Source organism: Chiloscyllium punctatum, chromosome 22 (genome assembly GCF_047496795.1).
Source record: "Chiloscyllium punctatum isolate Juve2018m chromosome 22, sChiPun1.3, whole genome shotgun sequence".
In the NCBI taxonomy this organism is placed as follows: Eukaryota; Metazoa; Chordata; class Chondrichthyes; order Orectolobiformes; family Hemiscylliidae; genus Chiloscyllium; species Chiloscyllium punctatum.
In genome coordinates, this window is record NC_092760.1 from 744,151 (window position 1) to 884,066 (window position 139,916).

Below are 139,916 nucleotides of genomic sequence, written 5' to 3' on the forward strand. Positions count from 1 at the left end.
AAACAGAACGGCTGATACAGAGGCCGAGAAACAGAGGGGCTGAATCAGAGGGGCTGAATCAGAGGGGCTGAAACAGAGCGGCTGAAACAGAGGGCGAGAAACAGAGGGGCTGAAACAGAGGGCGAGAAACAGTGGGCGAGAAACAGAGGGGCTGAAACAGAGGGGCTGAAACAGAGGGGCTGATACAGAGGGCGAGAAACAGAGGGGCTGAAACAGAGGGCGAGAAACAGTGGGGCTGAAACAGAGGGGCTGAAACAGAGGGCGAGAAACAGAGGGGCTGAAACAGAGGGCGAGAAACAGACGGGCTGAAACAGAGGGGCTGAAACAGAAGGGCTGAAACAGAGGGGCTGAAACAGAGGGCGAGACACAGAGGGGCTGAAACAGAGGGCGAGAAATAGAGGGGCTTAAACAGAGGGCGAGAAACAGAGGGCGAGAAACAGAGGGACTGAACCAGAGGAGCTGAAACAGAGGGGCTGAAACAGAGGGCGAGAAACAGAGGGGCTGGAACAAAGGGCGAGAAACAGAGGGGCTGAAACAGAGGGGCTGATTCAGAGGGGCTGAAACAGTGGGGCTGAAACAGAGGGGCTGAAACAGAGGGCGAGAAACAGAGGGGCTGAAACAGAGGGGCTGAAACAGAGGGGCTAAATCAGAGGGGCAGAAACAGAGGGCGAGAAACAGAGGGGCTGACACAGAGGGCGAGAAACCGAGGGGCTGAAACAGACAGGCTGAAACAGATGGTGAGAAACAGAGGGGCTGAAACAGAGGGCGAGAAACAGAGGGGCTGAAACAGAGGGGCTGAAATAGAGGGGCTGAATCAGAGGGGCTGATTCAGAGGGGCTGAAACAGTGGGGCTGAATCAGAGGGGCTGAAACAGAGGGCGAGAAACAGAGGGGCTGAAACAGAGGGTCTGAAACAGAGAGCGCGAAACAGAGGGGCTGAAACAGAGGGCGAGAAACAGAGGGGCTGAAACAGAGGGGCTAAAACAGAGGGGCTGAAACAGAGGTGCTGATACAGAGGGGCTGAAACAGAGGGCGAGAAACTGAGAGGCTGAAACAGAGGGCGAGAAACAGAGGGGCTGAAACAGAGGGCGAGAAACAGAGAGGCTGAAACAGAGGGCGAGAAACAGAGGGGCTGAATCAGAGGGGCTGAAACAGAGGGCGAGAAACTGAGGGGCTGAAACAGAGGGCGAGAAACAGAGGGGCTGAAACAGACGGGCTGAAACAGAGGGGCCGAAACAGAGGGTCTGAAACAGAGGGCGAGAAACAGAGGGGCTGAATCAGATGGGCTGAATCAGAGGGGCTTAATCAGAGTGGCTGAAACAGAGGGGCTGAATCAGAGGGGCTGAAACAGAGGGCGAGAAACAGAGGGGCTGAAACTGAGGGTGAGAAACAGAGGGGCTGAAACAGAGGGCGAGAAACAGAGGGGCTGAAACAGAGGGGCTGAAACAGAACGGCTGAAACAGAGACCGAGAAACAGAGGGGCTGAATCAGAGGGGCTGAATCAGAGGGGCTGAAACAGAGGGGCTGAAACAGAGGGCGAGAAACAGAGGGGCTGAAACAGAGGGCGAGAAACAGTGGGCGAGAAACAGAGGGGCTGAAACAGAGGGGCTGAAACAGAGGGGCTGAAACAGAGGGGCTGATACAGAGGGCGAGAAACAGATGGGCTGAAACAGAGGGCGAGAAACAGAGGGGCTGAAACAGAGGGGCTGAAACAGAGGGCGAGAAACAGAGGGGCTGAAACAGAGGGCGAGAAACAGACGGGCTGAAACAGAGGGGCTGAAACAGAAGGGCTGAAACAGAGGGGCTGAAACAGAGGGCGAGACACAGAGGGGCTGAAACAGAGGGCGAGAATCAGAGGGGCTTAAACAGAGGGCGAGAAACAGAGGGTGAGAAACAGAGGGACTGAACCAGAGGAGCTGAAACAGAGGGGCTGAAACAGAGGGCGAGAAACAGAGGGGCTGAAACAAAGGGCGAGAAACAGAGGGGCTGAAACAGAGGGGCTGAATGCTTGGGGCTGAATCAGAGGGGCTGAATCAGAGGGGCTGAAACAGAGGGTGAGAAACAGAGGGGCTGAAACAGAGGGGCTGAAACAGAGGGGCTGAAACAGAGGGCGAGAAACACAGGGGCTGAATCAGAGGGGGTAAATCAGAGGGGCTGAAACAGAGGGACTGACACAGAGGGGCTGAATCAGAGGGTCTGAAACAGAGGGGGAGAAACAGAGGGCCTGAAACAGAGGGCGAGAAACAGAGGGACTGAAACAGAGGGCGAGAAACAGAGGGGCTGAAACAGAGGGGCTGAAACAGAGGGGCTGAATCAGAGGGGCTGATTCAGAGGGGCTGAAACAGTGGGGCTGAATCAGAGGGGCTGAAACAGAGGGGCTGAATCAGAGGGGCTGAATCAGAGGGGCTGAAACAGAGGGGCTGAATCAGAGGGGCTGAAACAGAGGTACTGAAACAGAGGGGCTGAAACAGAGGGGCTCAATCAGAGGGGCAGAAACAGAGGGCGAGAAACAGAGAGGATAAAAAACAGAGGGCTAGAAACAGAGGGCCTGAAACAGACGGGATGATACAGAGGGTGAGAAACAGAGGGGCTGAGACAGAGGGCGAGAAACAGAGGGGCTGAAACAGAGGGGCTGAAACAGAGAGCGCGAAACAGAGGCGCTGAAACAGAGGGCGAGAAACAGAGGGGCTGAAACAGAGGGGCTGAAACAGAGGGGCTAAATCAGAGGGGCAGAAACAGAGGGCGAGAAACAGAGGGGCTGAAACAGAGGGCGAGAAACCGAGGGGCTGAAACAGACGGTCTGAAACAGATGGTGAGAAACAGAGGGGCTGAAACAGAGGGCGAGAAACAGAGGGGCTGAAACAGAGGGGCTGAAACAGAGGGGCTGAATCAGAGGGGCTGATTCAGAGGGGCTGAAACAGTGGGGCTGAATCAGAGGGGCTGAAACAGAGGGCGAGAAACAGAGGGGCTGAAACAGAGGGTCTGAAACAGAGAGCGCGAAACAGAGGGGCTGAAACAGAGGGCGAGAAACAGAGGGGCTGAAACAGAGGGGCTAAAACAGAGGGGCTGAAACAGAGGGGCTGAAACAGAGGGGCATAAAACAGAGGGGCTGAAACAGAGGGCGAGAAACAGAGGGGCTGAAACAGAGGGCAAGAAACAGAGGGGCTGAAACAGAGGGCGAGAAACAGAGGGGCTGAAACAGAGGGGCTGAAACAGAACGGGTGAAACAGAGGGCGAGAAACAGAGGGGCTGGATCAGAGGGGCTGAATCAGAGGGGCTGAAACAGAGGGGCTGAAATAGAGGGCGAGAAACAGAGGGGTTGAAACAGAGGGCGAGAAACAGAGGGGCTGAAACAGAGGGGCTAAAACAGAGCTACTGAAACAGAGGGGCTGAAACAGAGGGGCATGAAACAGAGGGGCTGAAACAGAGGGCGAGAAACAGAGGGGCTGAAACAGAGGGCGAGAAACAGAGGGGCTGAAACAGAGGGCGAGAAACAGAACGGGTGAAACAGAGGGCGAGAAACAGAGGGGCTGGATCAGAGGGGCTGAATCAGAGGGGCTGAAACAGAGGGGCTGAAACAGAGGGCGAGAAACAGAGGGGCTGAAACAGAGGGCGAGAAACAGAGGGGCTGAAACACAGGGGCTGAATGCGTGGGGCTGAATCAGAGGGGCTGAATCAGAGGGGCTGAAACAGAGGGGCTGAAACAGAGGTGCTGAAACAGAGGGGCTGATACAGAGGGCGAGAAACAGAGGGGCTGAAACAGAGTGCGAGAAACCGAGGGGCTGAAACAGAGGGCGAGAAACATAGGGGCTGAAACAGAGGGGCTGAAACAGAGGGCGAGAAACAGAGAGGCTGAAACAGAGGGCGAGAAAAAGAGGGGCTGAAACAGAGGGCGAGATCAGAGGGGCTGAAACAGAGGGCGAGAAACAGAGGGGCTGAAACAGAGTCCGAGAAACAGAGGGGCTGAAACAGAGGGCGAGAAACAGAGGGGCTGAAACAGAGGGCGAGAAACAGAGGGGCTGAATCAGAGGCGCTGAAATAGAGGGCGAGAAACAGAGGGGCTGAAACAGAGGGCGAGAAACTGAGGGGCTGAAACAGAGGGCGAGAAACAGAGGGGGTGAAACAGAGGGGCTGAAACAGAGGGTCTGAAACAGAGGGGCAGAAACATAGGGCGAGAAACAGAGGGGCTGAATCAGAGGGGCTAAATCAGAGGGGCTGAATCAGAGGGGCTGAAACAGAGGGGCTGAATCAGAGGGGCTGAAACAGAGGGCGAGAAACAGAGGGGCTGAAACAGAGGGTGAGAAACAGAGGGGCTGAAACAGAGGGCGAGAAACAGAGGGGCTGAATCAGAGGGGCTGAATCAGAGGGGCTGAAACAGAGGGGCTGAAACAGAGGGCGAGAAACAGAGGGGCTGAAACAGAACGGCTGAAACAGAGGCCGAGAAACAGAGGGGCTGAATCAGAGGGGCTGAATCAGAGGGGCTGAAACAGAGGGGCTGAAACAGAGGGCGAGAAACAGAGGGGCTGAAACATAGGGCGAGAAACAGTGGATGAGAAACAGAGGGGCTGAAACAGAGGGGCTGAAACAGAGGGGCTGAAACAGAGGGGCTGATACAGAGAGCGAGAAACAGAGGGGCTGAAACAGAGGGCGAGAAACAGAGGGGCTGAAGCAGAGGGGCTGAAACAGAGGGGCTGAAACAGAGGGCGAGAAACAGAGGGGCTGAAACAGAGGGCGAGAAACAGACGTGCTGAAACAGAGGGGCTGAAACAGAAGGGCTGAAACAGAGGGGCTGAAACAGAGGGCGAGACACAGAGGGGCTGAAACAGAGGGCGAGAAACAGAGGGGCTTAAACAGAGGGCTAGAAACAGAGGGCGAGAAACAGAGGGGCTGAAACAGAGGGTGAGAAACAGAGGGGCTGAAACAGAGGGCGAGAAACAGGGGGGCTGAAACAGAGGGGCTGAAACAGAACGGCTGATACAGAGGCAGAGAAACAGAGGGGCTGAATCAGAGGGGCTGAATCAGAGGGGCTGAAACAGAGCGGCTGAAACAGAGGGCGAGAAACAGAGGGGCTGAAACAGAGGGCGAGAAACAGTGGGCGAGAAACAGAGGGGCTGAAACAGAGGGGCTGAAACAGAGGGGCTGATACAGAGGGCGAGAAACAGAGGGGCTGAAACAGAGGGCGAGAAACAGTGGGGCTGAAACAGAGGGGCTGAAACAGAGGGCGAGAAAAAGAGGGGCTGAAACAGAGGGCGAGAAACAGACGGGCTGAAACAGAGGGGCTGAAACAGAAGGGCTGAAACAGAGGGGCTGAAACAGAGGGCGAGACACAGAGGGGCTGAAACAGAGGGCGAGAAACAGAGGGGCTTAAACAGAGGGCGAGAAACAGAGGGCGAGAAACAGAGGGACTGAACCAGAGGAGCTGAAACAGAGGGGCTGAAACAGAGGGCGAGAAACAGAGGGGCTGGAACAAAGGGCGAGAAACAGAGGGGCTGAAACAGAGGGGCTGAATGCTTGGTGCCGAATCAGAGGGGCTGAATCAGAGGGGCTGAAACAGAGGGTGAGAAACAGAGGGGCTGAAACAGAGGGGCTGAAACAGAGGGGCTGAAACAGAGGGCGAGAAACACAGGGGCTGAATCAGAGGGGGTAAATCAGAGGGGCTGAAACAGAGGGACTGACACAGAGGGGCTGAATCAGAGGGTCTGAAACAGAGGGGGAGAAACAGAGGGCCTGAAACAGAGGGCGAGAAACAGAGGGACTGAAACAGAGGGGCTGAATCAGAGGGGCTGAATCAGAGGGGCTGAAACAGAGGGGCTGAATCAGAGGGGCTGATTCAGAGGGGCTGAAACAGTGGGGCTGAATCAGAGGGGCTGAAACAGAGGGGCTGAATCAGAGGGGCTGAATCAGAGGGGCTGAAACAGAGGGGCTGAATCAGAGGGGCTGAAACAGAGGTACTGAAACAGAGGGGCTGAAACAGAGGGGCTCAATCAGAGGGGCAGAAACAGAGGGCGAGAAACAGAGAGGATAAAAAACAGAGGGCTAGAAACAGAGGGCCTGAAACAGACGGGATGATACAGAGGGTGAGAAACAGAGGGGCTGAGACAGAGGGCGAGAAACAGAGGCGCTGAAACAGAGGGGCTGAAACAGAGAGCGCGAAACAGAGGCGCTGAAACAGAGGGCGAGAAACAGAGGGGCTGAAACAGAGGGGCTGAAACAGAGGGGCTAAATCAGAGGGGCAGAAACAGAGGGCGAGAAACAGAGGGGCTGAAACAGAGGGCGAGAAACCGAGGGGCTGAAACAGACGGTCTGAAACAGATGGTGAGAAACAGAGGGGCTGAAACAGAGGGCGAGAAACAGAGGGGCTGAAACAGAGGGGCTGAAACAGAGGGGCTGAATCAGAGGGGCTGATTCAGAGGGGCTGAAACAGTGGGACTGAATCAGAGGGGCTGAAACAGAGGGCGAGAAACAGAGGGGCTGAAACAGAGGGTCTGAAACAGAGAGCGCGAAACAGAGGGGCTGAAACAGAGGGCGAGAAACAGAGGGGCTGAAACAGAGGGGCTAAAACAGAGGGGCTGAAACAGAGGGGCTGAAACAGAGGGGCATAAAACAGAGGGGCTGAAACAGAGGGCGAGAAACAGAGGGGCTGAAACAGAGGGCAAGAAACAGAGGGGCTGAAACAGAGGGCGAGAAACAGAGGGGCTGAAACAGAGGGGCTGAAACAGAACGGGTGAAACAGAGGGCGAGAAAAAGAGGGGCTGGATCAGAGGGGCTGAATCAGAGGGGCTGAAACAGAGGGGCTGAAACAGAGGGCGAGAAACAGAGGGGTTGAAACAGAGGGCGAGAAACAGAGGGGCTGAAACAGAGGGGCTAAAACAGAGCGACTGAAACAGAGGGGCTGAAACAGAGGGGCATGAAACAGAGGGGCTGATACAGAGGGCGAGAAACAGAGGGGCTGAAACAGAGGGCGAGAAACAGAGGGGCTGAAACAGAGGACGAGAAACAGAACGGGTGAAACAGAGGGCGAGAAACAGAGGGGCTGGATCAGAGGGGCTGAATCAGAGGGGCTGAAACAGAGGGGCTGAAACAGAGGGCGAGAAACAGAGGGGCTGAAACAGAGGGCGAGAAACAGAGGGGCTGAATCACAGGGGCTGAATGCGTGGGGCTGAATCAGAGGGGCTGAATCAGAGGGGCTGAATCAGAGGGGCTGAAACAGAGGGGCTGAAACAGAGGTGCTGAAACAGAGGGGCTGATACAGAGGGCGAGAAACAGAGGGGCTGAAACAGAGTGCGAGAAACCGAGGGGCTGAAACAGAGGGCGAGAAACATAGGGGCTGAAACAGAGGGGCTGAAACAGAGGGCGAGAAACAGAGAGGCTGAAACAGAGGGCGAGAAAAAGAGGGGCTGAAACAGAGGGCGAGATCAGAGGGGCTGAAACAGAGGGCGAGAAACAGAGGGGCTGAAACAGAGTCCGAGAAACAGAGGGGCTGAAACAGAGGGCGAGAAACAGAGGGGCTGAAACAGAGGGCGAGAAACAGAGGGGCTGAATCAGAGGCGCTGAAATAGAGGGCGAGAAACAGAGGGGCTGAAACAGAGGGCGAGAAACTGAGGGGCTGAAACAGAGGGCGAGAAACAGAGGGGGTGAAACAGAGGGGCTGAAACAGAGGGTCTGAAACAGAGGGGCTGAAACATAGGGCGAGAAACAGAGGGGCTGAATCAGAGGGGCTAAATCAGAGGGGCTGAATCAGAGGGGCTGAAACAGAGGGGCTGAATCAGAGGGGCTGAAACAGAGGGCGAGAAACAGAGGGGCTGAAACAGAGGGTGAGAAACAGAGGGGCTGAAACAGAGGGCGAGAAACAGAGGGGCTGAAACAGAGGGGCTGAAACAGAACGGCTGAAACAGAGGCCGAGAAACAGAGGGGCTGAATCAGAGGGGCTGAATCAGAGGGGCTGAAACAGAGGGGCTGAAACAGAGGGCGAGAAACAGAAGGGCTGAAAGATAGGGCGAGAAACAGTGGATGAGAAACAGAGGGGCTGAAACAGAGGGGCTGAAACAGAGGGGCTGAAACAGAGGGGCTGATACAGAGAGCGAGAAACAGAGGGGCTGAAACAGAGGGCGAGAAACAGAGGGGCTGAAGCAGAGGGGCTGAAACAGAGGGGCTGAAACAGAGGGCGAGAAACAGAGGGGCTGAAACAGAGGGCGAGAAACAGACGGGCTGAAACAGAGGGGCTGAAACAGAAGGGCTGAAACAGAGGGGCTGAAACAGAGGGCGAGACACAGAGGGGCTGAAACAGAGGGCGAGAAACAGAGGGGCTTAAACAGAGGGCTAGAAACAGAGGGCGAGAAACAGAGGGGCTGAAACAGAGGGTGAGAAACAGAGGGGCTGAAACAGAGGGCGAGAAACAGGGGGGCTGAAACAGAGGGGCTGAAACAGAACGGCTGATACAGAGGCCGAGAAACAGAGGGGCTGAATCAGAGGGGCTGAATCAGAGGGGCTGAAACAGAGGGGCTGAAACAGAGGGCGAGAAACAGTGGGGCTGAAACAGAGGGGCTGAAACAGAGGGCGAGAAACAGAGGGGCTGAAACAGAGGGCGAGAAACAGACGGGCTGAAACAGAGGGGCTGAAACAGAAGGGCTGAAACAGAGGGGCTGAAACAGAGGGCGAGACACAGAGGGGCTGAAACAGAGGGCGAGAAACAGAGGGGCTTAAACAGAGGGCGAGAAACAGAGGGCGAGAAACAGAGGGACTGAACCAGAGGAGCTGAAACAGAGGGGCTGAAACAGAGGGCGAGAAACAGAGGGGCTGGAACAAAGGGCGAGAAACAGAGGGGCTGAAACAGAGGGGCTGAATGCTTGGTGCCGAATCAGAGGGGCTGAATCAGAGGGGCTGAAACAGAGGGTGAGAAACAGAGGGGCTGAAACAGAGGGGCTGAAACAGAGGGGCTGAAACAGAGGGCGAGAAACACAGGGGCTGAATCAGAGGGGGTAAATCAGAGGGGCTGAAATAGAGGGACTGAAACAGAGGGGCTGAATCAGAGGGGCTGAAACAGAGGGGGAGAAACAGAGGGGCTGAAACAGAGGGCGAGAAACAGAGGGACTGAAACAGAGGGCGAGAAACAGAGGGGCTGAAACAGAGGGGCTACAACAGAGGGGCTGAATCAGAGGGGCTGAATCAGAGGGGCTGAAACAGAGGGGCTGAATCAGAGGGGCTGAAACAGAGGGACTGAAACAGAGGGGCTGAAACAGAGGGGCTAAATCAGAGGGGCAGAAACAGAGGGCGAGAAACAGAGGGGCTGAAACAGAGGGCTTGAAACAGAGGGCCTGAAACAGACGGGATGATACAGAGGGTGAGAAACAGAGGGGCTGAGACAGAGGGCGAGAAACAGAGGGGCTGAAACAGAGGGGCTGAAACAGAGAGCGCGAAACAGAGGCGCTGAAACAGAGGGCGAGAAACAGAGGGACTGAAACAGAGGGGCTGAAACAGAGGGGCTAAATCAGAGGGGCAGAAACAGAGGGCGAGAAACAGAGGGGCTGAAACAGAGGGCGAGAAACCGAGGGGCTGAAACAGACGGGCTGAAACAGATGGTGAGAAACAGAGGGGCTGAAACAGAGGGCGAGAAACAGAGGGGCTGAAACAGAGGGGCTGAAACAGAAGGGCTGAAACAGAGGGGCTGAAACAGAGGGCGAGACACAGAGGGGCTGAAACAGAGGGCGAGAAACAGAGGGGCTTAAACAGAGGGCGAGAAACAGAGGGCGAGAAACAGAGGGACTGAACCAGAGGAGCTGAAACAGAGGGGCTGAAACAGAGGGCGAGAAACAGAGGGGCTGGAACAAAGGGCGAGAAACAGAGGGGCTGAATGCTTGGTGCCGAATCAGAGGGGCTGAATCAGAGGGGCTGAAACAGAGGGTGAGAAACAGAGGGGCTGAAACAGAGGGGCTGAAACAGAGGGGCTGAAACAGAGGGCGAGAAACACAGGGGCTGAATCAGAGGGGGTAAATCAGAGGGGCTGAAACAGAGGGACTGACACAGAGGGGCTGAATCAGAGGGTCTGAAACAGAGGGGGAGAAACAGAGGGCCTGAAACAGAGGGCGAGAAACAGAGGGACTGAAACAGAGGGGCTGAATCAGAGGGGCTGAATCAGAGGGGCTGAAACAGAGGGGCTGAATCAGAGGGGCTGATTCAGAGGGGCTGAAACAGTGGGGCTGAATCAGAGGGGCTGAAACAGAGGGGCTGAATCAGAGGGGCTGAATCAGAGGGGCTGAAACAGAGGGGCTGAATCAGAGGGGCTGAAACAGAGGTACTGAAACAGAGGGGCTGAAACAGAGGGGCTCAATCAGAGGGGCAGAAACAGAGGGCGAGAAACAGAGAGGATAAAAAACAGAGGGCTAGAAACAGAGGGCCTGAAACAGACGGGATGATACAGAGGGTGAGAAACAGAGGGGCTGAGACAGAGGGCGAGAAACAGAGGGGCTGAAACAGAGGGGCTGAAACAGAGAGCGCGAAACAGAGGCGCTGAAACAGAGGGCGAGAAACAGAGGGGCTGAAACAGAGGGGCTGAAACAGAGGGGCTAAATCAGAGGGGCAGAAACAGAGGGCGAGAAACAGAGGGGCTGAAACAGAGGGCGAGAAACCGAGGGGCTGAAACAGACGGTCTGAAACAGATGGTGAGAAACAGAGGGGCTGAAACAGAGGGCGAGAAACAGAGGGGCTGAAACAGAGGGGCTGAAACAGAGGGGCTGAATCAGAGGGGCTGATTCAGAGGGGCTGAAACAGTGGGGCTGAATCAGAGGGGCTGAAACAGAGGGCGAGAAACAGAGGGGCTGAAACAGAGGGTCTGAAACAGAGAGCGCGAAACAGAGGGGCTGAAACAGAGGGCGAGAAACAGAGGGGCTGAAACAGAGGGGCTAAAACAGAGGGGCTGAAACAGAGGGGCTGAAACAGAGGGGCATAAAACAGAGGGGCTGAAACAGAGGGCGAGAAACAGAGGGGCTGAAACAGAGGGCAAGAAACAGAGGGGCTGAAACAGAGGGCGAGAAACAGAGGGGCTGAAACAGAGGGGCTGAAACAGAACGGGTGAAACAGAGGGCGAGAAACAGAGGGGCTGGATCAGGGGGGCTGAATCAGAGGGTCTGAAACAGAGAGCGCGAAACAGAGGGGCTGAAACAGAGGGCGAGAAACAGAGGGGCTGAAACAGAGGGGCTAAAACAGAGGGGCTGAAACAGAGGGGCTAAAACAGAGCGACTGAAACAGAGGGGCTGAAACAGAGGGGCATGAAACAGAGGGGCTGATACAGAGGGCGAGAAACAGAGGGGCTGAAACAGAGGGCGAGAAACAGAGGGGCTGAAACAGAGGGCGAGAAACAGAACGGGTGAAACAGAGGGCGAGAAACAGAGGGGCTGGATCAGAGGGGCTGAATCAGAGGGGCTGAAACAGAGGGGCTGAAACAGAGGGCGAGAAACAGAGGGGCTGAAACAGAGGGCGAGAAACAGAGGGGCTGAAACACAGGGGCTGAATGCGTGGGGCTGAATCAGAGGGGCTGAATCAGAGGGGCTGAAACAGAGGGGCTGAAACAGAGGTGCTGAAACAGAGGGGCTGATACAGAGGGCGAGAAACAGAGGGGCTGAAACAGAGTGCGAGAAACCGAGGGGCTGAAACAGAGGGCGAGAAACATAGGGGCTGAAACAGAGGGGCTGAAACAGAGGGCGAGAAACAGAGAGGCTGAAACAGAGGGCGAGAAAAAGAGGGGCTGAAACAGAGGGCGAGATCAGAGGGGCTGAAACAGAGGGCGAGAAACAGAGGGGCTGAAACAGAGTCCGAGAAACAGAGGGGCTGAAACAGAGGGCGAGAAACAGAGGGGCTGAAACAGAGGGCGAGAAACAGAGGGGCTGAATCAGAGGCGCTGAAATAGAGGGCGAGAAACAGAGGGGCTGAAACAGAGGGCGAGAAACTGAGGGGCTGAAACAGAGGGCGAGAAACAGAGGGGGTGAAACAGAGGGGCTGAAACAGAGGGTCTGAAACAGAGGGGCTGAAACATAGGGCGAGAAACAGAGGGGCTGAATCAGAGGGGCTAAATCAGAGGGGCTGAATCAGAGGGGCTGAAACAGAGGGGCTGAATCAGAGGGGCTGAAACAGAGGGCGAGAAACAGAGGGGCTGAAACAGAGGGTGAGAAACAGAGGGGCTGAAACAGAGGGCGAGAAACAGAGGGGCTGAAACAGAGGGGCTGAAACAGAACGGCTGAAACAGAGGCCGAGAAACAGAGGGGCTGAATCAGAGGGGCTGAATCAGAGGGGCTGAAACAGAGGGGCTGAAACAGAGGGCGAGAAACAGAGGGGCTGAAACATAGGGCGAGAAACAGTGGATGAGAAACAGAGGGGCTGAAACAGAGGGGCTGAAACAGAGGGGCTGAAACAGAGGGGCTGATACAGAGAGCGAGAAACAGAGGGGCTGAAACAGAGGGCGAGAAACAGAGGGGCTGAAGCAGAGGGGCTGAAACAGAGGGGCTGAAACAGAGGGCGAGAAACAGAGGGGCTGAAACAGAGGGCGAGAAACAGACGGGCTGAAACAGAGGGGCTGAAACAGAAGGGCTGAAACAGAGGGGCTGAAACAGAGGGCGAGACACAGAGGGGCTGAAACAGAGGGCGAGAAACAGAGGGGCTTAAACAGAGGGCTAGAAACAGAGGGCGAGAAACAGAGGGGCTGAAACAGAGGGTGAGAAACAGAGGGGCTGAAACAGAGGGCGAGAAACAGGGGGGCTGAAACAGAGGGGCTGAAACAGAACGGCTGATACAGAGGCCGAGAAACAGAGGGGCTGAATCAGAGGGGCTGAATCAGAGGGGCTGAAACAGAGCGGCTGAAACAGAGGGCGAGAAACAGAGGGGCTGAAACAGAGGGCGAGAAACAGTGGGCGAGAAACAGAGGGGCTGAAACAGAGGGGCTGAAACAGAGGGGCTGATACAGAGGGCGAGAAACAGAGGGGCTGAAACAGAGGGCGAGAAACAGTGGGGCTGAAACAGAGGGGCTGAAACAGAGGGCGAGAAACAGAGGGGCTGAAACAGAGGGCGAGAAACAGACGGGCTGAAACAGAGGGGCTGAAACAGAAGGGCTGAAACAGAGGGGCTGAAACAGAGGGCGAGACACAGAGGGGCTGAAACAGAGGGCGAGAAACAGAGGGGCTTAAACAGAGGGCGAGAAACAGAGGGCGAGAAACAGAGGGACTGAACCAGAGGAGCTGAAACAGAGGGGCTGAAACAGAGGGCGAGAAACAGAGGGGCTGGAACAAAGGGCGAGAAACAGAGGGGCTGAAACAGAGGGGCTGAATGCTTGGTGCCGAATCAGAGGGGCTGAATCAGAGGGGCTGAAACAGAGGGTGAGAAACAGAGGGGCTGAAACAGAGGGGCTGAAACAGAGGGGCTGAAACAGAGGGCGAGAAACACAGGGGCTGAATCAGAGGGGGTAAATCAGAGGGGCTGAAATAGAGGGACTGAAACAGAGGGGCTGAATCAGAGGGGCTGAAACAGAGGGGGAGAAACAGAGGGGCTGAAACAGAGGGCGAGAAACAGAGGGACTGAAACAGAGGGCGAGAAACAGAGGGGCTGAAACAGAGGGGCTACAACAGAGGGGCTGAATCAGAGGGGCTGAATCAGAGGGGCTGAAACAGAGGGGCTGAATCAGAGGGGCTGAAACAGAGGGACTGAAACAGAGGGGCTGAAACAGAGGGGCTAAATCAGAGGGGCAGAAACAGAGGGCGAGAAACAGAGGGGCTGAAACAGAGGGCTAGAAACAGAGGGCCTGAAACAGACGGGATGATACAGAGGGTGAGAAACAGAGGGGCTGAGACAGAGGGCGAGAAACAGGGGCTGAAACAGAGGGGCTGAAACAGAGAGCGCGAAACAGAGGCGCTGAAACAGAGGGCGAGAAACAGAGGGGCTGAAACAGAGGGGATGAAACAGAGGGGCTAAATCAGAGGGGCAGAAACAGAGGGCGAGAAACAGAGGGGCTGAAACAGAGGGCGAGAAACCGAGGGGCTGAAACAGACGGGCTGAAACAGATGGTGAGAAACAGAGGGGCTGAAACAGAGGGCGAGAAACAGAGGGGCTGAAACAGAGGGGCTGAAACAGAGGGGCTGAATCAGAGGGGCTGATTCAGAGGGGCTGAAACAGTGGGGCTGAAACAGAGGGGCTGAAACAGAGGGCGAGAAACAGAGGGGCTGAAACAGAGGGGCTGAAACAGAGGGGCTAAATCAGAGGGGCAGAAACAGAGGGCGAGAAACAGAGGGGCTGACACAGAGGGCGAGAAACAGAGGGGCTGAAACAGAGGGCAAGAAACAGAGGGGCTGAAACAGAGGGCGAGAAACAGAGGGGCTGAAACAGAGGGGCTGAAACAGAACGGGTGAAACAGAGGGCGAGAAACAGAGGGGCTGGATCAGGGGGGCTGAATCAGAGGGTCTGAAACAGAGAGCGCGAAACAGAGGGGCTGAAACAGAGGGCGAGAAACAGAGGGGCTGAAACAGAGGGGCTAAAACAGAGGGGCTGAAACAGAGGGGCTAAAACAGAGCGACTGAAACAGAGGGGCTGAAACAGAGGGGCATGAAACAGAGGGGCTGATACAGAGGGCGAGAAACAGAGGGGCTGAAACAGAGGGCGAGAAACAGAGGGGCTGAAACAGAGGGCGAGAAACAGAACGGGTGAAACAGAGGGCGAGAAACAGAGGGGCTGGATCAGAGGGGCTGAATCAGAGGGGCTGAAACAGAGGGGCTGAAACAGAGGGCGAGAAACAGAGGGGCTGAAACAGAGGGCGAGAAACAGAGGGGCTGAAACACAGGGGCTGAATGCGTGGGGCTGAATCAGAGGGGCTGAATCAGAGGGGCTGAAACAGAGGGGCTGAAACAGAGGTGCTGAAACAGAGGGGCTGATACAGAGGGCGAGAAACAGAGGGGCTGAAACAGAGTGCGAGAAACCGAGGGGCTGAAACAGAGGGCGAGAAACATAGGGGCTGAAACAGAGGGGCTGAAACAGAGGGCGAGAAACAGAGAGGCTGAAACAGAGGGCGAGAAAAAGAGGGGCTGAAACAGAGGGCGAGATCAGAGGGGCTGAAACAGAGGGCGAGAAACAGAGGGGCTGAAACAGAGTCCGAGAAACAGAGGGGCTGAAACAGAGGGCGAGAAACAGAGGGGCTGAAACAGAGGGCGAGAAACAGAGGGGCTGAATCAGAGGCGCTGAAATAGAGGGCGAGAAACAGAGGGGCTGAAACAGAGGGCGAGAAACTGAGGGGCTGAAACAGAGGGCGAGAAACAGAGGGGGTGAAACAGAGGGGCTGAAACAGAGGGTCTGAAACAGAGGGGCTGAAACATAGGGCGAGAAACAGAGGGGCTGAATCAGAGGGGCTAAATCAGAGGGGCTGAATCAGAGGGGCTGAAACAGAGGGGCTGAATCAGAGGGGCTGAAACAGAGGGCGAGAAACAGAGGGGCTGAAACAGAGGGTGAGAAACAGAGGGGCTGAAACAGAGGGCGAGAAACAGAGGGGCTGAAACAGAGGGGCTGAAACAGAACGGCTGAAACAGAGGCCGAGAAACAGAGGGGCTGAATCAGAGGGGCTGAATCAGAGGGGCTGAAACAGAGGGGCTGAAACAGAGGGCGAGAAACAGAGGGGCTGAAACATAGGGCGAGAAACAGTGGATGAGAAACAGAGGGGCTGAAACAGAGGGGCTGAAACAGAGGGGCTGAAACAGAGGGGCTGATACAGAGAGCGAGAAACAGAGGGGCTGAAACAGAGGGCGAGAAACAGAGGGGCTGAAGCAGAGGGGCTGAAACAGAGGGGCTGAAACAGAGGGCGAGAAACAGAGGGGCTGAAACAGAGGGCGAGAAACAGACGGGCTGAAACAGAGGGGCTGAAACAGAAGGGCTGAAACAGAGGGGCTGAAACAGAGGGCGAGACACAGAGGGGCTGAAACAGAGGGCGAGAAACAGAGGGGCTTAAACAGAGGGCTAGAAACAGAGGGCGAGAAACAGAGGGGCTGAAACAGAGGGTGAGAAACAGAGGGGCTGAAACAGAGGGCGAGAAACAGGGGGGCTGAAACAGAGGGGCTGAAACAGAACGGCTGATACAGAGGCCGAGAAACAGAGGGGCTGAATCAGAGGGGCTGAATCAGAGGGGCTGAAACAGAGCGGCTGAAACAGAGGGCGAGAAACAGAGGGGCTGAAACAGAGGGCGAGAAACAGTGGGCGAGAAACAGAGGGGCTGAAACAGAGGGGCTGAAACAGAGGGGCTGATACAGAGGGCGAGAAACAGAGGGGCTGAAACAGAGGGCGAGAAACAGTGGGGCTGAAACAGAGGGGCTGAAACAGAGGGCGAGAAACAGAGGGGCTGAAACAGAGGGCGAGAAACAGACGGGCTGAAACAGAGGGGCTGAAACAGAAGGGCTGAAACAGAGGGGCTGAAACAGAGGGCGAGACACAGAGGGGCTGAAACAGAGGGCGAGAAACAGAGGGGCTTAAACAGAGGGCGAGAAACAGAGGGCGAGAAACAGAGGGACTGAACCAGAGGAGCTGAAACAGAGGGGCTGAAACAGAGGGCGAGAAACAGAGGGGCTGGAACAAAGGGCGAGAAACAGAGGGGCTGAAACAGAGGGGCTGAATGCTTGGTGCCGAATCAGAGGGGCTGAATCAGAGGGGCTGAAACAGAGGGTGAGAAACGGAGGGGCTGAAACAGAGGGGCTGAAACAGAGGGGCTGAAACAGAGGGCGAGAAACACAGGGGCTGAATCAGAGGGGGTAAATCAGAGGGGCTGAAATAGAGGGACTGAAACAGAGGGGCTGAATCAGAGGGGCTGAAACAGAGGGGGAGAAACAGAGGGGCTGAAACAGAGGGCGAGAAACAGAGGGACTGAAACAGAGGGCGAGAAACAGAGGGGCTGAAACAGAGGGGCTACAACAGAGGGGCTGAATCAGAGGGGCTGAATCAGAGGGGCTGAAACAGAGGGGCTGAATCAGAGGGGCTGAAACAGAGGGACTGAAACAGAGGGGCTGAAACAGAGGGGCTAAATCAGAGGGGCAGAAACAGAGGGCGAGAAACAGAGGGGCTGAAACAGAGGGCTAGAAACAGAGGGCCTGAAACAGACGGGATGATACAGAGGGTGAGAAACAGAGGGGCTGAGACAGAGGGCGAGAAACAGAGGGGCTGAAACAGAGGGGCTGAAACAGAGAGCGCGAAACAGAGGCGCTGAAACAGAGGGCGAGAAACAGAGGGGCTGAAACAGAGGGGATGAAACAGAGGGGCTAAATCAGAGGGGCAGAAACAGAGGGCGAGAAACAGAGGGGCTGAAACAGAGGGCGAGAAACCGAGGGGCTGAAACAGACGGGCTGAAACAGATGGTGAGAAACAGAGGGGCTGAAACAGAGGGCGAGAAACAGAGGGGCTGAAACAGAGGGGCTGAAACAGAGGGGCTGAATCAGAGGGGCTGATTCAGAGGGGCTGAAACAGTGGGGCTGAAACAGAGGGGCTGAAACAGAGGGCGAGAAACAGAGGGGCTGAAACAGAGGGGCTGAAACAGAGGGGCTAAATCAGAGGGGCAGAAACAGAGGGCGAGAAACAGAGGGGCTGACACAGAGGGCGAGAAACCGAGGGGCTGAAACAGACGGGCTGAAACAGATGGTGAGAAACAGAGGGGCTGAAACAGAGGGCGAGAAACAGAGGGGCTGAAACAGAGGGGCTGAAATAGAGGGGCTGAATCAGAGGGGCTGATTCAGAGGGGCTGAAACAGTGGGGCTGAATCAGAGGGGCTGAAACAGAGGGCGAGAAACAGAGGGGCTGAAACAGAGGGTCTGAAACAGAGAGCGCGAAACAGAGGGGCTGAAACAGAGGGCGAGAAACAGAGGGGCTGAAACAGAGGGGCTAAAACAGAGGGGCTGAAACAGAGGTGCTGATACAGAGGGGCTGAAACAGAGGGCGAGAAACTGAGGCTGAAACAGAGGGCGAGAAACAGAGGGGCTGAAACAGAGGGCGAGAAACAGAGAGGCTGAAACAGAGGGCGAGAAACAGAGGGGCTGAATCAGAGGGGCTGAAACAGAGGGCGAGAAACTGAGGGGCTGAAACAGAGGGCGAGAAACAGAGGGGCTGAAACAGACGGGCTGAAACAGAGGGGCCGAAACAGAGGGGCTGAAACAGAGGGCGAGAAACAGAGGGGCTGAATCAGATGGGCTGAATCAGAGGGGCTGAATCAGAGTGGCTGAAACAGAGGGGCTGAATCAGAGGGGCTGAAACAGAGGGCGAGAAACAGAGGGGCTGAAACAGAGGGTGAGAAACAGAGGGGCTGAAACAGAGGGCGAGAAACAGAGGGGCTGAAACAGAGGGGCTGAAACAGAACGGCTGAAACAGAGACCGAGAAACAGAGGGGCTGAATCAGAGGGGCTGAATCAGAGGGGCTGAAACAGAGGGGCTGAAACAGAGGACGAGAAACAGAGGGGCTGAAACAGAGGGCGAGAAACAGTGGGCGAGAAACAGAGGGGCTGAAACAGAGGGGCTGAAACAGAGGGGCTGAAACAGAGGGGCTGATACAGAGGGCGAGAAACAGATGGGCTGAAACAGAGGGCGAGAAACAGAGGGGCTGAAACAGAGGGGCTGAAACAGAGGGCGAGAAACAGAGGGGCTGAAACAGAGGGCGAGAAACAGACGGGCTGAAACAGAGGGGCTGAAACAGAAGGGCTGAAACAGAGGGGCTGAAACAGAGGGCGAGACACAGAGGGGCTGAAACAGAGGGCGAGAATCAGAGGGGCTTAAACAGAGGGCGAGAAACAGAGGGTGAGAAACAGAGGGACTGAACCAGAGGAGCTGAAACAGAGGGGCTGAAACAGAGGGCGAGAAACAGAGGGGCTGAAACAAAGGGCGAGAAACAGAGGGGCTGTAACAGAGGGGCTGAATGCTTGGGCCTGAATCAGAGGGGCTGAATCAGAGGGGCTGAAACAGAGGGTGAGAAACAGAGGGGCTGAAACAGAGGGGCTGAAACAGAGGGGCTGAAACAGAGGGCGAGAAACACAGGGGCTGAATCAGAGGGGGTAAATCAGAGGGGCTGAAACAGAGGGACTGACACAGAGGGGCTGAATCAGAGGGTCTGAAACAGAGGGGGAGAAACAGAGGGCCTGAAACAGAGGGCGAGAAACAGAGGGACTGAAACAGAGGGCGAGAAACAGAGGGGCTGAAACAGAGGGGCTGAAACAGAGGGGCTGAATCAGAGGGGCTGATTCAGAGGGGCTGAAACAGTGGGGCTGAATCAGAGGGGCTGAAACAGAGGGGCTGAATCAGAGGGGCTGAATCAGAGGGGCTGAAACAGAGGGGCTGAATCAGAGGGGCTGAAACAGAGGTACTGAAACAGAGGGGCTGAAACAGAGGGGCTCAATCAGAGGGGCAGAAACAGAGGGCGAGAAACAGAGAGGATAAAAAACAGAGGGCTAGAAACAGAGGGCCTGAAACAGACGGGATGATACAGAGGGTGAGAAACAGAGGGGCTGAGACAGAGGGCGAGAAACAGAGGGGCTGAAACAGAGGGGCTGAAACAGAGAGCGCGAAACAGAGGCGCTGAAACAGAGGGCGAGAAACAGAGGGGCTGAAACAGAGGGGCTGAAACAGAGGGGCTAAATCAGAGGGGCAGAAACAGAGGGCGAGAAACAGAGGGGCTGAAACAGAGGGCGAGAAACCGAGGGGCTGAAACAGACGGTCTGAAACAGATGGTGAGAAACAGAGGGGCTGAAACAGAGGGCGAGAAACAGAGGGGCTGAAACAGTGGGGCTGAATCAGAGGGGCTGAAACAGAGGGCGAGAAACAGAGGGGCTGAAACAGAGGGTCTGAAACAGAGAGCGCGAAACAGAGGGGCTGAAACAGAGGGCGAGAAACAGAGGGGCTGAAACAGAGGGGCTAAAACAGAGGGGCTGAAACAGAGGGGCTGAAACAGAGGGGCATAAAACAGAGGGGCTGAAACAGAGGGCGAGAAACAGAGGGGCTGAAACAGAGGGCAAGAAACAGAGGGGCTGAAACAGAGGGCGAGAAACAGAGGGGCTGAAACAGAGGGGCTGAAACAGAACGGGTGAAACAGAGGGCGAGAAACAGAGGGGCTGGATCAGAGGGGCTGAATCAGAGGGGCTGAAACAGAGGGGCTGAAATAGAGGGCGAGAAACAGAGGGGTTGAAACAGAGGGCGAGAAACAGAGGGGCTGAAACAGAGGGGCTAAAACAGAGCTACTGAAACAGAGGGGCTGAAACAGAGGGGCATGAAACAGAGGGGCTGAAACAGAGGGCGAGAAACAGAGGGGCTGAAACAGAGGGCGAGAAACAGAGGGGCTGAAACAGAGGGCGTGAAACAGAACGGGTGAAACAGAGGGCGAGAAACAGAGGGGCTGGATCAGAGGGGCTGAATCAGAGGGGCTGAAACAGAGGGGCTGAAACAGAGGGCGAGAAACAGAGGGGCTGAAACAGAGGGCGAGAAACAGAGGGGCTGAAACACAGAGGCTGAATGCGTGGGGCTGAATCAGAGGGGCTGAATCAGAGGGGCTGAAACAGAGGGGCTGAAACAGAGGTGCTGAAACAGAGGGGCTGATACAGAGGGCGAGAAACAGAGGGGCTGAAACAGAGTGCGAGAAACCGAGGGGCTGAAACAGAGGGCGAGAAACAGAGGGGCTGAAACAGAGGGCGAGAAAAAGAGGGGCTGAAACAGAGGGCGAGATCAGAGGGGCTGAAACAGAGGGCGAGAAACAGAGGGGCTGAAACAGAGTCCGAGAAACAGAGGGGCTGAAACAGAGGGCGAGAAACAGAGGGGCTGAAACAGAGGGCGAGAAACAGAGGGGCTGAATCAGAGGCGCTGAAATAGAGGGCGAGAAACAGAGGGGCTGAAACAGAGGGCGAGAAACTGAGGGGCTGAAACAGAGGGCGAGAAACAGAGGGGGTGAAACAGAGGGGCTGAAACAGAGGGTCTGAAACAGAGGGGCAGAAACATAGGGCGAGAAACAGAGGGGCTGAATCAGAGGGGCTAAATCAGAGGGGCTGAATCAGAGGGGCTGAAACAGAGGGGCTGAATCAGAGGGGCTGAAACAGAGGGCGAGAAACAGAGGGGCTGAAACAGAGGGTGAGAAACAGAGGGGCTGAAACAGAGGGCGAGAAACAGAGGGGCTGAATCAGAGGGGCTGAATCAGAGGGGCTGAAACAGAGGGGCTGAAACAGAGGGCGAGAAACAGAGGGGCTGAAACAGAACGGCTGAAACAGAGGCCGAGAAACAGAGGGGCTGAATCAGAGGGGCTGAATCAGAGGGGCTGAAACAGAGGGGCTGAAACAGAGGGCGAGAAACAGAGGGGCTGAAACATAGGGCGAGAAACAGTGGATGAGAAACATTGGGGCTGAAACAGAGGGGCTGAAACAGAGGGGCTGAAACAGAGGGGCTGATACAGAGAGCGAGAAACAGAGGGGCTGAAACAGAGGGCGAGAAACAGAGGGGCTGAAGCAGAGGGGCTGAAACAGAAGGGCTGAAACAGAGGGGCTGAAACAGAGGGCGAGACACAGAGGGGCTGAAACAGAGGGCGAGAAACAGAGGGGCTTAAACAGAGGGCTAGAAACAGAGGGCGAGAAACAGAGGGGCTGAAACAGAGGGTGAGAAACAGAGGGGCTGAAACAGAGGGCGAGAAACAGGGGGGCTGAAACAGAGGGGCTGAAACAGAACGGCTGATACAGAGGCAGAGAAACAGAGGGGCTGAATCAGAGGGGCTGAATCAGAGGGGCTGAAACAGAGCGGCTGAAACAGAGGGCGAGAAACAGAGGGGCTGAAACAGAGGGCGAGAAACAGTGGGCGAGAAACAGAGGGGCTGAAACAGAGGGGCTGAAACAGAGGGGCTGATACAGAGGGCGAGAAACAGAGGGGCTGAAACAGAGGGCGAGAAACAGTGGGGCTGAAACAGAGGGGCTGAAACAGAGGGCGAGAAACAGAGGGGCTGAAACAGAGGGCGAGAAACAGACGGGCTGAAACAGAGGGGCTGAAACAGAAGGGCTGAAACAGAGGGGCTGAAACAGAGGGCGAGACACAGAGGGGCTGAAACAGAGGGCGAGAAACAGAGGGGCTTAAACAGAGGGCGAGAAACAGAGGGCGAGAAACAGAGGGACTGAACCAGAGGAGCTGAAACAGAGGGGCTGAAACAGAGGGCGAGAAACAGAGGGGCTGGAACAAAGGGCGAGAAACAGAGGGGCTGAAACAGAGGGGCTGAATGCTTGGTGCCGAATCAGAGGGGCTGAATCAGAGGGGCTGAAACAGAGGGTGAGAAACAGAGGGGCTGAAACAGAGGGGCTGAAACAGAGGGGCTGAAACAGAGGGCGAGAAACACAGGGGCTGAATCAGAGGGGGTAAATCAGAGGGGCTGAAACAGAGGGACTGAAACAGAGGGGCTGAATCAGAGGGGCTGAAACAGAGGGGGAGAAACAGAGGGGCTGAAACAGAGGGCGAGAAACAGAGGGACTGAAACAGAGGGCGAGAAACAGAGGGGCTGAAACAGAGGGGCTACAACAGAGGGGCTGAATCAGAGGGGCTGAATCAGAGGGGCTGAAACAGAGGGGCTGAATCAGAGGGGCTGAAACAGAGGGACTGAAACAGAGGGGCTGAAACAGAGGGGCTAAATCAGAGGGGCAGAAACAGAGGGCGAGAAACAGAGGGGCTGAAACAGAGGGCTAGAAACAGAGGGCCTGAAACAGACGGGATGATACAGAGGGTGAGAAACAGAGGGGCTGAGACAGAGGGCGAGAAACAGAGGGGCTGAAACAGAGGGGCTGAAACAGAGAGCGCGAAACAGAGGCGCTGAAACAGAGGGCGAGAAACAGAGGGGCTGAAACAGAGGGGCTGAAACAGAGGGGCTAAATCAGAGGGGCAGAAACAGAGGGCGAGAAACAGAGGGGCTGAAACAGAGGGCGAGAAACCAAGGGGCTGAAACAGACGGGCTGAAACAGATGGTGAGAAACAGAGGGGCTGAAACAGAGGGCGAGAAACAGAGGGGCTGAAACAGAGGGGCTGAAACAGAGGGGCTGAATCAGAGGGGCTGATTCAGAGGGGCTGAAACAGTGGGGCTGAAACAGAGGGGCTGAAACAGAGGGCGAGAAACAGAGGGGCTGAAACAGAGGGGCTGAAACAGAGGGGCTAAATCAGAGGGGCAGAAACAGAGGGCGAGAAACAGAGGGGCTGACACAGAGGGCGAGAAACCGAGGGGCTGAAACAGACGGGCTGAAACAGATGGTGAGAAACAGAGTGGCTGAAACAGAGGGCGAGAAACAGAGGGGCTGAAACAGAGGGGCTGAAACAGAGGGGCTGAATCAGAGGGGCTGATTCAGAGGGGCTGAAACAGTGGGGCTGAATCAGAGGGGCTGAAACAGAGGGCGAGAAACAGAGGGGCTGAAACAGAGGGTCTGAAACAGAGAGCGCGAAACAGAGGGGCTGAAACAGAGGGCGAGAAACAGAGGGGCTGAAACAGAGGGGCTAAAACAGAGGGGCTGAAACAGAGGGGCTGAAACAGAGGGGCATGAAACAGAGGGGCTGAAACAGAGGGCGAGAAACAGAGGGGCTGAAACAGAGGGCGAGAAACAGAGGGGCTGAAACAGAGGGCGAGAAACAGAGGGGCTGAAACAGAGGGGCTGAAACAGAACGGGTGAAACAGAGGGCGAGAAACCGAGGGGCTGGATCAGAGGGGCTGAATCAGAGGGGCTGAAACAGAGGGGCTGAAACAGAGGGCGAGAAACAGAGGGGTTGAAACAGAGGGCGAGAAACAGAGGGGCTGAAACAGAGGGGCTAAAACAGAGCTACTGAAACAGAGGGGCTGAAACAGAGGGGCATGAAACAGAGGGGCTGAAACAGAGGGCGAGAAACAGAGGGGCTGAAACAGAGGGCGAGAAACAGAGGGGCTGAAACAGAGGGCGAGAAACAGAACGGGTGAAACAGAGGGCGAGAAACAGAGGGGCTGGATCAGAGGGGCTGAATCAGAGGGGCTGAAACAGAGGGGCTGAAACAGAGGGCGAGAAACAGAGGGGCTGAAACACAGGGGCTGAATGCGTGGGGCTGAATCAGAGGGGCTGAATCAGAGGGGCTGAAACAGAGGGGCTGAAACAGAGGTGCTGAAACAGAGGGGCTGATACAGAGGGCGAGAAACAGAGGGGCTGAAACAGAGTGCGAGAAACCGAGGGGCTGAAACAGAGGGCGAGAAACATAGGGGCTGAAACAGAGGGGCTGAAACAGAGGGCGAGAAACAGAGAGGCTGAAACAGAGGGCGAGAAAAAGAGGGGCTGAAACAGAGGGCGAGATCAGAGGGGCTGAAACAGAGGGCGAGAAACAGAGGGGCTGAAACAGAGTCCGAGAAACAGAGGGGCTGAAACAGAGGGCGAGAAACAGAGGGGCTGAAACAGAGGGCGAGAAACAGAGGGGCTGAATCAGAGGCGCTGAAATAGAGGGCGAGAAACAGAGGGGCTGAAACAGAGGGCGAGAAACTGAGGGGCTGAAACAGAGGGCGAGAAACAGAGGGGGTGAAACAGAGGGGCTGAAACAGAGGGTCTGAAACAGAGGGGCTGAAACATAGGGCGAGAAACAGAGGGGCTGAATCAGAGGGGCTAAATCAGAGGGGCTGAATCAGAGGGGCTGAAACAGAGGGGCTGAATCAGAGGGGCTGAAACAGAGGGCGAGAAACAGAGGGGCTGAAACAGAGGGTGAGAAACAGAGGGGCTGAAACAGAGGGCGAGAAACAGAGGGGCTGAAACAGAGGGGCTGAAACAGAACGGCTGAAACAGAGGCCGAGAAACAGAGGGGCTGAAACAGAGGGCGAGAAACAGTGGATGAGAAACAGAGGGGCTGAAACAGAGGGGCTGACACAGAGGGGCTGAAACAGAGGGGCTGATACAGAGAGCGAGAAACAGAGGGGCTGAAACAGAGGGCGAGAAACAGAGGGGCTGAATCAGAGGGGCTAAATCAGAGGGGCTGAATCAGAGGGGCTGAAACAGAGGGGCTGAATCAGAGGGGCTGAAACAGAGGGCGAGAAACAGAGGGGCTGAAACAGAGGGTGAGAAACAGAGGGGCTGAAACAGAGGGCGAGAAACAGAGGGGCTGAAACAGAGGGGCTGAAACAGAACGGCTGAAACAGAGGCCGAGAAACAGAGGGGCTGAAACAGAGGGCGAGAAACAGTGGATGAGAAACAGAGGGGCTGAAACAGAGGGGCTGAAACAGAGGGGCTGAAACAGAGGGGCTGATACAGAGAGCGAGAAACAGAGGGGCTGAAACAGAGGGCGAGAAACAGAGGGGCTGAAGCAGAGGGGCTGAAACAGAGGGGCTGAAACAGAGGGCGAGAAACAGAGGGGCTGAAACAGAGGGCGAGAAACAGACGGGCTGAAACAGAGGGGCTGAAACAGAAGGGCTGAAACGGAGGGGCTGAAACAGATGGCGAGACACAGAGGGGCTGAAACAGAGGGCGAGAAACAGAGGGGCTTAAACAGAGGGCGAGAAACAGAGGGCGAGAAACAGAGGGGCTGAAACAGAGGGTGAGAAACAGAGGGTCTGAAACAGAGGGCGAGAAACAGGGGGGCTGAAACAGAGGGGCTGAAACAGAACGGCTGATACAGAGGCCGAGAAACAGAGGGGCTGAATCAGAGGGGCTGAATCAGAGGGGCTGAAACAGAGCTGCTGAAACAGAGGGCGAGAAACAGAGGGGCTGAAACAGAGGGCGAGAAACAGTGGGCGAGAAACAGAGGGGCTGAAACAGAGGGGCTGAAACAGAGGGGCTGATACAGAGGGCGAGAAACAGAGGGGCTGAAACAGAGGGCGAGAAACAGTGGGGCTGAAACAGAGGTGCTGAAACAGAGGGCGAGAAACAGAGGGGCTGAAACAGAGGGCGAGAAACAGACGGGCTGAAACAGAGGGGCTGAAACAGAAGGGCTGAAACAGAGGGGCTGAAACAGAGGGCGAGACACAGAGGGGCTGAAACAGAGGGCGAGAAACAGAGGGGCTTAAACAGAGGGCGAGAAACAGAGGGCGAGAAACAGAGGGACTGATCCAGAGGAGCTGAAACAGAGGGGCTGAAACAGAGGGCGAGAAACAGAGGGGCTGGAACAAAGGGCGAGAAACAGAGGGGCTGAAACAGAGGGGCTGAATGCTTGGTGCCGAATCAGAGGGGCTGAATCAGAGGGGCTGAAACAGAGGGTGAGAAACAGAGGGGCTGAAACAGAGGGGCTGAAACAGAGGGGCTGAAACAGAGGGCGAGAAACACAGGGGCTGAATCAGAGGGGGTAAATCAGAGGGGCTGAAACAGAGGGACTGAAACAGAGGGGCTGAATCAGAGGGGCTGAAACAGAGGGGGAGAAACAGAGGGGCTGAAACAGAGGGCGAGAAACAGAGGGACTGAAACAGAGGGCGAGAAACAGAGGGGCTGAAACAGAGGGGCTACAACAGAGGGGCTGAATCAGAGGGGCTGAATCAGAGGGGCTGAAACAGAGGGGCTGAATCAGAGGGGCTGAAACAGAGGGACTGAAACAGAGGGGCTGAAACAGAGGGGCTAAATCAGAGGGGCAGAAACAGAGGTCGAGAAACAGAGGGGCTTAAACAGAGGGCGAGAAACAGAGGGCGAGAAACAGAGGGGCTGAAACAGAGGGTGAGAAACAGAGGGTCTGAAACAGAGGGCGAGAAACAGGGGGGCTGAAACAGAGGGGCTGAAACAGAACGGCTGATACAGAGGCCGAGAAACAGAGGGGCTGAATCAGAGGGGCTGAATCAGAGGGGCTGAAACAGAGCTGCTGAAACAGAGGGCGAGAAACAGAGGGGCTGAAACAGAGGGCGAGAAACAGTGGGCGAGAAACAGAGGGGCTGAAACAGAGGGGCTGAAACAGAGGGGCTGATACAGAGGGCGAGAAACAGAGGGGCTGAAACAGAGGGCGAGAAACAGTGGGGCTGAAACAGAGGTGCTGAAACAGAGGGCGAGAAACAGAGGGGCTGAAACAGAGGGCGAGAAACAGACGGGCTGAAACAGAGGGGCTGAAACAGAAGGGCTGAAACAGAGGGGCTGAAACAGAGGGCGAGACACAGAGGGGCTGAAACAGAGGGCGAGAAACAGAGGGGCTTAAACAGAGGGCGAGAAACAGAGGGCGAGAAACAGAGGGACTGATCCAGAGGAGCTGAAACAGAGGGGCTGAAACAGAGGGCGAGAAACAGAGGGGCTGGAACAAAGGGCGAGAAACAGAGGGGCTGAAACAGAGGGGCTGAATGCTTGGTGCCGAATCAGAGGGGCTGAATCAGAGGGGCTGAAACAGAGGGTGAGAAACAGAGGGGCTGAAACAGAGGGGCTGAAACAGAGGGGCTGAAACAGAGGGCGAGAAACACAGGGGCTGAATCAGAGGGGGTAAATCAGAGGGGCTGAAACAGAGGGACTGAAACAGAGGGGCTGAATCAGAGGGGCTGAAACAGAGGGGGAGAAACAGAGGGGCTGAAACAGAGGGCGAGAAACAGAGGGACTGAAACAGAGGGCGAGAAACAGAGGGGCTGAAACAGAGGGGCTACAACAGAGGGGCTGAATCAGAGGGGCTGAATCAGAGGGGCTGAAACAGAGGGGCTGAATCAGAGGGGCTGAAACAGAGGGACTGAAACAGAGGGGCTGAAACAGAGGGGCTAAATCAGAGGGGCAGAAACAGAGGTCGAGAAACAGAGGGGCTGAAACAGAGGGCTAGAAACAGAGGGCCTGAAACAGACGGGATGATACAGAGGGTGAGAAACAGAGGGGCTGAGACAGAGGGCGAGAAACCGAGGGGCTGAAACAGAGGGGCTGAAACAGAGAGCGCGAAACAGAGGCGCTGAAACAGAGGGCGAGAAACAGAGGGGCTGAAACAGAGGGGCTGAAACAGAGGGGCTAAATCAGAGGGGCAGAAACAGAGGGCGAGAAACAGAGGGGCTGAAACAGAGGGCGAGAAACCGAGGGGCTGAAACAGACGGGCTGAAACAGATGGTGAGAAACAGAGGGGCTGAAACAGAGGGCGAGAAACAGAGGGGCTGAAACAGAGGGGCTGAAACAGAGGGGCTGAAGCAGAGGGGCTGATTCAGAGGGGCTGAAACAGTGGGGCTGAATCAGAGGGGCTGAAACAGAGGGCGAGAAACAGAGGGGCTGAAACAGAGGGGCTGAAACAGAGAGCGCGAAACAGAGCGGCTGAAACAGAGGGCGAGAAACAGTGTGGCTGAAACAGAGGGGCTAAAACAGAGGGGCTGAAACAGACGGGCTGAAACAGAGGGGCATGAAACAGAGGGGCTGAAACAGAGGGCGAGGAACAGAGGGGCTGAAACAGAGGGCGAGAAACAGAGGGGCTGAAACAGAGGGCGAGAAACAGAGGGGCTGAAACAGAGGGGCTGAAACAGAACGGGTGAAACAGAGGGCGAGAAACAGAGGGGCTGGATCAGAGGGGCTGAATCAGAGGGGCTGAAACAGAGGGGCTGAAACAGAGGGCGAGAAACAGAGGGGCTGAAACAGAGGGCGAGAAACAGAGGGGCTGAAACAGAGGGGCTAAAACAGAGCGGCTGAAACAGAGGGGCTGAAACAGAGGGGCATGAAACAGAGGGGCTGAAACAGAGGGCGAGAAACAGAGGGGCTGAAACAGAGGGCGAGAAACAGAGGGGCTGAAACAGAGGGCGAGAAACAGAACGGGTGAAACAGAGGGCGAGATACAGAGGGGCTGGATCAGAGGGGCTGAATCAGAGGGGCTGAAACAGAGGGGCTGAAACAGAGGGTGAGAAACAGAGGGGCTGAAACAGACGGCGAGAAACAGAGGGGCTGAAACACAGGGGCTGAATGCGTGGGGCTGAATCAGAGGGGCTGAATCAGAGGGGCTGAAACAGAGGGGCTGAAACAGAGGGGCTGAAACAGAGGGGCTGATACAGAGGGCGAGAAACAGAGGGGCTGAAACAGAGTGCGAGAAACCGAGGGGCTGAAACAGAGGGCGAGAAACAGAGGGGCTGAAACAGAGGGGCTGAAACAGAGGGCGAGAAACAGAGAGGCTGAAACAGAGGGCGAGAAAAAGAGGGGCTGAAACAGAGGGCGAGAAACAGAGGGGCTGAAACAGAGGGCGAGAAACAGAGGGGCTGAAACAGAGTCCGAGAAACAGAGGGGCTGAAACAGAGGGCGAGAAACAGAGGGCGAGAAACAGAGGGACTGAAACAGAGGGGCTGAAACAGAGGGCGAGAAACAGAGGGGCTGAAACAGTGGGACTGAATGAGTGGGGCTGAATCAGAGGGGCTGAATCAAAGGGGCTGAAACAGAGGGTGAGAAACAGAGGGGCTGAAACAGAGGGCGAGAAACAGAGGGGCTGAATCAGAGGGGCTAAATCAGAGGGGCTGAATCAGAGGGGCTGAAACAGAGGGGCTGAATCATAGGGGCTTTAACAGAGGGTGAGAAACAGAGGGGCTGAAACAAAGGGCTAGAAACAGAGGGGCAGAACCAGAGGGCGAGAAACAGACGGGCTGAAACAGAGGGGCTGAAACAGAGGGCGAGAAACAGAGGGGCTGAAACAGAGGGCAAGAAACAGAGGGGCTGAAACAGAGGGGCTGAAACAGAGGGGCTCAAACAGAGGGGCTGAAACAGAGGGCGAGAAACAGAGGATCTGAAACAGAGGGCGAGAAACAGAGGGGCTGAAACAGAGGGCGAGAAACAGAGGGGCTGAATCAGAGGGGGTGAAACAGAGGGGCTGAAACAGAGGGCGAGAAACAGAGGGGCTGAATCAGAGGGCCTGAAACAGAGGGCGAGAAACAAAGCGGCTGAAACAGCGGGCGAAAAACAGAGGGCGAGAAACAGAGGGGCTGAAAGAGAGGGGCTGAAACAGACGGGCTGAAACAGACAGCCTGAAACAGAGGGCGAGAAACAGAGGGCGAGAAACAGAGGGGCTGAAACAGTGGGACTGAATGCGTGGGGCTGAATCAGAGGGGCTGAATCAGAGGGGCTGAAACAGAGGGCGAGAAACAGAGGGGCTGAATCAGAGGGGCTGAAACACTGGGCGAGAAACAAAGGGGCTGAAACAGCGGGCGAGAAACAGAGGGCGAGAAACAGAGGGGCTGAAGCCGAGGGGCTGAAACAGACGGGCTGAAACAGAGAGCCTGAAACAAAGGGCGAGAAACAGAGGGGCTGAAACAGAGGGCGAAAAACATAGGGGCTGAAACAGAGGGCGAGAAACAAAGGGGCTGAAACAGCGGGCGAGAAACAGAGGGCGAAAAACAGAGGGGCTGAAACAGAGGGCGAGAAACAGAGGGTGAGAAACAGAGGGCGAGAAACGGAGGGGATGAAACCAAGGGGTTGAGACAGAGGGGCTGAATCAGAGGGGCTGAAACAGAGGGGCTGAATCAGCGGGGCTGAAACAGAGAGCGAGTAACCGATGGGCTGAAACAGAGGGCGAGAAACAGAGAGGCTGAAACAGAGGGCGAGAAACAGATGGGCTGAAACAGAGCGTGAGATACAGAGGGGCTGAAACAGAGTGCGAGCAACAGAGGGGCTGAAACAGAGGGGGTGAAAAGGAGGGGCTGAAACAGAGGGGCTGAAACAGAGGGCGAGAAACAGAGGGGCTTAAAAGAGGGCGAGAAACAGAGGGGCTGAAACAGAGGGCGAGAAACAGAGGGTGACAAACTCAGGGACTGAAACAGAGGGGCTGAAACAGAGGTGCTGAAACAGAGGGCGAGAAACAGAGGGGCTGAAACAGAGGGCGAGAAACAGAGTGGCTGAAACAGAGGGCGAGAAACAGAGGGGCTGAAACAGAGGGACTGAATGCGTGGGGCTGAATCAGAGGGGCTGAATCAGAGGGGCTGAAACAGAGGGTGAGAAACTGAGGGGTTGAAACAGAGGGGCTGAATCAGAGGGGCTGATTCAGAGGGGCTGAAACAGAGGGGCAGAATCAGAGGGGCTGTAACAGAGGGCGAAAAACAGAGGGGCTGAAACAGAGGGGCTGATACAGAGGGCGAGAAACAGATGGGCTGAAACAGAGGGCGAGAAACAGAGGGGCTGAAACAGAGGGGCTGAAACAGAGGGCGAGAAACAGAGGGGCTGAAACAGAGGGCGAGAAACAGACGGGCTGAAACAGAGGGGCTGAAACAGAAGGGCTGAAACAGAGGGGCTGAAACAGAGGGCGAGACACAGAGGGGCTGAAGCAGAGGGCGAGAATCAGAGGGGCTTAAACAGAGGGCGAGAAACAGAGGGCGAGAAACAGAGGGACTGAACCAGAGGAGCTGAAACAGAGGGGCTGAAACAGAGGGCGAGAAACAGAGGGGCTGAAACAAAGGGCGAGAAACAGAGGGGCTGAAACAGAGGGGCTGAATGCTTGGGGCTGAATCAGAGGGGCTGAAACAGAGGGGCTGAAACAGAGGGCGAGAAACACAGGGGCTGAATCAGAGGGGGTAAATCAGAGGGGCTGAAACAGAGGGACTGAAACAGAGGGGCTGAAACAGAGGGCGAGAAACAGAGGGGCTGAAACAGAGGGGCTGAAGCAGAGGGGCTGAAACAGAGGGGCTGAAACAGAGGGCGAGAAACAGAGAGGCTGAAACAGAGGGCGAGAAAAAGAGGGGCTGAAACAGAGGGCGAGAAACAGAGGGGCTGGAACAGAGGGCGAGAAACAGAGGGGCTGAAACAGAGTCCGAGAAACAGAGGGGCTGAAACAGAGGGCGAGAAACAGAGGGCGAGAAACAGAGGGACTGAAACAGAGGGGCTGAAACAGAGGGCGAGAAACAGAGGGGCTGAAACAGTGGGACTGAATGAGTGGGGCTGAATCAGAGGGGCTGAATCAAAGGGGCTGAAACAGAGGGTGAGAAACAGAGGGGCTGAAACAGAGGGCGAGAAACAGAGGGGCTGAATCAGAGGGGCTAAATCAGAGGGGCTGAATCAGAGGGGCTGAAACAGAGGGGCTGAATCATAGGGGCTTTAACAGAGGGTGAGAAACAGAGGGGCTGAAACAAAGGGCTAGAAACAGAGGGGCAGAACCAGAGGGCGAGAAACAGACGGGCTGAAACAGAGGGGCTGAAACAGAGGGCGAGAAACAGAGGGGCTGAAACAGAGGGCAAGAAACAGAGGGGCTGAAACAGAGGGGCTGAAACAGAGGGGCTCAAACAGAGGGGCTGAAACAGAGGGCGAGAAACAGAGGATCTGAAACAGAGGGCGAGAAACAGAGGGGCTGAAACAGAGGGCGAGAAACAGAGGGGCTGAATCAGAGGGGGTGAAACAGAGGGGCTGAAACAGAGGGCGAGAAACAGAGGGGCTGAATCAGAGGGCCTGAAACAGAGGGCGAGAAACAAAGCGGCTGAAACAGCGGGCGAAAAACAGAGGGCGAGAAACAGAGGGGCTGAAAGAGAGCGGCTGAAACAGACGGGCTGAAACAGACAGCCTGAAACAGAGGGCGAGAAACAGAGGGCGAGAAACAGAGGGGCTGAAACAGTGGGACTGAATGCGTGGGGCTGAATCAGAGGGGCTGAATCAGAGGGGCTGAAACAGAGGGCGAGAAACAGAGGGGCTGAATCAGAGGGGCTGAAACACTGGGCGAGAAACAAAGGGGCTGAAACAGCGGGCGAGAAACAGAGGGCGAGAAACAGAGGGGCTTAAGCCGAGGGGCTGAAACAGACGGGCTGAAACAGAGAGCCTGAAACAAAGGGCGAGAAACAGAGGGGCTGAAACAGAGGGCGAAAAACATAGGGGCTGAAACAGAGGGCGAGAAACAAAGGGGCTGAAACAGCGGGCGAGAAACAGAGGGCGAAAAACAGAGGGGCTGAAACAGAGGGCGAGAAACAGAGGGTGAGAAACAGAGGGCGAGAAACGGAGGGGATGAAACCAAGGGGTTGAGACAGAGGGGCTGAATCAGAGGGGCTGAAACAGAGGGGCTGAATCAGCGGGGCTGAAACAGAGAGCGAGTAACCGATGGGCTGAAACAGAGGGCGAGAAACAGAGAGGCTGAAACAGAGGGCGAGAAACAGATGGGCTGAAACAGAGCGTGAGATACAGAGGGGCTGAAACAGAGTGCGAGCAACAGAGGGGCTGAAACAGAGGGGGTGAAAAGGAGGGGCTGAAACAGAGGGGCTGAAACAGAGGGCGAGAAACAGAGGGGCTTAAAAGAGGGCGAGAAACAGAGGGGCTGAAACAGAGGGCGAGAAACAGAGGGTGACAAACTCAGGGACTGAAACAGAGGGGCTGAAACAGAGGTGCTGAAACAGAGGGCGAGAAACAGAGGGGCTGAAACAGAGGGCGAGAAACAGAGTGGCTGAAACAGAGGGCGAGAAACAGAGGGGCTGAAACAGAGGGACTGAATGCGTGGGGCTGAATCAGAGGGGCTGAATCAGAGGGGCTGAAACAGAGGGTGAGAAACTGAGGGGTTGAAACAGAGGGGCTGAATCAGAGGGGCTGATTCAGAGGGGCTGAAACAGAGGGGCAGAATCAGAGGGGCTGTAACAGAGGGCGAAAAACAGAGGGGCTGAAACAGAGGGGCTGATACAGAGGGCGAGAAACAGATGGGCTGAAACAGAGGGCGAGAAACAGAGGGGCTGAAACAGAGGGGCTGAAACAGAGGGCGAGAAACAGAGGGGCTGAAACAGAGGGCGAGAAACAGACGGGCTGAAACAGAGGGGCTGAAACAGAAGGGCTGAAACAGAGGGGCTGAAACAGAGGGCGAGACACAGAGGGGCTGAAGCAGAGGGCGAGAATCAGAGGGGCTTAAACAGAGGGCGAGAAACAGAGGGCGAGAAACAGAGGGACTGAACCAGAGGAGCTGAAACAGAGGGGCTGAAACAGAGGGCGAGAAACAGAGGGGCTGAAACAAAGGGCGAGAAACAGAGGGGCTGAAACAGAGGGGCTGAATGCTTGGGGCTGAATCAGAGGGGCTGAATCAGAGGGGCTGAAACAGAGGGTGAGAAACAGAGGGGCTGAAACAGAGGGGCTGAAACAGAGGGGCTGAAACAGAGGGCGAGAAACACAGGGGCTGAATCAGAGGGGGTAAATCAGAGGGGCTGAAACAGAGGGACTGAAACAGAGGGGCTGAATCAGAGGGGCTGAAACAGAGGGGGAGAAACAGAGGGGCTGAAACAGAGGGCGAGAAACAGAGGGACTGAAACAGAGGGCGAGAAACAGAGGGGCTGAAACAGAGGGGCTACAACAGAGGGGCTGAATCAGAGGGGCTGAATCAGAGGGGCTGAAACAGAGGGGCTGAATCAGAGGGGCTGAAACAGAGGGACTGAAACAGAGGGGCTGAAACAGAGGGGCTCAATCAGAGGGGCAGAAACAGAGGGCGAGAAACAGAGAGGATAAAAAACAGAGGGCTAGAAACAGAGGGCCTGAAACAGACGGGATGATACAGAGGGTGAGAAACAGAGGGGCTGAGACAGAGGGTGAGAAACAGAGGGGCTGAAACAGAGGGGCTGAAACAGAGAGCGCGAAACAGAGGCGCTGAAACAGAGGGCGAGAAACAGAGGGGCTGAAACAGAGGGGCTGAAACAGAGGGGCTAAATCAGAGGGGCAGAAACAGAGGGCGAGAAACAGAGGGGCTGAAACAGAGGGCGAGAAACCGAGGGGCTGAAACAGACGGGCTGAAATGGATGGTGAGAAACAGAGGGGCTGAAACAGTGGGCGAGAAACAGAGGGGCTGAAACAGCGGGGCTGAAACAGAGGGGCTGAATCAGAGGGGCTGATTCAGAGGGGCTGAAACAGTGGGGCTGAATCAGAGGGGCTGAAACAGAGGGCGAGAAACAGAGGGGCTGAAACAGAGGGTCTGAAACAGAGAGCGCGAAACAGAGGGGCTGAAACAGAGGGCGAGAAACAGAGGGGCTGAAACAGAGGGGCTAAAACAGAGGGGCTGAAACAGAGGGGCTGAAACAGAGGGGCATGAAACAGAGGGGCTGAAACAGAGGGCGAGAAACAGAGGGGCAGAAACAGAGGGCGAGAAACAGAGGGGCTGAAACAGAGGGCGAGAAACAGAGGGGCTGAAACAGAGGGGCTGAAACAGAACGGGTGAAACAGAGGGCGAGAAACAGAGGGGCTGGATCAGAAGGGCTGAATCAGAGGGGCTGAAACAGAGGGGCTGAAACAGAGGGCGAGAAACAGAGGGGTTGAAACAGAGGGCGAGAAACAGAGGGGCTGAAACAGAGGGGCTAAAACAGAGCGGCTGAAACAGAGGGGCTGAAACAGAGGGGCATGAAACAGAGGGGCTGAAACAGAGGGCGAGAAACAGAGGGGCTGAAACAGAGGGCGAGAAACAGAGGGGCTGAAACAGAGGGCGAGAAACAGAACGGGTGAAATAGAGGGCGAGAAACAGAGGGGCTGGATCACACGGGCTGAATCAGAGGGGCTGAAACAGAGGGGCTGAAACAGAGGGCGAGAAACAGAGGGGCTGAAACAGAGGGCGAGAGACAGAGGGGCTGAAACACAGGGGCTGAAAGCCTGGGGCTGAATCAGAGGGGCTGAATCAGAGGGGCTGAAACAGAGGGGCTGAAACAGAGGGGCTGAAACAGAGGGCGAGAAACAGAGGGGCTGAAACAGAGGGCGAGAAACTGAGGGGCTGAAACAGAGGGCGAGAAACAGAGGGGCTGAAACAGACGGGCTGAAACAGAGGGGCTGAAACAGAGGGGCTGAAACAGAGGGCTAGAAACAGAGGGGCTGAATCAGAGGGGCTAAATCAGAGGGGCTGAATCAGAGGGGCTGAAACAGAGGGGCTGAATCAGAGGGGCTGAAACAGAGGGCGAGAAACAGAGGGGCTGAAACAGAGGGTGAGAAACAGAGGGGCTGAAACAGAGGGCGAGAAACAGAGGGGCTGAAACAGAGGGGCTGAAACAGAACGGCTGAAACAGAGGCCGAGAAACAGAGGGGCTGAATCAGAGGGGCTGAATCAGAGGGGCTGAACCAGAGGGGCTGAGACAGAGGGCGAGAAACAGAGGGGCTGAAACAGAGGGCGAGAAACAGTGGACGAGAAACAGAGGGGCTGAAACAGAGGGGCTGAAACAGAGGGGCTGAAACAGAGGGGCTGGTACAGAGAGCGAGAAACAGAGGGGCTGAAACATAGGGCGAGAAACAGAGGGGCTGAAGCAGAGGGGCTGAAACAGAGGGGCTGAAACAGAGGGCGAGAAACAGAGGGGCTGAAACAGAGGGCGAGAAACAGACGGGCTGAAACAGAGGGGCTGAAACAGAAGGGCTGAAAAGGAGGGGCTGAAACAGAGGGCGAGACACAGAGGGGCTGAAACAGAGGGCGAGAAACAGAGGGGCTTAAACAGAGGGCGAGAAACAGAGGGCGAGAAACAGAGGGGCTGAAACAGAGGGTGAGAAACAGAGGGGCTGAAACAGAGGGCGAGAAACAGGGGGGCTGAAACAGAGGGTCTGAAACAGAACGGCTGATACAGAGGCCGAGAAACAGAGGGGCTGATTCAGAGGGGCTGAATCAGAGGGGCTGAAACAGAGCGGCTGAAACAGAGGGCGAGAAACAGAGGGGCTGAAACAGAGGGCGAGAAACAGTGGGCGAGAAACAGAGGGGCTGAAACAGAGGGGCTGAAACAGAGGGGCTGATACAGAGGGCGAGAAACAGAGGGGCTGAAACAGAGGGCGAGAAACAGTGGGGCTGAAACAGAGGGGCTGAAACAGAGGGCGAGAAACAGAGGGGCTGAAACAGAGGGCGAGAAACAGACGGGCTGAAACAGAGGGGCTGAAACAGAAGGGCTGAAACAGAGGGGCTGAAACAGAGGGCGAGGCACAGAGGGGCTGAAACAGAGGGCGAGAAACAGAGGGGCTTAAACAGAGGGCGAGAAACAGAGGGCGAGAAACAGAGGGACTGAACCAGAGGAGCTGAAACAGAGGGGCTGAAACAGAGGGCGAGAAACAGAGGGGCTGGAACAAAGGGCGAGAAACAGAGGGGCTGAAACTGAGGGGCTGAATGCTTGGTGCCGAATCAGAGGGGCTGAATCAGAGGGGCTGAAACAGAGGGTGAGCAACAGAGGGGCTGAAACAGAGGGGCTGAAACAGAGGGGCTGAAACAGAGGGCGAGAAACACAGGGGCTGAATCAGAGGGGGTAAATCAGAGGGGCTGAAACAGAGGGACTGAAACAGAGGGGCTGAATCAGAGGGGCTGAAACAGAGGGGGAGAAACAGAGGGGCTGAAACAGAGGGCGAGAAACAGAGGGACTGAAACAGAGGGCGAGAAACAGAGGGGCTGAAACAGAGGGGCTACAACAGAGGGGCTGAATCAGAGGGGCTGAATCAGAGGGGCTGAAACAGAGGGGCTGAATCAGAGGGGCTGAAACAGAGGGACTGAAACAGAGGGGCTGAAACAGAGGGGCTAAATCAGAGGGGGAGAAACAGAGGGCGAGAAACAGAGGGGCTGAAACAGAGGGCTAGAAACAGAGGGCCTGAAACAGACGGGATGATACAGAGGGTGAGAAACAGAGGGGCTGAGACAGAGGGCGAGAAACAGAGGGGCTGAAACAGAGGGGCTGAAACAGAGAGCGCGAAACAGAGGCGCTGAAACAGAGGGCGAGAAACAGAGGGGCTGAAACAGAGGGGCTGAAACAGAGGGGCTAAATCAGAGGGACAGAAACAGAGGGCGTGAAACAGAGGGGCTGAAACAGAGGGCGAGAAACCGAGGGGCTGAAACAGACGGGCTGAAACAGATGGTGAGAAACAGAGGGGCTGAAACAGAGGGCGAGAAACAGAGGGGCTGAAACAGAGGGGCTGAAACAGAGGGGCTGAATCAGAGGGGCTGATTCAGAGGGGCTGAAACAGTGGGGCTGAATCAGAGGGGCTGAAACAGAGGGCGAGAAACAGAGGGGCTGAAACAGAGGGGCTGAAACAGAGAGCGCGAAACAGAGCGGCTGAAACAGAGGGCGAGAAACAGTGGGGCTGAAACAGAGGGGCTAAAACAGAGGGGCTGAAACAGAGGGGCTGAAACAGAGGGGCATGAAACGGATGGGCAGAAACAGATTGCGAGAAAGAGAGGGGCTGAAACAGAGGGCGAGAAACAGAGGGGCTGAAACAGAGGGCGAGAAACAGAGGGGCTGAAACAGAGGGGCTGAAACAGAACGGGTGAAACAGAGGGCGAGAAACAAAGGGGCTGGATCAGAGGGGCTGAATCAGAGGGGCTGAAACAGAGGGGCTGAAACAGAGGGCGAGAAACAGAGGGGCTGAAACTGAGGGCGAGAAACAGAGGGGCTGAAACAGAGGGGCTAAAACAGAGCGGCTGAAACAGAGGGGCTGAAACAGAGGGGCATGAAACAGAGGGGCTGAAACAGAGGGCGAGAAACAGAGGGGCTGAAACAGAGGGCGAGAAACAGAGGGGCTGAAACAGAGGGCGAGAAACAGAACGGGTGAAACAGAGGGCGAGAAACAGAGGGGCTGGATCAGAGGGGCTGAATCAGAGGGGCTGAAACAGAGGGGCTGAAACAGAGGGCGAGAAACATGGGGCTGAAACACAGGGGCCGAATGCGTGGGGCTGAATCAGAGGGGCTGAATCAGAGGGGCTGAAACAGAGGGGCTGAAACAGAGGGGCTGAAACAGAGGGGCTGATACAGAGGGCGAGAAACAGAGGGGCTGAAACAGAGTGCGAGAAACTGAGGGGCTGAAACAGAGGGCGAGAAACAGAGGGGCTGAAACAGAGGGGCTGAAACAGAGGGCGAGAAACAGAGAGGCTGAAACAGAGGGCGAGAAAAAGAGGGGCTGAAACAGAGGGCGAGATCAGAGGGGCTGAAACAGAGGGCGCGAAACAGAGGGGCTGAAACAGAGTCCGAGAAACAGAGGGGCAGAAACAGACGGCGAGAAACAGAGGGGCTGAAACAGAGGGCGAGAAACAGAGGGGCTGAATCAGAGGCGCTGAAACAGAGGGCGAGAAACAGAGGGGCTGAAACAGAGGGCGAGAAACTGAGGGGCTGAAACAGAGGGCGAGAAACAGAGGGGCTGAAACAGACGGGCTGAAACAGAGGGGCTGAAACAGAGGGGCTGAAACAGAGGGCGAGAAACAGAGGGGCTGAATCAGAGGGGCTAAATCAGAGGTGCTGAATCAGAGGGGCTGAAACAGAGGGGCTGAATCAGAGGGGCTGAAACAGAGGGGGAGAAACAGAGGGGCTGAAACAGAGGGTGAGAAACAGAGGGGCTGAAACAGAGGGCGAGAAACAGAGGGGCTGAAACAGAGGGGCTGAAACAGAACGGCTGAAACAGAGGCCGAGAAACAGAGGGGCTGAATCAGAGGGGCTGAAACAGAGGGGCTGAGACAGAGGGCGAGAAACAGAGGGGCTGAAACAGAGTGCGAGAAACAGTGGACGAGAAACAGAGGGGCTGAAACAGAGGGGCTGAAACAGAGGGGCTGAAACAGAGGGGCTGATACAGAGAGCGAGAAACAGAGGGGCTGAGACAGAGGGCGAGAAACAGAGGGGCTGAAGCAGAGGGGCTGAAACAGAGGGGCTGAAACAGAGGGCGAGAAACAGAGGGGCTGAAACAGAGGGCGAGAAACAGACGGGCTGAAACAGTGGGGCTGAAACCGAAGGGCTGAAACAGAGGGGCTGAAACAGAGGGCGAGACACAGAGGGGCTGAAACAGAGGGCGAGAAACAGAGGGGCTTAAACAGAGGGCGAGAAACAGAGGGCGAGAAACAGAGGGGCTGAAACAGAGGGTGAGAAACAGAGGGGCTGAAACAGAGGGCGAGAAACAGGGGGGCTGAAACAGAGGGGCTGAAACAGAACGGCTGATACAGAGGCCGAGAAACAGAGGGGCTGAATCAGAGGGGCTGAATCAGAGGGGCTGAAACAGAGCGGCTGAAACAGAGGGCGAGAAACAGAGGGGCTGAAACAGAGGGCGAGAAACAGTGGGCGAGAAACAGAGGGGCTGAAACAGAGGGGCTGAAACAGAGGGGCTGATACAGAGGGCGAGAAACAGAGGGGCTGAAACAGAGGGCGAGAAACAGTGGGGCTGAAACAGAGGGGCTGAAACAGAGGGCGAGAAACAGAGGGGCTGAAACAGAGGGCGAGAAACAGACGGGCTGAAACAGAGGGGCTGAAACAGAAGGGCTTAAACAGAGGGGCTGAAACAGAGGGCGAGACACAGAGGGGCTGAAACAGAGGGCGAGAAACAGAGGGGCTTAAACAGAGGGCGAGAAACAGAGGGCGAGAAACAGAGGGACTGAACCAGAGGAGCTGAAACAGAGGGGCTGAAACAGAGGGCGAGAAACAGAGGGGCTGGAACAAAGGGCGAGAAACAGAGGGGCTGAAACAGAGGGGCTGAATGCTTGGTGCCGAATCAGAGGGGCTGAATCAGAGGGGCTGAAACAGAGGGTGAGAAACAGAGGGGCTGAAACAGAGGGGCTGAAACAGAGGGGCTGAAACAGAGGGCGAGAAACAGAGGGGCTGAAACAGAGGGCGAGAAACAGAACGGGTGAAACAGAGGGCGAGAAACAGAGGGGCTGGATCAGAGGGGCTGAATCAGAGGGGCTGAAACAGAGGGGCTGAAACAGAGGGCGAGAAACAGAGGGGCTGAAACACAGGGGCTGAATGCGTGGGGCTGAATCAGAGGGGCTGAATCAGAGGGGCTGAAACAGAGGGACTGAAACAGAGGGGCTGAAACAGAGGGGCTGATACAGAGGGCGAGAAACAGAGGGGATGAAACAGAGTGCGAGAAACCGAGGGGCTGAAACAGAGGGCGAGAAACAGAGGGGCTGAAACAGAGGGGCTGAAACAGAGGGCGAGAAACAGAGAGGCTGAAACAGAGGGCGAGAAAAAGAGGGGCTGAAACAGAGGGCGAGATCAGAGGGGCTGAAACAGAGGGCGAGAAACAGAGGGGCTGAAACAGAGGGCGAGAAACAGAGGGGGAGAAACAGAGGGGCTGAAACAGAGGGCGAGAAACAGAGGGGCTGAATCAGAGGCGCTGAAACAGAGGGCGAGAAACAGAGGGGCTGAAACAGAGGGCGAGAAACTGAGGGGCTGAAACAGAGGGCGAGAAACAGAGGGGCTGAAACAGACGGGCTGAAACAGAGGGGCTGAAACAGAGGGGCTGAAACAGAGGGCGAGAAACAGAGGGGCTGAATCAGAGGGGCTAAATCAGAGGGGCTGAAACAGAGGGGCTGAAACAGAGGGCGAGAAACAGAGGGGCTGAAACAGAGGGCGAGAAACAGAGGGGCTGAAACAGTGGGGCTGAAACAGAGGGGCTGAAACAGAGGGGCTGAAACAGAGGGCCAGAAACAGAGGGGCTGAAACAGAGGGCGAGGAACAGAGGGGCTGAAACAGAGGGGCTGAAACAGAAGGGCTGAAACAGAGGTGTTGAAAAAGAGGGGCTGAAACAGAGGGGCTGGAACAGAGGGGGAGCAACAGAGGGGCTGAAACAGAGGGGCTGAATCAGAGGGGTTAAAACAGAGCGCGTGAAACAGAGGGGCTGAAACAGAGGGCGAGAAACAGAGGGGTTGAAACAGAGGGCGAGAAACAGAGGGGCTGAAACAGAGGGGCTGAAACAGAGGGCGAGAAACAGAGGGGCTGAATCAGAGGGGCGAAATCAGAGGGGCTGAATCAGAGGGGCTGAAACAGAGGGGCTGAATCAGAGGGGCTGAAACAGAGGGCGAGAAACAGAGGGGCTGAAACAGAGGGCGAGAAACAGAGGGGCTGAAACATAGAGCGAGAAACAGAGTGGCTGAATCAGAGGGGCTGAATCAGAGGGGCTGAATCAGAGTGGCTGAAACAGAGGGGCTGAATCAGCGGGGCTGAAACAGAGGGTGAGAAACTGAGGGTCTGAAACAGAGGGCGAGAAACAGAGGGGCGAGAAACAGAGGGGCTGAAACAGAGGTGCTAGTAACAGAGGGCTGAAACAGAGGGGCTGAAACAGAGGGCGAGAAACAGAGGGGCTGAAACAGAGGGCGAGAAACAGAGGGGCTGAAACAGAGGGGCTGAAACAGAGTGGCTGAAACAGAGGGCGAGAAACAGAGGGGCTGAAACAGAGGGCGAGAAACAGAGGGGCTGAAACACATGGGCTGAAACAGAGGGGCTGAAACAGCGGGGCTGAAACAGAGGGCGAGAAACAGAGGGGCTGAAACAGAGGGGCTGAAACAGAGGTGCTGAAACAGAGGGGCTGAAACAGAGGGCGAAAAACAGAGGGGCTGAAACAGAGGGCGAAAAACAGAGGGGCTGAAACAGAGGGCTAGAAACAGAGGGTGAGAAACAGAGGGCGAGAAACAGAGGGGCTGAAACAGAGGGGCGGGAAACAGAGGGGCTGAATCAGAGAGGCTGAATGAGTGGGGCTGAATCAGAGGGGCTGAATGAGAGGCGCTGAAACAGAGGGTGAGAAAAAGAGGGGCTGAAACAGAGGGGCTGAAACAGAGGGGCTGAATCAGTGGGCGAGAAACAGGGGGGCTGAATCAGAGGGGCTAAATCAGAGGGGCTGAATCAGAGGGGCTGAATCAGCGTGGCTGAAACAGAGGGCGAGAAACTGAGGGTCTGAAACAGAGGGCGAGAAACAGAGGGGCTGAAACAGAGGGGCTGAAACAGAGGGCGAGAAACAGAGGGGCTGAATCAGAGGGGGTAAATCAGAGGGGCTGAAACAGAGGGGCTGAAACAGAGGGCGAGAAACAGAGGGGCTGAAACAGAGGGCGAGAAACAGAGGGGCTGAAACAGAGGGCGAGAAACAGAGGGGCTGAAACAGAGGGGCTGAAACAGAGGGCAAGAAACAGAGGGGCTGAATCAGTGGGGGTTAAACAGAGGGGCTGAAACAGAGGGGCTGAAACAGAGGGGCTGGAACAGAGGGGGAGAAACAGAGGGGCTGAAACAGAGGGGCTGAAACAGAGGGGCTGAAACAGAGGGCGAGAAACAGAGGGGCTGAATCAGAGGGGCTAAATCAGAGGGGCTGAAACAGAGGGGCTGAAACAGAGGGCGAGAAACAGAGGGGCTGAAACAGAGGGCGAGAAACAGAGGGGCTGAAACAGTGGGGCTGAAACAGAGGGGCTGAAACAGAGGGGCTGAAACAGAGGGCCAGAAACAGAGGGGCTGAAACAGAGGGCGAGGAACAGAGGGGCTGAAACAGAGGGGCTGAAACAGAAGGGCTGAAACAGAGGTGTTGAAAAAGAGGGGCTGAAACAGAGGGGCTGGAACAGAGGGGGAGCAACAGAGGGGCTGAAACAGAGGGGCTGAATCAGAGGGGTTAAAACAGAGCGCGTGAAACAGAGGGGCTGAAACAGAGGGCGAGAAACAGAGGGCGAGAAACAGAGGGCGAGAAACAGAGGGGCTGAAACAGAGGGGCTGAAACAGAGGGCGAGAAACAGAGGGGCTGAATCAGAGGGGCTAAATCAGAGGGGCTGAATCAGAGGGGCTGAAACAGAGGGGCTGAATCAGAGGGGCTGAAACAGAGGGCGAGAAACAGAGGGGCTGAAACAGAGGGCGAGAAACAGAGGGGCTGAAACATAGAGCGAGAAACAGAGGGGCTGAAACAGAGGGGCTGAATCAGAGGGGCTGATTCAGAGTGGCTGAAACAGAGGGGCTGAATCAGCGGGGCTGAAACAGAGGGTGAGAAACTGAGGGTCTGAAACAGAGGGCGAGAAACAGAGGGGCGAGAAACAGAGGGGCTGAAACAGAGGTGCTAGTAACAGAGGGCTGAAACAGAGGGGCTGAAACAGAGGGCGAGAAACAGAGGGGCTGAAACAGAGGGCGAGAAACAGAGGGGCTGAAACAGAGGGGCTGAAACAGAGTGGCTGAAACAGAGGGCGAGAAACAGAGGGGCTGAAACAGAGGGCGAGAAACAGAGGGGCTGAAACAGATGGGCTGAAACAGAGGGGCTGAAACAGCGGGGCTGAAACAGAGGGCGAGAAACAGAGGGGCTGAAACAGAGGGGCTGAAACAGAGGTGCTGAAACAGAGGGGCTGAAACAGAGGGCGAAAAACAGAGGGGCTGAAACAGAGGGCGAAAAACAGAGGGGCTGAAACAGAGGGCTAGAAACAGAGGGTGAGAAACAGAGGGCGAGAAACAGTGGGGATGAAACAGAGGGGCTGAAACAGAAGGGCTGAAATAGAGGGGCTGAAACAGAGGGGCTGAATGAGAGGGGCTGAAACAAAGGGGCTGAATCAGAGGAGCTGAAACAGAGCGCGAGAAACAGATGGGCTGAAACAGAGGGTGAGATACAGAGGGGCTGAAACAGAGGGCGAGAAACAGAGGGGCTGAAACAGAGGGGCTGAAACAGAGGGGCTGAAAAAGAGGGCGAGAAACAGAGGGGCTGAATCAGAGGGGCTAAATCAGAGGGGCTGAATCAGAGGGGCTGAAACAGAGGGGCTGAATCTGAGGGGCTGAAACAGAGGGCGAGAAACAGAGGGGCTAAAACAGAGGGCGAGAAACAGAGGGGCTGAAACATAGGGCGAGAAACAGAGGGGCTGAAACAGAGGGGCTGAAACTGAGGGGCTGAATCAGAGGGGCTGAAACAGAGGGCGAGAAACAGAGGGGCTGAAACAGAGGGCGAGAAACAGAGGGGCTGAAACAGAGGGGCTGAAACAGAGGGGCTGAAACAGAGGGGCTGAAACAGAGGGCGAGAAACAGAGGATCTGAAACAGAGGGCGAGAAACAGAGGGGCTGAAACAGAGGGCGAGAAACAGAGGGGCTGAATCAGAGGGGGTGAAACAGAGGGGCTGAAACAGAGGGCGAGAAACAGAGGGGCTGAATCAGAGGGCCTGAAACAGAGGGCGAGAAACAAAGCGGCTGAAACAGCGGGCGAAAAACAGAGGGCGAGAAACAGAGGGGCTTAAAGAGAGGGGCTGAAACAGACGGGCTGAAACAGACAGCCTGAAACAGAGGGCGAGAAACAGAGGGCGAGAAACAGAGGGGCTGAAACCGTGGGACTGAATGCGTGGGGCTGAATCAGAGGGGCTGAATCAGAGGGGCTGAAACAGAGGGCGAGAAACAGAGGGGCTGAATCAGAGGGGCTGAAACAGAGGGCGAGAAACAAAGGGGCTGAAACAGCGGGCGAGAAACAGAGGGCGAGAAACAGAGGGGCTGAAGCCGAGGGGCTGAAACAGACGGGCTGAAACAGAGAGCCTGAAACAAAGGGCGAGAAACAGAGGGGCTGAAACAGAGGGCGAAAAACATAGGGGCTGAAACAGAGGGCGAGAAACAAAGGGGCTGAAACAGCGGGCGAGAAACAGAGGGCGAAAAACAGAGGGGCTGAAACAGAGGGCGAGAAACAGAGGGTGAGAAACAGAGGGCGAGAAGCGGAGGGGATGAAACCAAGGGTTTGAGACGGAGCGGCTGAATCAGAGGGGCTGAAACAGAGGGGCTGAATCAGCGGGGCTGAAACAGAGAGCGAGTAACCGATGGGCTGAAACAGAGGGCGAGAAACAGAGAGGCTGAAACAGAGGGCGAGAAACAGACGGGCTGAAACAGTGCGTGAGATACAGAGGGGCTGAAACAGAGTGTGAGCAACAGAGGGGCTGAAACAGAGGGGGTGAAAAGGAGGGGCTGAAACAGAGGGGCTGAAACAGAGGGCGAGAAACAGAGGGGCTTAAAAGAGGGCGAGAAACAGAGGGGCTGAAACAGAGGGCGAGAAACAGAGGGTGACAAACTGAGGGACTGAAACAGAGGGGCTGAAACAGAGGTGCTGAAACAGAGGGCGAGAAACAGAGGGGCTGAAACAGAGGGCGAGAAACAGAGTGGCTGAAACAGAGGGCGAGAAACAGAGGGGCTGAAACAGCGGGACTGAATGCGTGGGGCTGAATCAGAGGGGCTGAATCAGAGGGGCTGAAACAGAGGGTGAGAAACAGAGGGGTTGAAACAGAGGGGCTGAATCAGAGGGGCTGATTCAGAGGGGCTGAAACAGAGGGGCAGAATCAGAGGGGCTGTAACAGAGGGCGAGAAACAGAGGGGCTAAAACAGAGGACGAGAAACAGCGGGGCAGAAACAGAGGGTGAGAAACAGACGGGCTGAAACAGAGCGGCTGAAACAGCGAGCGCGAAACAGAGGGGCTGAAACAGAGGGCGAGAAACAGAATTGGTGAAACAGAGGGGCTGAAACAGAGGTGCAAAATCAGAGGGGCAGAAACAGAGGGCGAGAAACAGAGCGGCTGAAACAGAGGGCGAGAAACAGAGGGGCTGAAACAGTGGGGCTGAAACAGAGGGGCTGAATCAGAGGGGCTGAAACAGAGGGCCAGAAACAGAGGGGCTGAAACAGAGGGCGAGAAACAGAGGGGCTGAAACAGAGGGGCTGAAACAGAAGGGCTGAAACAGAGGGGTTGAAACAGAGGGGCTGAAACAGAGGGGCTGGAACAGAGGGGGAGAAACAGAGGGGCTGAAACAGAGGGGCTGAATCAGAGGGGTTAAAACAGAGTGCGAGAAATAGAGGGGCTGAAACAGAGGGCGAGAAACAGAGGGGTTGAAACAGAGGGCAAGAAACAGAGGGGCTGAAACGGAGGGGCGGGAAACAGAGGGGCTGAATCAGAGGGGCTGAATGAGTGGGGCTGAATCAGAGGGGGTGAATCAGAGGCGCTGAAACAGAGGGTGAGAAACAGAGGGGCTGAAACAGAGGGCGAGAAACAGAGGGGCTGAATCAGAGGGGCTAAATCAGAGGGGCTGAATCAGAGGGGCTGAAACAGAGGGGCTGAATCAGAGGGGCTGAAACAGAGGGCGAGAAACAGAGGGGCTGAAACAGAGGGCGAGAAACAGAGGGGCTGAAACATAGAGCGAGAAACAGAGGGGCTGAAACAGAGGGGCTGAATCAGAGGGGCTGATTCAGAGTGGCTGAAACAGAGGGGCTGAATCAGCGGGGCAGAAACAGAGGGTGAGAAACTGAGGGTCTGAAACAGAGGGCGAGAAACAGAGGGGCGAGAAACAGAGGGGCTGAAACAGAGGTGCTAGTAACAGAGGGCTGAAACAGAGGGGCTGAAACAGAGGGCGAGAAACAGAGGGGCTGAAACAGAGGGCGAGAAACAGAGGGGCTGAAACAGAGGGGCTGAAACAGAGAGGCTGAAACAGAGGGCGAGACACAGAGGGGCTGAAACAGAGGGCGAGAAACAGAGGGGCTGAAACAGATGGGCTGAAACAGAGGGGCTGAAACAGCGGGGCTGAAACAGAGGGCGAGAAACAGAGGGGCTGAAACAGAGGGGCTGAAACAGAGGTGCTGAAACAGAGGCGCTGAAACAGAGGGCGAAAAACAGAGGAGCTGAAACAGAGGGGCTGAAACAGCGGGCGAGAAACAGAGGGCGAGAAACAGAGGGGCTGAAGCCGAGGGGCTGAAACAGACGGGCTGAAACAGAGAGCCTGAAACAAAGGGCGAGAAACAGAGGGGCTGAAACAGAGGGCAAAAAACATAGGGGCTGAAACAGAGGGCGAGAAACAAAGGGGCTGAAACAGCGGGCGAGAAACAGAGGGCGAAAAACAGAGGGGCTGAAACAGAGGGCGAGAAACAGAGGGTGAGAAACAGAGGGCGAGAAACGGAGGGGATGAAACCAAGGGGCTGAGACAGAGGGGCTGAATCAGAGGGGCTGAAACAGAGGGGCTGAATCAGCGGGGCTGAAACAGAGAGCGAGTAACCGATGGGCTGAAACAGAGGGCGAGAAACAGAGAGGCTGAAACAGAGGGCGAGAAACAGTCGGGCTGAAACAGAGGGTGAGATACAGAGGGGCTGAAACAGAGTGCGAGCAACAGAGGGGCTGAAACAGAGGGGCTGAAAAGGAGGGGCTGAAACAGAGGGGCTGAAACAGAGGGCGAGAAGCAGAGGGGCTTAAAAGAGGGTGACAAACTGAGGGACTGAAACAGAGGGGCTGAAACAGAGGTGCTGAAACAGAGGGCGAGAAACAGAGGGGCTGAAACAGAGGGCGAGAAACAGAGGGGCTGAAACAGAGGGCGAGAAACAGAGGGGCTGAAACAGAGGGACTGAATGCGTGGGGCTGAATCAGAGGGGCTGAATCAGAGGGGCTGAAACAGAGGGTGAGAAACAGAGGGGTTGAAACAGAGGGGCTGAATCAGAGGGGCTGATTCAGAGGGGCTGAAACAGAGGGGCTGAATCAGAGGGGCTGTAACAGAGGGCGAGAAACAGAGGGGCTAAAACAGAGGACGAGAAACAGCGGGGCAGAAACAGAGGGTGAGAAACAGACGGGCTGAAACAGAGCGGCTGAAACAGCGAGCGCGAAACAGAGGGGCTGAAACAGAGGGCGAGAAACAGAATTGCTGAAACAGAGGGGCTGAAACAGAGGGGCAAAATCAGAGGGGCAGAAACAGAGGGCGAGAAACAGAGCGGCTGAAACAGAGGGCGAGAAACAGAGGGGCTGAAACAGTGGGGCTGAAACAGAGGGGCTGAAACAGAGGGGCTGAAACAGAGGGCCAGAAACAGAGGGGCTGAAACAGAGGGCGAGAAACAGAGGGGCTGAAACAGAGGGGCTGAAACAGAAGGGCTGAAACAGAGGGGTTGAAAAAGAGGGGCTGAAACAGAGGGGCTGGAACAGAGGGGGAGCAACAGAGGGGCTGAAACAGAGGGGCTGAATCAGAGGGGTTAAAACAGAGCGCGAGAAACAGAGGGGCTGAAACAGAGGGCGAGAAACAGAGAGGGTTGAAACAGAGGGCGAGAAACAGAGGGGCTGAAACGGAGGGGCGGGAAACAGAGGGGCTGAATCAGAGGGGCTGAATGAGTGGGGCTGAATCAGAGGGGGTGAATCAGAGGCGCTGAAACAGAGGGTGAGAAACAGAGGGGCTGAAACAGAGGGGCTGAAACAGAGGGGCTGAAACAGAGGGCGAGAAACAGAGGGGCTGAATCAGAGGGGCTAAATCAGAGGGGCTGAATCAGAGGGGCTGAAACAGAGGGGCTGAATCAGAGGGGCTGAAACAGAGGGCGAGAAACAGAGGGGCTGAAACAGAGGGCGAGAAACAGAAGGGCTGAAACATAGAGCGAGAAACAGAGGGGCTGAAACAGAGGGGCTGAATCAGAGGGGCTGATTCAGAGTGGCTGAAACAGAGGGGCTGAATCAGCGGGGCTGAAACAGAGGGTGAGAAACTGAGGGTCTGAAACAGAAGGCGAGAAACAGAGGGCGAGAAACAGAGGGGCTGAAACAGAGGGCGAGAAACAGAGGGGCTGAAACAGAGGGGCTGAAACAGAGTGGCTGAAACAGAGGGCGAGAAACAGAGGGGCTGAAACAGAGGGCGAGAAACAGAGGGGCTGAAACAGATGGGCTGAAACAGAGGGGCTGAAACAGCGGGGCTGAAACAGAGGGCGAGAAACAGAGGGGCTGAAACAGAGGGGCTGAAACAGAGGTGCTGAAACAGAGGGGCTGAAACAGAGGGCGAAAAACAGAGGGGCTGAAACAGAGGGCGAAAAACAGAGGTGCTGAAACAGAGGGCGAGAAACAGAGGGTGAGAAACAGAGGGCGAGAAACAGAGGGGATGAAACAGAGGGGCTGAAACAGAGGGGCTGAAATAGAGGGGCTGAAAGAGAGGGGCTGAATCAGAGGGGCTGAAACAAAGGGGCTGAATCAGAGGAGCTGAAACAGAGCGCGAGAAACAGATGGGCTGAAACAGAGGGTGAGATACAGAGGGGCTGAAACAGAGTGCGAGAAACAGAGGGGCTGAAACAGAGGGGCTGAAACAGAGGGGCTGAAACAGAGGGCGAGAAACAGAGGGGCTGAATCAGAGGGGCTAAATCAGAGGGGCTGAATCAGAGGGGCTGAAACAGAGGGGCTGAATCTGAGGGGCTGAAACAGAGGGTGAGAAACAGAGGGGCTAAAACAGAGGGCGAGAAACCGAGGGGCTGAAACATAGGGCGAGAAACAGAGGGGCTGAAACAGAGGGGCTGAAACTGAGGGGCTGAATCAGAGGGGCTGATTCAGAGTGGCTGAAACAGAGGGGCTGAATCAGCGGGGCTGAAACAGAGGGCGAGAAATTGAGGGTCTGAAACAGAGGGCGAGAAACAGAGGGGCTGAAACAGAGGGGCTGAAACAGAGGGCGAGAAACAGAGGGGCTGAATCAGAGGGGGTAATTGAGAGGGGCTGAAACAGAGGGGCTGAAACAGAGGGCGAAAAACAGAGGGGCTGAAACAGAGGGCGAGAAACAGAGGGGCTGAAACAGAGGGCGAGAAACAGAGGGGCTGAAACAGAGGGGCTGAAACAGAGGGCGAGAAACAGAGGGGCTGAATCAGTGGGGGTTAAACAGAGGGGCTGAAACAGAGGGGCTGAAACAGAGGGGCTGGAACAGAGGGGGAGAAACAGAGGGGCTGAAACAGAGGGGCTGAAACAGAGGGGCTGAAACAGAGGGCGAGAAACAGAGGGGCTGAATCAGAGGGGGTGAAACAGAGGGGCTGAAACAGAGGGCGAGAAACAGAGGGGCTGAATCAGAGGGCCTGAAACAGAGGGCGAGAAACAAAGCGGCTGAAACAGCGGGCGAAAAACAGAGGGCGAGAAACAGAGGGGCTGAAAGAGAGGGGCTGAAACAGACGGGTTGAAACAGACAGCCTGAAACAGAGGGCGAGAAACAGAGGGCGAGAAACAGAGGGGCTGAATCAGAGGGGCTGAAACAGAGGGCGAGAAACAGAGGGGCTGAATCAGAGGGGCTGAAACAGAGGGCGAGAAACAAAGGGGCTGAAACAGCGGGCGAGAAACAGAGGGCGAGAAACAGAGGGGCTGAAGCCGAGGGGCTGAAACAGACGGGCTGAAACAGAGAGCCTGAAACAAAGGGCGAGAAACAGAGGGGCTGAAACAGAGGGGCTTAAACAGAGGGCGAGTAACAGAGGGCGAGAAACAGAGGGACTGAACCAGAGGAGCTGAAACAGAGGGGCTGAAACAGAGGGCGAGAAACAGAGGGGCTGGAACAAAGGGCGAGAAACAGAGGGGCTGAAACTGAGGGGCTGAATGCTTGGTGCCGAATCAGAGGGGCTGAATCAGAGGGGCTGAAACAGAGGGTGAGCAACAGAGGGGCTGAAACAGAGGGGCTGAAACAGAGGGGCTGAAACAGAGGACGAGAAACACAGGGGCTGAATCAGAGGGGGTAAATCAGAGGGGCTGAAACAGAGGGACTGAAACAGAGGGGCTGAATCAGAGGGGCTGAAACAGAGGGGGAGAAACAGAGGGGCTGAAACAGAGGGCGAGAAACAGAGGGACTGAAACAGAGGGCGAGAAACAGAGGTGCTGAAACAGAGGGGCTACAACAGAGGGGCTGAATCAGAGGGGCTGAATCAGAGGGGCTGAAACAGAGGGGCTGAATCAGAGGGGCTGAAACAGAGGGACTGAAACAGAGGGGCTGAAACAGAGGGGCTAAATCAGAGGGGCAGAAACAGAGGGCGAGAAACAGAGGGGCTGAAACAGAGGGCTAGAAACAGAGGGCCTGAAACAGACGGGATGATACAGAGGGTGAGAAACAGAGGGGCTGAGACAGAGGGCGAGAAACAGAGGGGCTGAAACAGTGGGGCTGAAACAGAGAGCGCGAAACAGAGGCGCTGAAACAGAGGGCGAGAAACAGAGGGGCTGAAACAGAGGGGCTGAAACAGAGGGGCTAAATCAGAGGGACAGAAACAGAGGGCGTGAAACAGAGGGGCTGAAACAGAGGGCGAGAAACCGAGGGGCTGAAACAGACGGGCTGAAACAGATGGTGAGAAACAGAGGGGCTGAAACAGAGGGCGAGAAACAGAGGGGCTGAAACAGAGGGGCTGAAACAGAGGGGCTGAATCAGAGGGGCTGATTCAGAGGGGCTGAAACAGTGGGGCTGAATCAGAGGGGCTGAAACAGAGGGCGAGAAACAGAGGGGCTGAAACAGAGGAGCTGAAACAGAGAGCGCGAAACAGAGCGGCTGAAACAGAGGGCGAGAAACAGTGGGGCTGAAACAGAGGGGCTAAAACAGAGGGGCTGAAACAGAGGGGCTGAAACAGAGGGGCATGAAACGGATGGGCAGAAACAGATTGCGAGAAAGAGAGGGGCTGAAACAGAGGGCGAGAAACAGAGGGGCTGAAACAGAGGGCGAGAAACAGAGGGGCTGAAACAGAGGGGCTGAAACAGAACGGGTGAAACAGAGGGCGAGAAACAGAGGGGCTGGATCAGAGGGGCTGAATCAGAGGGGCTGAAACAGAGGGGCTGAAACAGAGGGCGAGAAACAGAGGGGCTGAAACTGAGGGCGAGAAACAGAGGGGCTGAAACAGAGGGGCTAAAACAGAGCGGCTGAAACAGAGGGGCTGAAACAGAGGGGCATGAAACAGAGGGGCTGAAACAGAGGGCGAGAAACAGAGGGGCTGAAACAGAGGGCGAGAAACAGAGGGGCTGAAACAGAGGGCGAGAAACAGAACGGGTGAAACAGAGGGCGAGAAACAGAGGGGCTGGATCAGAGGGGCTGAATCAGAGGGGCTGAAACAGAGGGGCTGAAACAGAGGGCGAGAAACATGGGGCTGAAACACAGGGGCTGAATGCGTGGGGCTGAATCAGAGGGGCTGAATCAGAGGGGCTGAAACAGAGGGGCTGAAACAGAGGGGCTGAAACAGAGGGGCTGATACAGAGGGCGAGAAACAGAGGGGCTGAAACAGAGTGCGAGAAACTGAGGGGCTGAAACAGAGGGCGAGAAACAGAGGGGCTGAAACAGAGGGGCTGAAACAGAGGGCGAGAAACAGAGAGGCTGAAACAGAGGGCGAGAAAAAGAGGGGCTGAAACAGAGGGCGAGATCAGAGGGGCTGAAACAGAGGGCGCGAAACAGAGGGGCTGAAACAGAGTCCGAGAAACAGAGGGGCAGAAACAGACGGCGAGAAACAGAGGGGCTGAAACAGAGGGCGAGAAACAGAGGGGCTGAATCAGAGGCGCTGAAACAGAGGGCGAGAAACAGAGGGGCTGAAACAGAGGGCGAGAAACTGAGGGGCTGAAACAGAGGGCGAGAAACAGAGGGGCTGAAACAGACGGGCTGAAACAGAGGGGCTGAAACAGAGGGGCTGAAACAGAGGGCGAGAAACAGAGGGGCTGAATCAGAGGGGCTAAATCAGAGGTGCTGAATCAGAGGGGCTGAAACAGAGGGGCTGAATCAGAGGGGCTGAAACAGAGGGGGAGAAACAGAGGGGCTGAAACAGAGGGTGAGAAACAGAGGGGCTGAAACAGAGGGCGAGAAACAGAGGGGCTGAAACAGAGGGGCTGAAACAGAACGGCTGAAACAGAGGCCGAGAAACAGAGGGGCTGAATCAGAGGGGCTGAATCAGAGGGGCTGAAACAGAGGGGCTGAGACAGAGGGCGAGAAACAGAGGGGCTGAAACAGAGGGCGAGAAACAGTGGACGAGAAACAGAGGGGCTGAAACAGAGGGGCTGAAACAGAGGGGCTGAAACAGAGGGGCTGATACAGAGAGCGAGAAACAGAGGGGCTGAGACAGAGGGCGAGAAACAGAGGGGCTGAAGCAGAGGGGCTGAAACAGAGGGGCTGAAACAGAGGGCGAGAAACAGAGGAGCTGAAACAGAGGGCGAGAAACAGACGGGCTGAAACAGTGGGGCTGAAACCGAAGGGCTGAAACAGAGGGGCTGAAACAGAGGGCGAGACACAGAGGGGCTGAAACAGAGGGCGAGAAACAGAGGGGCTTAAACAGAGGGCGAGAAACAGAGGGCGAGAAACAGAGGGGCTGAAACAGAGGGTGAGAAACAGAGGGGCTGAAACAGAGGGCGAGAAACAGGGGGGCTGAAACAGAGGGGCTGAAACAGAACGGCTGATACAGAGGCCGAGAAACATAGGGGCTGAATCAGAGGGGCTGAATCAGAGGGGCTGAAACAGAGGGGCTGAAACAGAGGGCGAGAAACAGAGGGGCTGAAACAGAGGGCGAGAAACAGTGGGCGAGAAACAGAGGGGCTGAAACAGAGGGGCTGAAACAGAGGGGCTGATACAGAGGGCGAGAAACAGAGGGGCTGAAACAGAGGGCGAGAAACAGTGGGGCTGAAACAGAGGGGCTGAAACAGAGGGCGAGAAACAGAGGGGCTGAAACAGAGGGCGAGAAACAGACGGGCTGAAACAGAGGGGCTGAAACAGAAGGGCTTAAACAGAGGGGCTGAAACAGAGGGCGAGACACAGAGGGGCTGAAACAGAGGGCGAGAAACAGAGGGGCTTAAACAGAGGGCGAGAAACAGAGGGCGAGAAACAGAGGGACTGAAACAGAGGGGCTGAAACAGAGGGGCTGAAACAGAGGGCGAGAAACAGAGGGGCTGAAACAGAGGGCGAGAAACAGAACGGGTGAAACAGAGGGCGAGAAACAGAGGGGCTGGATCAGAGGGGCTGAATCAGAGGGGCTGAAACAGAGGGGCTGAAACAGAGGGCGAGAAACAGAGGGGCTGAAACACAGGGGCTGAATGCGTGGGGCTGAATCAGAGGGGCTGTATCAGAGGGGCTGAAACAGAGGGACTGAAACAGAGGGGCTGAAACAGAGGGGCTGATACAGAGGGCGAGAAACAGAGGGGCTGAAACAGAGTGCGAGAAACCGAGGGGCTGAAACAGAGGGCGAGAAACAGAGGGGCTGAAACAGAGGGGCTGAAACAGAGGGCGAGAAACAGAGAGGCTGAAACAGAGGGCGAGAAAAAGAGGGGCTGAAACAGAGGGCGAGATCAGAGGGGCTGAAACAGAGGGCGAGAAACAGAGGGGCTGAAACAGAGTCCGAGAAACAAAGGGGGAGAAACAGAGGGGCTGAAACAGAGGGCGAGAAACAGAGGGGCTGAATCAGAGGCGCTGAAACAGAGGGCGAGAAACAGAGGGGCTGAAACAGAGGGCGAGAAACTGAGGGGCTGAAACAGAGGGCGAGAAACAGAGGGGCTGAAACAGACGGGCTGAAACAGAGGGGCTGAAACAGAGGGGCTGAAACAGAGGGCGAGAAACAGAGGGGCTGAATCAGAGGGGCTAAATCAGAGGGGCTGAATCAGAGGGGCTGAAACAGTGGGGCTGAATCAGAGGGGCTGAAACAGAGGGCGAGAAACAGAGGGGCTGAAACAGAGGGTGAGAAACAGAGGGGCTGAAACAGAGGGCGAGAAACAGAGGGGCGGAAACAGAGGGGCTGAAACAGAACGGCTGAAACAGAGGCCGAGAAACAGAGGGGCTGAATCAGAGGGGCTGAATCAGAGGGGCTGAAACAGAGGGGCTGAGACAGAGGGCGAGAAACAGAGGGGCTGAAACAGAGGGCGAGAAACAGTGGGGCTGAAACAGAGGGGCTGAAACAGAGGGCGAGAAACAGAGGGGCTGAAACAGAGGGCGAGAAACAGACGGGCTGAAACAGAGGGGCTGAAACAGAAGGGCTTAAACAGAGGGGCTGAAACAGAGGGCGAGACACAGAGGGGCTGAAACAGAGGGCGAGAAACAGAGGGGCTTAAACAGAGGGCGAGAAACAGAGGGCGAGAAACAGAGGGACTGAAACAGAGGGGCTGAAACAGAGGGGCTGAAACAGAGGGCGAGAAACAGAGGGGCTGAAACAGAGGGCGAGAAACAGAACGGGTGAAACAGAGGGCGAGAAACAGAGGGGCTGGATCAGAGGGGCTGAATCAGAGGGGCTGAAACAGAGGGGCTGAAACAGAGGGCGAGAAACAGAGGGGCTGAAACACAGGGGCTGAATGCGTGGGGCTGAATCAGAGGGGCTGTATCAGAGGGGCTGAAACAGAGGGACTGAAACAGAGGGGCTGAAACAGAGGGGCTGATACAGAGGGCGAGAAACAGAGGGGCTGAAACAGAGTGCGAGAAACCGAGGGGCTGAAACAGAGGGCGAGAAACAGAGGGGCTGAAACAGAGGGGCTGAAACAGAGGGCGAGAAACAGAGAGGCTGAAACAGAGGGCGAGAAAAAGAGGGGCTGAAACAGAGGGCGAGATCAGAGGGGCTGAAACAGAGGGCGAGAAACAGAGGGGCTGAAACAGAGTCCGAGAAACAGAGGGGGAGAAACAGAGGGGCTGAAACAGAGGGCGAGAAACAGAGGGGCTGAATCAGAGGCGCTGAAACAGAGGGCGAGAAACAGAGGGGCTGAAACAGAGGGCGAGAAACTGAGGGGCTGAAACAGAGGGCGAGAAACAGAGGGGCTGAAACAGACGGGCTGAAACAGAGGGGCTGAAACAGAGGGGCTGAAACAGAGGGCGAGAAACAGAGGGGCTGAATCAGAGGGGCTGAAACAGAGGGCGAGAAACAGAGGGGCTGAATCAGAGGGGCTGAAACAGAGGGCGAGAAACAAAGGGGCTGAAACAGCGGGCGAGAAACAGAGGGCGAGAAACAGAGGGGCTGAAGCCGAGGGGCTGAAACAGACGGGCTGAAACAGAGAGCCTGAAACAAAGGGCGAGAAACAGAGGGGCTGAAACAGAGGGGCTTAAACAGAGGGCGAGTAACAGAGGGCGAGAAACAGAGGGACTGAACCAGAGGAGCTGAAACAGAGGGGCTGAAACAGAGGGCGAGAAACAGAGGGGCTGGAACAAAGGGCGAGAAACAGAGGGGCTGAAACTGAGGGGCTGAATGCTTGGTGCCGAATCAGAGGGGCTGAATCAGAGGGGCTGAAACAGAGGGTGAGCAACAGAGGGGCTGAAACAGAGGGGCTGAAACAGAGGGGCTGAAACAGAGGACGAGAAACACAGGGGCTGAATCAGAGGGGGTAAATCAGAGGGGCTGAAACAGAGGGACTGAAACAGAGGGGCTGAATCAGAGGGGCTGAAACAGAGGGGGAGAAACAGAGGGGCTGAAACAGAGGGCGAGAAACAGAGGGACTGAAACAGAGGGCGAGAAACAGAGGTGCTGAAACAGAGGGGCTACAACAGAGGGGCTGAATCAGAGGGGCTGAATCAGAGGGGCTGAAACAGAGGGGCTGAATCAGAGGGGCTGAAACAGAGGGACTGAAACAGAGGGGCTGAAACAGAGGGGCTAAATCAGAGGGGCAGAAACAGAGGGCGAGAAACAGAGGGGCTGAAACAGAGGGCTAGAAACAGAGGGCCTGAAACAGACGGGATGATACAGAGGGTGAGAAACAGAGGGGCTGAGACAGAGGGCGAGAAACAGAGGGGCTGAAACAGTGGGGCTGAAACAGAGAGCGCGAAACAGAGGCGCTGAAACAGAGGGCGAGAAACAGAGGGGCTGAAACAGAGGGGCTGAAACAGAGGGGCTAAATCAGAGGGACAGAAACAGAGGGCGTGAAACAGAGGGGCTGAAACAGAGGGCGAGAAACCGAGGGGCTGAAACAGACGGGCTGAAACAGATGGTGAGAAACAGAGGGGCTGAAACAGAGGGCGAGAAACAGAGGGGCTGAAACAGAGGGGCTGAAACAGAGGGGCTGAATCAGAGGGGCTGATTCAGAGGGGCTGAAACAGTGGGGCTGAATCAGAGGGGCTGAAACAGAGGGCGAGAAACAGAGGGGCTGAAACAGAGGAGCTGAAACAGAGAGCGCGAAACAGAGCGGCTGAAACAGAGGGCGAGAAACAGTGGGGCTGAAACAGAGGGGCTAAAACAGAGGGGCTGAAACAGAGGGGCTGAAACAGAGGGGCATGAAACGGATGGGCAGAAACAGATTGCGAGAAAGAGAGGGGCTGAAACAGAGGGCGAGAAACAGAGGGGCTGAAACAGAGGGCGAGAAACAGAGGGGCTGAAACAGAGGGGCTGAAACAGAACGGGTGAAACAGAGGGCGAGAAACAGAGGGGCTGGATCAGAGGGGCTGAATCAGAGGGGCTGAAACAGAGGGGCTGAAACAGAGGGCGAGAAACAGAGGGGCTGAAACTGAGGGCGAGAAACAGAGGGGCTGAAACAGAGGGGCTAAAACAGAGCGGCTGAAACAGAGGGGCTGAAACAGAGGGGCATGAAACAGAGGGGCTGAAACAGAGGGCGAGAAACAGAGGGGCTGAAACAGAGGGCGAGAAACAGAGGGGCTGAAACAGAGGGCGAGAAACAGAACGGGTGAAACAGAGGGCGAGAAACAGAGGGGCTGGATCAGAGGGGCTGAATCAGAGGGGCTGAAACAGAGGGGCTGAAACAGAGGGCGAGAAACATGGGGCTGAAACACAGGGGCCGAATGCGTGGGGCTGAATCAGAGGGGCTGAATCAGAGGGGCTGAAACAGAGGGGCTGAAACAGAGGGGCTGAAACAGAGGGGCTGATACAGAGGGCGAGAAACAGAGGGGCTGAAACAGAGTGCGAGAAACTGAGGGGCTGAAACAGAGGGCGAGAAACAGAGGGGCTGAAACAGAGGGGCTGAAACAGAGGGCGAGAAACAGAGAGGCTGAAACAGAGGGCGAGAAAAAGAGGGGCTGAAACAGAGGGCGAGATCAGAGGGGCTGAAACAGAGGGCGCGAAACAGAGGGGCTGAAACAGAGTCCGAGAAACAGAGGGGCAGAAACAGACGGCGAGAAACAGAGGGGCTGAAACAGAGGGCGAGAAACAGAGGGGCTGAATCAGAGGCGCTGAAACAGAGGGCGAGAAACAGAGGGGCTGAAACAGAGGGCGAGAAACTGAGGGGCTGAAACAGAGGGCGAGAAACAGAGGGGCTGAAACAGACGGGCTGAAACAGAGGGGCTGAAACAGAGGGGCTGAAACAGAGGGCGAGAAACAGAGGGGCTGAATCAGAGGGGCTAAATCAGAGGTGCTGAATCAGAGGGGCTGAAACAGAGGGGCTGAATCAGAGGGGCTGAAACAGAGGGGGAGAAACAGAGGGGCTGAAACAGAGGGTGAGAAACAGAGGGGCTGAAACAGAGGGCGAGAAACAGAGGGGCTGAAACAGAGGGGCTGAAACAGAACGGCTGAAACAGAGGCCGAGAAACAGAGGGGCTGAATCAGAGGGGCTGAATCAGAGGGGCTGAAACAGAGGGGCTGAGACAGAGGGCGAGAAACAGAGGGGCTGAAACAGAGGGCGAGAAACAGTGGACGAGAAACAGAGGGGCTGAAACAGAGGGGCTGAAACAGAGGGGCTGAAACAGAGGGGCTGATACAGAGAGCGAGAAACAGAGGGGCTGAGACAGAGGGCGAGAAACAGAGGGGCTGAAGCAGAGGGGCTGAAACAGAGGGGCTGAAACAGAGGGCGAGAAACAGAGGAGCTGAAACAGAGGGCGAGAAACAGACGGGCTGAAACAGTGGGGCTGAAACCGAAGGGCTGAAACAGAGGGGCTGAAACAGAGGGCGAGACACAGAGGGGCTGAAACAGAGGGCGAGAAACAGAGGGGCTTAAACAGAGGGCGAGAAACAGAGGGCGAGAAACAGAGGGGCTGAAACAGAGGGGCTGAAACAGAGGGCGAGAAACAGGGGGGCTGAAACAGAGGGGCTGAAACAGAACGGCTGATACAGAGGCCGAGAAACATAGGGGCTGAATCAGAGGGGCTGAATCAGAGGGGCTGAAACAGAGGGGCTGAAACAGAGGGCGAGAAACAGAGGGGCTGAAACAGAGGGCGAGAAACAGTGGGCGAGAAACAGAGGGGCTGAAACAGAGGGGCTGAAACAGAGGGGCTGATACAGAGGGCGAGAAACAGAGGGGCTGAAACAGAGGGCGAGAAACAGTGGGGCTGAAACAGAGGGGCTGAAACAGAGGGCGAGAAACAGAGGGGCTGAAACAGAGGGCGAGAAACAGACGGGCTGAAACAGAGGGGCTGAAACAGAAGGGCTTAAACAGAGGGGCTGAAACAGAGGGCGAGACACAGAGGGGCTGAAACAGAGGGCGAGAAACAGAGGGGCTTAAACAGAGGGCGAGAAACAGAGGGCGAGAAACAGAGGGACTGAAACAGAGGGGCTGAAACAGAGGGGCTGAAACAGAGGGCGAGAAACAGAGGGGCTGAAACAGAGGGCGAGAAACAGAACGGGTGAAACAGAGGGCGAGAAACAGAGGGGCTGGATCAGAGGGGCTGAATCAGAGGGGCTGAAACAGAGGGGCTGAAACAGAGGGCGAGAAACAGAGGGGCTGAAACACAGGGGCTGAATGCGTGGGGCTGAATCAGAGGGGCTGTATCAGAGGGGCTGAAACAGAGGGACTGAAACAGAGGGGCTGAAACAGAGGGGCTGATACAGAGGGCGAGAAACAGAGGGGCTGAAACAGAGTGCGAGAAACCGAGGGGCTGAAACAGAGGGCGAGAAACAGAGGGGCTGAAACAGAGGGGCTGAAACAGAGGGCGAGAAACAGAGAGGCTGAAACAGAGGGCGAGAAAAAGAGGGGCTGAAACAGAGGGCGAGATCAGAGGGGCTGAAACAGAGGGCGAGAAACAGAGGGGCTGAAACAGAGTCCGAGAAACAAAGGGGGAGAAACAGAGGGGCTGAAACAGAGGGCGAGAAACAGAGGGGCTGAATCAGAGGCGCTGAAACAGAGGGCGAGAAACAGAGGGGCTGAAACAGAGGGCGAGAAACTGAGGGGCTGAAACAGAGGGCGAGAAACAGAGGGGCTGAAACAGACGGGCTGAAACAGAGGGGCTGAAACAGAGGGGCTGAAACAGAGGGCGAGAAACAGAGGGGCTGAATCAGAGGGGCTAAATCAGAGGGGCTGAATCAGAGGGGCTGAAACAGTGGGGCTGAATCAGAGGGGCTGAAACAGAGGGCGAGAAACAGAGGGGCTGAAACAGAGGGTGAGAAACAGAGGGGCTGAAACAGAGGGCGAGAAACAGAGGGGCGGAAACAGAGGGGCTGAAACAGAACGGCTGAAACAGAGGCCGAGAAACAGAGGGGCTGAATCAGAGGGGCTGAATCAGAGGGGCTGAAACAGAGGGGCTGAGACAGAGGGCGAGAAACAGAGGGGCTGAAACAGAGGGCGAGAAACAGTGGGGCTGAAACAGAGGGGCTGAAACAGAGGGCGAGAAACAGAGGGGCTGAAACAGAGGGCGAGAAACAGACGGGCTGAAACAGAGGGGCTGAAACAGAAGGGCTTAAACAGAGGGGCTGAAACAGAGGGCGAGACACAGAGGGGCTGAAACAGAGGGCGAGAAACAGAGGGGCTTAAACAGAGGGCGAGAAACAGAGGGCGAGAAACAGAGGGACTGAAACAGAGGGGCTGAAACAGAGGGGCTGAAACAGAGGGCGAGAAACAGAGGGGCTGAAACAGAGGGCGAGAAACAGAACGGGTGAAACAGAGGGCGAGAAACAGAGGGGCTGGATCAGAGGGGCTGAATCAGAGGGGCTGAAACAGAGGGGCTGAAACAGAGGGCGAGAAACAGAGGGGCTGAAACACAGGGGCTGAATGCGTGGGGCTGAATCAGAGGGGCTGTATCAGAGGGGCTGAAACAGAGGGACTGAAACAGAGGGGCTGAAACAGAGGGGCTGATACAGAGGGCGAGAAACAGAGGGGCTGAAACAGAGTGCGAGAAACCGAGGGGCTGAAACAGAGGGCGAGAAACAGAGGGGCTGAAACAGAGGGGCTGAAACAGAGGGCGAGAAACAGAGAGGCTGAAACAGAGGGCGAGAAAAAGAGGGGCTGAAACAGAGGGCGAGATCAGAGGGGCTGAAACAGAGGGCGAGAAACAGAGGGGCTGAAACAGAGTCCGAGAAACAGAGGGGGAGAAACAGAGGGGCTGAAACAGAGGGCGAGAAACAGAGGGGCTGAATCAGAGGCGCTGAAACAGAGGGCGAGAAACAGAGGGGCTGAAACAGAGGGCGAGAAACTGAGGGGCTGAAACAGAGGGCGAGAAACAGAGGGGCTGAAACAGACGGGCTGAAACAGAGGGGCTGAAACAGAGGGGCTGAAACAGAGGGCGAGAAACAGAGGGGCTGAATCAGAGGGGCTAAATCAGAGGGGCTGAATCAGAGGGGCTGAAACAGTGGGGCTGAATCAGAGGGGCTGAAACAGAGGGCGAGAAACAGAGGGGCTGAAACAGAGGGTGAGAAACAGAGGGGCTGAAACAGAGGGCGAGAAACAGAGGGGCGGAAACAGAGGGGCTGAAACAGAACGGCTGAAACAGAGGCCGAGAAACAGAGGGGCTGAATCAGAGGGGCTGAATCAGAGGGGCTGAAACAGAGGGGCTGAGACAGAGGGCGAGAAACAGAGGGGCTGAAACAGAGGGCGAGAAACAGTGGATGAGAAACAGAGGGGCTGAAACAGAGGGGCTGAAACAGAGGGGCTGAAACAGAGGGGCTGATACAGAGAGCGAGAAACAGAGGGGCTGAGACAGAGGGCGAGAAACAGAGGGGCTGAAGCAGAGGGGCTGAAACAGAGGGGCTGAAACAGAGGGCGAGAAACAGAGGGGCTGAAACAGAGGGCGAGAAACAGACGGGCTGAAACAGAGGGGCTGAAACAGAAGGGCTGATACAGAGGGGCTGAAACAGAGGGCGAGACACAGAGGGGCTGAAACAGAGGGCGAGAAACAGAGGGGCTTAAACAGAGGGCGAGAAACAGAGGGCGAGAAACAGAGGGGCTGAAACAGAGGGTGAGAAACAGAGGGGCTGAAACAGAGGGCGAGAAACAGGGGGGCTGAAACAGAGGGGCTGAAACAGAACGGCTGATACAGAGGCCGAGAAACAGAGGGGCTGAATCAGAGGGGCTGAATCAGAGGGGCTGAAACAGAGCGGCTGAAACAGAGGGCGAGAAACAGAGGGGCTGAAACAGAGGGCGAGAAACAGTGGGGCTGAAACAGAGGGGCTGAAACAGAGGGCGAGAAACAGAGGGGCTGAAACAGAGGGCGAGAAACAGAGGGGCTGAAACAGAGGGCGAGAAACAGTGGGGCTGAAACAGAGGGGCTGAAACAGAGGGCGAGAAACAGAGGGGCTGAAACAGAGGGCGAGAAACAGACGGGCTGAAACAGAGGGGCTGAAACAGAAGGGCTTAAACAGAGGGGCTGAAACAGAGGGCGAGACACAGAGGGGCTGAAACAGTTGGCGAGAAACAGAGGGCGAGAAACAGAGGGCGAGAAACAGAGGGACTGAACCAGAGGAGCTGAAACAGAGGGGCTGAAACAGAGGGCGAGAAACAGAGGGGCTGGAACAAAGGGCGAGAAACAGAGGGGCTGAAACAGAGGGGCTGAATGCTTGGTGCCGAATCAGAGGGGCTGAATCAGAGGGGCTGAAACAGAGGGGCTGAATATGAGGGGCTGAAACAGAGGGGCTGAAACAGAGGGGCTGAAACAGAGGGGCTGAAACAGAGGGGGAGAAACAGAGGGGCTGAAACAGAGGGCGAGAAACAGAGGGACTGAAACAGAGGGCGAGAAACAGAGCGGCTGAAACAGAGTGGCTACAACAGAGGGGCTGAATCAGAGGGGCTGAATCAGAGGGGCTGAAACAGAGGGGCTGAATCAGAGGGGCTGAAACAGAGGGACTGAAACAGAGGGGCTGAAACAGAGGGGCTAAATCAGAGGGGCAGAAACAGAGGGCGAGAAACAGAGGGGCTGAAACAGAGGGGCTGAAACAGAGAGCGCGAAACAGAGGCGCTGAAACAGAGGGCGAGAAACAGAGGGGCTGAAACAGAGGGGCTGAAACAGAGGGGCTAAATCAGAGGGGCAGAAACAGAGGGCGAGAAACAGAGGGGCTGAAACAGAGGGCGAGAAACCGAGGGGCTGAAACAGACGGGCTGAAACAGATGGTGAGAAACAGAGGGGCTGAAACAGAGGGCGAGAAACAGAGGGGCGGAAACAGAGGGGCTGAAACAGAGGGGCTGAATCAGAGGGGCTGATTCAGAGGGGCTGAAACAGTGGGGCTGAATCAGAGGGGCTGAAACAGAGGGCGAGAAACAGAGGGGCTGAAACAGAGGGGCTGAAACAGAGAGCGCGAAACAGAGCGGCTGAAACAGAGGGCGAGAAACAGTGGGGCTGAAACAGAGGGCGAGAAACAGAGGGGCTGAAACAGAGGGCGAGAAACAGAGGGGCTGAAACAGAGGGCGAGAAACAGAGGGGCTGAAACAGAGGGGCTGAAACAGAACGGGTGAAACAGAGGGCGAGAAACAGAGGGGCTGGATCAGAGGGGCTGAATCAGAGGGGCTGAAACAGAGGGGCTGAAACAGAGGGCGAGAAACAGAGGGGCTGAAACAGAGGGCGAGAAACAGAGGGGCTGAAACAGAGGGGCTGAAACAGAGGGCGAGAAACAGAGGGGCTGAAACAGACGGCGAGAAACAGAGGGGCTGAAACACAGGGGCTGAATGCGTGGGGCTGAATCAGAGGGGCTGAAACAGAGGGCGAGAAACAGAGGGGCGGAAACAGAGAGGCTGAAACAGTGGGGCTGAAACAGAGGGGGAGAAACAGAGGGGCTGAATCAGAGGGGCTGAATCAGAGGCGCTGAAACAGAGGGTGAGAAAAAGAGGGGTTGAAACAGAGGTGCTGAAACAGAGGGGCTGAAACAGAGAGGCTGAATCAGAGGGGCTGAAACAGAGGGCGAGAAACAGAGGGGCTGAAACAGATGGCGAGAAACAGAGGGTCTGAAACATAGAGCGAGAAACAGAGGGGCTGAAACAGAGGGGCTGAAACAGAGGGGCTGAATCAGCGGGGCGAGAAACAGAGGGGCTGAAACAGAGGGGCTGAAACAGAGGGCGAGAAACAGAGGGGCGAGAAACAGAGGGGCTGAAACTGAGGGCTAGTAACAGAGGGCTGAAACAGAGGGCCTGAAACAGAGGGCGAGAAACAGAGGGGCTGCAACAGAGGGCGAGAAAAAGAGGGGCTGAAACAGAGGGCGAGAAACAGAGGGGCTGAAACAGAGGGGCTGAAACAGAGTGGCTGGGACAGAGGGCGAGAAACAGAGGGGCTGAAACAGAGGGCGAGAAACAGAGGGGCTGAAACAGATGGTGAGAAACAGAGGGGCTGAAACAGAGGGCGAGAAACAGAGGGGCTGAAACAGAGGGGTTGAAACAGAGGGGCTGAATCAGAGGGGCTGATTCAGTGGGGCTGAAACAGAGGGGCTGAATCAGAGGGGCTGTAACAGAGGGCAGAAACAGAGGGGCTGAAACAGTGGACGAGAAACAGAGGGGCAGAAACAGAGGGTGAGAAACAGAGGGGATGAAACAGAGTGGCTGAAACAGCGAGCGCGAAACAGAGGGGCTGAAACAGAGGGCGAGAAACAGAGGGGCTGAAACAGAGGGGCTGAAACAGAGGGGCAAAATCAGAGGGGCAGAAACAGAGGGCGAGAACCAGAGCGGCTGAAACAGAGGGCGAGAAACAGAGGGTCTGAAACAGTGGGGCTGAAACAGAGGGGCTGAAACACAGGGGCTGAAACAGAGGGCGAGAAACAGAGGGGCTGAAACAGAGGGCGAGAAACAGAGGGGCTTAAACAGAGGGGCTGAAACAGAAGGGCTGAAACAGAGGGGTTGAAACAGAGGGGCTGAAACAGAGGGGCTGAATCAGAGGGGCTAAAACAGAGGGCGAGAAATAGAGGGGCTGAAACCGAGGGCGAGAAACAGAGGGGCTGAAACCGAGGGCGAGAAACAGAGGGGCAGAAACAGAGGGGCTGAAACAGAGGGCGAGAAGCAGGGGGACTGAAACAGAGGGCGAGAAACAGAGGGGCTGAAACAGAGGGCGAGAAACAGAGGGGCGGAAACAGAGGGGCTGAAACAGTGGGGCTGAAACAGAGGGGGAGAAACAGAGGGGCTGAAACAGAGGGCGAGAAACAGAGGGGTTGAAACAGAGGGCGAGAAACAGAGGGGCTGAAACAGAGGGGCGGGAAACAGAGGGGCTGAATCAGAGGGGCTGAATGAGTGGGGCTGAATCAGAGTGGCTGAATGAGAGGCGCTGAAACAGAGGGTGAGAAAAAGAGGGGCTGAAACAGAGGGGCTGAAACAGAGGGGCTGAATCAGTGGGCGAGAAACAGAGGGGCTGAATCAGAGGGGCTAAATCAGAGGGGCTGAATCAGAGGGGCTGAATCAGCGGGGCTGAAACAGAGGGCGAGAAACTGAGGGTCTGAAACAGAGGGCGAGAAACAGAGGGGCTGAAACAGAGGGGCTGAAACAGAGGGCGAGAAACAGAGGGGCTGAATCAGAGGGGGTAAATCAGAGGGGCTGAAACAGAGGGGCTGAAACAGAGGGCGAGAAACAGAGGGGCTGAAACAGAGGGCGAGAAACAGAGGGGCTGAAACAGAGGGCGAGAAACAGAGGGGCTGAAACAGAGGGGCTGAAACAGAGGGCGAGAAACAGAGGGGCTGAATCAGTGGGGGTTAAACAGAGGGGCTGAAACAGAGGGGCTGAAACAGAGGGGCTGGAACAGAGGGGGAGAAACAGAGGGGCTGAAACAGAGGGGCTGAAACAGAGGGTCTGAAACAGAGGGCGAGAAACAGAGGGGCTGAATCAGAGGGGCTAAATCAGAGGGGCTGAAACAGAGGGGCTGAAACAGAGGGCGAGAAACAGAGGGGCTGAAACAGAGGGCGAGAAACAGAGGGGCTGAAACAGAGGGCGAGAAACAGAGGGGCTGAAACAGATGGGCTGAAACAGAGGGGCTGAAACAGCGGGGCTGAAACAGAGGGCGAGAAACAGAGGGGCTGAAACAGAGGGGCTGAAACAGAGGTGCTGAAACAGAGGGGCTGAAACAGAGGGCGAAAAACAGAGGGGCTGAAACAGAGGGCGAAAAACAGAGGGGCTGAAACAGAGGGCGAGAAACAGAGGGTGAGAAACAGAGGGCGAGAAACAGAGGGGATGAAACAGAGGGGCTGAAACAGAGGGGCTGAAATAGAGGGGCTGAAACAGAGGGGCTGAATGAGAGGGGCTGAAACAAAGGGGCTGAATCAGAGGAGCTGAAACAGAGCGCGAGAAACAGATGGGCTGAAACAGAGGGTGAGATACAGAGGGGCTGAAACAGAGGGCGTGAAACAGAGGGGCTGAAACAGAGGGGCTGAAACAGAGGGCGTGAAACAGAGGGGCTGAATGAGAGGGGCTAAATCAGAGGGGCTGAATCAGAGGGGCTGAAACAGAGGGGCTGAATCTGAGGGGCTGAAACAGAGGGCGAGAAACAGAGGGGCTAAAACAGAGGGCGAGAAACAGAGGGGCTGAAACATAGGGCGAGAAACAGAGGGGCTGAAACAGAGGGGCTGAAACTGAGGGGCTGAATCAGAGGGGCTGAAACAGAGGGCGAGAAACAGAGGGGCTGAAACAGAGGGCGAGAAACAGAGGGGCTGAAACAGAGGGGCTGAAACAGAGGGGCTGAAACAGAGGGACTGAAACAGAGGGCGAGAAACAGAGGATCTGAAACAGAGGGCGAGAAACAGAGGGGCTGAAACAGAGGGCGAGAAACAGAGGGGCTGAATCAGAGGGGGTGAAACAGAGGGGCTGAAACAGAGGGGTTGAAACAGAGGGGCTGAATCAGAGGGGCTGATTCAGAGGGGCTGAAACAGAGGGGCTGAATCAGAGGGGCTGTAACAGAGGGCAGAAACAGAGGGGCTGAAACAGAGGACGAGAAACAGAGGGGCAGAAACAGAGGGTGAGAAACAGAGGGGATGAAACAGAGCGGCTGAAACAGCGAGCGCGAAACAGAGGGGCTGAAACAGAGGGCGAGAAACAGAGGGGCTGAAACAGAGGGGCTGAAACAGAGGGGCAAAATCAGAGGGGCAGAAACAGAGGGCGAGAACCAGAGCGGCTGAAACAGAGGGCGAGAAACAGAGGGGCTGAAACAGTGGGGCTGAAACAGATGGGCTGAAACACAGGGGCTGAAACAGAGGGCGAGAAACAGAGGGGCTGAAACAGAGGGCGAGAAACAGAGGGGCTTAAACAGAGGGGCTGAAACAGAAGGGCTGAAACAGAGGGGTTGAAACAGAGGGGCTGAAACAGAGGGGCTGGAACAGAGGGCGAGAAACAGAGGGGCTGAAACAGAGGGGCTGAATCAGAGGGGCTAAAACAGAGGGCGAGAAATAGAGGGGCTGAAACCGAGGGCGAGAAACAGAGGGTCTGAAACAGAGGGCGAGAAACAGAGGGGCAGAAACAGAGGGGCTGAAACAGAGGGCGAGAAACAGGGGGACTGAAACAGAGGGCGAGAAACAGAGGGCGAGAAACAGAGGGGCGGAAACAGAGGGGCTGAAACAGTGGGGCTGAAACAGAGGGGGAGAAACAGAGGGGCTGAAACAGAGGGCGAGAAACAGAGGGGTTGAAACAGAGGGCGAGAAACAGAGGGGCTGAAACAGAGGGGCGGGAAACAGAGGGGCTGAATCAGAGGGGCTGAATGAGTGGGGCTGAATCAGAGTGGCTGAATGAGAGGCGCTGAAACAGAGGGTGAGAAAAAGAGGGGCTGAAACAGAGGGGCTGAAACAGAGGGGCTGAATCAGTGGGCGAGAAACAGAGGGGCTGAATCAGAGGGGCTAAATCAGAGGGGCTGAATCAGAGGGGCTGAATCAGCGGGGCTGAAACAGAGGGCGAGAAACTGAGGGTCTGAAACAGAGGGCGAGAAACAGAGGGGCTGAAACAGAGGGGCTGAAACAGAGGGCGAGAAATAGAGGGGCTGAATCAGAGGGGGTAAATCAGAGGGGCTGAAACAGAGGGGCTGAAACAGAGGGCGAGAAACAGAGGGGCTGAAACAGAGGGCGAGAAACAGAGGGGCTGAAACAGAGGGCGAGAAACAGAGGGGCTGAAACAGAGGGGCTGAAACAGAGGGCGAGAAACAGAGGGGCTGAATCAGTGGGGGTTAAACAGAGGGGCTGAAACAGAGGGGCTGAAACAGAGGGGCTGGAACAGAGGGGGAGAAACAGAGGCGCTGAAACAGAGGGGCTGAAACAGAGGGGCTGAAACAGAGGGCGAGAAACAGAGGGGCTGAATCAGAGGGGCTAAATCAGAGGGGCTGAAACAGAGGGGCTGAAACAGAGGGCGAGAAACGGAGGGGCTGAAACAGAGGGCGAGAAACAGAGGGGCTGAAACAGTGGTGCTGAAACAGAGGGGCTGAAACAGAGGGGCTGAAACAGAGGGCCAGAAACAGAGGGGCTGAAACAGAGGGCGAGGAACAGAGGGGCTGAAACAGAGGGGCTGAAACAGAAGGGCTGAAACAGAGGTGTTGAAAAAGAGGGGCTGAAACAGAGGGGCTGGAACAGAGGGGGAGCAACAGAGGGGCTGAAACAGAGGGGCTGAATCAGAGGGGTTAAAACAGAGCGCGTGAAACAGAGGGGCTGAAACAGAGGGCGAGAAACAGAGGGGTTGAAACAGAGGGCGAGAAACAGAGGGGCTGAAACAGAGGGGCTAAATCAGAGGGCGAGAAACAGAGGGGCTGAATCAGAGGGGCTAAATCAGAGGGGCTGAATCAGAGGGGCTGAAACAGAGGGGCTGAATCAGAGGGGCTGAAACAGAGGGCGAGAAACAGAGGGGCTGAAACAGAGGGCGAGAAACAGAGGGGCTGAAACATAGAGCGAGAAACAGAGGGGCTGAAACAGAGGGGCTGAATCAGAGGGGCTGATTCAGAGTGGCTGAAACAGAGGGGCTGAATCAGCGGGGCTGAAACAGAGGGTGAGAAACTGAGGGTCTGAAACAGAGGGCGAGAAACAGAGGGGCGAGAAACAGAGGGGCTGAAACAGAGGTGCTAGCAACAGAGGGCTGAAACAGAGGGGCGGAAACAGAGGGCGAGAAACAGAGGGGCTGAAACAGAGGGCGAGAAACAGAGGGGCTGAAACAGAGGGGCTGAAACAGAGTGGCTGAAACAGAGGGCGAGAAACAGAGGGGCTGAAACAGAGGGCGAGAAACAGAGGGGCTGAAACAGATGGGCTGAAACAGAGGGGCTGAAACAGCGGGGCTGAAACAGAGGGCGAGAAACAGAGGGGCTGAAACAGATGGGCTGAAACAGAGGTGCTGAAACAGAGGGGCTGAAACAGAGGGCGAAAAACAGAGGGGCTGAAACAGAGGGCGAAAAACAGAGGGGCTGAAACAGAGGGCTAGAAACAGAGGGTGAGAAACAGAGGGCGAGAAACAGAGGGGCTGAAACAGAGGGGCGGGAAACAGAGGGGCTGAATCAGAGGGGCTGAATGAGTGGGGCTGAATCAGAGGGGCTGAATGAGAGGCGCTGAAACAGAGGGTGAGAAAAAGAGGGGCTGAAACAGAGGGGCTGAAACAGAGGGGCTGAATCAGTGGGCGAGAAACAGAGGGGCTGAATCAGAGGGGCTAAATCAGAGGGGCTGAATCAGAGGGGCTGAATCAGCGGGGCTGAAACAGAGGGCGAGAAACTGAGGGTCTGAAACAGAGGGCGAGAAACAGAGGGGCTGAAACAGAGGGGCTGAAACAGAGGGTGAGAAACAGAGGGGCTGAATCAGAGGGGGTAAATCAGAGGGGCTGAAACAGAGGGGCTGAAACAGAGGGCGAGAAACAGAGGGGCTGAAACAGAGGGCGAAAAACAGAGGGGCTGAAACAGAGGGCGAGAAACAGAGGGGCTGAAACAGAGGGGCTGAAACAGAGGGCGAGAAACAGAGGGGCTGAATCAGTGGGGGTTAAACAGAGGGGCTGAAACAGAGGGGCTGAAACAGAGGGGCTGGAACAGAGGGGGAGAAACAGAGGGGCTGAAACAGAGGGGCTGAAACAGAGGGGCTGATACAGAGGGCGAGAAACAGAGGGGCTGAATCAGAGGGGCTAAATCAGAGGGGCTGAAACAGAGGGGCTGAAACAGAGGGCGAGAAACAGAGGGGCTGAAACAGAGGGCGAGAAACAGAGGGGCTGAAACAGTGGGGCTGAAACAGAGGGGCTGAAACAGAGGGGCTGAAACAGAGGGCCAGAAACAGAGGGGCTGAAACAGAGGGCGAGGAACAGAGTGGCTGAAACAGAGGGGCTGAAACAGAAGGGCTGAAACAGAGGTGTTGAAAAAGAGGGGCTGAAACAGAGGGGCTGGAACAGAGGGGGAGCAACAGAGGGGCTGAAACAGAGGGGCTGAATCAGAGGGGTTAAAACAGAGCGCGTGAAACAGAGGGGCTGAAACAGAGGGCGAGAAACAGAGGGGTTGAAACAGAGGGCGAAAAACAGAGGGGCTGAAACAGAGGGGCTGAAACAGAGGGCGAGAAACAGAGGGGCTGAATCAGAGGGGCTAAATCAGAGGGGCTGAATCAGAGGGGCTGAAACAGAGGGGCTGAATCAGAGGGGCTGAAACAGAGGGCGAGAAACAGAGGGGCTGAAACAGAGGGCGAGAAACAGAGGGGCTGAAACAGAGGGGTTGAATCAGAGGGGCTGATTCAGAGTGGCTGAAACAGAGGGGCTGAATCAGCGGGGCTGAAACAGAGGGTGAGAAACTAAGGGTCTGAAACAGAGGGCGAGAAACAGAGGGGCGAGAAACAGAGGGGCTGAAACAGAGGTGCTAGTAACAGAGGGCTGAAACAGAGGGGCTGAAACAGAGGGCGAGAAACAGAGGGGCTGAAACAGAGGGCGAGAAACAGAGGGGCTGAAACAGAGGGGCTGAAACAGAGTGGCTGAAACAGAGGGCGAGAAACAGAGGGGCTGAAACAGAGGGCGAGAAACAGAGGGGCTGAAACAGATGGGCTGAAACAGAGGGGCTGAAACAGCGGGGCTGAATCAGAGGCGCTGATTCAGAGTGGCTGAAACAGAGGGGCTGAATCAGCGGGGCTGAAACAGAGGGTGAGAAACTGAGGGTCTGAAACAGAGGGCGAGAAACAGAGGGGCGAGAAACAGAGGGGCTGAAACAGAGGTGCTAGTAACAGAGGGCTGAAACAGAGGGGCTGAAACAGAGGGCGAGAAACAGAGGGGCTGAAACAGAGGGCGAGAAACAGAGGGGCTGAAACAGAGGGGCTGAAACAGAGTGGCTGAAACAGAGGGCGAGAAACAGAGGGGCTGAAACAGAGGGCGAGAAACAGAGGGGCTGAAACACATGGGCTGAAACAGAGGGGCTGAAACAGCGGGGCTGAAACAGAGGGCGAGAAACAGAGGGGCTGAAACAGAGGGGCTGAAACAGAGGTGCTGAAACAGAGGGGCTGAAACAGAGGGCGAAAAACAGAGGGGCTGAAACAGAGGGCGAAAAACAGAGGGGCTGAAACAGAGGGCTAGAAACAGAGGGTGAGAAACAGAGGGCGAGAAACAGTGGGGATGAAACAGAGGGGCTGAAACAGAGGGGCTGAAATAGAGGGGCTGAAACAGAGGGGCTGAATGAGAGGGGCTGAAACAAAGGGGCTGAATCAGAGGAGCTGAAACAGAGCGCGAGAAACAGATGGGCTGAAACAGAGGGTGAGATACAGAGGGGCTGAAACAGAGGGCGAGAAACAGAGGGGCTGAAACAGAGGGGCTGAAACAGAGGGGCTGAAAAAGAGGGCGAGAAACAGAGGGGCTGAATCAGAGGGGCTAAATCAGAGGGGCTGAATCAGAGGGGCTGAAACAGAGGGGCTGAATCTGAGGGGCTGAAACAGAGGGCGAGAAACAGAGGGGCTAAAACAGAGGGCGAGAAACAGAGGGGCTGAAACATAGGGCGAGAAACAGAGGGGCTGAAACAGAGGGGCTGAAACTGAGGGGCTGAATCAGAGGGGCTGAAACAGAGGGCGAGAAACAGAGGGGCTGAAACAGAGGGCGAGAAACAGAGGGGCTGAAACAGAGGGGCTGAAACAGAGGGGCTGAAACAGAGGGGCAGAAACAGAGGGCGAGAAACAGAGGATCTGAAACAGAGGGCGAGAAACAGAGGGGCTGAAACAGAGGCCGAGAAACAGAGGGGCTGAATCAGATGGGGTGAAACAGAGGGGCTGAAACAGAGGGCGAGAAACAGAGGGGCTGAATCAGAGGGCCTGAAACAGAGGGCGAGAAACAAAGCGGCTGAAACAGCGGGCGAAAAACAGAGGGCGAGAAACAGAGGGGCTGAAAGTGAGGGGCTGAAACAGACGGGCTGAAACAGACAGCCTGAAACAGAGGGCGAGAAACAGAGGGCGAGAAACAGAGGGGCTGAAACCGTGGGACTGAATGCGTGGGGCTGAATCAGAGGGGCTGAATCAGAGGGGCTGAAACAGAGGGCGAGAAACAGAGGGGCTGAATCAGAGGGGCTGAAACAGAGGGCGAGAAACAAAGGGGCTGAAACAGCGGGCGAGAAACAGAGGGCGAGAAACAGAGGGGCTGAAGCCGAGGGGCTGAAACAGACGGGCTGAAACAGAGAGCCTGAAACAAAGGGCGAGAAACAGAGGGGCTGAAACAGAGGGCGAAAAACATAGGGGCTGAAACAGAGGGCGAGAAACAAAGGGGCTGAAACAGCGGGCGAGAAACAGAGTGCGAAAAACAGAGGGGCTGAAACAGAGGGCGAGAAACAGAGGGTGAGAAACAGAGGGCGAGAAGCGGAGGGGATGAAACCAAGGGGTTGAGACAGAGGGGCTGAATCAGAGGGGCTGAAACAGAGGGGCTGAATCAGCGGGGCTGAAACAGAGAGCGAGTAACCGATGGGCTGAAACAGAGGGCGAGAAACAGAGAGGCTGAAACAGAGGGCGAGAAACAGACGGGCTGAAACAGAGCGTGAGATACAGAGGGGCTGAAACAGAGTGTGAGCAACAGAGGGGCTGAAACAGAGGGGGTGAAAAGGAGGGGCTGAAACAGAGGGGCTGAAACAGAGGGCGAGAAACAGAGGGGCTTAAAAGAGGGCGAGAAACAGAGGGGCTGAAACAGAGGGCGAGAAACAGAGGGTGACAAACTGAGGGACTGAAACAGAGGGGCTGAAACAGAGGTGCTGAAACAGAGGGCGAGAAACAGAGGGGCTGAAACAGAGGGCGAGAAACAGAGTGGCTGAAACAGAGGGCGAGAAACAGAGGGGCTGAAACAGAGGGACTGAATGCGTGGGGCTGAATCAGAAGGGCTGAATCAGAGGGGCTGAAACAGAGGGTGAGAAACAGAGGGGTTGAAACAGAGGGGCTGAATCAGAGGGGCTGATTCAGAGGGGCTGAAACAGAGGGGCAGAATCAGAGGGGCTGTAACAGAGGGCGAGAAACAGAGGGGCTTAAACAGAGGACGAGAAACAGCGGGGCAGAAACAGAGGGTGAGAAACAGACGGGCTGAAACAGAGCGGCTGAAACAGCGAGCGCGAAACAGAGGGGCTGAAACAGAGGGCGAGAAACAGAATTGGTGAAACAGAGGGGCTGAAACAGAGGTGCAAAATCAGAGGGGCAGAAACAGAGGGCGAGAAACAGAGCGGCTGAAACAGAGGGCGAGAAACAGAGGGGCTGAAACAGTGGGGCTGAAACAGAGGGGCTGAATCAGAGGGGCTGAAACAGAGGGCCAGAAACAGAGGGGCTGAAACAGAGAGCGAGAAACAGAGGGGCTGAAACAGAGGGGCTGAAACAGAAGGGCTGAAACAGAGGGGTTGAAACAGAGGGGCTGAAACAGAGGGGCTGGAACAGAGGGGGAGAAACAGAGGGGCTGAAACAGAGGGGCTGAATCAGAGGGGTTAAAACAGAGTGCGAGAAATAGAGGGGCTGAAACAGAGGGCGAGAAACAGAGGGGTTGAAACAGAGGGCAAGAAACAGAGGGGCTGAAACGGAGGGGCGGGAAACAGAGGGGCTGAATCAGAGGGGCTGAATGAGTGGGGCTGAATCAGAGGGGGTGAATCAGAGGCGCTGAAACAGAGGGTGAGAAACAGAGGGGCTGAAACAGAGGGGCTGAAACAGAGGGGCTGAAACAGAGGGCGAGAAACAGAGGGGCTGAATCAGAGGGGCTAAATCAGAGGGGCTGAATCAGAGGGGCTGAAACAGAGGGGCTGAATCAGAGGGGCTGAAACAGAGGGCGAGAAACAGAGGGGCTGAAACAGAGGGCGAGAAACAGAGGGGCTGAAACATAGAGCGAGAAACAGAGGGGCTGAAACAGAGGGGCTGAATCAGAGGGGCTGATTCAGAGTGGCTGAAACAGAGGGGCTGAATCAGCGGGGCAGAAACAGAGGGTGAGAAACTGAGGGTCTGAAACAGAGGGCGAGAAACAGAGGGGCGAGAAACAGAGGGGCTGAAACAGAGGTGCTAGTAACAGAGGGCTGAAACAGAGGGGCTGAAACAGAGGGCGAGAAACAGAGGGGCTGAAACAGAGGGCGAGAAACAGAGGGGCTGAAACAGAGGGGCTGAAACAGAGTGGCTGAAACAGAGGGCGAGACACAGAGGGGCTGAAACAGAGGGCGAGAAACAGAGGGGCTGAAACAGATGGGCTGAAACAGAGGGGCTGAAACAGCGGGGCTGAAACAGAGGGCGAGAAACAGAGGGGCTGAAACAGAGGGGCTGAAACAGAGGTGCTGAAACAGAGGGGCTGAAACAGAGGGCGAAAAACAGAGGGGCTGAAACAGAGGGGCTGAAACAGCGGGCGAGAAACAGAGGGCGAGAAACAGAGGGGCTGAAGCCGAGGGGCTGAAACAGACGGGCTGAAACAGAGAGCCTGAAACAAAGGGCGAGAAACAGAGGGGCTGAAACAGAGGGCAAAAAACATAGGGGCTGAAACAGAGGGCGAGAAACAAAGGGGCTGAAACAGCGGGCGAGAAACAGAGGGCGAAAAACAGAGGGGCTGAAACAGAGGGCGAGAAACAGAGGGTGAGAAACAGAGGGCGAGAAACGGAGGGGATGAAACCAAGGGGCTGAGACAGAGGGGCTGAATCAGAGGGGCTGAAACAGAGGGGCTGAATCAGCGGGGCTGAAACAGAGAGCGAGTAACCGATGGGCTGAAACAGAGGGCGAGAAACAGAGAGGCTGAAACAGAGGGCGAGAAACAGACGGGCTGAAACAGAGGGTGAGATACACAGGGGCTGAAACAGAGTGCGAGCAACAGAGGGGCTGAAACAGAGGGGCTGAAAAGGAGGGGCTGAAACAGAGGGGCTGAAACAGAGGGCGAGAAACAGAGGGGCTTAAAAGAGGGTGACAAACTGAGGGACTGAAACAGAGGGGCTGAAACAGAGGTGCTGAAACAGAGGGCGAGAAACAGAGGGGCTGAAACAGAGGGCGAGAAACAGAGGGGCTGAAACAGAGGGCGAGAAACAGAGGGGCTGAAACAGAGGGACTGAATGCGTGGGGCTGAATCAGAGGGGCTGAATCAGAGGGGCTGAAACAGAGGGTGAGAAACAGAGGGGTTGAAACAGAGGGGCTGAATCAGAGGGGCTGATTCAGAGGGGCTGAAACAGAGGGGCTGAATCAGAGGGGCTGTAACAGAGGGCGAGAAACAGAGGGGCTAAAACAGAGGACGAGAAACAGCGGGGCAGAAACAGAGGGTGAGAAACAGACGGGCTGAAACAGAGCGGCTGAAACAGCGAGCGCGAAACAGAGGGGCTGAAACAGAGGGCGAGAAACAGAATTGCTGAAACAGAGGGGCTGAAACAGAGGGGCAAAATCAGAGGGGCAGAAACAGAGGGCGAGAAACAGAGCGGCTGAAACAGAGGGCGAGAAACAGAGGGGCTGAAACAGTGGGGCTGAAACAGAGGGGCTGAAACAGAGGGGCTGAAACAGAGGGCCAGAAACAGAGGGGCTGAAACAGAGGGCGAGAAACAGAGGGGCTGAAACAGAGGGGCTGAAACAGAAGGGCTGAAACAGAGGGGTTGAAAAAGAGGGGCTGAAACAGAGGGGCTGGAACAGAGGGGGAGCAACAGAGGGGCTGAAACAGAGGGGCTGAATCAGAGGGGTTAAAACAGAGCGCGAGAAACAGAGGGGCTGAAACAGAGGGCGAGAAACAGAGGGGTTGAAACAGAGGGCGAGAAACAGAGGGGCTGAAACGGAGGGGCGGGAAACAGAGGGGCTGAATCAGAGGGGCTGAATGAGTGGGGCTGAATCAGAGGGGGTGAATCAGAGGCGCTGAAACAGAGGGTGAGAAACAGAGGGGCTGAAACAGAGGGGCTGAAACAGAGGGGCTGATACAGAGGGGCTAAATCAGAGGGGCTGAATCAGAGGGGCTGAAACAGAGGGGCTGAATCAGAGGGGCTGAAACAGAGGGCGAGAAACAGAGGGGCTGAAACAGAGGGCGAGAAACAGAAGGGCTGAAACATAGAGCGAGAAACAGAGGGGCTGAAACAGAGGGGCTGAATCAGAGGGGCTGATTCAGAGTGGCTGAAACAGAGGGGCTGAATCAGCGGGGCTGAAACAGAGGGTGAGAAACTGAGGGTCTGAAACAGAAGGCGAGAAACAGAGGGCGAGAAACAGAGGGGCTGAAACAGAGGGCGAGAAACAGAGGGGCTGAAACAGAGGGGCTGAAACAGAGTGGCTGAAACAGAGGGCGAGAAACAGAGGGGCTGAAACAGAGGGCGAGAAACAGAGGGGCTGAAACAGATGGGCTGAAACAGAGGGGCTGAAACAGCGGGGCTGAAACAGAGGGCGAGAAACAGAGGGGCTGAAACAGAGGGGCTGAAACAGAGGTGCTGAAACAGAGGGGCTGAAACAGAGGGCGAAAAACAGAGGGGCTGAAACAGAGGGCGAAAAACAGAGGGGCTGAAACAGAGGGCGAGAAACAGAGGGTGAGAAACAGAGGGCGAGAAACAGAGGGGATGAAACAGAGGGGCTGAAACAGAGGGGCTGAAATAGAGGGGCTGAAAGAGAGGGGCTGAATCAGAGGGGCTGAAACAAAGGGGCTGAATCAGAGGAGCTGAAACAGAGCGCGAGAAACAGATGGGCTGAAACAGAGGGTGAGATACAGAGGGGCTGAAACAGAGGGCGAGAAACAGAGGGGCTGAAACAGAGGGGCTGAAACAGAGGGGCTGAAACAGAGGGCGAGAAACAGAGGGGCTGAATCAGAGGGGCTAAATCAGAGGGGCTGAATCAGAGGGGCTGAAACAGAGGGGCTGAATCTGAGGGGCTGAAACAGAGGGCGAGAAACAGAGGGGCTAAAACAGAGGGCGAGAAACAGAGGGGCTGAAACATAGGGCGAGAAACAGAGGGGCTGAAACAGAGGGGCTGAAACTGAGGGGCTGAATCAGAGGGGCTGATTCAGAGTGGCTGAAACAGAGGGGCTGAATCAGCGGGGCTGAAACAGAGGGCGAGAAATTGAGGGTCTGAAACAGAGGGCGAGAAACAGAGGGGCTGAAACAGAGGGGCTGAAACAGAGGGCGAGAAACAGAGGGGCTGAATCAGAGGGGGTAAATCAGAGGGACTGAAACAGAGGGGCTGAAACAGAGGGCGAAAAACAGAGGGGCTGAAACAGAGGGCGAGAAACAGAGGGGCTGAAACAGAGGGCGAGAAACAGAGGGGCTGAAACAGAGGGGCTGAAACAGAGGGCGAGAAACAGAGGGGCTGAATCAGTGGGGGTTAAACAGAGGGGCTGAAACAGAGGGGCTGAAACAGAGGGGCTGGAACAGAGGGGGAGAAACAGAGGGGCTGAAACAGAGGGGCTGAAACAGAGGGCGAGAAACAGAGGGGCTGAATCAGAGGGGGTGAAACAGAGGGGCTGAAACAGAGGGCGAGAAACAGAGGGGCTGAATCAGAGGGCCTGAAACAGAGGGCGAGAAACAAAGTGGCTGAAACAGCGGGCGAAAAACAGAGGGCGAGAAACAGAGGGGCTGAAAGAGAGGGGCTGAAACAGACGGGCTGAAACAGACAGCCTGAAACAGAGGGCGAGAAACAGAGTGCGAGAAACAGAGGGGCTGAAACAGTGGGACTGAATGCGTGGGGCTGAATCAGAGGGGCTGAATCAGAGGGGCTGAAACAGAGGGCGAGAAACAGAGGGGCTGAATCAGAGGGGCTGAAACAGAGGGCGAGAAACAAAGGGGCTGAAACAGCGGGCGAGAAACAGAGGGCGAGAAACAGAGGGGCTGAAGCCGAGGGGCTGAAACAGACGGGCTGAAACAGAGAGCCTGAAACAAAGGGCGAGAAACAGAGGGGCTGAAACAGAGGGCGAAAAACATAGGGGCTGAAACAGAGGGCGAGAAACAAAGGGGCTGAAACAGCGGGCGAGAAACAGAGGGCGAAAAACAGAGGGGCTGAAACAGAGGGCGAGAAACAGAGGGTGAGAAACAGAGGGCGAGAAACGGAGGGGATGAAACCAAGGGGTTGAGACAGAGGGGCTGAATCAGAGGGGCTGAAACAGAGGGGCTGAATCAGCGGGGCTGAAACAGAGAGCGAGTAACCGATGGGCTGAAACAGAGGGCGAGAAACAGAGAGGCTGAAACAGAGGGCGAGAAACAGACGGGCTGAAACAGAGCGTGAGATACAGAGGGGCTGAAACAGAGTGTGAGCAACAGAGGGGCTGAAACAGAGGGGGTGAAAAGGAGGGGCTGAAACAGAGGGGCTGAAACAGAGGGCGAGAAACAGAGGGGCTTAAAAGAGGGCGAGAAACAGAGGGGCTGAAACAGAGGGCGAGAAACAGAGGGTGACAAACTGAGGGACTGAAACAGAGGGGCTGAAACAGAGGTGCTGAAACAGAGGGCGAGAAACAGAGGGGCTGAAACAGAGGGCGAGAAACAGAGGGGCTGAAACAGAGGGCGAGAAACAGAGGGGCTGAAACAGAGGGACTGAATGCGTGGGGCTGAATCAGAGGGGCTGAATCAGAGGGGCTGAAACAGAGGGTGAGAAACAGAGGGGTTGAAACAGAGGGGCTGAATCAGAGGGGCTGATTCAGAGGGGCTGAAACAGAGGGGCAGAATCAGAGCGGCTGTAACAGAGGGCGAGAAACAGAGGGGCTAAAACAGATGACGAGAAACAGCGGGGCAGAAACAGAGGGTGAGAAACAGACGGGCTGAAACAGAGCGGCTGAAACACCGAGCGCGAAACAGAGGGGCTGAAACAGAGGGCGAGAAACAGAATTGCTGAAACAGAGGGGCTGAAACAGAGGTGCAAAATCAGAGGGGCAGAAACAGAGGGCGAGAAACAGAGCGGCTGAAACAGAGGGCGAGAAACAGAGGGGCTGAAACAGTGGGGCTGAAACAGAGGGGCTGAAACAGAGGGGCTGAAACAGAGGGCCAGAAACAGAGGGGCTGAAACAGAGGGCGAGAAACAGAGGGGCTGAAACAGAGGGGCTGAAACAGAAGGGCTGACACAGAGGGGTTGAAACAGAGGGGCTGAAACAGAGGGGCTGGAACAGAGGGGGAGAAACAGTGGGGCTGAAACAGAGGGGCTGAATCAGAGGGGTTAAAACAGAGTGCGAGAAATAGAGGGGCTGAAACAGAGGGCGAGAAACAGAGGGGTTGAAACAGAGGGCAAGAAACAGAGGGGCTGAAACGGAGGGGCGGGAAACAGAGGGGCTGAATCAGAGGGGCTGAATGAGTGGGGCTGAATCAGAGGGGCTGAAACAGAGGGGCTGAATCAGAGGGGCTGAAACAGAGGGCGAGAAACAGAGGGGCTGAAACAGAGGGCGAGAAACAGAGGGGCTGAAACATAGAGCGAGAAACAGAGGGGCTGAAACAGAGGGGCTGAATCAGAGGGGCTGATTCAGAGTGGCTGAAACAGAGGGGCTGAATCAGCGGGGCTGAAACAGAGGGTGAGAAACTGAGGGTCTGAAACAGAGGGCGAGAAACAGAGGGGCGAGAAACAGAGGGGCTGAAACAGAGGTGCTAGTAACAGAGGGCTGAAACAGAGGGGCTGAAACAGAGGGCGAGAAACAGAGGGGCTGAAACAGAGGGCGAGAAACAGAGGGGCTGAAACAGAGGGGCTGAAACAGAGTGGCTGAAACAGAGGGCGAGAAACAGAGGGGCTGAAACAGATGGGCTGAAACAGAGGGGCTGAAACAGCGGGGCTGAAACAGAGGGCGAGAAAGAGAGGGGCTGAAACAGAGGGGCTGAAACAGAGGTGCTGAAACAGAGGCGCTGAAACAGAGGGCGAAAAACAGAGGGGCTGAATCAGAGGGGCTGATTCAGAGGGGCTGAAACAGAGGGGCAGAATCAGAGCGGCTGTAACAGAGGGCGAGAAACAGAGGGGCTAAAACAGATGACGAGAAACAGCGGGGCAGAAACAGAGGGTGAGAAACAGACGGGCTGAAACAGAGCGGCTGAAACACCGAGCGCGAAACAGAGGGGCTGAAACAGAGGGCGAGAAACAGAATTGCTGAAACAGAGGGGCTGAAACAGAGGTGCAAAATCAGAGGGGCAGAAACAGAGGGCGAGAAACAGAGCGGCTGAAACAGAGGGCGAGAAACAGAGGGGCTGAAACAGTGGGGCTGAAACAGAGGGGCTGAAACAGAGGGGCTGAAACAGAGGGCCAGAAACAGAGGGGCTGAAACAGAGGGCGAGAAACAGAGGGGCTGAAACAGAGGGGCTGAAACAGAAGGGCTGACACAGAGGGGTTGAAACAGAGGGGCTGAAACAGAGGGGCTGGAACAGAGGGGGAGAAACAGTGGGGCTGAAACAGAGGGGCTGAATCAGAGGGGTTAAAACAGAGTGCGAGAAATAGAGGGGCTGAAACAGAGGGCGAGAAACAGAGGGGTTGAAACAGAGGGCAAGAAACAGAGGGGCTGAAACGGAGGGGCGGGAAACAGAGGGGCTGAATCAGAGGGGCTGAATGAGTGGGGCTGAATCAGAGGGGCTGAAACAGAGGGGCTGAATCAGAGGGGCTGAAACAGAGGGCGAGAAACAGAGGGGCTGAAACAGAGGGCGAGAAACAGAGGGGCTGAAACATAGAGCGAGAAACAGAGGGGCTGAAACAGAGGGGCTGAATCAGAGGGGCTGATTCAGAGTGGCTGAAACAGAGGGGCTGAATCAGCGGGGCTGAAACAGAGGGTGAGAAACTGAGGGTCTGAAACAGAGGGCGAGAAACAGAGGGGCGAGAAACAGAGGGGCTGAAACAGAGGTGCTAGTAACAGAGGGCTGAAACAGAGGGGCTGAAACAGAGGGCGAGAAACAGAGGGGCTGAAACAGAGGGCGAGAAACAGAGGGGCTGAAACAGAGGGGCTGAAACAGAGTGGCTGAAACAGAGGGCGAGAAACAGAGGGGCTGAAACAGATGGGCTGAAACAGAGGGGCTGAAACAGCGGGGCTGAAACAGAGGGCGAGAAAGAGAGGGGCTGAAACAGAGGGGCTGAAACAGAGGTGCTGAAACAGAGGCGCTGAAACAGAGGGCGAAAAACAGAGGGGCTGAAACAGAGGGGCTGAAACAGCGGGCGAGAAACAGAGGGCGAGAAACAGAGGGGCTGAAGCCGAGGGGCTGAAACAGACGGGCTGAAACAGAGAGCCTGAAACAAAGGGCGAGAAACAGAGGGGCTGAAACAGAGGGCGAAAAACATAGGGGCTGAAACAGAGGGCGAGAAACAAAGGGGCTGAAACAGCGGGCGAGAAACAGCGGGCGAGAAACAGAGGGCGAAAAACAGAGGGGCTGAAACAGAGGGCGAGAAACAGAGGGTGAGAAACAGAGGGCGAGAAACGGAGGGGATGAAACCAAGGGGCTGAGACAGAGGGGCTGAATCAGAGGGGCTGAAACAGAGGGGCTGAATCAGCGGGGCTGAAACAGAGAGCGAGTAACCGATGGGCTGAAACAGAGGGCGAGAAACAGAGAGGCTGAAACAGAGGGCGAGAAACAGACGGGCTGAAACAGAGGGTGAGATACAGTGGGGCTGAAACAGAGTGCGAGCAACAGAGGGGCTGAAACAGAGGGGCTGAAAAGGAGGGGCTGAAACAGAGGGGCTGAAACAGAGGGCGAGAAACAGAGGGGCTTAAAAGAGGGTGACAATCTGAGGGACTGAAACAGAGGGGCTGAAACAGAGGTGCTGAAACAGAGGGCGAGAAACAGAGGGGCTGAAACAGAGGGCGAGAAACAGAGGGGCTGAAACAGAGGGCGAGAAACAGAGGGGCTGAAACAGAGGGACTGAATGCGTGGGGCTGAATCAGAGGGGCTGAATCAGAGGGGCTGAAACAGAGGGTGAGAAACAGAGGGGTTGAAACAGAGGGGCTGAATCAGAGGGGCTGATTCAGAGGGGCTGAAACAGAGGGGCTGAATCAGAGGGGCTGTAACAGAGGGCGAGAAACAGAGGGGCTAAAACAGAGGACGAGAAACAGCGGGGCAGAAACAGAGGGTGAGAAACAGACGGGCTGAAACAGAGCGGCTGAAACAGCGAGCGCGAAACAGAGGGGCTGAAACAGAGGGCGAGAAACAGAATTGCTGAAACAGAGGGGCTGAAACAGAGGGGCAAAATCAGAGGGGCAGAAACAGAGCGCGAGAAACAGAGCGGCTGAAACAGAGGGCGAGAAACAGAGGGGCTGAAACAGTGGGGCTGAAACAGAGGGGCTGAAACAGAGGGGCTGAAACAGAGGGCCAGAAACAGAGGGGCTGAAACAGAGGGCGAGAAACAGAGGGGCTGAAACAGAGGGGCTGAAACAGAAGGGCTGAAACAGAGGGGTTGAAAAAGAGGGGCTGAAACAGAGGGGCTGGAACAGAGGGGGAGCAACAGAGGGGCTGAAACAGAGGGGCTGAATCAGAGGGGTTAAAACAGAGCGCGAGAAACAGAGGGGCTGAAACAGAGGGCGAGAAACAGAGGGGTTGAAACAGAGGGCGAGAAACAGAGGGGCTGAAACGGAGGGGCGGGAAACAGAGGGGCTGAATCAGAGGGGCTGAATGAGTGGGGCTGAATCAGAGGGGGTGAATCAGAGGCGCTGAAACAGAGGGTGAGAAACAGAGGGGCTGAAACAGAGGGGCTGAAACAGAGGGGCTGAAACAGAGGGCGAGAAACAGAGGGGCTGAATCAGAGGGGCTAAATCAGAGGGGCTGAATCAGAGGGGCTGAAACAGAGGGGCTGAATCAGAGGGGCTGAAACAGAGGGCGAGAAACAGAGGGGCTGAAACAGAGGGCGAGAAACAGAAGGGCTGAAACATAGAGCGAGAAACAGAGGGGCTGAAACAGAGGGGCTGAATCAGAGGGGCTGATTCAGAGTGGCTGAAACAGAGGGGCTGAATCAGCGGGGCTGAAACAGAGGGTGAGAAACTGAGGGTCTGAAACAGAAAGCGAGAAACAGAGGGCGAGAAACAGAGGGGCTGAAACAGAGGGCGAGAAACAGAGGGGCTGAAACAGAGGGGCTGAAACAGAGTGGCTGAAACAGAGGGCGAGAAACAGAGGGGCTGAAACAGAGGGCGAGAAACAGAGGGGCTGAAACAGATGGGCTGAAACAGAGGGGCTGAAACAGTGGGGCTGAAACAGAGGGCGAGAAACAGAGGGGCTGAAACAGAGGGGCTGAAACAGAGGTGCTGAAACAGAGGGGCTGAAACAGAGGGCGAAAAACAGAGGGGCTGAAACAGAGGGCGAAAAACAGAGGGGCTGAAACAGAGGGCGAGAAACCGAGGGGCTGAAACATAGGGCGAGAAACAGAGGGGCTGAAACAGAGGGGCTGAAACTGAGGGGCTGAATCAGAGGGGCTGATTCAGAGTGGCTGAAACAGAGGGTGAGAAACAGAGGGCGAGAAACAGAGGGGATGAAACAGAGGGGCTGAAACAGAGGGGCTGAAATAGAGGGGCTGAAAGAGAGGGGCTGAATCAGAGGGGCTGAAACAAAGGGGCTGAATCAGAGGAGCTGAAACAGAGCGCGAGAAACAGATGGGCTGAAACAGAGGGTGAGAAACAGAGGGGCTGAAACAGAGGGCGAGAAACAGAGGGGCTGAAACAGAGGGGCTGAAACAGAGGGGCTGAAACAGAGGGCGAGAAACAGAGGGGCTGAATCAGAGGGGCTAAATCAGAGGGGCTGAATCAGAGGGGCTGAAACAGAGGGGCTGAATCTGAGGGGCTGAAACAGAGGGCGAGAAACAGAGGGGCTAAAACAGAGGGCGAGAAACCGAGGGGCTGAAACATAGGGCGAGAAACAGAGGGGCTGAAACAGAGGGGCTGAAACTGAGGGGCTGAATCAGAGGGGCTGATTCAGAGTGGCTGAAACAGAGGGGCTGAATCAGCGGGGCTGAAACAGAGGGCGAGAAATTGAGGGTCTGAAACAGAGGGCGAGAAACAGAGGGGCTGAAACAGAGGGGCTGAAACAGAGGGCGAGAAACAGAGGGGCTGAATCAGAGGGGGTAAATCAGAGGGGCTGAAACAGAGGGGCTGAAACAGAGGGCGAAAAACAGAGGGGCTGAAACAGAGGGCGAGAAACAGAGGGGCTGAAACAGAGGGCGAGAAACAGAGGGGCTGAAACAGAGGGGCTGAAACAGAGGGCGAGAAACAGAGGGGCTGAATCAGTGGGGGTTAAACAGAGGGGCTGAAACAGAGGGGCTGAAACAGAGGGGCTGGAACAGAGGGGGAGAAACAGAGGGGCTGAAACAGAGGGGCTGAAACAGAGGGTCTGAAACAGAGGGCGAGAAACAGAGGGGCTGAATCAGAGGGGCTAAATCAGAGGGGCTGAAACAGAGGGGCTGAAACAGAGGGCGAGAAACAGAGGGGCTGAAACAGAGGGCGAGAAACAGAGGGGCTGAAACAGAGGGGCTGAAACAGAGGGCGAGAAAGAGAGGGGCTGAATCAGAGGGGTTGAAACAGAGGGGCTGAAACAGAGGGGCTGGAACAGAGGGGGAGAAACAGAGGGGCTGAAACAGACGGGCTGAAACAGAGGGGCTGAAACAGAGGGCGAGAAACAGAGGGGCTGAATCAGAGGGGCTAAGTCAGAGGGGCTGAATCAGTGGGGCTGAAACAGAGGGGCTGAATCAGAGGGGCTGAAACAGAGGGCGAGAAACAGAGGGGCTGAAACAGAGGACGAGAAACAGAGGGGCTGAAACTTAGGGCGAGAAACAGAGGGGCTGAAACAGTGGGGCTGAAACAGAGGGGCTGAATCAGAGGAGCTGATTCAGAGTGGCTGAAACAGAGGGGCTGAATCAGCGGGGCTGAAACAGAGGGCGAGAAACTGATGGTCTGAAACAGAGGGCGAGAAACAGGGGGCGAGAAACAGAGGGGCAGAAACAGAGGGCTAGAAACAGAGGGGCTGAAACAGAGGGGCTGAAACAGAGGGACTGAAACAGAGGGCGAGAAACAGAGGGGCTGAATCAGAGGGGCTAAATCAGAGGGGCTGAATCAGAGGGGCTGAAACAGAGGGGCTGAATCAGAGGGGCTGAAACAGAGGGCGAGAAACAGAGGGGCTGAAACAGAGGGCGAGAAACAGAGGGGCTGAAACAGAGGGGCTGAAACCGAGGGGCTGAAACAGAGGGCCTGAAACAGAGGGGCTGAAACAGAGGGGCTGAAACAAAGGGGCTGAAACAGAGGGGCTGAAACAGAGGGGCTGAAACAGAGGGCGAGAAACAGAGGGCGAGAAACAGAGGGACTGAAACATAGGGGCTGAAACAGAGGGGCTGAAACAGAGGGAGAGAAACAGAGGGGCTGAAACAGAGGGCGAGAAACAAGGGACTGAAACAGAGGGGCTGAAACAGAGGGGCTGAAACCGAGGGCGAGAAACAGAGGGGCTGAAACAGAGGGCGAGAAACAGAGGGGCTGAATAAGAGGGGCTGAAACAGAGGGCGAGAAACAGAGGGGCTGAAACAGAGGGCGAGAAACAGAGGGGTTGAAACAGAGGGGCTGAAACAGATGGTGAGAAACAGAGGGGCTGAAACAGAGGGCGAGAAACAGAGGGGCTGAAACAGAGGGGTTGAAACAGAGGGGCTGAATCGGAGGGGCTGATTCAGAGGGGCTGAAACAGAGGGGCTGAATCAGAAGGGCTGTAACAGAGGGCAGAAATAGAGGAGCTGAAACAGTGGACGAGAAACAGAGGGGCAGAAACAGAGGGTGAGAAACAGAGGGGCTGAAACAGAGCGGCTGAAACAGCGAGCGCGAAATAGAGGGGCTGAAACAGAGGGCGAGAAACAGAGGGGCTGAAACAGAGGGGCTGAAACAGAGGGGCAAAATCAGACCGGCAGAAACAGAGGGCGAGAAACAGAGCGGCTGAAACAGAGGGCGAGAAACAGAGGGGCTGAAACAGTGGGGCTGAAACAGAGGGGCTTAAACAGAGGGGCTGAAACAGAAGGGCTGAAACAGAGGGGTTGAAACAGAGGGGCTGAAACAGAGGGGCTGGAACAGAGGGGGAGAAACAGAGGGGCTGAAACAGAGGGGCTGAATCAGAGGGGCTAAAACAGAGGGCGAGAAATAGAGGGGCTGAAACCGAGGGCGAGAAACAGAGGGGCTGAAACAGAGGGCGAGAAACAGAGGGGCTGAAACAGAGGGGCTGAAACAGAGGGCGAGAAACAGAGGGACTGAAACAGAGGGTGAGAAACAGAGGGGCTGAAACAGAGGGCGAGAAACAGAGGGGCGGAAACAGAGAGGCTGAAACAGTGGGGCTGAAACAGAGGGGGAGAAACAGAGGGGCTGAAACAGAGGGCGAGAAACAGAGGGGTTGAAACAGAGGGCGAGAAACAGAGGGGCTGAAACAGAGGGGCGGGAAACAGAGGGGCTGAATCAGAGGGGCTGAATGAGTGGGGCTGAATCAGAGGGGCTGAATCAGAGGCGCTGAAACAGAGGGTGAGAAAAAGAGGGGTTGAAACAGAGGTGCTGAAACAGAGGGGCTGAAACAGTGGGCGAGAAACAGAGGGGCTGAATCAGAGGGGCTAAATCAGAGGGGCTGAATCAGAGGGGCTGAAACAGAGAGGCTGAATCAGAGGGGCTGAAACAGAGGGCGAGAAACAGAGGGGCTGAAACAGATGGCGAGAAACAGAGGGTCTGAAACATAGAGCGAGAAACAGAGGGGCTGAAACAGAGGGGCTGAAACAGAGGGGCTGAATCAGAGGGGCTGATTCAGAGTGGCTGAAACAGAGGGGCTGAATCAGCGGGGCGAGAAACAGAGGGGCTGAAACAGAGGGCCTGAAACAGCGGGCGAGAAACAGAGGGGCTGAAACAGAGGGGCTGAAACAGAGGTGCTGAAACAGAGGGGCTGAAACAGAGGGCGAAAAACAGAGGGGCTGAAACAGAGGGCGAAAAACAGAGGGGCTGAAACAGAGGGCGAGAAACCGAGGGGCTGAAACATAGGGCGAGAAACAGAGGGGCTGAAACAGAGGGGCTGAAACTGAGGGGCTGAATCAGAGGGGCTGATTCAGAGTGGCTGAAACAGAGGGTGAGAAACAGAGGGCGAGAAACAGAGGGGATGAAACAGAGGGGCTGAAACAGAGGGGCTGAAATAGAGGGGCTGAAAGAGAGGGGCTGAATCAGAGGGGCTGAAACAAAGGGGCTGAATCAGAGGAGCTGAAACAGAGCGCGAGAAACAGATGGGCTGAAACAGAGGGTGAGAAACAGAGGGGCTGAAACAGAGGGCGAGAAACAGAGGGGCTGAAACAGAGGGGCTGAAACAGAGGGGCTGAAACAGAGGGCGAGAAACAGAGGGGCTGAATCAGAGGGGCTAAATCAGAGGGGCTGAATCAGAGGGGCTGAAACAGAGGGGCTGAATCTGAGGGGCTGAAACAGAGGGCGAGAAACAGAGGGGCTAAAACAGAGGGCGAGAAACCGAGGGGCTGAAACATAGGGCGAGAAACAGAGGGGCTGAAACAGAGGGGCTGAAACTGAGGGGCTGAATCAGAGGGGCTGATTCAGAGTGGCTGAAACAGAGGGGCTGAATCAGCGGGGCTGAAACAGAGGGCGAGAAATTGAGGGTCTGAAACAGAGGGCGAGAAACAGAGGGGCTGAAACAGAGGGGCTGAAACAGAGGGCGAGAAACAGAGGGGCTGAATCAGAGGGGGTAAATCAGAGGGGCTGAAACAGAGGGGCTGAAACAGAGGGCGAAAAACAGAGGGGCTGAAACAGAGGGCGAGAAACAGAGGGGCTGAAACAGAGGGCGAGAAACAGAGGGGCTGAAACAGAGGGGCTGAAACAGAGGGCGAGAAACAGAGGGGCTGAATCAGTGGGGGTTAAACAGAGGGGCTGAAACAGAGGGGCTGAAACAGAGGGGCTGGAACAGAGGGGGAGAAACAGAGGGGCTGAATCAGAGGGGCTGAAACAGAGGGTCTGAAACAGAGGGCGAGAAACAGAGGGGCTGAATCAGAGGGGCTAAATCAGAGGGGCTGAAACAGAGGGGCTGAAACAGAGGGCGAGAAACAGAGGGGCTGAAACAGAGGGCGAGAAACAGAGGGGCTGAAACAGAGGGGCTGAAACAGAGGGCGAGAAAGAGAGGGGCTGAATCAGAGGGGTTGAAACAGAGGGGCTGAAACAGAGGGGCTGGAACAGAGGGGGAGAAACAGAGGGGCTGAAACAGACGGGCTGAAACAGAGGGGCTGAAACAGAGGGCGAGAAACAGAGGGGCTGAATCAGAGGGGCTAAGTCAGAGGGGCTGAATCAGTGGGGCTGAAACAGAGGGGCTGAATCAGAGGGGCTGAAACAGAGGGCGAGAAACAGAGGGGCTGAAACAGAGGACGAGAAACAGAGGGGCTGAAACATAGGGCGAGAAACAGAGGGGCTGAAACAGTGGGGCTGAAACAGAGGGGCTGAATCAGAGGAGCTGATTCAGAGTGGCTGAAACAGAGGGGCTGAATCAGCGGGGCTGAAACAGAGGGCGAGAAACTGATGGTCTGAAACAGAGGGCGAGAAACAGGGGGCGAGAAACAGAGGGGCAGAAACAGAGGGCTAGAAACAGAGGGGCTGAAACAGAGGGGCTGAAACAGAGGGACTGAAACAGAGGGCGAGAAACAGAGGGGCTGAATCAGAGGGGCTAAATCAGAGGGGCTGAATCAGAGGGGCTGAAACAGAGGGGCTGAATCAGAGGGGCTGAAACAGAGGGCGAGAAACAGAGGGGCTGAAACAGAGGGCGAGAAACAGAGGGGCTGAAACAGAGGGGCTGAAACCGAGGGGCTGAAACAGAGGGCCTGAAACAGAGGGGCTGAAACAGAGGGGCTGAAACAAAGGGGCTGAAACAGAGGGGCTGAAACAGAGGGGCTGAAACAGAGGGCGAGAAACAGAGGGCGAGAAACAGAGGGACTGAAACATAGGGGCTGAAACAGAGGGGCTGAAACAGAGGGAGAGAAACAGAGGGGCTGAAACAGAGGGCGAGAAACAAGGGACTGAAACAGAGGGGCTGAAACAGAGGGGCTGAAACCGAGGGCGAGAAACAGAGGGGCTGAAACAGAGGGCGAGAAACAGAGGGGCTGAATAAGAGGGGCTGAAACAGAGGGCGAGAAACAGAGGGGCTGAAACAGAGGGCGAGAAACAGAGGGGTTGAAACAGAGGGGCTGAAACAGATGGTGAGAAACAGAGGGGCTGAAACAGAGGGCGAGAAACAGAGGGGCTGAAACAGAGGGGTTGAAACAGAGGGGCTGAATCGGAGGGGCTGATTCAGAGGGGCTGAAACAGAGGGGCTGAATCAGAAGGGCTGTAACAGAGGGCAGAAATAGAGGAGCTGAAACAGTGGACGAGAAACAGAGGGGCAGAAACAGAGGGTGAGAAACAGAGGGGCTGAAACAGAGCGGCTGAAACAGCGAGCGCGAAATAGAGGGGCTGAAACAGAGGGCGAGAAACAGAGGGGCTGAAACAGAGGGGCTGAAACAGAGGGGCAAAATCAGACCGGCAGAAACAGAGGGCGAGAAACAGAGCGGCTGAAACAGAGGGCGAGAAACAGAGGGGCTGAAACAGTGGGGCTGAAACAGAGGGGCTTAAACAGAGGGGCTGAAACAGAAGGGCTGAAACAGAGGGGTTGAAACAGAGGGGCTGAAACAGAGGGGCTGGAACAGAGGGGGAGAAACAGAGGGGCTGAAACAGAGGGGCTGAATCAGAGGGGCTAAAACAGAGGGCGAGAAATAGAGGGGCTGAAACCGAGGGCGAGAAACAGAGGGGCTGAAACAGAGGGCGAGAAACAGAGGGGCTGAAACAGAGGGGCTGAAACAGAGGGCGAGAAACAGAGGGACTGAAACAGAGGGTGAGAAACAGAGGGGCTGAAACAGAGGGCGAGAAACAGAGGGGCGGAAACAGAGAGGCTGAAACAGTGGGGCTGAAACAGAGGGGGAGAAACAGAGGGGCTGAAACAGAGGGCGAGAAACAGAGGGGTTGAAACAGAGGGCGAGAAACAGAGGGGCTGAAACAGAGGGGCGGGAAACAGAGGGGCTGAATCAGAGGGGCTGAATGAGTGGGGCTGAATCAGAGGGGCTGAATCAGAGGCGCTGAAACAGAGGGTGAGAAAAAGAGGGGTTGAAACAGAGGTGCTGAAACAGAGGGGCTGAAACAGTGGGCGAGAAACAGAGGGGCTGAATCAGAGGGGCTAAATCAGAGGGGCTGAATCAGAGGGGCTGAAACAGAGAGGCTGAATCAGAGGGGCTGAAACAGAGGGCGAGAAACAGAGGGGCTGAAACAGATGGCGAGAAACAGAGGGTCTGAAACATAGAGCGAGAAACAGAGGGGCTGAAACAGAGGGGCTGAAACAGAGGGGCTGAATCAGAGGGGCTGATTCAGAGTGGCTGAAACAGAGGGGCTGAATCAGCGGGGCGAGAAACAGAGGGGCTGAAACAGAGGGCCTGAAACAGCGGGCGAGAAACAGAGGGGCGAGAAACAGAGGGGCTGAAACTGAGGGCTAGTAACAGAGGGCTGAAACAGAGGGGCTGAAACAGAGGGCGAGAAACAGTGGGGCTGCAACAGAGGGCGAGAAACAGAGGGGCTGAAACAGAGGGCGAGAAACAGAGGGGCTGAAACAGAGTGGCTGAGACAGAAGGCGAGAAACAGAGGGGCTGAAACAGAGGGCGAGAAACAGAGGGGCTGAAACAGATGGTGAGAAACAGAGGGGCTGAAACAGAGGGCGAGAAACAGAGGGGCTGAAACAGAGGGGTTGAAACAGAGGGGCTGAATCAGAGGGGCTGATTCAGAGGGGCTGAAAGAGAGGGGCTGAATCAGAGGGGCTGTAACAGAGGGCAGAAACAGAGGGGCTGAAACAGAGGACGAGAAACAGAGGGGCAGAAACAGAGGGTGAGAAACAGAGGGGATGAAACAGAGCGGCTGAAACAGCGAGCGCGAAACAGAGGGGCTGAAACAGAGGGCGAGAAACAGAGGGGCTGAAACAGAGGGGCTGAAACAGAGGGGCAAAATCAGAGGGGCAGAAACAGAGGGCGAGAAACAGAGCGGCTGAAACAGAGGGCGAGAAACAGAGGGGCTGAAACAGTGGGGCTGAAACAGAGGGGCTGAAACACAGGGGCTGAAACAGAGGGCGAGAAACAGAGGGGCTGAAACAGAGGGCGAGAAACAGAGGGGCTTAAACAGAGGGGCTGAAACAGAAGGGCTGAAACAGAGGGGTTGAAACAGAGGGGCTGAAACAGAGGGGCTGGAACATAGGGCGAGAAACAGAGGGGCTGAAACAGAGGGGCTGAATCAGAGGGGCTAAAACTGAGGGCGAGAAATAGAGGGGCTGAAACCAAGGGCGAGAAACAGAGGGGCTGAAACAGAGGGCGAGAAACAGAGGGGCTGAAACAGAGGGGTTGAAACAGAGGGGCTGAATCAGAGGGGCTGATTCAGAGGGGCTGAAAGAGAGGGGCTGAATCAGAGGGGCTGTAACAGAGGGCAGAAACAGAGGGGCTGAAACAGAGGACGAGAAACAGAGGGGCAGAAACAGAGGGTGAGAAACAGAGGGGATGAAACAGAGCGGCTGAAACAGCGAGCGCGAAACAGAGGGGCTGAAACAGAGGGCGAGAAACAGAGGGGCTGAAACAGAGGGGCTGAAACAGAGGGGCAAAATCAGAGGGGCAGAAACAGAGGGCGAGAAACAGAGCGGCTGAAACAGAGGGCGAGAAACAGAGGGGCTGAAACAGTGGGGCTGAAACAGAGGGGCTGAAACACAGGGGCTGAAACAGAGGGCGAGAAACAGAGGGGCTGAAACAGAGGGCGAGAAACAGAGGGGCTTAAACAGAGGGGCTGAAACAGAAGGGCTGAAACAGAGGGGTTGAAACAGAGGGGCTGAAACAGAGGGGCTGGAACATAGGGCGAGAAACAGAGGGGCTGAAACAGAGGGGCTGAATCAGAGGGGCTAAAACTGAGGGCGAGAAATAGAGGGGCTGAAACCGAGGGCGAGAAACAGAGGGGCTGAAACAGAGGGCGAGAAACAGAGGGGCTGAAACAGAGGGGCTGAAACAGAGGGCGAGAAACAGGGGGACTGAAACAGAGGGCGAGAAACAGAGGGGCTGAAACAGAGGGCGAGAAACAGAGGGGCGGAAACAGAGGGGCTGAAACAGTGGGGCTGAAACAGAGGGGGAGAAACAGAGGGGCTGAAACAGAGGGCGAGAAACAGAGGGGTTGAAACAGAGGGCGAGAAACAGAGGGGCTGAAACAGAGGGGCTGAATCAGTGGGGCTGAATGAGTGGGGCTGAATCAGAGGGGCTGAATGAGAGGCGCTGAAACAGATGGTGAGAAAAAGAGGGGCTGAAACAGAGGGGCTGAAACAGAGGGGCTGAATCAGTGGGCGAGAAACAGAGGGGCTGAATCAGAGGGGCTAAATCAGAGGGGCTGAATCAGAGGGGCTGAATCAGCGGGGCTGAAACAGAGGGCGAGAAACTGAGGGTCTCAAACAGAGGGCGAGAAACAGAGGGGCTGAAACAGAGGGGCTGAAACAGAGGGCGAGAAACAGAGGGGCTGAATCAGAGGGGGTAAATCAGAGGGGCTGAAACAGAGGGGCTGAAACAGAGGGCGAGAAACAGAGGGGCTGAAACAGAGGGCGAGAAACAGAGGGGCTGAAACAGAGGGCGAGAAACAGAGGGGCTGAAACAGAGGGGCTGAAACAGAGGGCGAGAAACAGAGGGGCTGAATCAGTGGGGGTTAAACAGAGGGGCTGAAACAGAGGGGCTGAAACAGAGGGGCTGGAACAGAGGGGGAGAAACAGAGGGGCTGAAACAGAGGGGCTGAAACAGAGGGGCTGAAACAGAGGGCGAGAAACAGAGGGGCTGAATCAGAGGGGCTAAATCAGAGGGGCTGAAACAGAGGGGCTGAAACAGAGGGCGAGAAACAGAGGGGCTGAAACAGAGGGCGAGAAACAGAGGGGCTGAAACAGTGGGGCTGAAACAGAGGGGCTGAAACAGAGGGGCTGAAAAAGAGGGGCTGAAACAGAGGGGCTGAAACAGAGGGCGAGGAACAGAGGGGCTGAAACATAGGGGCTGAAACAGAAGGGCTGAAACAGAGGGGTTGAAAAAGAGGGGCTGAAACAGAGGGGCTTGAACAGAGGGGGAGCAACAGAGGGGCTGAAACAGAGGGGCTGAATCAGAGGGGTTAAAACAGAGCGCGAGAAACAGAGGGGCTGAAACAGAGGGCGAGAAACAGAGGGGTTGAAACAGAGGGCGAGAAACAGAGGGGCTGAAACAGAGGGGCTGAAACAGAGGGCGAGAAACAGAGGGGCTGAATCAGAGGGGCTAAATCAGAGGGGCTGAATCAGAGGGGCTGAAACAGAGGGGCTGAATCAGAGGGGCTGAAACAGAGGGCGAGAAACAGAGGGGCTGAAACAGAGGGCGAGAAACAGAGGGGCTGAAACATAGAGCGAGAAACAGAGGGGCTGAAACAGAGGGGCTGAATCAGAGGGGCTGATTCAGAGTGGCTGAAACAGAGGGGCTGAATCAGCGGGGCTGAAACAGAGGGTGAGAAACTGAGGGTCTGAAACAGAGGGCGAGAAACAGAGGGGCGAGAAACAGAGGGGCTGAAACAGAGGTGCTAGCAACAGAGGGCTGAAACAGAGGGGCTGAAACAGAGGGCGAGAAACAGAGGGGCTGAAACAGAGGGCGAGAAACAGAGGGGCTGAAACAGAGGGGCTGAAACAGAGTGGCTGAAACAGAGGGCGAGAAACAGAGGGGCTGAAACAGAGGGCGAGAAACAGAGGGGCTGAAACAGATGGGCTGAAACAGAGGGGCTGAAACAGCGGGGCTGAAACAGAGGGCGAGAAAGAGAGGGGCTGAAACAGAGGGGCTGAAACAGAGGTGCTGAAACAGAGGGGCTGAAACAGAGGGCGAAAAACAGAGGGGCTGAAACAGAGGGCGAAAAACAGAGGGGCTGAAACAGAGGGCGAGAAACAGAGGGTGAGAAACAGAGGGCGAGAAACAGAGGGGATGAAACAGAGGGGCTGAAACAGAGGGGCTGAAATAGAGGGGCTGAAACAGAGGGGCTGAATGAGAGGGGCTGAAACAAAGGGGCTGAATCAGAGGAGCTGAAACAGAGCGCGAGAAACAGATGGGCTGAAACAGAGGGTGAGATACAGAGGGGCTGAAACAGAGGGCGAGAAACAGAGGGGCTGAAACAGAGGGGCTGAAACAGAGGGGCTGAAACAGAGGGCGAGAAACAGAGGGGCTGAATCAGAGGGGCTAAATCAGAGGGGCTGAATCAGAGGGGCTGAAACAGAGGGGCTGAATCTGAGGGGCTGAAACAGAGGGCGAGAAACGGAGGGGCTAAAACAGAGGGCGAGAAACAGAGGGGCTGAAACATAGGGCGAGAAACAGTGGGGCTGAAACAGAGGGGCTGAAACTGAGGGGCTGAATCAGAGGGGCTGATTCAGAGTGGCTGAAACAGAGGGGCTGAATCAGTGGGGCTGAAACAGAGGGCGAGAAACTGAGGGTCTCAAACAGAGGGCGAGAAACAGAGGGGCTGAAACAGAGGGGCTGAAACAGAGGGCGAGAAACAGAGGGGCTGAATCAGAGGGGGTAAATCAGAGGGGCTGAAACAGAGGGGCTGAAACAGAGGGCGAGAAACAGAGGGGCTGAAACAGAGGGCGAGAAACAGAGGGGCTGAAACAGAGGGCGAGAAACAGAGGGGCTGAAACAGAGGGGATGAAACAGAGGGCGAGAAACAGAGGGGCTGAATCAGTGGGGGTTAAACAGAGGGGCTGAAACAGAGGGGCTGAAACAGAGGGGCTGGAACAGAGGGGGAGAAACAGAGGGGCTGAAACAGAGGGGCTGAAACAGAGGGGCTGAAACAGAGGGCGAGAAACAGAGGGGCTGAATCAGAGGGGCTAAATCAGAGGGGCTGAAACAGAGGGGCTGAAACAGAGTGCGAGAAACAGAGGGGCTGAAACAGAGGGCGAGAAACAGAGGGGCTGAAACAGAGGGGCTGAAACAGAGGGCGAGAAAGAGAGGGGCTGAATCAGAGGGGCTGAAACAGAGGGGCTGAAACAGAGGGGCTGGAACAGAGGGGGAGAAACAGAGGGGCTGAAACAGAGGGGCTGAAACAGAGGGGCTGAAACAGAGGGCGAGAAACAGAGGGGCTGAATCAGAGGGGCTAAGTCAGAGGGGCTGAATCAGAGGGGCTGAAACAGAGGGGCTGAATCAGAGGGGCTGAAACAGAGGGTGAGAAACAGAGGGGCTGAAACAGAGGGCGAGAAACAGAGGGGCTGAAACATAGGGCGAGAAACAGAGCGGCTGAAACAGTGGGGCTGAAACAGAGGGGCTGAATCAGAGGGGCTGATTCAGAGTGGCTGAAACAGAGGGGCTGAATCAGCGGGGCTGAAACAGAGGGCGAGAAACTGATGGTCTGAAACAGAGGGCGAGAAACAGGGGGCGAGAAACAGAGGGGCTGAAACAGAGGGCTAGAAACAGAGGGGCTGAAACAGAGGGGCTGAAACAGAGGGACTGAAACAGAGGGCGAGAAACAGAGGGGATGAATCAGAGGGGCTAAATCAGAGGGGCTGAATCAGAGGGGCTGAAACAGAGGGGCTGAATCAGAGGGGCTGAAACAGAGGGCGAGAAACAGAGGGGCTGAAACAGAGGGCGAGAAACAGAGGGGCTGAAACAGTGGGCGAGAAACTGAGGGTCTGAAACAAAGTGCGAGAAACAGAGGGGCTGAAACAGAGGGCGAGAAACAGAGGGGCTGAAACAGAGGGGCTGAAACAGAGTGGCTGAAACAGAGGGCGAGAAACAGAGGGGCTGAAACAGAGGGCGAGAAACAGAGTGGCTGAAACAGATGGGCTGAAACAGAGGGGCTGAAACAGAGGGGCTGAAACAGAGGGCGAGAAAGAGAGGGGCTGAAACAGAGGGGCTGAAAGAGAGGTGCTGAAACAGAGGGGCTGAAACAGAGTGCGAAAAACAGAGGGGCTGAAACAGAGGGCGAGAAACAGAGGGGCTGAAACAGAGGGCGAGAAACAGAGGGGCTGAAACAGAGGGCGAGAAACAGAGGGGATGAAACAGAGGGGCTGAAACAGAGGGGCTGAAATAGAGGGTGAGAAACAGAGGGGCTGAAACAGAGGGCGAGAAACAGAGGGGCTGAAACTGAGGGGCTGAAACAGAGGGTGAGAAACAGAGGGGCTGAAACAGAGGGCGAGAAACAGAGGGGCTGAAACAGAGGGGCTGAAACAGAGGGGCTGAATCAGAGGGGCTGATTCAGAGTGGCTGAAACAGAGGGGCTGAATCAGCGGGGCTGAAACAGAGGGCGAGAAACTGAGGGTCTGAAACAGTGGGCGAGAAACAGAGGGGCTGAAACAGAGGGGCTGAAACAGAGGGCGAGAAACAGAGGGGCTGAATCAGAGGGGCTAAATCAGAGGGCGAGAAACAGAGGGGCTGAAACAGAGGGCGAGAAACAGAGGGGCTGAAACAGAGGGCGAGAAACAGAGGGGCTGAAACAGAGGGCGAGAAACAGAGGGGCTGAAACAGAGGGGCTGAAACAGAGGGCGAGAAACAGAGGGGCTGAATCAGAGGGGCTGAAACAGAGGGGCTGGAACAGAGGGGGAGAAACAGAGTTGCTGAAACAGAGGGGCTGAAACAGAGGGGCTGAAACAGAGGGCAAGAAACAGCGGGGCTGAATCAGAGGGGCTAAATCAGAGGGGCTGAAACAGAGGGGCTGAAACAGAGGGCGAGAAACAGAGGGGCTGAAACAGAGGGCGAGAAACAGAGGGGCTGAAACAGAGGGACTGAAACAGAGGGCGAGAAAGAGAGGGGCTGAATCAGAGGGGCTGAAACAGAGGGGCTGAAACAGAGGGGCTGGAACAGAGGGGGAGAAACAGAGTGGCTGAAACAGAGGGGCTGAAACAGAGGGGCTGAAACAGAGGGCGAGAACAGAGGGGCTGAATCAGAGGGGCTAAGTCAGAGGGGCTGAATCAGAGGGGCTGAAACAGAGGGGCTGAATCAGAGGGGCTGAAACAGAGGGCGAGAAACAGAGGGGCTGAAACAGAGGGCGAGAAACAGAGGGGCTGAAACATAGGTCGAGAAACAGAGGGGCTGAAACAGTGGGGCTGAAACAGAGGGGCTGAATCAGAGGGGCTGATTCAGAGTGGCTGAAACAGAGGGGCTGAATCAGCGGGGCTGAAACAGGGGGCGAGAAACTGATGGTCTGAAACAGAGGACGACAAACAGGGGGCGAGAAACAGAGGGGCTGAAACAGAGAGCTAGAAACAGAGGGGCTGAAACAGAGGGGCTGAAACAGAGGGACTGAAACAGAGGGCGAGAAACTGAGGGGCTGAATCAGAGGGGCTAAATCAGAGGGGCTGAATCAGAGGGGCTGAAACAGAGGGGCTGAATCAGAGGGGCTGAAACAGAGGGCGAGAAACAGAGGGGCTGAAACAGAGGGCGAGAAACAGAGGGGCTGAAACAGAGGGGCTGAAACAGAGTGGCTGAAACAGAGGGCGAGAAACAGAGGGGCTGAAACAGAGGGCGAGAAACAGAGTGGCTGAAACAGATGGGCAGAAAAAGAGGGGCTGAAACAGAGGGGCTGAAACAGAGGGTGAGAAAGAGAGGGTCTGAAACAGAGGGGCTGAAACAGAGGTGCTGAAACAGAGGGGCTGAAACAGAGGGCGAAAAACAGAGGGGCTGAAACAGAGGGCGAGAAACAGAGGGGCTGAAACAGAGGGCGAGAAACAGAGGGGCTGAAACAGAGGGCGAGAAACAGAGGGGATGAAACAGAGGGGCTGAAACAGAGGGGCTGAAATAGAGGGTGAGAAACAGAGGGGCTGAAACAGAGGGCGAGAAACAGAGGGGCTGAAACTGAGGGGCTGAAACAGAGGGCGAGAAACAGAGGGGCTGAAACAGAGGGCGAGAAACAGAGGGGCTGAAACAGAGGGGCTGAAACTGAGGGGCTGAATCAGAGGGGCTGATTCAGAGTGGCTGAAACAGAGGGGCTGAATCAGCGGGGCTGAAACAGAGGGCGAGAAACTGAGGGTCTGAAACAGAGGGCGAGAAACAGAGGGGCTGAAACAGAGGGGCTGAAACAGAGGGCGAGAAACAGAGGGGCTGAATCAGAGGGGCTAAATCAGAGGGCGAGAAACAGAGGGGCTGAAACAGAGGGCGAGAAACAGAGGGGCTGAAACAGAGGGCGAGAAACAGAGGGGCTGAAACAGAGGGCGAGAAACAGAGGGGCTGAAACAGAGGGGCTGAAACAGAGGGCGAGAAACAGAGGGGCTGAATCAGAGGGGCTGAAACAGAGGGGCTGGAACAGAGGGGGAGAAACAGAGGGGCTGAAACAGAGGGGCTGAAACAGAGGGGCTGAAACAGAGGGCAAGAAACAGCGGGGCTGAATCAGAGGGGCTAAATCAGAGGGGCTGAAACAGAGGGGCTGAAACAGAGGGCGAGAAACAGAGGGGCTGAAACAGAGGGCGAGAAACAGAGGGGCTGAAACAGAGGGACTGAAACAGAGGGCGAGAAAGAGAGGGGCTGAATCAGAGGGGCTGAAACAGAGGGGCTGAAACAGAGGGGCTGGAACAGAGGGGGAGAAACAGAGGGGCTGAAACAGAGGGGCTGAAACAGAGGGCGAGAACAGAGGGGCTGAATCAGAGGGGCTAAGTCAGAGGGGCTGAATCAGAGGGGCTGAAACAGAGGGGCTGAATCAGAGGGGCTGAAACAGAGGGCGAGAAACAGAGGGGCTGAAACAGAGGGCGAGAAACAGAGGGGCTGAAACATAGGGCGAGAAACAGAGGGGCTGAAACAGTGGGGCTGAAACAGAGGGGCTGAATCAGAGGGGCTGATTCAGAGTGGCTGAAACAGAGGGGCTGAATCAGCGGGGCTGAAACTGGGGGCGAGAAACTGATGGTCTGAAACAGAGGACGACAAACAGGGGGCGAGAAACAGAGGGGCTGAAACAGAGAGCTAGAAACAGAGGGGCTGAAACAGAGGGGCTGAAACAGAGGGACTGAAACAGAGGGCGAGAAACTGAGGGGCTGAATCAGAGGGGCTAAATCAGAGGGGCTGAATCAGAGGGGCTGAAACAGAGGGGCTGAATCAGAGGGGCTGAAACTGAGGGCGAGAAACAGAGGGGCTGAAACAGAGGGTGAGAAACAGAGGGGCTGAAACAGAGGGCGAGAAACAGAGGGGCTGAAACAGAGGGGCTGAAACAGAGGGGCGGAAACAAAGGGGCGGAAACAAAGGGGCTGAAACAGAGGAAGAGAATCAGAGGGGCTGAAACAGAGGGCAAGAAACAGAGGGGCTGAAACGGATTGCGAGAAACAGAGGGCGAGAAACAGAGGGACTGAAACATAGGGGCTGAAACAGAGGGGCTGAAACAGAGGGAGAGAAACAGAGGGGCTGAAACAGAGGGCGAGAAACAGAGGGACTGAAACAGAGGGGCTGAAACAGAGGGGCTGAAACAGAGTGGCTGAAACAGAGGGCGAGAAATAGAGTGGCTGAAACAGAGGGCGAGAAACAGAGGGCCTAAACAAGGGGCTGAAACATAGGGGCTGAAACAGAGGCCGAGAAACAGAGGGGCTGAATCAGAGGGGCTGAAACAGAGGGCGAGAAACAGAGGGGCTGAAACAGAGGGCGAGAAACAGAGGGGCTGAAACAGAGGGGCTGAAACAGATGGTGAGAAACAGAGGAGCTGAAACAGAGGGCGAGAAACAGAGGGGCTGAAACAGAGGGGTTGAAACAGAGGGGCTGAATCAGAGGGGCTGATTCAGAGGGGCTGAAACAGAGGGGCTGAATCAGAGGGGCTGTAACCGAGGGCAGAAACAGCGGGGCTGAAACAGAGGACGAGAAACAGAGCGGCAGAAACAGAGGGTGAGAAACAGAGGGGCTGAAACAGAGCGGCTGAAACAGCGAGCGCGAAACAGAGGGGCTGAAACAGAGGGCGAGAAACAGAGGGGCTGAAACAGTGGGACTGAAACAGAGGGGCTGAAACACAGGGGCTGAAACAGAGGGCGAGAAACAGAGGGGCTGAAACAGAGGGCGAGAAACAGAGGGGCTTAAACAGAGGGGCTGAAACAGAAGGGCTGAAACAGCGGGGTTGAAACAGAGGGGCTGAAACAGAGGGGCTGGAACAGAGGGGGAGAAAAAGAGGGGCTGAAACAGAGGGGCTGAATCAGAGGGGCTAAAACAGAGGGCGAGAAATAGAGGGGCTGAAACCGAGGGCGAGAAACAGAGGGGCTGAAACAGAGGGCGAGAAACAGAGGGGCTGAAACAGATGGGCTGAAACAGAGGGCGAGAAACAGAGGGACTGAAACAGAGGGCGAGAAACAGAGGGGCTGAAAAAGAGGGTGAGAAACAGAGGGGCGGAAACAGAGGGGCTGAAACAGTGGGGCTGAAACAGAGGGGGAGAAACAGAGGGGCTGAAACAGAGTGCGAGAAACAGAGGGGTTGAAACAGAGGGCGAGAAACAGAGGGGCTGAAACAGAGGGGCGGGAAACAGAGGGGCTGAATCAGAGGGGCTGAATGAGTGGGGCTGAATCAGAGGGGCTGAATCAGAGGCGCTGAAACAGAGGGTGAGAAAAAGAGGGGCTGAAACAGAGGGGCTGAAACAGAGGGGCTGAAACAGTGGGCGAGAAACAGAGGGGCTGAATCAGAGGGGATAAATCAGAGGGGCTGAATCAGAGGGGCTGAAACAGAGAGGCTGAATCAGAGGGGCTGAAACAGAGGGCGAGAAACAGAGGGGCTGAAACAGAGGGCGAGAAACAGAGGGGCTGAAACATAGAGCGAGAAACAGAGGGGCTGAAACAGAGGGGCTGAAACAGAGGGGCTGAAACAGAGGGGCTGAATCAGAGGGGCTGATTCAGAGTGGCTGAAACAGAGGGGCTGAATCAGCGGGGCTGAAACAGAGAGCGAGAAACTGAGGGTCTGAAACAGAGGGGCTGAAAGAGAGGTGCTGAAACAGAGGGGCTGAAACAGAGTGCGAAAAACAGAGGGGCTGAAACAGAGGGCGAGAAACAGAGGGGCTGAAACAGAGGGCGAGAAACAGAGGGGCTGAAACAGAGGGCGAGAAACAGAGGGGATGAAACAGAGGGGCTGAAACAGAGGGGCTGAAATAGAGGGTGAGAAACAGAGGGGCTGAAACAGAGGGCGAGAAACAGAGGGGCTGAAACTGAGGGGCTGAAACAGAGGGTGAGAAACAGAGGGGCTGAAACAGAGGGCGAGAAACAGAGGGGCTGAAACAGAGGGGCTGAAACAGAGGGGCTGAATCAGAGGGGCTGATTCAGAGTGGCTGAAACAGAGGGGCTGAATCAGCGGGGCTGAAACAGAGGGCGAGAAACTGAGGGTCTGAAACAGTGGGCGAGAAACAGAGGGGCTGAAACAGAGGGGCTGAAACAGAGGGCGAGAAACAGAGGGGCTGAATCAGAGGGGCTAAATCAGAGGGCGAGAAACAGAGGGGCTGAAACAGAGGGCGAGAAACAGAGGGGCTGAAACAGAGGGCGAGAAACAGAGGGGCTGAAACAGAGGGCGAGAAACAGAGGGGCTGAAACAGAGGGGCTGAAACAGAGGGCGAGAAACAGAGGGGCTGAATCAGAGGGGCTGAAACAGAGGGGCTGGAACAGAGGGGGAGAAACAGAGTTGCTGAAACAGAGGGGCTGAAACAGAGGGGCTGAAACAGAGGGCAAGAAACAGCGGGGCTGAATCAGAGGGGCTAAATCAGAGGGGCTGAAACAGAGGGGCTGAAACAGAGGGCGAGAAACAGAGGGGCTGAAACAGAGGGCGAGAAACAGAGGGGCTGAAACAGAGGGACTGAAACAGAGGGCGAGAAAGAGAGGGGCTGAATCAGAGGGGCTGAAACAGAGGGGCTGAAACAGAGGGGCTGGAACAGAGGGGGAGAAACAGAGTGGCTGAAACAGAGGGGCTGAAACAGAGGGGCTGAAACAGAGGGCGAGAACAGAGGGGCTGAATCAGAGGGGCTAAGTCAGAGGGGCTGAATCAGAGGGGCTGAAACAGAGGGGCTGAATCAGAGGGGCTGAAACAGAGGGCGAGAAACAGAGGGGCTGAAACAGAGGGCGAGAAACAGAGGGGCTGAAACATAGGGCGAGAAACAGAGGGGCTGAAACAGTGGGGCTGAAACAGAGGGGCTGAATCAGAGGGGCTGATTCAGAGTGGCTGAAACAGAGGGGCTGAATCAGCGGGGCTGAAACAGGGGGCGAGAAACTGATGGTCTGAAACAGAGGACGACAAACAGGGGGCGAGAAACAGAGGGGCTGAAACAGAGAGCTAGAAACAGAGGGGCTGAAACAGAGGGGCTGAAACAGAGGGACTGAAACAGAGGGCGAGAAACTGAGGGGCTGAATCAGAGGGGCTAAATCAGAGGGGCTGAATCAGAGGGGCTGAAACAGAGGGGCTGAATCAGAGGGGCTGAAACAGAGGGCGAGAAACAGAGGGGCTGAAACAGAGGGCGAGAAACAGAGGGGCTGAAACAGAGGGGCTGAAACAGAGTGGCTGAAACAGAGGGCGAGAAACAGAGGGGCTGAAACAGAGGGCGAGAAACAGAGTGGCTGAAACAGATGGGCAGAAAAAGAGGGGCTGAAACAGAGGGGCTGAAACAGAGGGCGAGAAAGAGAGGGGCTGAAACAGAGGGGCTGAAACAGAGGTGCTGAAACAGAGGGGCTGAAACAGAGGGCGAAAAACAGAGGGGCTGAAACAGAGGGCGAGAAACAGAGGGGCTGAAACAGAGGGCGAGAAACAGAGGGGCTGAAACAGAGGGCGAGAAACAGAGGGGATGAAACAGAGGGGCTGAAACAGAGGGGCTGAAATAGAGGGTGAGAAACAGAGGGGCTGAAACAGAGGGCGAGAAACAGAGGGGCTGAAACTGAGGGGCTGAAACAGAGGGCGAGAAACAGAGGGGCTGAAACAGAGGGCGAGAAACAGAGGGGCTGAAACAGAGGGGCTGAAACTGAGGGGCTGAATCAGAGGGGCTGATTCAGAGTGGCTGAAACAGAGGGGCTGAATCAGCGGGGCTGAAACAGAGGGCGAGAAACTGAGGGTCTGAAACAGAGGGCGAGAAACAGAGGGGCTGAAACAGAGGGGCTGAAACAGAGGGCGAGAAACAGAGGGGCTGAATCAGAGGGGCTAAATCAGAGGGCGAGAAACAGAGGGGCTGAAACAGAGGGCGAGAAACAGAGGGGCTGAAACAGAGGGCGAGAAACAGAGGGGCTGAAACAGAGGGCGAGAAACAGAGGGGCTGAAACAGAGGGGCTGAAACAGAGGGCGAGAAACAGAGGGGCTGAATCAGAGGGGCTGAAACAGAGGGGCTGGAACAGAGGGGGAGAAACAGAGGGGCTGAAACAGAGGGGCTGAAACAGAGGGGCTGAAACAGAGGGCAAGAAACAGCGGGGCTGAATCAGAGGGGCTAAATCAGAGGGGCTGAAACAGAGGGGCTGAAACAGAGGGCGAGAAACAGAGGGGCTGAAACAGAGGGCGAGAAACAGAGGGGCTGAAACAGAGGGACTGAAACAGAGGGCGAGAAAGAGAGGGGCTGAATCAGAGGGGCTGAAACAGAGGGGCTGAAACAGAGGGGCTGGAACAGAGGGGGAGAAACAGAGGGGCTGAAACAGAGGGGCTGAAACAGAGGGCGAGAACAGAGGGGCTGAATCAGAGGGGCTAAGTCAGAGGGGCTGAATCAGAGGGGCTGAAACAGAGGGGCTGAATCAGAGGGGCTGAAACAGAGGGCGAGAAACAGAGGGGCTGAAACAGAGGGCGAGAAACAGAGGGGCTGAAACATAGGGCGAGAAACAGAGGGGCTGAAACAGTGGGGCTGAAACAGAGGGGCTGAATCAGAGGGGCTGATTCAGAGTGGCTGAAACAGAGGGGCTGAATCAGCGGGGCTGAAACTGGGGGCGAGAAACTGATGGTCTGAAACAGAGGACGACAAACAGGGGGCGAGAAACAGAGGGGCTGAAACAGAGAGCTAGAAACAGAGGGGCTGAAACAGAGGGGCTGAAACAGAGGGACTGAAACAGAGGGCGAGAAACTGAGGGGCTGAATCAGAGGGGCTAAATCAGAGGGGCTGAATCAGAGGGGCTGAAACAGAGGGGCTGAATCAGAGGGGCTGAAACTGAGGGCGAGAAACAGAGGGGCTGAAACAGAGGGTGAGAAACAGAGGGGCTGAAACAGAGGGCGAGAAACAGAGGGGCTGAAACAGAGGGGCTGAAACAGAGGGGCGGAAACAAAGGGGCTGAAACAGAGGAAGAGAATCAGAGGGGCTGAAACAGAGGGCAAGAAACAGAGGGGCTGAAACGGATTGCGAGAAACAGAGGGCGAGAAACAGAGGGACTGAAACATAGGGGCTGAAACAGAGGGGCTGAAACAGAGGGAGAGAAACAGAGGGGCTGAAACAGAGGGCGAGAAACAGAGGGACTGAAACAGAGGGGCTGAAACAGAGGGGCTGAAACAGAGTGGCTGAAACAGAGGGCGAGAAATAGAGTGGCTGAAACAGAGGGCGAGAAACAGAGGGCCTAAACAAGGGGCTGAAACATAGGGGCTGAAACAGAGGCCGAGAAACAGAGGGGCTGAATCAGAGGGGCTGAAACAGAGGGCGAGAAACAGAGGGGCTGAAACAGAGGGCGAGAAACAGAGGGGCTGAAACAGAGGGGCTGAAACAGATGGTGAGAAACAGAGGAGCTGAAACAGAGGGCGAGAAACAGAGGGGCTGAAACAGAGGGGTTGAAACAGAGGGGCTGAATCAGAGGGGCTGATTCAGAGGGGCTGAAACAGAGGGGCTGAATCAGAGGGGCTGTAACCGAGGGCAGAAACAGCGGGGCTGAAACAGAGGACGAGAAACAGAGCGGCAGAAACAGAGGGTGAGAAACAGAGGGGCTGAAACAGAGCGGCTGAAACAGCGAGCGCGAAACAGAGGGGCTGAAACAGAGGGCGAGAAACAGAGGGGCTGAAACAGTGGGACTGAAACAGAGGGGCTGAAACACAGGGGCTGAAACAGAGGGCGAGAAACAGAGGGGCTGAAACAGAGGGCGAGAAACAGAGGGGCTTAAACAGAGGGGCTGAAACAGAAGGGCTGAAACAGCGGGGTTGAAACAGAGGGGCTGAAACAGAGGGGCTGGAACAGAGGGGGAGAAAAAGAGGGGCTGAAACAGAGGGGCTGAATCAGAGGGGCTAAAACAGAGGGCGAGAAATAGAGGGGCTGAAACCGAGGGCGAGAAACAGAGGGGCTGAAACAGAGGGCGAGAAACAGAGGGGCTGAAACAGATGGGCTGAAACAGAGGGCGAGAAACAGAGGGACTGAAACAGAGGGCGAGAAACAGAGGGGCTGAAACAGAGGGTGAGAAACAGAGGGGCGGAAACAGAGGGGCTGAAACAGTGGGGCTGAAACAGAGGGGGAGAAACAGAGGGGCTGAAACAGAGTGCGAGAAACAGAGGGGTTGAAACAGAGGGCGAGAAACAGAGGGGCTGAAACAGAGGGGCGGGAAACAGAGGGGCTGAATCAGAGGGGCTGAATGAGTGGGGCTGAATCAGAGGGGCTGAATCAGAGGCGCTGAAACAGAGGGTGAGAAAAAGAGGGGCTGAAACAGAGGGGCTGAAACAGAGGGGCTGAAACAGTGGGCGAGAAACAGAGGGGCTGAATCAGAGGGGATAAATCAGAGGGGCTGAATCAGAGGGGCTGAAACAGAGAGGCTGAATCAGAGGGGCTGAAACAGAGGGCGAGAAACAGAGGGGCTGAAACAGAGGGCGAGAAACAGAGGGGCTGAAACATAGAGCGAGAAACAGAGGGGCTGAAACAGAGGGGCTGAAACAGAGGGGCTGAAACAGAGGGGCTGAATCAGAGGGGCTGATTCAGAGTGGCTGAAACAGAGGGGCTGAATCAGCGGGGCTGAAACAGAGAGCGAGAAACTGAGGGTCTGAAACCGAGGGCGAGAAACAGAGGGGCGAGAAACAGAGGGGCTGAAACAGAGGGCTAGTAACAGAGGGCTGAAACAGAGGGGCTGAAACAGAGGGCGAGAAACAGAGGGGCTGCAACAGAGGGCGAGAAACAGAGGGGCTGAAACAGAGGGGCTGAAACAGAGGGGCTGAAACAGAGTGGCTGGAACAGAGGTGCTGAAACAGAGGGTGAAAAACAGAGGGGCTGAAACAGAGGGCGAGAAACAGAGGGGCTGAAACAGAGGGCGAGAAACAGAGGGTGAGAAACAGAGGGTGAGAAACAGAGGGGCTGAAACAGAGGGGCTGAAACAGAGGGGCTGAAACAGAGTGGCTGGAACAGAGGTGCTGAAACAGAGGGTGAAAAACAGAGGGGCTGAAACAGAGGGGCTGAAACAGAGGGGCTGAAATAGAGGGGCTGAAACAGAGGGGCTCAATGAGAGGGGCTGATTCAGAGTGGCTGAAACAGAGGGGCTGAATCAGCGGGGCTGAAACAGAGGGCGAGAAACTGAGGGTCTGAAACAGAGGGTGAGAAACAGAGGGTGAGAAACAGAGGGTGAGAAACAGAGGGGCTGAAACAGAGGGCGAGAAACAGAGGGGCTGAAACAGAGGGCGAGAAACAGAGGGTGAGAAACAGAGGGTGAGAAACAGAGGGGATGAAACAGAGGGGCTGAAACAGAGGGGCTGAAATAGAGGGGCTGAAACAGAGGGGCTCAATGAGAGGGGCTGATTCAGAGTGGCTGAAACAGAGGGGCTGAATCAGCGGGGCTGAAACAGAGGGCGAGAAACTGAGGGTCTGAAACAGAGGGTGAGAAACAGAGGGGCGAGAAACAGAGGGGCTGAAACAGAGGGCTAGTAACAGAGGGCTGAAACAGAGGGGCTGAAACAGAGGGCGAGAAACAGAGGGGCTGAAACAGAGGGCGAGAAACAGAGGGGCTGAAACAGAGGGCGAGAAACAGAGGGGCTGAAACAGAGGGGCTGAAACAGAGTGGCTGAAACAGAGGGCGAGAAACAGAGGGGCTGAAACAGAGGGCGAGAAACAGAGGGGCTGAAACAGATGGGCTGAAAAAGAGGGGCTGAAACAGAGGGGCTGAAACAGAGGGCGAGAAACAGAGGGGCTGAAACAGAGGGGCTGAAACAGAGGTGCTGAAACAGAGGGGCTGAAACAGAGGGCGAAAAACAGAGGGGCTGAAACAGAGGGCGAAAAACAGCAGGGCTGAAACAGAGGGCGAGAAACAGAGGGTGAGAAACAGAGGGACTGAAACATAGGGGCTGAAACAGAGGGGCTGAAACAGAGGGCGAGAAACGGAGGGGCTGAAACAGAGGGCGAGAAACAGAGGGGCTGAAACAGAGGGGCTGAAACAGAGGGGCTGAAACAGAGTGGCTGAATCAGAGGGCGAGAAATAGAGGGGCTGAAACAGAGGGCAAGAAACAGAGGGGCTGAAACAGTTGGCGAGAAATAGAGCGGCTGAAACAGAGGGCGAGAAACAGAGGGGCTGAGACAGAGGGGCTGAAACATAGGGGCTGAAACAGAGGGCGAAAAACAGAGGGGCTGAAACGGAGGGCGAGAAACAGAGGGGCTGAATCAGAGGGGCTGAAACAGAGGGCGAGAAACTGAGGGGTTGAAACAGATGGCGAGAAACAGAGGGGCTGAAACAGAGGGGCTGAAACAGAGGGTGAGAAACTGAGGGTCTGAAACAGAGGGCGAGAAACAGAGGGGCGAGAAACAGAGGGGCAGAAACAGAGGGCTAGTAACAGAGGGCTGAAACAGAGGGGCTGAATCAGAGGGGCTGAAACAGAGGGCGAGAAACTGAGGGGTTGAAACAGAGGGCGAGAAACAGAGGGGCTGAATCAGCGGGGCTGAAACAGAGGGCGAGAAACTGAGGGTCTGAAACAGAGGGCGAGAAACAGAGGGGCAAGAAACAGAGGGGCAGAAACAGAGGGCTAGTAACAGAGGGCTGAAACAGAGGGGCTGAAACAGAGGGCGAGAAACAGAGGGGCTGAAACAGTTGGGCTGAAACAGAGGGGCTGAAACAGTGGGGCTGAAACAGAGGGCGAGAAACAGAGGGGCTGAAACAGAGGGTGAGAAACAGAGGGGCTGAAACAGAGGGCGAGAAACAGAGGGGCTGAAACTGAGGGGCTGAAACAGAGGGCGAGAAACAGAGGGGCTGAAACAGAGGGCGAGAAACAGAGGGGCTGAAACAGAGGGGCTGAAACTGAGGGGCTGAATCAGAGGGGCTGATTCAGAGTGGCTGAAACAGAGGGGCTGAATCAGCGGGGCTGAAACAGAGGGCGAGAAACTGAGGGTCTGAAACAGAGGGCGAGAAACAGAGGGGCTGAAACAGAGGGGCTGAAACAGAGGGCGAGAAACAGAGGGGCTGAATCAGAGGGGCTAAATCAGAGGGCGAGAAACAGAGGGGCTGAAACAGAGGGTGAGAAACAGAGGGGCTGAAACAGAGGGCGAGAAACAGAGGGGCTGAAACAGAGGGCGAGAAACAGAGGGGCTGAAACAGAGGGGCTGAAACAGAGGGCGAGAAACAGAGGGGCTGAATCAGAGGGGCTGAAACAGAGGGGCTGAAACAGAGGGGCTGAAACAGAGGGGCTGGAACAGAGGGGGAGAAACAGAGGGGCTGAAACAGAGGGGCTGAAACAGAGGGGCTGAAACAGAGGGCAAGAAACAGAGGGGCTGAATCAGAGGGGCTAAATCAGAGGGGCTGAAACAGAGGGGCTGAAACAGAGGGCGAGAAACAGAGGGGCTAAAACAGAGGGCGAGAAAGAGAGGGGCTGAAACAGAGGGACTGAAACAGAGGGCGAGAAAGAGAGGGGCTGAATCAGAGGGGCTGAAACAGAGGGGATGAAACAGAGGGGCTGGAACAGAGGGGGAGAAACAGAGGGGCTGAAACAGAGGGGCTGAAACAGAGGGGCTGAAACAGAGGGCGAGAACAGAGGGGCTGAATCAGAGGGGCTAAGTCAGAGGGGCTGAATCAGAGGGGCTGAAACAGAGGGGCTGAATCAGAGGGGCTGAAACAGAGGGTAGAGAAACAGAGGGGCTGAAACAGAGGGCGAGAAACAGAGGGGCTGGAACATAGGGCGAGAAACAGAGGGGCTGAAACAGTGGGGCTGAAACAGAGGGGCTGAATCAGAGGGGCTGATTCAGAGTGGCTGAAACAGAGGGGCTGAATCAGCGGGGCTGAAACAGGGGGCGAGAAACTGATGGTCTGAAACAGAGGGCGAGAAACAGGGGGCGAGAAACAGAGGGGCTGAAACAGAGGGCTAGAAACAGAGGGGCTGAAACAGAGGGGCTGAAACAGAGGGACTGAAACAGAGGGCGAGAAACAGAGGGGCTGAATCAGAGGGGCTAAATCAGAGGGGCTGAATCAGAGGGGCTGAAACAGAGGGGCTGAATCAGAGGGGCTGAAACAGAGGGCGAGAAACAGAGGGGCTGAAACAGAGGGTGAGAAACAGAGGGGCTGAAACAGAGGGCGAGAAACAGAGGGGCAGAAACAGAGGGGCTGAAACAGAGGGGCTGAAACAAAGGGGCTGAAACAGAGGAAGAGAATCAGAGGGGCTGAAACAGAGGGCAAGAAACAGAGGGGCTGAAACGGATTGCGAGAAACAGAGGGCGAGAAACAGAGGGACTGAAACATAGGGGCTGAAACAGAGGGGCTGAAACAGAGGGAGAGAAACAGAGGGGCTGAAACAGAGGGCGAGAAACAGAGGGACTGGAACAGAGGGGCTGAAACAGAGGGGCTGAAACAGAGTGGCTGAAACAGAGGGCGAGAAATAGAGTGGCTGAAACAGAGGGCGAGAAACAGAGGGCCTAAACAGAGGGGCTGAAACATAGGGGCTGAAACAGAGGCCGAGAAACAGAGGGTCTGAAACAGAGGGCGAGAAACAGAGGGGCTGAATCAGAGGGGCTGAAACAGAGGGGCTGAAACAGAGGGGCTGAAACAGAGGGGCTGGAACAGAGGGGGAGAAACAGAGGGGCTGAAACAGAGGGGCTGAAACAGAGGAGCTGAAACAGAGGGCGAGAAACAGAGGGGCTGTATCAGAGGGGCTAAATCAGAGGGGCTGAAACAGAGGGGCTGAAACAGAGGGCGAGAAACAAAGGGGCTGAAACAGCGGGCGCGTAACAGAGGGCGAGAAACAGAGGGGCTGAAACAGAGGAGCGCGAAACACAGTAGCTGAAACAGAGGGGCTGAAACAGAAGGGCTGGAACAGAGGGCGAGAAACAGAGTAGCTGAAACAGAGGGCCTAAACAGAGGAGCTGAAACATAGGGGCTGAAACAGAGGCCGAGAAACAGAGGGTCTGAAACAGAGGGCGAGATACAGAGGGGCTGAAACAGAGGGCGAGAGACAGGGGCTGAAATAGAGGGGCGGGAAACAGACGAGTTGAAACAGATGTGCTGAAACAGAGGGGCTGAATCAGAGGGCGAGAAACAGAGGGGCTGAAACAGAGGGTGAGAAACAGTGGGGCTGAAACAGAGGGCGAGAAACAGAGGGGCTGAAACAGAGGGTGAGAAACAGAGGGGCTGAAACAGAGGGGCTAAAACAGAGGGGCTGAAACAGAGGGGCTGAAAGAGAGGGAGAGAAACAGAGCGGCTGAAACAGAGGGCGAGAAACAGAGGGGCTGAAACAGAGGGCGAGAAACAGAGGGGCTGAAACAGAGGGGCTGAAACAGAGGGGCTGAAACAGAGGGGCTGAAACAGAGGGCGAGAAACAGAGGTGCTGAAACAAAGGGCGAGAAACAGAGGGGCTGAATCAGAGGGGCTGAAACAGAGGGGCTGAAACAGAGGGGCTGAAACAGAGGGCGAGAAACAGAGGTGCTGAAACAAAGGGCGAGAAACAGAGGGGCTGAATCAGAGGGGCTGAAACAGAGGGCGAGAAACAGAGGGCTGAAACAGAGGGCGAGAAACAGAGGGGCTGAAACAGAGGGGCTGAAACAGAGGGTGAGAAACAGAGGGTCTGAAACAGAGGGCGAGAAACAGAGGGGCTGAAACAGAGGGCGAGAAACAGGGGGTCTGAAACAAAGTGAGAGAAACAGAGGGTGAGAAACAGAGGGGCTGAAACAGAGGGGCTGAAACAGAGGGTGAGAAACAGAGGGGCTGAAACAGAGGGTGAGAAACAGAGGGGCTGAAACAGAGGGTGAGAAACAGAGGGGCTGAAACAGAGGGCGAGAAACAGAGTGGCTGAAACAGAGGGTCTGAAATAGAGGGCGAGAAACAGAGGGGCTGAAACACAGGGCGAGAAACAGAGGGGCTGAAACAGAGGGCGAGAAGCAGAGGGGCTGAAACAGAGGGTGAGAAACAGAGGGGCTGAAACAGAGGGGCTGAAACGGAGGGGCGCGAAACAGAGTGGCTGAAACAGAGGGCGAGAAACAAAGGGGCTGAAACAGAGGGTGAGAAACAGAGGGGCTAAAACAGAGGGCGAGGACCAGAGGGGCTGAAACAGAAGGGCTGAAACAGAGGGGCGCGTAACAGAGTGGCTGAAACAGAGGTCGAGAAACAGAGAGGCTGAAACAGATGGCGAGAAAGAGAGGGGCTGAAACAGAGGGCAAGAAACAGAGGGGCTGAAATAGAGGGCGAGAAACAGAGGGGCTGAATCAGAGGGGCTGAAACAGAGGGCGAGAAACAGAGGGGCTGAAACAGAGGGCGAGAAACAGAGGGGCTGAAACAGTGGGCGAGAAACAGAGGGGCTGAAACAGAGGGGCTGAAACAGAGGGTGAGCAACAGAGGGGCTGAAACAGAGGGCGAGAAACAGAGGGGCTGAATCAGAGGGCGAGAAACAGAGGGGCTGAAACAGAGGGTGAGAAACAGAGGGGCTGAAACAGAGGGGCTGAAACTGAGGGGCTGAAACAGAGGGTGAGAAACAGAGGGGCTGAAACAGAGGGCGAGAAACAGAGTGGCCTAAACAGATGGTCTGAAATAGAGGGCGAGAAACAGAGGGGCTGAAACAGAGGCGCCGAATCAGAGTGCGAGAAACAGAGGGGCTGAAACTGTGGGGCTGAAACTGAGGGGCTGAAACAGAGGGCGAGAAACAGAGGGGCTGAAACAGAGGGGCTGAAACAGAGGGGCTGAAACAGAGGGGCTGAAACAGAGGGCCAGAAACAGAGGGGCTGAAACAGAGGGCGAGAAACAGAGGGGCTGAAACAGAGGGGCTGAAACAGAAGGGCTGAAACAGAGGGGTTGAAAAAGAGGGGCTGAAACAGAGGGGCTGGAACAGAGGGGGAGCAACAGAGGGGCTGAAACAAAGGGGCTGAATCAGAGGGGTTAAAACAGAGCGCGAGAAACAGAGGGGCTGAAACAGAGGGCGAGAAACAGAGGGGTTGAAACAGAGGGCGAGAAACAGAGGGGCTGAAACGGAGGGGCGGGAAACAGAGGGGCTGAATCAGAGGGGCTGAATGAGTGGGGCTGAATCAGAGGGGGTGAATCAGAGGCGCTGAAACAGAGGGTGAGAAACAGAGGGGCTGAAACAGAGGGGCTGAAACAGAGGGCGAGAAACAGAGGGGCTGAATCAGAGGGGCTAAATCAGAGGGGCTGAATCAGAGGGGCTGAAACAGAGGGGCTGAATCAGAGGGGCTGAAACAGAGGGCGAGAAACAGAGGGGCTGAAACAGAGGGCGAGAAACAGAGGGGCTGAAACATAGAGCGAGAAACAGAGGGGCTGAAACAGAGGGGCTGAATCAGAGGGGCTGATTCAGAGTGGCTGAAACAGAGGGGCTGAATCAGCGGGGCTGAAACAGAGGGTGAGAAACTGAGGGTCTGAAACAGAGGGCGAGAAACAGAGGGGCGAGAAACAGAGGGGCTGAAACAGAGGTGCTAGTAACAGAGGGCTGAAACAGAGGGGCTGAAACAGAGGGCGAGAAACAGAGGGGCTGAAACAGAGGGCGAGAAACAGAGGGGCTGAAACAGAGGGGCTGAAACAGAGTGGCTGAAACAGAGGGCGAGAAACAGAGGGGCTGAAACAGAGGGCGAGAAACAGAGGGGCTGAAACAGATGGGCTGAAACAGAGGGGCTGAAACAGCGGGGCTGAAACAGAGGGCGAGAAACAGAGGGGCTGAAACAGAGGGGCTGAAACAGAGGTGCTGAAACAGAGGGGCTGAAACAGAGGGCGAAAAACAGAGGGGCTGAAACAGAGGGCGAAAAACAGAGGGGCTGAAACAGAGGGCGAGAAACAGAGGGTGAGAAACAGAGGGTGAGAAACAGAGGGGATGAAACAGAGGGGCTGAAACAGAGGGGCTGAAATAGAGGGGCTGAAACAGTGGGGCTGAATGAGAGGGGCTGAAACAAAGGGGCTGAATCAGAGGAGCTGAAACAGAGCGCGAGAAACAGATGGGCTGAAACAGAGGGTGAGATACAGAGGGGCTGAAACAGAGGGCGAGAAACAGAGGGGCTGAAACAGAGGGGCTGAAACAGAGGGGCTGAAACAGAGGGCGAGAAACAGAGGGGCTGAATCAGAGGGGCTAAATCAGAGGGGCTGAATCAGAGGGGCAGAAACAGAGGGGCTGAATCTGAGGGGCTGAAACAGAGGGCGAGAAACAGAGGGGCTAAAACAGAGGGCGAGAAACCGAGGGGCTGAAACATAGGGCGAGAAACAGAGGGGCTGAAACAGAGGGGCTGAAACTGAGGGGCTGAATCAGAGGGGCTGATTCAGAGTGGCTGAATCAGAGGGGCTGAATCAGCGGGGCTGAAACAGAGGGCGAGAAACTGAGGGTCTCAAACAGAGGGCGAGAAACAGAGGGGCTGAAACAGAGGGGCTGAAACAGAGGGCGAGAAACAAAGGGGCTGAATCAGAGGGGGTAAATCAGAGGGGCTGAAACAGAGGGGCTGAAACAGAGGGCGAGAAACAGAGGGGCTGAAACAGAGGGCGAGAAACAGAGGGGCTGAAACAGAGGGCGAGAAACAGAGGGGCTGAAACAGAGGGGCTGAAACAGAGGGCGAGAAACAGAGGGGCTGAATCAGTGGGGGTTAAACAGAGGGGCTGAAACAGAGGGGCTGAAACAGAGGGGCTGGAACAGAGGGGGAGAAACAGAGGGGCTGAAACAGAGGGGCTGAAACAGAGGGTCTGAAACAGAGGGCGAGAAACAGAGGGGCTGAATCAGAGGGGCTAAATCAGAGGGGCTGAAACAGAGGGGCTGAAACAGAGGGCGAGAAACAGAGGGGCTGAAACAGAGGGCGAGAAACAGAGGGGCTGAAACAGAGGGGCTGAAACAGAGGGCGAGAAAGAGAGGGGCTGAATCAGAGGGGCTGAAACAGAGGGGCTGAAACAGAGGGGCTGGAACAGAGGGGGAGAAACAGAGGGGCTGAAACAGAGGGGCTGAAACAGAGGGCGAGAAACAGAGGGGCTGAATCAGAGGGGCTAAGTCAGAGGGGCTGAATCAGAGGGGCTGAAACAGAGGGGCTGAATCAGAGGGGCTGAAACAGAGGGCGAGAAACAGAGGGGCTGAAACAGAGGGCGAGAAACAGAGGGGCTGAAACATAGGGCGAGAAACAGAGGGGCTGAAACAGTGGGGCTGAAACAGAGGGGCTGAATCAGAGGGGCTGATTCAGAGTGGCTGAAACAGAGAGGCTGAATCAGCGGGGCTGAAACAGAGGGCGAGAAACTGATGGTCTGAAACAGAGGGCGAGAAACAGGGGGCGAGAAACAGAGGGGCAGAAACAGAGGGCTAGAAACAGAGGGGCTGAAACAGAGGGGCTGAAACAGAGGGACTGAAACAGAGGGCGAGAAACAGAGGGGCTGAATCAGAGGGGCTAAATCAGAGGGGCTGAATCAGAGGGGCTGAAACAGAGGGGCTGAATCAGAGGGGCTGAAACAGAGGGCGAGAAACAGAGGGGCTGAAACAGAGGGCGAGAAACAGAGGGGCTGAAACAGAGGGCGAGAAACAGAGGGGCTGAAACAGAGGGCCTGAAACAGAGGGGATGAAACAGAGGGGCTGAAACAAAAGGGGCTGAAACAGAGGCGCTGAAACAGAGGGGCTGAATGAGAGGGGCTGATTCAGAGTGGCTGAAACAGAGGGGCTGAATCAGCGGGGCTGAAACAGAGGGCGAGAAACTGAGGGTCTGAAACAGAGGGCGAGAAACAGAGGGGCTGAAACAGAGGGCGAGAAACAGAGGGGCTGAAACAGAGGGGCTGAAACAGAGTGGCTGAAACAGAGGGCGAGAAACAGAGGGGCTGAAACAGAGGGCGAGAAACAGAGTGGCTGAAACAGATGGGCTGAAACAGAGGGGCTGAAACAGAGGGGCTGAAACAGAGGGCGAGAAAGAGAGGGGCTGAAATAGAGGGGCTGAAACAGAGGTGCTGAAACAGAGGCGCTGAAACAGAGGGCGAAAAACAGAGGGGCTGAAACAGAGGGCGAGGAACAGAGGGGCTGAAACAGAGGGCGAGAAACAGAGGGTGAGAAACAGAGGGTGAGAAACAGAGGGGATGAAACAGAGGGGCTGAAACAGAGGGACTGAAACAGAGGGCGAGAAACAGAGGGGCTGAATCAGAGGGGCTAAATCAGAGGGGCTGAATCAGAGGGGCTGAAACAGAGGGGCTGAATCAGCGGGGCTGAAACAGAGGGCGAGAAACTGAGGGTCTGAAACAGAGGGCGAGAAACAGAGGGGCTGAAACAGAGGGCGAGAAACAGAGGGGCTGAAACAGAGGGGCTGAAACAGAGTGGCTGAAACAGAGGGCGAGAAACAGAGGGGCTGAAACAGAGGGCGAGAAACAGAGTGGCTGAAACAGATGGGCTGAAACAGAGGGGCTGAAACAGAGGGGCTGAAACAGAGGGCGAGAAAGAGAGGGGCTGAAATAGAGGGGCTGAAACAGAGGTGCTGAAACAGAGGGGCTGAAACAGAGGGCGAAAAACAGAGGGGCTGAAACAGAGGGCGAGGAACAGAGGGGCTGAAACAGAGGGCGAGAAACAGAGGGTGAGAAACAGAGGGCGAGAAACAGAGGGGATGAAACAGAGGGGCTGAAACAGAGGGGCTGAAATAGAGGGGCTGAAACAGAGGGGCTGAATGATAGGGGCTGATTCAGAGTGGATGAAACAGAGGGGCTGAATCAGCGGGGCTGAAACAGAGGGCGAGAAACTGAGGGTCTGAATCAGAGGGCGAGAAACAGAGGGGCGAGAAACAGAGGGGCAGAAACAGAGGGCTAGTAACAGAGGGCTGAAACAGAGGGGCTGAAACAGAGGGCGAGAAACAGAGGGGCTGAAACAGTTGGGCTGAAACAGAGGGGCTGAAACAGTGGGGCTGAAACAGAGGGCGAGAAACAGAGGGGCTGAAACAGAGGGGCTGAAACAGAGGGCGAGAAACAGAGGGGCTGAATCAGAGGGGCTAAATCAGAGGGCGAGAAACAGAGGGGCTGAAACAGAGGGCGAGAAACAGAGGGGATGAAACAGAGGGGCTGAAACAGAGGGCGAGAAACAGAGGGGCTGAATCAGAGGGGCTGAAACAGAGGGGCTGAAACAGTGGGGCTGAAACAGAGGGGCTGGAACAGAGGGGGAGAAACAGAGGGGCTGAAACAAAGGGGCTGAAACAGAGGGGCTGAAACAGAGGGCAAGAAACAGAGGGGCTGAATCAGAGGGGCTAAATCAGAGGGGCTGAAACAGAGGGGCTGAAACAGAGGGCGAGAAACAGAGGGGCTGAAACAGAGGGCGAGAAACAGAGGGGCTGAAACAGAGGGACTGAAACAGAGGGCGAGAAAGAGAGGGGCTGAATCAGAGGGGCTGAAACAGAGGGGCTGAAACAGAGGGGCTGGAACAGAGGGGGAGAAACAGAGGGGCTGAAACAGAGGGGCTGAAACAGAGGGGCTGAAACAGAGGGCGAGAACAGAGGGGCTGAATCAGAGGGGCTAAGTCAGAGGGGCTGAATCAGAGGGGCTGAAACAGAGGGGCTGAATCAGAGGGGCTGAAACAGAGGGCGAGAAACAGAGGGGCTGAAACAGAGGGCGAGAAACAGAGGGGCTGAAACAGAGGGCGAGAAACAGAGGGGCTGAAACTGAGGGTCTGAAACAGAGGGCGAGAAACAGAGGGGCTGAAACAGAGGGCGAGAAACAGAGGGGCTGAAACAGAGGGGCTGAAACTGAGGGGCTGAATCAGAGGGGCTGATTCAGAGTGGTTGAAACAGAGGGGCTGAATCAGCGGGGCTGAAACAGAGGGCGAGAAACTGAGGGTCTGAAACAGAGGGCGAGAAACAGAGGGGATGAAACAGAGGGGCTGAAACAGAGGGCGAGAAACAGAGGGGCTGAATCAGAGGGGCTAAATCAGAGGGCGAGAAACAGAGGGGCTGAAACAGAGGGCGAGAAACAGAGGGGCTGAAACAGAGGGCGAGAAACAGAGGGGCTGAAACAGAGGGCGAGAAACAGAGGGGCTGAAACAGAGGGGCTGAAACAGAGGGCGAGAAACAGAGGGGCTGAATCAGAGGGGCTGAAACAGAGGGGCTGAAACAGAGGGGCTGAAACAGAGGGGCTGGAACAGAGGGGGAGAAACAGAGGGGCTGAAACAAAGGGGCTGAAACAGAGGGGCTGAAACAGAGGGCAAGAAACAGAGGGGCTGAATCAGAGGGGCTAAATCAGAGGGGCTGAAACAGAGGGGCTGAAACAGAGGGCGAGAAACAGAGGGGCTGAAACAGAGGGCGAGAAACAGAGGGGCTGAAACAGAGGGACTGAAACAGAGGGCGAGAAAGAGAGGGGCTGAATCAGAGGGGCTGAAACAGAGGGGCTGAAACAGAGGGGCTGGAACAGAGGGGGAGAAACAGAGGGGCTGAAACAGAGGGGCTGAAACAGAGGGGCTGAAACAGAGGGCGAGAACAGAGGGGCTGAATCAGAGGGGCTAAGTCAGAGGGGCTGAATCAGAGGGGCTGAAACAGAGGGGCTGAATCAGAGGGGCTGAAACAGAGGGCGAGAAACAGAGGGGCTGAAACAGAGGGCGAGAAACAGAGGGGCTGGAACATAGGGCGAGAAACAGAGGGGCTGAAACAGTGGGGCTGAAACAGAGGGGCTGAATCAGAGGGGCTGATTCAGAGTGGCTGAAACAGAGGGGCTGAATCAGCGGGGCTGAAACAGGGGGCGAGAAACTGATGGTCTGAAACAGAGGGCGAGAAACAGGGGGCGAGAAACAGAGGGGCTGAAACAGAGGGCCAGAAACAGAGGGGCTGAAACAGAGTGGCTGAAACAGAGGGACTGAAACAGAGGGCGAGAAACAGAGGGGCTGAATCAGAGGGGCTAAATCAGAGGGGCTGAATCAGAGGGGCTGAAACAGAGGAAGAGAATCAGAGGGGCTGAAACAGAGGGCGAGAAACAGAGGGGCTGAAACAGAGGGTGAGAAACAGAGGGGCTGAAACAGAGGGCGAGAAACAGAGGGGCTGAATCAGAGGGGCTGAAACAGAGGGGCTGAAACAAAGGGGCTGAAACAGAGGAAGAGAATCAGAGGGTCTGAAACAGAGGGCAAGAAACAGAGGGGCTGAAACGGATTGCGAGAAACAGAGGGCGAGAAACAGAGGGACTGAAACATAGGGGCTGAAACAGAGGGGCTGAAACAGAGGGAGAGAAACAGAGGGGCTGAAACAGAGGGCGAGAAACAGAGGGACTGAAACAGAGGGGCTGAAACAGAGGGGCTGAAACAGAGTGGCTGAAACAGAGGGCGAGAAATAGAGTGGCTGAAACAGAGGGCGAGAAACAGAGGGCCTAAACAGAGGGGCTGAAACATAGGGGCTGAAACAGAGGCCGAGAAACAGAGGGTCTGAAACAGAGGGCGAGAAACAGAGGGGCTGAAACAGAGGGGCTGAAACAGATGGTGAGAAACAGAGGAGCTGAAACAGAGGGCGAGAAACAGAGGGGCTGAAACAGAGGGGTTGAAACAGAGGGGCTGAATCAGAGGGGCTGATTCAGAGGGGCTGAAACAGAGGGGCTGAATCAGAGGGGCTGTAACAGAGGGCAGAAACAGAGGGGCTGAAACAGAGGACGAGAAACAGAGCGGCAGAAACAGAGGGTGAGAAACAGAGGGGCTGAAACAGAGCGGCTGAAAGAGCGAGCGCGAAACAGAGCGGCTGAAACAGAGGGCGAGAAACAGAGGGGCTGAAACAGTGGGACTGAAACAGAGGGGCTGAAACACAGGGGCTGAAACAGAGGGCGAGAAACAGAGGGGCTGAAACAGAGGGCGAGAAACAGAGGGGCTTAAACAGAGGGGCTGAAACAGAAGGGCTGAAACAGAGGGGTTGAAACAGAGGGGCTGAAACAGAGGGGCTGGAACAGAGGGCGAGAAATAGAGGGGCTGAAACCGAGGGCGAGAAACAGAGGGGCTGAAACAGAGGGCGAGAAACAGAGGGGCTGAAACAGATGGGCTGAAACAGAGGGCGAGAAACAGAGGGACTGAAACAGAGGGCGAGAAACAGAGGGGCTGAAACAGAGGGCGAGAAACAGAGGGGCGGAAACAGAGGGGCTGAAACAGTGGGGCTGAAACAGAGGGGGAGAAACAGAGGGGCTGAAACAGAGTGCGAGAAACAGAGGGGTTGAAACAGAGGGCGAGAAACAGAGGGGCTGAAACAGAGGGGCGGGAAACAGAGGGGCTGAATCAGAGGGGCTGAATGAGTGGGGCTGAATCAGAGGGGCTGAATCAGAGGCGCTGAAACAGAGGGTGAGAAAAAGAGTGGCTGAAACAGAGGGGCTGAAACAGAGGGGCTGAAACAGTGGGCGAGAAACAGAGGGGCTGAATCAGAGGGGCTAAATCAGAGGGGCTGAATCAGAGGGGCTGAAACAGAGAGGCTGAATCAGAGGGGCTGAAACAGAGGGCGAGAAACAGAGGGGCTGAAACAGAGGGCGAGAAACAGAGGGGCTGAAACATAGAGCGAGAAACAGAGGGGCTGAAACAGAGGGGCTGAAACAGAGGGGCTGAAACAGAGGGGCTGAATCAGAGGGGCTGATTCAGAGTGGCTGAAACAGAGGGGCTGAATCAGCGGGGCTGAAACAGAGGGCGAGAAACTGAGGGTCTGAAACAGAGGGCGAGAAACAGAGGGGCGAGAAACAGAGGGGCTGAAACAGAGGGCTAGTAACAGAGGGCTGAAACAGAGGGGCTGAAACAGAGGGCGAGAAACAGAGGGGCTGCAACAGAGGGCGAGAAACAGAGGGGCTGAAACAGAGGGCGAGAAACAGAGGGGCTGAAACAGAGGGGCTGAAACAGAGTGGCTGGAACAGAGGTGCTGAAACAGAGGGCGAAAAACAGAGGGGCTGAAACAGAGGGCGAGAAACAGAGGGGCTGAAACAGAGGGCGAGAAACAGAGGGTGAGAAACAGAGGGCGAGAAACAGAGGGGATGAAACAGAGGGGCTGAAACAGAGGGGCTGAAATAGAGGGGCTGAAACAGAGGGGCTCAATGAGAGGGGCTGATTCAGAGTGGCTGAAACAGACGGGCTGAATCAGCGGGGCTGAAACAGAGGGCGAGAAACTGAGGGTCTGAAACAGAGGGTGAGAAACAGAGGGGCGAGAAACAGAGGGGCTGAAACAGAGGGCTAGTAACAGAGGGCTGAAACAGAGGGGCTGAAACAGAGGGCGAGAAACAGAGGGGCTGAAACAGAGGGCGAGAAACAGAGGGGCTGAAACAGAGGGCGAGAAACAGAGGGGCTGAAACAGAGGGGCTGAAACAGAGTGGCTGAAACAGAGGGCGAGAAACAGAGGGGCTGAAACAGAGGGCGAGAAACAGAGGGGCTGAAACAGATGGGCTGAAACAGGGGGGCTGAAACAGAGGGGCTGAAAGAGAGGGGCTGAAACAGAGGGCAAGAAACAGAGGGGCTGAATCAGAGGGGCTGAAACAGAAGGGCTGAAACAGAGGGGCTGAAACAGAGGGGCTGAAACAGAGGGGCTGAAACAGATGGCGAGAAACAGAGGGGCTGAAACAGAGTGGTTGAAACAGAGGGGCTGAATCAGAGGGGCTGATTCAGAGGGGCTGAATCAGAGGGGTTGTAACAGAGGGCGAGAAACAGAGGGGCTAAAACAGAGGACGAGAAACAGAGGGGCAGAAACAGAGGGTGAGAAACAGAGGGGCTGAAACAGAGGGGCTGAAACAGCGAGCGCGAAACAGAGGGCGAGAAACAGAGGGGCTGAAACAGAGGGGCTTAAACAGAGGGGCAAAATCAGAGGGGCAGAAACAGAGGGCGAGAAACAGAGCGGCTGAATAAGAGGGCGAGAAACAGAGGGGCTGAAACAGTGGGGCTGAAACAGAGGGGCTGAAACTGAGGGGCTGAATCAGAGGGGCTGATTCAGAGTGGCTGAAACAGAGGGGCTGAATCAGCGGGGCTGAAACAGAGGGCGAGAAACTGAGGGTCTGAAACAGAGGGCGAGAAACAGAGGGGCTGAAACAGAGGGGCTGAAACAGAGGGCGAGAAACAGAGGGGCTGAATCAGAGGGGCTAAATCAGAGGGCGAGAAACAGAGGGGCTGAAACAGAGGGCGAGAAACAGAGGGGCTGAAACAGAGGGCGAGAAACAGAGGGGCTGAAACAGAGGGCGAGAAACAGAGGGGCTGAAACAGAGGGGCTGAAACAGAGGGCGAGAAACAGAGGGGCTGAATCAGAGGGGCTGAAACAGAGGGGCTGAAACAGAGGGGCTGAAACAGAGGGGCTGGAACAGAGGGGGAGAAACAGAGGGGCTGAAACAGAGGGGCTGAAACAGAGGGGCTGAAACAGAGGGCAAGAAACAGAGGGGCTGAATCAGAGGGGCTAAATCAGAGGGGCTGAAACAGAGGGGCTGAAACAGAGGGCGAGAAACAGAGGGGCTGAAACAGAGGGCGAGAAACAGAGGTGCTGAAACAGAGGGACTGAAACAGAGGGCGAGAAAGAGAGGGGCTGAATCAGAGGGGCTGAAACAGAGGGGCTGAAACAGAGGGGCTGGAACAGAGGGGGAGAAACAGAGGGGCTGAAACAGAGGGGCTGAAACAGAGGGGCTGAAACAGAGGGCGAGAACAGAGGGGCTTAATCAGAGGGGCTAAGTCAGAGGGCTGAATCAGAGGGGCTGAAACAGAGGGGCTGAATCAGAGGGGCTGAAACAGAGGGCGAGAAACAGAGGGGCTGAAACAGAGGGCGAGAAACAGAGGGGCTGAAACATAGGGCGAGAAACAGAGGGGCTGAAACAGTGGGGTTGAAACAGAGGGGCTGAATCAGAGGGGCTGATTCAGAGTGGCTGAAACAGAGGGGCTGAATCAGCGGGGCTGAAACAGGGGGCGAGAAACTGATGGTCTGAAACAGAGAGCGAGAAACAGGGGGCGAGAAACAGAGGGGCTGAAACAGAGGGCTAGAAACAGAGGGGCTGAAACAGAGGGGCTGAAACAGAGGGCGAGAAACAGAGGGGCTGAATCAGAGGGGCTGAATCAGAGGGGCTAAATCAGAGGGGCTGAATCAGAGGGGCTGAAACAGAGGGGCTGAATCAGAGGGGCTGAAACAGAGGGCGAGAAACAGAGGGGCTGAAACAGAGGGCGAGAAACAGAGGGGCTGAAACAGAGGGGCTGAAACAGAGGGGCTGAAACAAAGGGGCTGAAACAGAGGAAGAGAATCAGAGGGGCTGAAACAGAGGGCAAGAAACAGAGGGGCTGAAACAGAGGGCGAGAAACAGAGTGGCCTAAACAGATGGTCTGAAATAGAGGGCGAGAAACAGAGGGGCTGAAACAGAGGGTGAGAAACAGAGGGGCTGAAACAGAGGGGCTGAAACTGAGGGGCTGAAACAGAGGGTGAGAAACAGAGGGGCTGAAACAGAGGGCGAGAAACAGAGTGGCCTAAACAGATGGTCTGAAATAGAGGGCGAGAAACAGAGGGGCTGAAACAGAGGCGCCGAATCAGAGTGCGAGAAACAGAGGGGCTGAAACTGTGGGGCTGAAACTGAGGGGCTGAAACAGAGGGCGAGAAACAGAGGGGCTGAAACAGTGGGGCTGAAACAGAGGGGCTGAAACAGAGGGGCTGAAACAGAGGGCCAGAAACAGAGGGGCTGAAACAGAGGGCGAGAAACAGAGGGGCTGAAACAGAGGGGCTGAAACAGAAGGGCTGAAACAGAGGGGTTGAAAAAGAGGGGCTGAAACAGAGGGGCTGGAACAGAGGGGGAGCAACAGAGGGGCTGAAACAAAGGGGCTGAATCAGAGGGGTTAAAACAGAGCGCGAGAAACAGAGGGGCTGAAACAGAGGGCGAGAAACAGAGGGGTTGAAACAGAGGGCGAGAAACAGATGGGCTGAAACGGAGGGGCGGGAAACAGAGGGGCTGAATCAGAGGGGCTGAATGAGTGGGGCTGAATCAGAGGGGGTGAATCAGAGGCGCTGAAACAGAGGGTGAGAAACAGAGGGGCTGAAACAGAGGGGCTGAAACAGAGGGGCTGAAACAGAGGGCGAGAAACAGAGGGGCTGAATCAGAGGGGCTAAATCAGAGGGGCTGAATCAGAGGGGCTGAAACAGAGGGGCTGCATCAGAGGGGCTGAAACAGAGGGCGAGATACAGAGGGGCTGAAACAGAGGGCGAGAAACAGAGGGGCTGAAACATAGAGCGAGAAACAGAGGGGCTGAATCAGAGGGGCTGAATCAGAGGGGCTGATTCAGAGTGGCTGAAACAGAGGGGCTGAATCAGCGGGGCTGAAACAGAGGGTGAGAAACTGAGGGTCTGAAACAGAGGGCGAGAAACAGAGGGGCGAGAAACAGAGGGGCTGAAACAGAGGTGCTAGTAACAGAGGGCTGAAACAGAGGGGCTGAAACAGAGGGCGAGAAACAGAGGGGCTGAAACAGCGGGCGAGAAACAGAGGGGCTGAAACAGAGGGGCTGAAACAGAGTGGCTGAAACAGAGGGTGAGAAACAGAGGGGCTGAAACAGAGGGCGAGAAACAGAGGGGCTGAAACAGATGGGCTGAAACAGAGGGGCTGAAACAGCGGGGCTGAAACAGAGGGCGAGAAACAGAGGGGCTGAAACAGAGGGGCTGAAACAGAGGTGCTGAAACAGAGGGGCTGAAACAGAGGGCGAAAAACAGAGGGGCTGAAACAGAGGGCGAAAAACAGAGGGGCTGAAACAGAGGGCGAGAAACAGAGGGTGAGAAACAGAGGGTGAGAAACAGAGGGGATGAAACAGAGGGGCTGAAACAGAGGGGCTGAAATAGAGGGGCTGAAACAGTGGGGCTGAATGAGAGGGGCTGAAACAAAGGGGCTGAATCAGAGGAGCTGAAACAGAGCGCGAGAAACAGATGGGCTGAAACAGAGGGTGAGATACAGAGGGGCTGAAACAGAGGGCGAGAAACAGAGGGGCTGAAACAGAGGGGCTGAAACAGAGGGGCTGAAACAGAGGGCGAGAAACAGAGGGGCTGAATCAGAGGGGCTAAATCAGAGGGGCTGAATCAGAGGGGCAGAAACAGAGGGGCTGAATCTGAGGGGCTGAAACAGAGGGCGAGAAACAGAGGGGCTAAAACAGAGGGCGAGAAACCGAGGGGCTGAAACATAGGGCGAGAAACAGAGGGGCTGAAACAGAGGGGCTGAAACTGAGGGGCTGAATCAGAGGGGCTGATTCAGAGTGGCTGAATCAGAGGGGCTGAATCAGCGGGGCTGAAACAGAGGGCGAGAAACTGAGGGTCTCAAACAGAGGGCGAGAAACAGAGGGGATGAAACAGAGGGGCTGAAACAGAGGGCGAGAAACAAAGGGGCTGAATCAGAGGGGGTAAATCAGAGGGGCTGAAACAGAGGGGCTGAAACAGAGGGCGAGAAACAGAGGGGCTGAAACAGAGGGCGAGAAACAGAGGGGCTGAAACAGAGGGCGAGAAACAGAGGGGCTGAAACAGAGGGGCTGAAACAGAGGGCGAGAAACAGAGGGGCTGAATCAGTGGGGGTTAAACAGAGGGGCTGAAACAGAGGGGCTGAAACAGAGGGGCTGGAACAGAGGGGGAGAAACAGAGGGGCTGAAACAGAGGGGCTGAAACAGAGGGTCTGAAACAGAGGGCGAGAAACAGAGGGGCTGAATCAGAGGGGCTAAATCAGAGGGGCTGAAACAGAGGGGCTGAAACAGAGGGCGAGAAACAGAGGGGCTGAAACAGAGGGCGAGAAACAGAGGGGCTGAAACAGAGGGGCTGAAACAGAGGGCGAGAAAGAGAGGGGCTGAATCAGAGGGGCTGAAACAGAGGGGCTGAAACAGAGGGGCTGGAACAGAGGGGGAGAAACAGAGGGGCTGAAACAGAGGGGCTGAAACAGAGGGCGAGAAACAGAGGGGCTGAATCAGAGGGGCTAAGTCAGAGGGGCTGAATCAGAGGGGCTGAAACAGAGGGGCTGAATCAGAGGGGCTGAAACAGAGGGCGAGAAACAGAGGGGCTGAAACAGAGGGCGAGAAACAGAGGGGCTGAAACATAGGGCGAGAAACAGAGGGGCTGAAACAGTGGGGCTGAAACAGAGGGGCTGAATCAGAGGGGCTGATTCAGAGTGGCTGAAACAGAGGGGCTGAATCAGCGGGGCTGAAACAGAGGGCGAGAAACTGATGGTCTGAAACAGAGGGCGAGAAACAGGGGGCGAGAAACAGAATGGCTGAAACAGAGGGCTAGAAACAGAGGGGCTGAAACAGAGGGGCTGAAACAGAGGGACTGAAACAGAGGGCGAGAAACAGAGGGGCTGAATCAGAGGGGCTAAATCAGAGGGGCTGAATCAGAGGGGCTGAAACAGAGGGGCTGAATCAGAGGGGCTGAAACAGAGGGCGAGAAACAGAGGGGCTGAAACAGAGGGCGAGAAACAGAGGGGCTGAAACAGAGGGCGAGAAACAGAGGGGCTGAAACAGAGGGCCTGAAACAGAGGGGATGAAACAGAGGGGCTGAAACAAAGGGGCTGAAACAGAGGCGCTGAAACAGAGGGGCTGAATGAGAGGGGCTGATTCAGAGTGGCTGAAACAGAGGGGCTGAATCAGCGGGGCTGAAACAGAGGGCGAGAAACTGAGGGTCTGAAACAGAGGGCGAGAAACAGAGGGGCTGAAACAGAGGGCGAGAAACAGAGGGGCTGAAACAGAGGGGCTGAAACAGAGTGGCTGAAACAGAGGGCGAGAAACAGAGGGGCTGAAACAGAGGGCGAGAAACAGAGTGGCTGAAACAGATGGGCTGAAACAGAGGGGCTGAAACAGAGGGGCTGAAACAGAGGGCGAGAAAGAGAGGGGCTGAAATAGAGGGGCTGAAACAGAGGTGCTGAAACAGAGGGGCTGAAACAGAGGGCGAAAAACAGAGGGGCTGAAACAGAGGGCGAGGAACAGAGGGGCTGAAACAGAGGGCGAGAAACAGAGGGTGAGAAACAGAGGGCGAGAAACAGAGGGGATGAAACAGAGGGGCTGAAACAGAGGGGCTGAAATAGAGGGGCTGAAACAGAGGGGCTGAATGATAGGGGCTGATTCAGAGTGGATGAAACAGAGGGGCTGAATCAGCGGGGCTGAAACAGAGGGCGAGAAACTGAGGGTCTGAATCAGAGGGCGAGAAACAGAGGGGCGAGAAACAGAGGGGCAGAAACAGAGGGCTAGTAACAGAGGGCTGAAACAGAGGGGCTGAAACAGAGGGCGAGAAACAGAGGGGCTGAAACAGTTGGGCTGAAACAGAGGGGCTGAAACAGTGGGGCTGAAACAGAGGGCGAGAAACAGAGGGGCTGAAACAGAGGGGCTGAAACAGAGGGCGAGAAACAGAGGGGCTGAATCAGAGGGGCTAAATCAGAGGGCGAGAAACAGAGGGGCTGAAACAGAGGGCGAGAAACAGAGGGGATGAAACAGAGGGGCTGAAACAGAGGGCGAGAAACAGAGGGGCTGAATCAGAGGGGCTGAAACAGAGGGGCTGAAACAGAGGGGCTGAAACAGAGGGGCTGGAACAGAGGGGGAGAAACAGAGGGGCTGAAACAAAGGGGCTGAAACAGAGGGGCTGAAACAGAGGGCAAGAAACAGAGGGGCTGAATCAGAGGGGCTAAATCAGAGGGGCTGAAACAGAGGGGCTGAAACAGAGGGCGAGAAACTGAGGGTCTGAAACAGAGGGCGAGAAACAGAGGGGCTGAAACAGAGGGGCTGAAACAGAGGGCGAGAAACAGAGGGGCTGAATCAGAGGGGCTAAATCAGAGGGCGAGAAACAGAGGGGCTGAAACAGAGGGTGAGAAACAGAGGGGCTGAAACAGAGGGCGAGAAACAGAGGGGCTGAAACAGAGGGCGAGAACAGAGGGGCTGAATCAGAGGGGCTAAGTCAGAGGGGCTGAATCAGAGGGGCTGAAACAGAGGGGCTGAATCAGAGGGGCTGAAACAGAGGGCGAGAAACAGAGGGGCTGAAACAGAGGGCGAGAAACAGAGGGGCTGAAACAGAGGGCGAGAAACAGAGGGGCTGAAACTGAGGGGCTGAAACAGAGGTCGAGAAACAGAGGGGCTGAAACAGAGGGCGAGAAACAGAGGGGCTGAAACAGAGGGGCTGAAACTGAGGGGCTGAATCAGAGGGGCTGATTCAGAGTGGCTGAAACAGAGGGGCTGAATCAGCGGGGCTGAAACAGAGGGCGAGAAACTGAGGGTCTGAAACAGAGGGCGAGAAAGAGAGGGGCTGAATCAGAGGGGCTGAAACAGAGGGGCTGAAACAGAGGGCGAGAAACAGAGGGGCTGAATCAGAGGGGCTAAATCAGAGGGCGAGAAACAGAGGGGCTGAAACAGAGGGCGAGAAACAGAGGGGATGAAACAGAGGGGCTGAAACAGAGGGCGAGAAACAGAGGGGCTGAATCAGAGGGGCTGAAACAGAGGGGCTGAAACAGAGGGGCTGAAACAGAGGGGCTGGAACAGAGGGGGAGAAACAGAGGGGCTGAAACAAAGGGGCTGAAACAGAGGGGCTGAAATAGAGGGGCTGAAACAGTGGGGCTGAATGAGAGGGGCTGAAACAAAGGGGCTGAATCAGAGGAGCTGAAACAGAGCGCGAGAAACAGATGGGCTGAAACAGAGGGTGAGATACAGAGGGGCTGAAACAGAGGGCGAGAAACAGAGGGGCTGAAACAGAGGGGCTGAAACAGAGGGGCTGAAACAGAGGGCGAGAAACAGAGGGGCTGAATCAGAGGGGCTAAATCAGAGGGGCTGAATCAGAGGGGCAGAAACAGAGGGGCTGAATCTGAGGGGCTGAAACAGAGGGCGAGAAACAGAGGGGCTAAAACAGAGGGCGAGAAACCGAGGGGCTGAAACATAGGGCGAGAAACAGAGGGGCTGAAACAGAGGGGCTGAAACTGAGGGGCTGAATCAGAGGGGCTGATTCAGAGTGGCTGAATCAGAGGGGCTGAATCAGCGGGGCTGAAACAGAGGGCGAGAAACTGAGGGTCTCAAACAGAGGGCGAGAAACAGAGGGGCTGAAACAGAGGGGCTGAAACAGAGGGCGAGAAACAATGGGGCTGAATCAGAGGGGGTAAATCAGAGGGGCTGAAACAGAGGGGCTGAAACAGAGGGCGAGAAACAGAGGGGCTGAAACAGAGGGCGAGAAACAGAGGGGCTGAAACAGAGGGCGAGAAACAGAGGGGCTGAAACAGAGGGGCTGAAACAGAGGGCGAGAAACAGAGGGGCTGAATCAGTGGGGGTTAAACAGAGGGGCTGAAACAGAGGGGCTGAAACAGAGGGGCTGGAACAGAGGGGGAGAAACAGAGGGGCTGAAACAGAGGGGCTGAAACAGAGGGTCTGAAACAGAGGGCGAGAAACAGAGGGGCTGAATCAGAGGGGCTAAATCAGAGGGGCTGAAACAGAGGGGCTGAAACAGAGGGCGAGAAACAGAGGGGCTGAAACAGAGGGCGAGAAACAGAGGGGCTGAAACAGAGGGGCTGAAACAGAGGGCGAGAAAGAGAGGGGCTGAATCAGAGGGGCTGAAACAGAGGGGCTGAAACAGAGGGGCTGGAACAGAGGGGGAGAAACAGAGGGGCTGAAACAGAGGGGCTGAAACAGAGGGCGAGAAACAGAGGGGCTGAATCAGAGGGGCTAAGTCAGAGGGGCTGAATCAGAGGGGCTGAAACAGAGGGGCTGAATCAGAGGGGCTGAAACAGAGGGCGAGAAACAGAGGGGCTGAAACAGAGGGCGAGAAACAGAGGGGCTGAAACATAGGGCGAGAAACAGAGGGGCTGAAACAGTGGGGCTGAAACAGAGGGGCTGAATCAGAGGGGCTGATTCAGAGTGGCTGAAACAGAGGGGCTGAATCAGCGGGGCTGAAACAGAGGGCGAGAAACTGATGGTCTGAAACAGAGGGCGAGAAACAGGGGGCGAGAAAGAGAGGGGCTGAATCAGAGGGGCTGAAACAGAGGGGCTGAAACAGAGGGCGAGAAACAGAGGGGCTGAATCAGAGGGGCTAAATCAGAGGGGCTGAAACAGAGGGGCTGAAACAGAGGGCGAGAAACTGAGGGTCTGAAACAGAGGGCGAGAAACAGAGGGGCTGAAACAGAGGGGCTGAAACAGAGGGCGAGAAACAGAGGGGCTGAATCAGAGGGGCTAAATCAGAGGGCGAGAAACAGAGGGGCTGAAACAGAGGGTGAGAAACAGAGGGGCTGAAACAGAGGGCGAGAAACAGAGGGGCTGAAACAGAGGGCGAGAACAGAGGGGCTGAATCAGAGGGGCTAAGTCAGAGGGGCTGAATCAGAGGGGCTGAAACAGAGGGGCTGAATCAGAGGGGCTGAAACAGAGGGCGAGAAACAGAGGGGCTGAAACAGAGGGCGAGAAACAGAGGGGCTGAAACAGAGGGCGAGAAACAGAGGGGCTGAAACTGAGGGGCTGAAACAGAGGGCGAGAAACAGAGGGGCTGAAACAGAGGGCGAGAAACAGAGGGGCTGAAACAGAGGGGCTGAAACTGAGGGGCTGAATCAGAGGGGCTGATTCAGAGTGGCTGAAACAGAGGGGCTGAATCAGCGGGGCTGAAACAGAGGGCGAGAAACTGAGGGTCTGAAACAGAGGGCGAGAAAGAGAGGGGCTGAATCAGAGGGGCTGAAACAGAGGGGCTGAAACAGAGGGCGAGAAACAGAGGGGCTGAATCAGAGGGGCTAAATCAGAGGGCGAGAAACAGAGGGGCTGAAACAGAGGGCGAGAAACAGAGGGGATGAAACAGAGGGGCTGAAACAGAGGGCGAGAAACAGAGGGGCTGAATCAGAGGGGCTGAAACAGAGGGGCTGAAACAGAGGGGCTGAAACAGAGGGGCTGGAACAGAGGGGGAGAAACAGAGGGGCTGAAACAAAGGGGCTGAAACAGAGGGGCTGAAACAGAGGGCAAGAAACAGAGGGGCTGAATCAGAGGGGCTAAATCAGAGGGGCTGAAACAGAGGGGCTGAAACAGAGGGCGAGAAACAGAGGGGCTGAAACAGAGGGCGAGAAACAGAGGGGCTGAAACAGAGGGACTGAAACAGAGGGCGAGAAAGAGAGGGGCTGAATCAGAGGGGCTGAAACAGAGGGGCTGAAACAGAGGGGCTGGAACAGAGGGGGAGAAACAGAGGGGCTGAAACAGAGGGGCTGAAACAGAGGGGCTGAAACAGAGGGCGAGAACAGAGGGGCTGAATCAGAGGGGCTAAGTCAGAGGGGCTGAATCAGAGGGGCTGAAACAGAGGGGCTGAATCAGAGGGGCTGAAACAGAGGGCGAGAAACAGAGGGGCTGAAACAGAGGGCGAGAAACAGAGGGGCTGAAACAGAGGGCGAGAAACAGAGGGGCTGAAACTGAGGGGCTGAAACAGAGGGCGAGAAACAGAGGGGCTGAAACAGAGGGCGAGAAACAGAGGGGCTGAAACAGAGGGGCTGAAACTGAGGGGCTGAATCAGAGGGGCTGATTCAGAGTGGCTGAAACAGAGGGGCTGAATCAGCGGGGCTGAAACAGAGGGCGAGAAACTGAGGGTCTGAAACAGAGGGCGAGAAACAGAGGGGATGAAACAGAGGGGCTGAAACAGAGGGCGAGAAACAGAGGGGCTGAATCAGAGGGGCTAAATCAGAGGGCGAGAAACAGAGGGGCTGAAACAGAGGGCGAGAAACAGAGGGGCTGAAACAGAGGGCGAGAAACAGAGGGGCTGAAACAGAGGGCGAGAAACAGAGGGGCTGAAACAGAGGGGCTGAAACAGAGGGCGAGAAACAGAGGGGCAGAATCAGAGGGGCTGAAACAGAGGGGCTGAAACAGAGGGGCTGAAACAGAGGGGCTGGAACAGAGGGGGAGAAACAGAGGGGCTGAAACAAAGGGGCTGAAACAAAGGGGCTGAAACAGAGGGCAAGAAACAGAGGGGCTGAATCAGAGGGGCTAAATCAGAGGGGCTGAAACAGAGGGGCTGAAACAGAGGGCGAGAAACAGAGGGGCTGAAACAGAGGGCGAGAAACAGAGGTGCTGAAACAGAGGGACTGAAACAGAGGGCGAGAAAGAGAGGGGCTGAATCAGAGGGGCTGAAACAGAGGGGCTGAAACAGAGGGGCTGGAACAGAGGGGGAGAAACAGAGGGGCTGAAACAGAGGGGCTGAAACAGAGGGGCTGAAACAGAGGGCGAGAACAGAGGGGCTGAATCAGAGGGGCTAAGTCAGAGGGGCTGAATCAGAGGGGCTGAAACAGAGGGGCTGAATCAGAGGGGCTGAAACAGAGGGCGAGAAACAGAGGGGCTGAAACAGAGGGCGAGAAACAGAGGGGCTGGAACATAGGGCGAGAAACAGAGGGGCTGAAACAGTGGGGCTGAAACAGAGGGGCTGAATCAGAGGGGCTGATTCAGAGTGGCTGAAACAGAGGGGCTGAATCAGCGGGGCTGAAACAGGGGGCGAGAAACTGATGGTCTGAAACAGAGGGCGAGAAACAGGGGGCGAGAAACAGAGGGGCTGAAACAGAGGGCCAGAAACAGAGGGGCTGAAACAGAGTGGCTGAAACAGAGGGACTGAAACAGAGGGCGAGAAACAGAGGGGCTGAATCAGAGGGGCTAAATCAGAGGGGCTGAATCAGAGGGGCTGAAACAGAGGAAGAGAATCAGAGGGGCTGAAACAGAGGGCGAGAAACAGAGGGGCTGAAACAGAGGGTGAGAAACAGAGGGGCTGAAACAGAGGGCGAGAAACAGAGGGGCTGAAACAGAGGGGCTGAAACAGAGGGGCTGAAACAAAGGGGCTGAAACAGAGGAAGAGAATCAGAGGGTCTGAAACAGAGGGCAAGAAACAGAGGGGCTGAAACGGATTGCGAGAAACAGAGGGCGAGAAACAGAGGGACTGAAACATAGTGGCTGAAACAGAGGGGCTGAAACAGAGGGAGAGAAACAGAGGGGCTGAAACAGAGGGCGAGAAACAGAGGGACTGAAACAGAGGGGCTGAAACAGAGGGGCTGAAACAGAGTGGCTGAAACAGAGGGCGAGAAATAGAGTGGCTGAAACAGAGGGCGAGAAACAGAGGGCCTAAACAGAGGGGCTGAAACATAGGGGCTGAAACAGAGGCCGAGAAACAGAGGGTCTGAAACAGAGGGCGAGAAACAGAGGGGCTGAATCAGAGGGGCTGAAACAGAGGGCGAGAAACAGAGGGGCTGAAACAGAGGGGCTGAAACAGATGGTGAGAAACAGAGGAGCTGAAACAGAGGGCGAGAAACAGAGGGGCTGAAACAGAGGGGTTGAAACAGAGGGGCTGAATCAGAGGGGCTGATTCAGAGGGGCTGAAACAGAGGGGCTGAATCAGAGGGGCTGTGACAGAGGGCAGAAACAGAGGGGCTGAAACAGAGGACGAGAAACAGAGCGGCAGAAACAGAGGGTGAGAAACAGAGGGGCTGAAACAGAGCGGCTGAAACAGCGAGCGCGAAACAGAGCGGCTGAAACAGAGGGCGAGAAACAGAGGGTCTGAAACAGTGGGACTGAAACAGAGGGGCTGAAACACAGGGGCTGAAACAGAGGGCGAGAAACAGAGGGGCTGAAACAGAGGGCGAGAAACAGAGGGGCTTAAACAGAGGGGCTGAAACAGAAGGGCTGAAACAGAGGGGTTGAAACAGAGGGGCTGAAACAGAGGGGCTGGAACAGAGGGGGAGAAACAGAGGGGCTGAAACAGAGGGGCTGAATCAGAGGGGCTAAAACAGAGGGCGAGAAATAGAGGGGCTGAAACCGAGGGCGAGAAACAGAGGGGCTGAAACAGAGGGCGAGAAACAGAGGGGCTGAAACAGATGGGCTGAAACAGAGGGCGAGAAACAGAGGGACTGAAACAGAGGGCGAGAAACAGAGGGGCTGAAACAGAGGGCGAGAAACAGAGGGGCGGAAACAGAGGGGCTGGAACAGAGGGGGAGAAACAGAGGGGCTGAAACAGAGGGGCTGAAACAGAGGGGCTGAAACAGAGGGCGAGAACAGAGGGGCTGAATCAGAGGGGCTAAGTCAGAGGGGCTGAATCAGAGGGGCTGAAACAGAGGGGCTGAATCAGAGGGGCTGAAACAGAGGGCGAGAAACAGAGGGGCTGAAACAGAGGGCGAGAAACAGAGGGGCTGAAACAGAGGGCGAGAAACAGAGGGGCTGAAACTGAGGGGCTGAAACAGAGGGCGAGAAACAGAGGGGCTGAAACAGAGGGCGAGAAACAGAGGGGCTGAAACAGAGGGGCTGAAACTGAGGGGCTGAATCAGAGGGGCTGATTCAGAGTGGCTGAAACAGAGGGGCTGAATCAGCGGGGCTGAAACAGAGGGCGAGAAACTGAGGGTCTGAAACAGAGGGCGAGAAACAGAGGGGATGAAACAGAGGGGCTGAAACAGAGGGCGAGAAACAGAGGGGCTGAATCAGAGGGGCTAAATCAGAGGGCGAGAAACAGAGGGGCTGAAACAGAGGGCGAGAAACAGAGGGGCTGAAACAGAGGGCGAGAAACAGAGGGGCTGAAACAGAGGGCGAGAAACAGAGGGGCTGAAACAGAGGGGCTGAAACAGAGGGCGAGAAACAGAGGGGCAGAATCAGAGGGGCTGAAACAGAGGGGCTGAAACAGAGGGGCTGAAACAGAGGGGCTGGAACAGAGGGGGAGAAACAGAGGGGCTGAAACAAAGGGGCTGAAACAAAGGGGCTGAAACAGAGGGCAAGAAACAGAGGGGCTGAATCAGAGGGGCTAAATCAGAGGGGCTGAAACAGAGGGGCTGAAACAGAGGGCGAGAAACAGAGGGGCTGAAACAGAGGGCGAGAAACAGAGGTGCTGAAACAGAGGGACTGAAACAGAGGGCGAGAAAGAGAGGGGCTGAATCAGAGGGGCTGAAACAGAGGGGCTGAAACAGAGGGGCTGGAACAGAGGGGGAGAAACAGAGGGGCTGAAACAGAGGGGCTGAAACAGAGGGGCTGAAACAGAGGGCGAGAACAGAGGGGCTGAATCAGAGGGGCTAAGTCAGAGGGGCTGAATCAGAGGGGCTGAAACAGAGGGGCTGAATCAGAGGGGCTGAAACAGAGGGCGAGAAACAGAGGGGCTGAAACAGAGGGCGAGAAACAGAGGGGCTGGAACATAGGGCGAGAAACAGAGGGGCTGAAACAGTGGGGCTGAAACAGAGGGGCTGAATCAGAGGGGCTGATTCAGAGTGGCTGAAACAGAGGGGCTGAATCAGCGGGGCTGAAACAGGGGGCGAGAAACTGATGGTCTGAAACAGAGGGCGAGAAACAGGGGGCGAGAAACAGAGGGGCTGAAACAGAGGGCCAGAAACAGAGGGGCTGAAACAGAGTGGCTGAAACAGAGGGACTGAAACAGAGGGCGAGAAACAGAGGGGCTGAATCAGAGGGGCTAAATCAGAGGGGCTGAATCAGAGGGGCTGAAACAGAGGAAGAGAATCAGAGGGGCTGAAACAGAGGGCGAGAAACAGAGGGGCTGAAACAGAGGGTGAGAAACAGAGGGGCTGAAACAGAGGGCGAGAAACAGAGGGGCTGAAACAGAGGGGCTGAAACAGAGGGGCTGAAACAAAGGGGCTGAAACAGAGGAAGAGAATCAGAGGGTCTGAAACAGAGGGCAAGAAACAGAGGGGCTGAAACGGATTGCGAGAAACAGAGGGCGAGAAACAGAGGGACTGAAACATAGTGGCTGAAACAGAGGGGCTGAAACAGAGGGAGAGAAACAGAGGGGCTGAAACAGAGGGCGAGAAACAGAGGGACTGAAACAGAGGGGCTGAAACAGAGGGGCTGAAACAGAGTGGCTGAAACAGAGGGCGAGAAATAGAGTGGCTGAAACAGAGGGCGAGAAACAGAGGGCCTAAACAGAGGGGCTGAAACATAGGGGCTGAAACAGAGGCCGAGAAACAGAGGGTCTGAAACAGAGGGCGAGAAACAGAGGGGCTGAATCAGAGGGGCTGAAACAGAGGGCGAGAAACAGAGGGGCTGAAACAGAGGGGCTGAAACAGATGGTGAGAAACAGAGGAGCTGAAACAGAGGGCGAGAAACAGAGGGGCTGAAACAGAGGGGTTGAAACAGAGGGGCTGAATCAGAGGGGCTGATTCAGAGGGGCTGAAACAGAGGGGCTGAATCAGAGGGGCTGTGACAGAGGGCAGAAACAGAGGGGCTGAAACAGAGGACGAGAAACAGAGCGGCAGAAACAGAGGGTGAGAAACAGAGGGGCTGAAACAGAGCGGCTGAAACAGCGAGCGCGAAACAGAGCGGCTGAAACAGAGGGCGAGAAACAGAGGGGCTGAAACAGTGGGACTGAAACAGAGGGGCTGAAACACAGGGGCTGAAACAGAGGGCGAGAAACAGAGGGGCTGAAACAGAGGGCGAGAAACAGAGGGGCTTAAACAGAGGGGCTGAAACAGAAGGGCTGAAACAGAGGGGTTGAAACAGAGGGGCTGAAACAGAGGGGCTGGAACAGAGGGGGAGAAACAGAGGGGCTGAAACAGAGGGGCTGAATCAGAGGGGCTAAAACAGAGGGCGAGAAATAGAGGGGCTGAAACCGAGGGCGAGAAACAGAGGGGCTGAAACAGAGGGCGAGAAACAGAGGGGCTGAAACAGATGGGCTGAAACAGAGGGCGAGAAACAGAGGGACTGAAACAGAGGGCGAGAAACAGAGGGGCTGAAACAGAGGGCGAGAAACAGAGGGGCGGAAACAGAGGGGCTGAAACAGTGGGGCTGAAACAGAGGGGGAGAAACAGAGGGGCTGAAACAGAGTGCGAGAAACAGAGGGGTTGAAACAGAGGGCGAGAAACAGAGGGGCTGAAACAGAGGGGCGGGAAACAGAGGGGCTGAATCAGAGGGGCTGAATGAGTGGGGCTGAATCAGAGGGGCTGAATCAGAGGCGCTGAAACAGAGGGTGAGAAAAAGAGGGGCTGAAACAGAGGGGCTGAAACAGAGGGGCTGAAACAGTGGGCGAGAAACAGAGGGGCTGAATCAGAGGGGCTAAATCAGAGGGGCTGAATCAGAGGGGCTGAAACAGAGAGGCTGAATCAGAGGGGCTGAAACAGAGGGCGAGAAACAGAGGGGCTGAAACAGAGGGCGAGAAACAGAGGGGCTGAAACATAGAGCGAGAAACAGAGGGGCTGAAACAGAGGGGCTGAAACAGAGGGGCTGAATCAGAGGGGCTGATTCAGAGTGGCTGAAACAGAGGGGCTGAATCAGCGGTGCTGAAACAGAGGGCGAGAAACTGAGGGTCTGAAACAGAGGGCGAGAAACAGAGGGGCGAGAAACAGAGGGGCTGAAACAGAGGGCTAGTAACAGAGGGCTGAAACAGAGGGGCTGAAACAGAGGGCGAGAAACAGAGGGGCTGCAACAGAGGGCGAGAAACAGAGGGGCTGAAACAGAGGGCGAGAAACAGAGGGGCTGAAACAGAGGGGCTGAAACAGAGTGGCTGGAACAGAGGTGCTGAAACAGAGGGCGAAAAACAGAGGGGCTGAAACAGAGGGCGAGAAACAGAGGGGCTGAAACAGAGGGCGAGAAACAGAGGGTGAGAAACAGAGGGCGAGAAACAGAGGGGATGAAACAGAGGGGCTGAAACAGAGGGGCTAAAATAGAGGGGCTGAAACAGAGGGGCTCAATGAGAGGGGCTGATTCAGAGTGGCTGAAACAGAGGGGCTGAATCAGCGGGGCTGAAACAGAGGGCGAGAAACTGAGGGTCTGAAACAGAGGGTGAGAAACAGAGGGGCGAGAAACAGAGGGGCTGAAACAGAGGGCTAGTAACAGAGGGCTGAAACAGAGGGGCTGAAACAGAGGGCGAGAAACAGAGGGGCTGAAACAGAGGGCGAGAAACAGAGGGGCTGAAACAGAGGGCGAGAAACAGAGGGGCTGAAACAGAGGGGCTGAAACAGAGTGGCTGAAACAGAGGGCGAGAAACAGAGGGGCTGAAACAGAGGGCGAGAAACAGAGGGGCTGAAACAGATGGGCTGAAACAGGGGGGCTGAAACAGAGGGGCTGAAACAGAGGGGCTGAAACAGAGGGCAAGAAACAGAGGGGCTGAATCAGAGGGGCTGAAACAGAAGGGCTGAAACAGAGGGGCTGAAACAGAGGGGCTGAAACAGAGGGGCTGAAACAGATGGCGAGAAACAGAGGGGCTGAAACAGAGTGGTTGAAACAGAGGGGCTGAATCAGAGGGGCTGATTCAGAGGGGCTGAAATAGAGGGGCTGAATCAGAGGGGTTGTAACAGAGGGCGAGAAACAGAGGGGCTAAAACAGAGGACGAGAAACAGAGGGGCAGAAACAGAGGGTGAGAAACAGAGGGGCTGAAACAGAGGGGCTGAAACAGCGAGCGCGAAACAGACGGCGAGAAACAGAGCGGCTGAAACAGAGGGGCTGAAACAGAGGGGCAAAATCAGAGGGGCAGAAACAGAGGGCGAGAAACAGAGCGGCTGAAACAGAGGGCGAGAAACAGAGGGGCTGAAACAGTGGGGCTGAAACAGAGGGGCTGAAACTGAGGGGCTGAATCAGAGGGGCTGATTCAGAGTGGCTGAAACAGAGGGGCTGAATCAGCGGGGCTGAAACAGAGGGCGAGAAACTGAGGGTCTGAAACAGAGGGCGAGAAACAGAGGGGCTGAAACAGAGGGGCTGAAACAGAGGGCGAGAAACAGAGGGGCTGAATCAGAGGGGCTAAATCAGAGGGCGAGAAACAGAGGGGCTGAAACAGAGGGCGAGAAACAGAGGGGCTGAAACAGAGGGCGAGAAACAGAGGGGCTGAAACAGAGGGCGAGAAACAGAGGGGCTGAAACAGAGGGGCTGAAACAGAGGGCGAGAAACAGAGGGGCTGAATCAGAGGGGCTGAAACAGAGGGGCTGAAACAGAGGGGCTGAAACAGAGGGGCTGGAACAGAGGGGGAGAAACAGAGGGGCTGAAACAGAGGGGCTGAAACAGAGGGGCTGAAACAGAGGGCAAGAAACAGAGGGGCTGAATCAGAGGGGCTAAATCAGAGGGGCTGAAACAGAGGGGCTGAAACAGAGGGCGAGAAACAGAGGGGCTGAAACAGAGGGCGAGAAACAGAGGGGCTGAAACAGAGGGACTGAAACAGAGGGCGAGAAAGAGAGGGGCTGAATCAGAGGGGCTGAAACAGAGGGGCTGAAACAGAGGGGCTGGTACAGAGGGGGAGAAACAGAGGGGCTGAAACAGAGGGGCTGAAACAGAGGGGCTGAAACAGAGGGCGAGAACAGAGGGGCTGAATCAGAGGGGCTAAGTCAGAGGGCTGAATCAGAGGGGCTGAAACAGAGGGGCTGAATCAGAGGGGCTGAAACAGAGGGCGAGAAACAGAGGGGCTGAAACAGAGGGCGAGAAACAGAGGGGCTGAAACATAGGGCGAGAAACAGAGGGGCTGAAACAGTGGGGTTGAAACAGAGGGGCTGAATCAGAGGGGCTGATTCAGAGTGGCTGAAACAGAGGGGCTGAATCAGCGGGGCTGAAACAGGGGGCGAGAAACTGATGGTCTGAAACAGAGAGCGAGAAACAGGGGGCGAGAAACAGAGGGGCTGAAACAGAGGGCTAGAAACAGAGGGGCTGAAACAGAGGGGCTAAAAGAGAGGACGAGAAAGAGAGGGGCTGAATCAGAGGGGCTGAATCAGAGGGGCTAAATCAGAGGGGCTGAATCAGAGGGGCTGAAACAGAGGGGCTGAATCAGAGGGGCTGAAACAGAGGGCGAGAAACAGAGGGGCTGAAACAGAGGGCGAGAAACAGAGGGGCTGAAACAGAGGGGCTGAAACAGAGGGGCTGAAACAAAGGGGCTGAAACAGAGGAAGAGAATCAGAGGGGCTGAAACAGAGGGCAAGAAACAGAGGGGCTGAAACAGAGGGTGAGAAACAGAGGGGCTGAAACAGAGGGCGAGAAACAGAGGGGCTGAAACAGAGGGGCTGAAACAGAGGGGCTGAAACAAAGGGGCTGAAACAGAGGAAGAGAATCAGAGGGGCTGAAACAGAGGGCAAGAAACAGAGGGGCTGAAACGGATTGCGAGAAACAGAGGGCGAGAAACAGAGGGACTGAAACATAGGGGCTGAAACAGAGGGGCTGAAACAGAGGGAGAGAAACAGAGGGGCTGAAACAGAGGGCGAGAAACAGAGGGACTGAAACAGAGGGGCTGAAACAGAGGGGCTGAAACAGAGTGGCTGAAACAGAGGGCGAGAAATAGAGTGGCTGAAACAGAGGGCGAGAAACAGAGGGCCTAAACAGAGGGGCTGAAACATAGGGGCTGAAACAGAGGCCGAGAAACAGAGGGTCTG